Source organism: Rattus norvegicus, chromosome 8, assembly GCF_021556685.1.
Source record: "Rattus norvegicus strain SHRSP/BbbUtx chromosome 8, alternate assembly SHRSP_T2T, whole genome shotgun sequence".
NCBI classification, from domain to species: Eukaryota; Metazoa; Chordata; class Mammalia; order Rodentia; family Muridae; genus Rattus; species Rattus norvegicus.
Genome location: NC_141541.1, coordinates 59,314,596 through 59,455,544, shown reverse-complemented (window position 1 = coordinate 59,455,544; position 140,949 = coordinate 59,314,596). Strand labels below are relative to the sequence as shown.

Here is a 140,949-nt window from a genome sequence, read left to right as displayed (position 1 = left end):
TTTCAAATAACCCTTGAAAATGGGCCAACAGTTCAACCGTTATATATCTGGGTTCTATGAAAGATATGTCATCTTTTGATTTTTCATTTAAAAATTTAAATAATCATATACAATATTAAATTTCATTAAGGCAATTTCAAAGAAAACTCTTTGATTCTTCTTTCCTTTTTTCTCCCATCTGCCTAGCAGAGTCTCCTTCTCTATCTTATACAAAAATCATATAAACATTATAAGCTAGGGCACACATTTGGGAGCCAAGTGATGAGAGCTGTGAACTGGGAAGTGTCCCCCCCCAAATCACCAGGTTGGAATCCAAGGATCTTCATGAAGTCACCATAGATGACAGCTCTCATGTAGTCTTTAAACCCTAGGTTTTCTTCACGGTTTTGAGCTTTGAACCCATCATCATACATATATAGCAAAAATAAAAACTACCCCAACAAATGTCACCAAAGGTAGCATCAGGAAGGTTCTTGCTTCTCTCCCTGAGCATCTGCCATTGGGGTGAACACAGCCCTCTCAGCTAAACAACACTGGCCCATCTTCTATTATCTGCTAAAAGAAAAATAAAAAAATAAAAATAAAAATAAAAAAATAGTGTTTTCAATGGTGAAAACTCACATTTGGACTTTAATGAGCTCCAAGAAAGCTCTGGGTCTTGTTTGTACTCAAAAGATAAAAATCTTGTTTAAAAAATTCAAAACACCTTGACTTGGGAATCGTGTCAAGAATCAATTGGGATGCAACATTATTGAAGTGGTGCAGCTTAGGTGTGGTGTGCATTATATTTAAAACATAGGAAAAGTTGCAACCAACAACCTCCTGAGTGTGTGTCGTCCATCCTGGGGGAAGAGTGCGATAGCGCTGATCAATTCTCTCCAGCCCATGAGACCACACAACCTCATGGACAATGACCCAAGGACAAATGGATCATGACGCTTCCAAGTAAGATAATGCTTCATGAGAAATGGTGACAGTGCTATTCTGTATGCTATTAATAGAGACCCAGTCATATCTCCTAAACAACAATGAAGAGATATATACATCCAAACAGAGATTCTCTGTTATTTTCTCTCTCTCTCTTCTTTCCTTGGTTTGTCCATTGTAAGGCAGCAGTGTCCTGTGTGAGTGTGGTGATTGCCCCAGCTCTAACTACACTGCCTCTGTTACAGGCAGGAGAGGCCAAAGGAGTTGGAGTTAAGAATCATGGAATATAGGAAGGATTGAAGGAGCTGAAGGGGCTTGCAACCCCATAAGAGCAACAATACCAACCAACCAGAGTTTCCAGGGACTAAACCACTACCCAAAGACTATACACGGACTGACCCAGGATTCCAGCTGCGTATGTAGCAGAGAATAGCCTTGTTTGAGCACCAGTGGAAGGGGAAGCCCTTGGTCCTGCCAAGGTTGGACCCCCAGTGCAGGGGAACGTCAGGGGGCGGTAAGGGGGGTGGATGGGGGAACACCCATATGGGAGAGGGGGAGGAAATGGGGGCTTATGGACAGAAAACTGGGAAAGGGAATAACATTTGAAATGTAAATAAAGAAATATATCTAATAAAAATAATAATAAATGAAAAATAAAGAATCATGGAATATGGTTTATTAAAAGGAATTGACTTAGAGGGAAGGAAAGAAGAAAAACTCTAGCCAATGCAACATCTTATAAAAATAACATCAAGAGAAGAACGACTACCTCTTACATGAGGCTAGTAAAGCAGAAAGGCAGGAGGACAGGTTCCTGGGTCACCGTGCAAGTCCTTGCTAGCCTTGCCTGCCACTAGAATTCTTTTATTAAAGAAAAACTCACCTGTGTCATCCAAGTCACGGTCACTTTGGGTCTTTCTAGGAGTCCAATTGAATCCTGTTTCCCTATTATCCTCAATGTTTTTAATAGTCCAAACTTAGGACATTAAGTATCTTTATAAATGTTTAACCAAGATGATTCTCACAATGGGTGAGTAGTATCTCACAGTCCCTAAGCTTGATCACCTCAGAAGGATTTATAAATATTAAGACAGTCTTCATTTTAAAAAATGGAAGGGATTAAGAATCCTTCAGTGTGGAAAAAATTTCCTGAACAAAACACCAATGGCTTATGCTCTAAGATCAAGAATTGACAAATGGGATCTCATAAAACTGCAAAGCTTCTGTAAGGCAAAGGACACTGTGGTTAGGACAAAACGGCAACCAACAGATTGGGAAAAGATCTTTACCAACCCTACAACAGATAGAGGCCTTATATCCAAAATATACAAAGAACTCAAGAAGTTAGACCGCAGGGAAACAAATAACCCTATTAAAAAATGGGGTTCAGAGCTAAACAAAGAATTCACAGCTGAGGAATGCCGAATGGCTGAGAAACACCTAAAGAAATGTTCAACATCTTTAGTCATAAGGGAAATGCAAATCAAAACAACCCTGAGATTTCACCTCACACCAGTGCGATTGGCTAAGATCAAAAACTCAGGTGACAGCAGATGCTGGCGAGGTTGTGGAGAAAGAGGAACACTCCTCCATTGTTGGTGGGATTGCAGACTGGTAAAACCATTCTGGAAATCAGTCTGGAGGTTCCTCAGAAAATTGGACATTGAACTGCCTGAGGATCCAGCTATACCTCTCTTGGGCATATACCCAAAAGATGCCTCAACATATAAAAGAGACACGTGCTCCACTATGTTCATCGCAGCCTTATTTATAATAGCCAGAAAATGGAAAGAACCCAGATGCCCTTCAACAGAGGAATGGATACAGAAAATGTGGTACATCTACACAATGGAATACTACTCAGCTATCAAAAACAACGAGTTTATGAAATTCGTAGGCAAATGGTTGGAACTGGAAAATATCATCCTGAGTGAACTAACCCAATCACAGAAAGACATACATGGTATGCACTCATTGATAAGTGGCTATTAGCCCAAATGCTTGAATTACCCTAGATCCCTAGAACAAACGAAACTCAAGACGGATGATCAAAATGTGAATGCTTCACTCCTTCTTTAAATGAGGAAAAAGAATACCCTTGGCAGGGAAGGGAGAGGCAAAGATTAAAACAGAGACTGAAGGAACACCCATTCAGAGCCTGTCCCACATTTGGCCCATACATATACAGCCACCCAATTGGACTAGATGGATGAAGCAAAGAAGTGCAGACCGACAGGAGCCGGATGTAGATCGCTCCTGAGAGACACAGCCAGAATACAGCAAATACAGAGGCGAATGCCAGCAGCAAACCACTGAACTGAGAATAGGTCCCCTATTGAAGGAATCAGAGAAAGAACTGGAAGAGCTTGAAGGGGCTCGAGACCCCAAAAGTACAACAATGCCAAGCAACCAGAGCTTCCAGGGACTAAGCCACTACCTAAAGACTATACATGGACTGACCCTGGACTCTGACCCCATAGGTAGCAATGAATATCCTAGTAAGAGCACCAGTGGAAAGGGAAGCCCTGGGTCCTGCTAAGACTGAACCCCCAGTGAACTAGTCTATGGGGGGAGGGCGGCAATGGTGGGAGGGTTGGGAGGGGAACACCCATAAGGAAGGGGAGGGGGGAGGGGGATGTTTGCCCGGAAACCGGGAAAGGGAATAACACTCGAAATGTATATAAGAAATACTCAAGTTAATAAAAAAAAAAAAAAAAAAAAAGAATCCTTCAGTGTATCTCAATTGTAATTTTAAAGGAAAATAAAAGGGCTTAATAAGTCATGGGCAATGGCCTTCGGAAGGGAGGAATCACAAAAAGAAAGTGATCAAATCCCAAAAAAAATAAGCAAGAGAAAAAAATGGAGGGAGGAACAAAGATGGAAGGATGGGGAAGGGGGGAAGAGACAGAGGGGAAGAAAACTAGACGGATATATGAGAAAGAGTACGCATGTGTGTGGTGTGTGTATGGTATATGTGTGTTCTATGTGTGCATAGAGTATATAGTATGTGTATGTAGGTGTGTGTCTATGTGACGTGTGTGCGTGTGGTATGTATATTATAAGGTATGGGGTCTGTGCATGTTTGGATTGTGTGTGTGTGTGTGTGTGTAGTATGTATATGCATATAGTGCAGGCGTAGTGTATATGTGGTGTATGTATGTGGTATGTGTGGTGTGAGGGGTGGGGTAACATATGTATGTATGTGTTTATGTGGTGTATGTATATGTGGGGTGTGTATGCATAGTGTGGTGGTGTATGGGGGTATACAGGTGAGTTGTGGGTACACTCACGTGTGTGTGTGTGTGTGTGTGTGTGTGTGTGTGTGTGTGTGTGTGTGTAGAGCAGAGGTTGACACTGGGAGGGAAGGGGCCACAGAGGGTTGGGGAAGAGGAGGATAGAGAGAGAAATAGGCAGCCATAATACACAGGAATCCTGAGCAGCAAGGGCAAGCCTTCTGTCATATGACCTGAAGACCTGGGAGTGCTAAGGTGAGTCTTCTGTAGCCACAGGAGAAAACACATGTTTAACAGGAACATTCAACCAAAGGAATCTGTTCAGTTCTACATTTCAGAGCCCGAAAAATCAGGCTCTTAGCTAAGCTTCCTATAACAAGTGTCCAACTATGCTGTAGACCTGGACAGATGACACAGTCATAGGCCTGCTGTGGTCAGCTGTGAGCACTGTGAAGTCCTCCATCTTACCACCACGTGTACACCGGGAGCCAGCCTCAACCAGACGTTCTGCTCAACAACAAATCCCATTTCTTCCCAGTGATCTCCTCTGACATCCGTGCTACATCTTCCTGTCAGATAGCCTGCAAATTTAAGTGTTGACTTCTAAGCTGTGAAGTGAGCCTCAAAACAATTTACCTCCAAACACAAAATCTTTTCAGAATATGATATGAGATACCACCCAAAAGAGTCTATCGCCACAGCTTCCAGAGATAAAGAGTTCATAGGGCTGTGGTTCTTAAACATGGAAGAAAAATAACTAGTTAAAGATTTTAGTTAATTGGTAAAAGTCAGTTTCAGACTGCAACTCGAGCCAGCCCCAGAACTAAGCTTGGGAAATCCTGGCATTTACAAACTCAGGATGCATGTATTCTCCCATTCAGAAATGTTACTGAACATTAATTATATGCCAGGCCCTGCTAGATTACCAGATAAAACCATCAGGACTTGAAAAGCCAGATTTAAGAATAAATCCCTGAGAAGCTGTTTTCCCGGCAGCCATTTTGAACCCTGCTTTCTAATCCCTTTCCCAGAATCTCCCCAGTTGTGTTTAGTCAAACAATAAAGGATGCTAATACAAGGAAAAGGAACATGTGATAGAAATTTCCTAGGCATATGACAAAGAAACATGAGCAAACATGTTGGTCAAAGGTGAGATTCCACAATGGTCCTAATGCAGCATCACATACTGAATTCATTTCTCCAGGGAGAAAGCAGAGCGTGTGCCTCGTATGTCTGAAATGTGTATACACACAGGGTATTCCATGTACAAATGTGCAGAACTAATGTTCCCAGGAACCATTTTTAAATTGCTTTCTGGGGACCGGGAAAATGGGTCAGTGGGTAAAACGCTTGTTGTGCAAGTATGAAGAGCTGAGTTTGGATTCCCCAGTACTCACATCCCAACTACAGCAGTGTAAGCCTGCAACAACCCCCCCCCCCGCTCTGGGATGGAGAGGGGTAGACAGGCAGCCTCCTGGGGCTCGCTGGCCAGCCAATGGAGCCAAAATGGTGAACTAGAGATTCAGTAAAAGACTGTCTCATAAAATGAAAGAGAAAGCTATAGAGGAAGGCACCTAAGGTCAACCTCAGACTACACACACACATACACACACACACACACACACACACACACACACACACACACACGCTCATGCACACACCTGCACACACGCACACCCACATGTACATTTCTTTAATAACTCTGCAACAAAATTGACTTGTCCTTCAACCATGGCTGCATAGAGAAACTGAGAGTCTGGTCCACAGGAGCAGCCCCACAGCCTGTGTTGGCTCCCAGTGCTTTTATTGCCTAGAAAAGAAGGCTCCCTACTCTCCAGGTGAGAACAGCGATGGGCCCAGACCCAGTGTCTGAGAACACCACAGCTCAACAATTCTGGGTCGTTAGCACCTAGAGACTCCTCTGAAAGAAGGAAAAAGAACATTCTAATTGACTTGCTAAAGAAATCTGACAGTATAGAACTATACAAAATGTGGATCGCCAATCTGATATTCTATGAAGGCCTCTATACACAGAAAAATTAACGAAGGATTCTGTTCAAAAGAAAAATTTTCTGTCTTACCGAGAAAAGAATAAAACGTATAATTCATATCCTTTTCAAATTACTCACAAAGAACATGGCATGGAAAGCAGTAATTTAAAACCCTTTCTTCAGCAAACCTTTCATTATGCAGTGTTGAAAATAGTAGCAAATAGCTCTAATTTTGATCTTACCAGTTCATCCCCCTGTAGGATACTTATGAATAGGTTAAAAAAAAACAGTAGTACACACATGCACACCATGCACACACACACATGCACACACACATGTGCACACACATACATGCATACACATACATGCACACAAACACACACACATGCACACACATGCACACACGCACACACATGCATGCACACACACACACGCGCGCGCACACAGAGAGAAAGAGAGAGAGAGAATACACAAACACATATGAAATATGAACAATTAATATAGGATGAAGGCCACGCCTTTTAAAAAACTAATAGAGACCTCAGAAACCCTCGGGGAGATGAATGGAAGTCTTGTTGGAGGAAGGCACTGAATATAAGGAACTATTTTTAAAGAACGCGTGGATCATTCTCCATTTCCCAGAGACCAAAGTCAGATGAACTGTGAATCTCCCTTCGTCTCTAAGAGCCTGTCTTCAAATATCAAAGGTTGAGGGAACATTTTCTTCTATCTCTCTTGTTAGTAGATGGTGGGACACAACCTTCTTTTGGAGCGTCTTCTCAAATAGACACAGTGGGTGAACTGTCAGAGATAACGTGGTTAAATGGCTTCATTTCTAAACCTTGGAAGGTATTTTGCTTCAAATTTAAAAGAAAAAATGATCAGCCTTGAAACTCACAAACAAGATAATTTCTGGTTGAAAAGAGTGTTGTAGTATTATGGGTCTATATGAATTATTTTTATCAATTCAGTGTCTGGTAGATATGAAAATTGGGCCATATCAGCAAAACTGTACTTCAAAAGTCACTGTGGAGTAAACGCATGGTCTCCAGCCTCTATTCTACACATGGAAGATGGTAAAGGAAGTGAATAGCATTGTCCTGCCTTTAAGTTGACAAGCCTTTGAGGAGAAGAGAGTACACGTGGGATGAGATTTGTAACAAGTAAGGCCTCGGTCACAGCCTAGATGATGGTAGAAGGAGCCATCCCCACAAAGAAAGACTCAGCGATGACATCCAGGTTTTGGGTGTCATTCAGAGACACCAAGTGGGATGCAGAGAAATGGAGGAGAAGGGGAGGTTCCCTTCCAGGAGACAAAGAAAAGAATTGAGAAAAAGCCAAGAGCAGCCTGCGATTGGCCCCAGAATGGAAGGGAAGGGCAAAGCAGTTACCCTTCGCCGTATACGTCTGTTGTCCCCGCATAATAGTATGTGGATTCCTCTACTGGCCAAAGCATTACAGTCAGTTTGCTTATGAGTTTTTTACTTCCTCAAGGCCCAGGACTTCTTTTATTTTGCAGCACCCAGAATAGCAGGAGAGAAGGATGTGTCTGCCCCAGAGTCTTCTCACTGACAATCACAAAGCCGAGGCTTAGAGTCCTGAGGACAGAGGAGAGGAGAAGATTTACCAATGAGTCTAGAAGGGTCCAGGAGTCACAGCAGAGGCCTAGTGGATGACACTAAAGTCCACACAATGAAACTGAGAAGAAAACTCTAAAGGCTAACTCAGCCTCCACTCACCTTTCTCCCCTCAAATGAATGTTTCTGTCTAATCTCCTTTAAAAGGTAAAAATGGATAGCTGAAAAGACGCAGCCTTTGTTGAACATCAGCCAGCACTTTCCCAGCAAATGTTAAAGTCTTCATCTAAATAGACTAGCAGAAGAATGTGAAATGGCTGAAGCGATCACTAATTAGATTCACTCCTTGCCAAAAGAAGAATGGAAAGGAATGTGACTCATTTGTTATCTGACTACAAAGTTTCCATCCAAACCACAAACATTAGTTAGACCTGGTGTGGTGTGGCCAAGCCTGCCGGAAGGAGAAACTCATGGCTTCCCACCCGGCTCACAAGGGCACTCTTCTTGCTTTTGCATGGTACATTAGCAAAGGTGCTAAGCTGAGCATTACCACCAGGTAGGCAGTTGATGGAGGATTTATGGCAGTCATCCTTGGCCTCACCTGCCTTGCCCGGATCAGCACTGCTCTGTTTGTTGTGCTGACAACTTTACAAAATGATGCTCTAAGGCAGTGGTTCTCCACCTGTGAGGTACAATCCCTTTGGGAGTAGAATGACTATTTCACAGGGGTTGCATATGAGAGATCCTATATATCAGATACTTAAAATTATGATTCATAACAGTATCAAAATTACAGCTATAAAGTGGCAATGAAAATAATTTTATGGTTGGGTCACCACAATATGAGAAACTATATTAAAGGGTCGCAGCATTAGAAAAATTGAGAACCACTACTTGAAGGCCTTTCTTCCTCTTGAAACACACACACACACACACACACGCACGCACGCACGCACGCACGCACGCACGCACGTAAAAAATATAGAGCAATTGTCTTAATATTTATACAAATCGCATTAGAGCCCTTTAAAAAGATAGACAGATAACCAGCTATAGAGAGGCAAAGACTTTATGAGGCCATGACGTAGCCTAAACTTATTAGCTATTTAAGCAATAGATACAGTCATCCAATTTCTAGGTTGTGAACTACTGAACTATATTTAATCCCTTGAAGAATTGAAAGCCCTATTCTCTGTCTTTCTGAGTCACTGTGACAACCCTGTTTGTGTCTTCCTCACTGGATGACAAGTTGCTTACTCTGTTTTGTGCCCCCTGCATTCTGGAGAAGAGTCTTCCAATAAATCCTCTAAACCTTGAGAGCAGGAATTTTTAAATGAGTATATAAAATAATGCAACAATTGGAGGGGGGCCATATAGGATCATGTCTTCAATACAAGGTACTAAAGTCTATACTGAAAAGTTCCAAGCAAAGCTCAGACAATTCGCATTATTGACAGCAGTTGTGGTCTACAAAGCTATTGTGTGTACAAAATTAACCAACACTGTAGCTCCTAAGGGAAACAAAACATCAGGTTACTGGGAACTTTGGTCACATTTGTATCAACTGAAGCACCATTGGTAATATAGGTTCATTGGCCAATCTCCTTTTAAAATAAACCAGTCTCATCAGCATTGAAAACCTGCACTTGCCCATGATCCTTTCCAATATAAGAATCTGCAAGTATTTTCTAAACTCTCTTACCATCTGCAAGTTTAACAGCTTTCACACTGAATTGTCTCTCGGAAATGTGCGGCAGCCATGCAATCCTAGCCGAGAAGAGCTTCGCATTCTCCTGACCCTGCAGAGCATGTCTACAAATTGCCTTGGCTTCCAGCCTCACAAGCATTGTGTCCACTCTGCTGAATTCACAAGTCCAGCTGCTTTTCTATCTCCTGCGTGGCTTTATCATTATCCAGAGATAGTGCTTTAGCGCTCTGGGAAGTGGCATCATGTCCATATCAGCCAGTTTCCCCTTCCTTTCTCTGCATGGCCTAGAATATTGGTTCGTTAACATGGAGCCACAGGCCAACAGCACTAAAACTCATAGCTCAAGATAGTCTAGTACAGTGGTTCTCTACCTTCCTAATGCTGCGATCCTTTAATAGACTTCTTCATACTGTGGTGACCCCCCTAGCCAAAAACTATTTTTGTTGCTACTTCATAACTGTAATCTTGCTACTGTTGTGAATTATAATATAAATATCTGATAGACAGACCCTGTGAAGGGTTGTTCAACCCCCAAAGGGGTCATGACCCACACAGGTTAAGAACTGTTGATCTAACCCGTGACTTATTCCATAAGCTATATAACAGCCTTCTTGTATTTAATAAGGACACAAAATAGCAAATCACCACAATACCTGGGGACATTCTAAAAATATACTAGAAAAAAAGCAAAAAATGTCAAAGAACAAATAATATTAAATGGAGTGTGAGCAGAGCACCCATTTACAGCAAAAGACTTATACCACGAGGCAATGCATCACCTCTTCTGATCTCAACCAGGACTGGATCATTGGACTGATTCAAATTTTTACCACTCTGTGTTTTCACAAGTGACCACAGAAGTGATGTATTGATTTGGGTTCCATAAACAAATTTAATGAGTAGGTGTGTTCAAATGCAAACTTGAAAGTAGTGAGGCCATGTGGTACTGTGAGGATAAAGGAGGAAAAGTTCCATCAAAGGAAGGACTTCAAGAGTCAGAGATGGCTCAGTGGTTAAGAGCACTGACTGCTTTTCCAGAGGTCCTGAGTTCAAGCCTCCTAATCACATGGTGGCTCGCAACCATCCATAATGAGATCTGATGCCCTCTTCTGGTGTGTCTGAAGACAGCGACAGTGTACTTATATATAATAAATAAATATACCTTTTTTTAAAAAAGGATCAAGTAATGTCACACATATAAAGGGGTAGCATAATTCTGAACACATAGTTCTGCAGTTGATGGCCTCTCACTTGCTGACTGAGATAACTCACAAGAAAGTGCTAACCACTTAATATCCCACAGTGAGAGAGAAGACCTGTAAATACATGGGTAGATGCAAAGAAAAGTATCCAGGAGGAGGAAAGAGTACAAAGAAAGGCAAAAATATCAAAATTGTGAATGGCATCAGGGTGTGTGGCTTGAATGAAGAGTTTTAAAATGTTTACTTATTCCTCCTAGAAACAGGTAAAGCTTTTTCTAGGTATGAGGAGGATCTCTAGGATAGTAAAGTGTGTGTGTGTGTGTGTGTGTGTGTTTGTCTGCATGTGTGTGTATTTATGTGTGTATGTTTGTCTGCATGTGTGTGTTTATGTTTGTGTTCGTGTGTCTGCATGTGTGTGTGTCTGCATGTGTGTGTTTATGTTTGTGTTTGTGTGTCTGCATGTGTGTGTGTCTGCATGTGTGTGTGTCTGCATGTGTGTGTGTCTGCATGTGTGTGTGTCTGCATGTGTGTGTTTGTTTGTGTTTGTGTGTCTGCATGTGTGTGTGTCTGCATGTGTGTGTGTCTGCATGTGTGTGTTTATTTTTGTGTTTGTGTGTCTGCATGTGTGTGTGTTTGTGTTTGTATGAGTGTGTATGTGAATGTGTGTGTTTATTTTTGTGTTTGTGTGTCTGCATGTGTGTGTGTTTGTGTTTGTATGAGTGTGTATGTGAATGTGTATGTCAGGAGTAGAGATAACCTGTGATTTGGTGTCTATGGAGGGGGCTCAGGGTACAAGGCCACGGTAAAAAGTGATAACTGATGTCTGCATGTGTGTGTGTGTGTGCGTGCATGTGTATGTGTGTATGTTTGTATGTGTGTCTGCATGTGTGTGTTTGTGTGTATATCTGGATGTGTGTGTTTGTGTTTGTGTGTGTGTGTGTGTGCGTGCATGTGTATGTGTGTATGTTTGTATGTGTGTCTGCATGTGTGTGTTTGTGTGTATGTCTGCATGTGTGTGTTTGTGTTTGTGTGTGTGTGTGTGAATTGTGTGTCAGGAGTAGAGATAACCTGCAACTTGCTGTCTATGGAGGGGGCTCAGGGTATAAGTTCACGGTAAGAAGTGAGGACCGTGGCGGCTGGTGGATGGTTCCAGAAAATCAGAGAACCTTGCACTGCACTCTGTGTCTGCTGAGTCATGGGCTTGCCAACAAGCAGAGCAGTTTTCAGTCTGAAGACAAGCGGTATAATCTATTTTTTAATTTTGTGAAAATAAATAAATAAAAGGAAACATCGCTCTGACAATTAAAGGATGACTAATCCTGACAACACACAGGGTTTTTTGAGTTTTTATTTACTGTGCATAGTTGTAATGATTTTACAACATTGTTTTAGTGTTTATGAAACTAGGAAATAAATCCACACTACTTTTAAGCTCCATTCTCCAAGGGGAAAATGTGGAGGTGTACAGGTTAAAACAATTGCCTACGTTCACAGCACTGCATGATGGATCAGGATTAGAATCCAGTGCTCTGGTCCTGAGCTCATTCATGCTCTTAAGTACATTGGAGCAAAGGTAGAGGCGAGAATGAAAGAATAAAGAATAAGGATCAGAGTGGGAGCCCACTATGAAACAGGGAGGTTGCTAATGCCTCTTGTTATAGTTAGCTACACACATATTCATGTCCATATACTCATATGTACATTCACACACAAACTCAGAATGTATGCATGTACACATTATGTGTGCACATGTGTACACACACACACACACACACACACACACACACACACACACACACGTACACATGGCCCCTGCTGCTGTTGAAACCCTTCTCTGGGTGTTCCAGGTATCTCTGTGGGTCCAGCTTACTTTTTATGGTCATTATGCAGTATGAGCCTAACTGAAGACAGAGATCCATGCAGAATAAGAAAAATAAGCTAAAACCCAAGTGGCACTGACACTGCAGGGATGATGACAGGGAATGACGGAATGATGCTAAACATACACAGCACAAGAGAGATTCAGTAAAGGAGCAGCTGAGAGAAGAGAGAGGACCAGCAGCAGAGACTACGTGGGGAAAGGAAGGTACAAATTTTGAACATGAAGAGAGTTTTCCTGACACATTTCCACTCTTTATTTTTTCCATAGCATTAGTAACCTTTTCAAAATGTTTTCATGACCTTTATAAAAACTATAAGTTCATCAAGGGGTAAAAAAAAACCGTAAGATATGACAGAGTCTGGAGAATGCAGAAGAGAGCCCACGCATGTGGAGACTTTGAACCCATCCTTAGCTGGGCATTTTTATACATTATCTAATTTAACCCTCTTGGTACCGCAGGAAGTTTTAAGCCTATTTTACTTAAGTGAAGACCAAAAGGCAAAGTTAGTGGAAAGGCAAAAAGAGAATGATGGACCAGAATCTTTCACAAGCAAAAGAGAGAGGGGAAAAAAGGAGACTTGTAAGGGTCGTTCTGAATCTACATAAAGAAGCTAAGAGAAGTGAAGTCCATCCAAAGTGTAGTTTTTAAATGTCTCCCATGAGCATGTGATGATTACAGGATATGAAGAATTTGCAAAGGGGGTATAGTTTCATTGTTGGGGCTCCAAAAGAGCTTACCATTGACAACAAGGGACAAGGCATGCAATATCTGATACCACTCATGAAAAGTCAGTAATTCAAGAGAAGGGTGTGATGAGGACTTAAAAGGTAAAAGAATACAGATGCTGCAAGAACTCAAAATACATGAAAAGAATTTAAATGGAAGCAAAACTGAATGGAAGACCTTAAAGAGGACTGTGAAGAATGCTCAGTCTTGGAAATTAGATTGGAAAGAAAGCATGCTGAGAGAAATAGAGAGTGAGACTAGACAGGTATGAATGGGGCATCCTAAGAAGTCACAACCACAGAATCAGAACAAAGAACTTCAGTGCTCCGTTGAACTCTGAATGAGTGCACTGAGACTCAAACGATCACTCAAAGTTGCTCAGCCTCGTTTGTTTCTGACGGTGTTCGGTGAGTCGAGACTTCAGTGTGCACATGTGCAAAGGATGTCAAAGAACACAAATGTAACTGCCTTGCATCTCATGGGGTGGGAATCTATGCATAATCTCAGAGCTGAAAACTGTAAATAGTGAAAATAATGGCTACCTCTTGATACAAATTCTAGTTGGTTAAAAATAATGGACTAGAAACTCACATTAGGGGAAACAACTGGGGTTCCACAAATGTGAAACATGTCCCTTTTTGAAGCATGAAATATATATTTTTATCTTATTTATATATTTTATATATTATGTTAATATATAATATATAAGTACATAATATATTTTTAAATATATATATTTGTATAAAAAATAGAGTTTTAGATATAAAAAGACAATGAGGTAAAACTAATACACCATCAAATTAAAGAGTCCAGTGATCTAGAGGTTAACAGAGCATTGGTGCCTGTGGCTCAGAAAACACATCCCCAAAGCCAATCTGCAGAGAACTCACCACATCTCAGTATCAATGCTTAAAGGTAATTTACTAAACCATAACAAAGCCAATGACAGCAAAATCCACACAAGGGGTCAGTGTTAATCACGTAGAAGCAAGCAACATGAAATAGTAATATTACACAAAAACCGAAGACCTCTAGTGGGCTTAATAAAATTAATCTTCTCATGGACTATGAAATGGGAATAAGTTTTTAAAATATGTGCATGTGCTCTGTGTGTATGGGGGGTAGGGTAATAAGTGCCATGGGCGCATGTGTGGAAATCAAATGACAATGTACAGGAATCACTTCTTCCATAGTATAGGTTCTATGTCATCAGACTTGGCAGCGAGTGCCTTTACTCGCTGAGACATCTTTAGGTCTCCCCCAAAATGAGATTTTGCTACAGAGGTCTGTGGTTCAGATAGATGAGTAATTAAACTGTTTTTGTTAGCCAACCACCAGGCTACTATTATACAGGTAAAGATGTGTAACCTGTATAAACATGTACATTCACCCAGTCAGGAAAACTGAGCCCTAGGAGAAACATGTGGAATGGCTCTGAAGGCACAGGTGTATCTGTCACCCATCTAAGTACTCCAAAGACAGTCCTGAGCACGGAGTCTTGAGGTGCTAAGGACGGGATTCAAACCTACATACAAGTAGACAAAGAGAGGTAAGACTCACGATTATTGCCTTACATTTCTGATAAGAGTTATGGTTTGAATAATGGATATAAACACAGAGACCATCTTAAATCTCTTTATATTGTTCCTTGTGCATAATAAACACTCAATAAATAATTGCTATTCTCTCTAATATATAGTGTGCTTGCTTTAGGTACTTTTCCAAAAATCAAGTGTCTTGGGAGACTTCCCAAAGCTTAAAGACCGATTTGTATCCAGCCACAGACCTGACTGCAGGTACAGTTGGAACCTTCCTAGTAGAACATAACTTAGTCTCTTCAGACAGCCTGAGTATCTTTGAAGACAGATGGTTTAGATCAGCGACTACATTATTCAAGTCTCCCGGCCAACAGGAATTTGCAGAAGTTTAAACTGAACACTAGGAGTCATTCTGATTCAGAATCATCCCCATCTTGAAAACTGCATCCCCCCCATATGTTTTGGTTACATTTTCCTTTGATAGACAAACAGATCCAGCTGTTTCCACCCTTGAAGTGCCTCAAGGCTTCCTGGGCAAACCTTATAACCCACTCATCCCACAGAGAAAGGAGATCCAAAGGGTGGGAGGACCTATGTTTTCCTTCTGATATTAAGCTCCTTTTGAGCAAATAAAGCACAGCTCTGGACCACAGCATCTACACAGAGAAAGGAAATGCATAGCATTTGGATATTAAGTACACTTTTAAAGAAAAACACGGGACAAGGGGGTGGGAAAAGAGTTGATCTAGTTGCGCGAAGTCCATTGGTTAAAGCTTTAACACTTGCAAAATTCATATTGACACATTCCAGGGTGCCGCCAAGTCTCATTACAGCTTTATTTGCTCTTACAGGTAATAGACATTGGGAGATTTTTAAAGATATAATTTAATTATTATTTTAATTGCATATATTTTAAGTGTAACGATCATTTCACGTGTGTGTATATAATGAGTAGTGAACAAATGGGGGTGGTTAGCCTTTCTCTCTCATTTGGTGTGCTTTTTGTTTGTCTGTCTTCAGGTCAGCGATGACAAAGACAACGAAAGTCAAGGTCACGCAAGCTAACCAGTCGATGCTAATCATGGAGGCTTTGAAAATAAGCCATGAGTAGCAATGACACGTCAGGCACCCCAAAGACTGGTACTGGTTTTGTTTGTTTGATTGTTTGTTGGTAATGACCACTGTAGCCCAGGCTAGTCACACTATGTATATGTGCATGAGCTTCTGATACTCTTGCTCCCACAGACCTGTGTGCTGAGAAGACAGGCGTGTACCACATCAGTTTCTGTGGTGCCAAGCACCAAACCCAGGACCTTATGCAGCCCTACCAGCCCTTTTTAGCTATATTTTTAATTTAAAAACTTTTGTGTGTTTGATGCTGAGGGGTCAAGCCCAGAACATTCTATTATACGCGCTAAGCAGATATTCAACCACTGAGCTATATCGCCAGCCTTTTAAAGTTTTTATTAATATTATACAGTATACATGGTATCTCTGATTTAAGATCATGGCCAGTTGGTAATTCAATACCCAAGTCGCACTTGAACCTCTTCTTGACTGAGCACAGGGAGTTTGGAACATGATATTATAGATATTCTGAAAATAAATTCAAATCACCACTTTATCACTCTACCCAATGAGGTAATTTTCTTTCTATAGCCAGAACACATTTTATTCACCCATTTGATGATACAGATATAAAAAAAGACCCAAGACTGAAAATACCTACTACCAACAGGCCTTGAAGCTGACAGACCTCAGTTCTTTTTGTTTACATAGACCCTTATATGCCTCCTCCGAAGACGTCAGCCAACGGCATGAACAGATTCCTAGAGTGGGCTCCAGAGAGAAATGTCCATTTTTTTTCCAGTAATAATTCTACTTAAAATAGATTTCCAGCTTGGGTAAAAATAGCTACTTTCATCACTCATCACAATTCCTATTCAGCTTTTATATACATCACCTAAAAATGGAAAGAAGTTGGAAAGAGGGAACCTTTAAATATCACTGCATTCATAGGCTACATTTATATATAGTTATATGTGTATATGTATGCATACATCTATATATAGTTATATATAGTATACATACATATATAACTATAGTTATTACCAAAAATTATGAAATGAAAATGATTAAGAATTTCCCCCATCCAAAAGGCTGCCTGAAATTACAGACACATCCCCCTGACTGAAAGATAGCCTTTATTAGAAGAGAGCATTACTAGCAATGAGGACTATGAGTCTCACTGTGACCCAGCCTCATCACCTGAAACTATGTCACTACTGCATATGGGTCATAGGGCTGAGTGTGAGAGCCACAATAAAACTGGATCAGCGAAAGGCTCCAGAGCATGTATTATCCAAAGGTTACTCCAGAACCAAGCATATGGAGAGCCTGAGGTGTTTCTGGTGGGGCTCACCCATGTCGCTTCCCTCAACTTCACCACAGCCTCTGTTTTAAAAACCATACCTGTGGTTTACATCATGAAACAGCCCAGATTTAGGGTGTGGATTACAGCGTTCTTACTGTGCCTACAATACCTTCAGCTGTCGTACACAAACAGAGGCTTCCTTAGGGAGAACAAAAGGCCTCTAATACGTTCCTATCTCTGTTCCTCAAAGTGGAGCTATTGAGTTCGTGTATATTTGGATTGGACTATGTTAGAAAGTATGGTTTTTAAAAATTGCTACTTGAGTTTCTGAATTCACTTACAGTTTTAAAATATGCTCTGTGTAGTCTTGAGATCAGGACACATTCTAGTTTCTAACTCTTTCTCAAATGGCCCTAAAGATACCTCTGCCGTTTTTTTAAACCATGCATTTATATGGCACAGTATTGTAGGCATAAGTCAGAATGTCAGTCAACTCTGAAAAGCATTTAAAATGATCTACATCCATCCTGCAAGATCAAAAATTCAGCCAAGGTTTAATTTCTTTATTTAAAAATGACCACATCAATCGCATTAGCATGCAAACTTAAATTTGCTTTTGGCTTCGTAGATTTGCTTTAGACTTAGATAGATACGTGAGTTTATGTGTATCACGTTGTGCAAATGCTCCTGGAGACCAGAGAGTGCAGAATGCCACCAGAAATGGAGTTACAGGCAGGAATGAGCTAAATTGAACCAAGTCATCTGGAAGAGCAGTAAGTGTCCTTACCCACTGAGGAATCTCTGAAGCCCCATTTTCACCTTTATAACTGATAAAATTATATGTGTGTGTTTGTGTATACAAATATGTAAGCCAAGGAATGAATATATACATATACATATATATATATTTCAAAGAATTATAGAAATTAGAGTCCTGTAGAAAGTCTCCATAGAGACTAAATAACCCCAAGCAAGGGTTGGGGGTAAAGGGAGGGAGCACACTTGCAGATGACAGGAATGGGGGGAGGGGTGAAGAACTCTGGGAAGGAGAATGGGAAGGGAGGCCAACATTTGGGATGTAAATAAATAAATGATTAATTAAAAATTAATAAAAATGAATTGTCTTAAAACTCCCTTAAGGTTTATTATCAGTAAATGTTTTATTTGTAGTACCTATCACATATACCTATGGCCCTGGAGTCAGGTAAAATTTCTCAAGTGAAAATGGGTCATGACTAGAAACTGTTCTAGAGTCCCTCACCTGGGAAAGCAAGCATTCACAGAGCACAGAGTCACCCCGCTTAGGGGGCGTGCTGTACCGATGACCTTTGAGAGAGGACAGTCAATGAAAGTGCAATAAAAGCCTCAGGATTGAGATGTCACTTCTGATACCAAAGGCCTTCACCATGGGACAGCAGACTGTCCATAGACAGTTATCAGCACCTCATTTCCCCCTCCACTTCCCACAGTGCCCTTTCCATCAAGTTGTAATTAGTTATCGCTTTTTATTTACTTTCACTGAACTTATTACATAAAAGTCAGAAGATTTTAAAACACAACATGGAGAAAGCAAAAGTGTGGGCAGTGGTGGCACGCGCCTTCGATGTCAACACTGAGGGGACAGAGGTAGGCGGATCTCTGAGTTTGAGGCCAACTTGGTCTTACAGAGCAAGTTCCAGGACAGCTAGGGAGGAAAACGTCATTGTTCTTTATATGTGACCTTACATAAAACATAATGTTGGAAAACAAAAGAACCCCGCACTTTTTCCTCTCTCTCTAGCTTACTAGGTTCTGGAGTCCTGGGATTTTGTTCATGGTGTGAGAAAGATGACTCACACATTTCTCATGCAATGCATTCATTGACTACCCAGTTTACTCCTCAACTTCTAGGGGCACAAAGGACATGACTAAATGACACAATTCACTTTTCTATTTAAGTGGGATTTCTCCTTTATGGGTTAGATGTTAAAACCCTAGAACTGGAGATCTGGAAAGGGCCTGAGAACAATGAAACCCCAAACACTAGAAACATTGACTGATTCCACCATGTAGCCAAGTTGGCACTGTAGCATTCCAAATCACTACCTCCTAAACCTTACTGGGCACTGAGTCAGGGGAGGGTCTCGGAAGAGCATAGACTCTGCTGAGGTAGGTCTGCGAGGAGCCCAAGAGTGAAGCTTTGACTTGCAGATATTGCTAGGCCCAGGTCACACAGATTCATTAGAGACAGACGGGGCTCAGTAGTCAGCTAGCCCAATGGCTATGAAACTTCTCTGCATGCTGGGACTCAGAGAACGGTTGCTGACCTCAGATCTGTCAGTGCTAGACTTAATTAGTTAGCTACAAGGCTTCTCCAAGCCCATATCCACTGCCTGCTTTCATCCTGTCTCTTCCAATTCAAATTTCTGTATTTATTTAAGCAGAGCGTATTAATCATAATTGGCTGACTTCGCCATAGTAAATATTAAAATTGTGAGCTGAAGAATACAAGCCTATTTTACACACATGCAATTTGCTTTATATATATATATATATATATACTTTTCTTTAAGGTATGTTACTGATGGGGAAGGAGAAGCCCAGTAAAGACCACTGATTGTATATCAGGTACTTCATACTCTGTTGTAAGCCAACATGATTCCCACCCACCCTTTTGTCTTGTATAATTTAAGAGAAACAAATCAGGCTTAGGCCCAAGACATGGCAATGCAATTGAACTTCAGATCTGCTCACTTATATGCCATTATTCCAACAAAACAAGCCAGCCATAGTGAGATGCCTGAGCACCTGGGCACAGTCATCCTGGTCAATATCGCTCCTGAGTGCGACTCTGTTGAAAATTATGGGAAAATGTTTACAGAAGCTGCAAGAGAGAAAAGAAATTGTGATTTAAAGAGTCTGTCAGAAGCTCATGAAGGATCAAGCTCAGAAATTAAACAAAAAAAAGGAAAAATATCAAAGGAAGGAAGGGGATGTACAAGAAGAACCAGTGAGGCTCTAGAGCTTTGTGGGCATCTTAAGAGCAACTACTCTTCTAGAAACAATGCTCATTGAAAAAGGGGTCTGAGTACTTACAAGGCTACCAAGACTGCAACTTGACCTGGATCCATGGACAAACTTAGGGCCAAGTCCTGATTTCTCAGTGATTCAATGAAGAAGATGGCTCTGGTTGACATCGTAGTTCTACCTAATTCACCTCTGCAATAACAGACACAGGCACAGATCTGATTGCCATCATTTGTGCCAGTGTTGCCATGGTTACATCTTGAACCTCTGAGTTCTTTTATCTTGAGACCTTGTTAAACTTCATTTTTCATTCTAAGAGGCCGAGTATGAGTGAGCCATAAATTATAGATCCCTGTAGGTCTGTAGAAGCAACAGTATGAAGGAGGAGGTTGGATTCTAAGAGATTCTGTGACTGCGTGATAGCAAAGGGATAGGCTAAATGTTATCCTGTATACAAGTTCAACTCAGAGATGTTGGAAAAAAATGCTGAGCATAAAGCTGACAAGAGAAATCTGAAGAAAGAAGAGCATGATATATAGATATTAATGCAGATGTACAGACCTACTCACATACATTGGGAAACATGTAATCATATATACACATACACATTCACATTACATATACATATACATATTAGGGTAGTAGGTGCCATGTTCAAGCAGTATCTGTGGTATTTATTAAGGGGCTAAGGACACAGCAGAGTGGGTGTTAAGGGGAACAAAGCAGGCAAAACACCAGGTACTAGCACTATCAGGAGCAATGTCAACCATCAGTACCACAGAACAAGGAAGGCAAGACGTTACAGAATTTCAGTAGCACCAACAGCTGAAGGGAAGGTTTCCTCAGCCTGTGGGACATGGATGTCTGGTTAAACCACCGACCACCCATGGCCCAGAAAGCCTCGGAAGAAGAGCTGCTGGGTAGCAAACACTGAGCAGTTCCTTCAAACCTCTTAGTTCCAGCTTGCATCTCCTCTGGACTGAGTCTAAAAAGACATCAAGGACTTTTTGGTAGTGTCCTGGAATCCAGAGTCAGCAAGGGTGGGTCTGGAGAAGACAGGGACTCTACGTGCTGGAGACCTTCCTCCCTACAGCTTTCTGAAACACCATGGTTTGGTGAGCTCTTTGTCCGTTTTGTACACAGTATCTCCCATGCGTGTCCATAACATCTCCCCTTTGAGAATTTCCTGATGCCATCTCCCTTCTAAAATTAAACCCTATATAGATAATTTCTCACCTTAGGCACAATAGCTTTGTCCACCCAAATGGATAGCAAGTCTTTTGAAGGCAGAGGCTATCACAGACTCTCTTCCCAACAGCCTGCTCAACAAAAACCAGCAGTGGCCCTGACTGCTAAGGACCTAACAGTTTGACATGTACTGGGGGAAACAGCAGCGTGCCATAGGGAACCCTCTGCCATGCATTTACTTTTGTCCTGACAGTCTGTCCTCTGTGCCCCATCTCCCTTAACCACACATGGTACACATGCAGCCAGCACAGAAAACTGCAGTCTACACACTTCATTGCCATTGTAAATTAACTGCCACCACTTAAGATTCCCTGAAGAAGCACAGACCCGGTAAGCTCTTTTCTTTCTCTGAATGGTAATGTTCGGCAACACCAGGTCCATATCCTTATGACTGCTTTGACACTTCTATTTCACTGTCACCTCCTGGCCATTGCCAAGGACTTAAGTCTGTATTTGGTGTTCTAAGCAATGGTATCCCATTGGCTATCCTCTCCATGTGTGTAGCTGTTTCAGAAAAGAGTTGATCCTGGGTGCTTCCTCAGTGATGTTTTATCCTCTCCACCTTAACCAGATTCTTCTTTCTGCAAAAGGCATAACCCCATTTTTTTTAAGATACTCAGCGACTGTCCCCTATCAATTCCTCTATGAAGCACTCATTATCCAGATACCTTTCAGCGACAAGAACCCTGAGGCCCCGACCCTCCAGGTAGCCCAGGGTCTTTGAATATACTAATATTATATGCATGCTATTTCCCCAGGCTTTAGCCCACTCCTCATTCATGCAAACCAGCACCACCACAAATGTGTAGGCAACCACGGCACTGCCCTTGAGTCTTCTCATTTAATGCAAGGCCCTCCGCCCTGCTACCAATCTCTAGTCTCCGTTTCCCTCTTTATCTCCAACAGCTTTGAATCCTCCTTTAGAAACTTCCAACTGAATCCATCAGTGTGCCCATCCTCCCCCACCCCCTCAAGAGGAAGAGCCTATGTCAGAGAGAGAAACGCTGTTTCTGTGTGTTGCAGGAAGAGAAGAAAGGCCCTGGTGGTGTGAATCTCTCAGATGTCCCGCCCACGGGATCAACTATAGACACCCCTGCAGAGCACATCCACCTAAAATTTAGTTTTAGTGGGAAGACTAGAGCCAGATTACATGTACCCAAAGTGTTTGAAAACCTCCTTACTCATTTAGTGAGCCTTTCTCGGTAGAGCAGGATAGGCTTGGAGGTCCAAGTCTGATGCAATCCACAGGCAAAGAAGATGGGTGGTATGGTCTTTATTGCAGTTAGAGTCGTTGTGGAGTGAAGGCTCAGCTGTGAAGGTGGGACCCCTACCAGTACAGCAGAAGAGCACCACACCGCTGTGTCTGTTTCACTGGATGTGGAGGGTGTGGAGGGCAAGAAAGGTGCTGGGCCTTCAAACTATCAGTAAGCAGAGCTGGGTCTGAACCTCTGTTATAATATTTACTAGCTGGGTAATCCCAGCAAAGCCATTCGGCCACACTGAACCTGTGCCCCATACCGCTTAGAGGAAGCCACCACCAGCACTTTCCACCATGATGAGAGAATTAAATGAGATGGCAAGAACTCAATACCTAGGACAGCAAGCCTTCTGCGTCTGCAGCTTTGATGCCTACAGAATCAACTCGTCACAGATAAAACGTGCTAAGGAAGAATAAGGGAAGGGGGTGTGAAACTGAACAGGCACAGACTTCTTGCTCTGGTCAACGTTCCATAGACAGCATATGATAGCAGCAATTTAGAGAGCGTGTACACTTCCTAGCAGTAATCTAGAGATGCTTCAAAACATACAGGAAGGTGTGCGCAGGTTCCATGCAGGTATCCACCTTATTTTATCAGTGACTTAAGTGTTTTGGGTATCTGCACATCAGGGAAGGGGCCCTGGGATTACCTCCTATGGATATTGAAGGAGACTTAACTTGCAGATGCTCAGTGTCAGATACTTTCCCCCTTCCCTCTCCAAAGCTAATTCTGCACTGTGAGCCCTGAAGCCCCACCCCTCGCGTCCACTCCAGCACCTCACTCCTATCATTTACTTTCTTTCTTCTGCATCTTAAATTTCTTCCTCTGTACTGATGTCTTCCCTAACTGTTGGACAGCCGCGGTGTCTGTATGTCCTGCAGGCATCTCTAATCTGTTCCGAACACAGACCTGTAACTACTCCACACACATCCATGTCATTAGAAATTTTACCAAATCCTTGCTATGTTTCCCCTACACTGAACACCTGGTTAGCCATCTGATTGTCTGAGTCCCAGATGTAAAGTCTCTCTAACGCTGTTGTCCAACGTCTTATCCTTTCTAGCTCCTCACTGTTCTCTGTCACTCGTTTCTAGATATCCCAATTCAGCTTCTGCTTTTAAAATCTCTCTGTTAATTTTGTAATTATACAAGAGTGGATTTCGCTATGCTAGAAACTGAAAAAAATACATAAAGTCTTATCAGCAGGCGAAAACATCAAGCAAATAAACTAACAATCTCCATAGTGGTCCTCTGTGCATTACCAGACTATGGCTTTCTTTATTTGTTCTGAATTTTCTATAGCATGTACTATTGTTCTCATAGGTGTTGTTTTAAATAGAGGCTCTACTGCTTCCCTCAGAATTTTGTTTAATCAAAACTACCTAGGTAGACAGGATACTTGGCAATATGCCCTTGAAGTAGGTAGTCAGTTTCCACAATGAACTCAAGTGACTCTGATCTTCACATTTTATTATGTTAATAAGGCTGAGCTGTGTGCCCAATAAAGTATCATAAAGTGAAGGTATGGGACACCAGGGACAAACTATAAAAGATATACTGTGTTATCTCCTCCAATCTTTCACTGCAAGGGATGTTAGGTACCGTATCATGAAGATACCCAAACAGACCTCCAGAGTGGTACAGGCATGAGAAATGCAGTTTTCCAGACACAAGCCGGTGCTAAGCTGTGCAGACTTGTGAGTGAGAGTCCATGGAAGCAGACTTTCTGGCTGTGTCACATGCACAGGCAACTTCAGGCCAGGCTGACATCTTAATACAACCTCATGCAAGGAAGCTCTGGGCCACAATCATCCATCAAGGACATTCCCTAAGTCACTACTCACAGAAGCCATGAAGTCACCAGCTGTTTTTAAGTTGCTAAGTTTTGGAGTTGGATCTGTAAATAGCAATAGCCGACTACTGTAACCCCTAAATTATCGCTCTAACTTTCTGTCAGCCCTGCCCCTTGAGCTCTGTCCTATCATACTGAATTGGTAAGCAGGTCCTGGATAGTTGGAGAAATTCATTCCTGTGTATTTGTCAATGCCTTTACAGTCCTTTACAAGGCTTAGCTCAAAGCACACTCCCCAACAAACAGAGTAGATTCCTATCTCCTTTGCACGGCCTATCTCCCCACGTTTACAATACCAAGTATCCCACTCTGCAGCAGAAAGGAATGGCTATATTCACATCTCTTCCTAGACCGTGAGGTATGCAAGGCTATGGCCTAGTCATTATTAATCTTTGTGTCCCTGGTATACCGTGTGTGTGTGTGTGTGTGTGTGTGTGTGTGTGTGTGTGTGAGAGAGAGAGAGAGAGAGAGAGAGAGAGAGAGAGAGCATTTTAGCTCAGAAAAGAGGCTAAAAGTCATCTGTTAAAGCTCACGCAGTAAGTTAAGAACCCACAACCACTGGTTAATCAGGTCCGTGTCACTGCAGCTTTAGAGCTCGCAGAAAATAACAAAGAATAAAACAGGATGATTGCTCAAAACCTAAACCCTGAGTAAAATGTAGTGCAATCCATAGAAGAGCTTGTTCAAACAGATATTCAGGTATAGTTAAGACTGAATTGTGTCTCTCAAAACACTGTAGATGCCATAGAGGGAGCTAACATGACACAGTCAAGCCATGTGACAGACACCCAAAACTCCTATGCTGACAAATCTGTATTAGTTTATCAGTACTGGTATTTTATTGTATTTTTGATGTTTTCAATTTTTATTTTTCTATTTTTGAAAGTAGATATTTTTCATACAATACATTCTGATTGTGGTTTCCCTCTTCTAATTCCCCCCAGACCCTCCCTACTTTTTCCTCACATCCAAATCCACATCCATCCATTCATTCTCTCTCTTGTCAGAAAACAAACAAGCATCTAAAAATGATGATAAGATTTAAAAAAGAAAGAAACCAAAATAGAACGAAACAAATAACCAAGAAAAAAAGCCAAAGAAAATACACAAGAATCATGCAGAGATATAGAGACACACATGTTTGCACACACAGAAATCCTATAAAAACACAAAACTGGAAACCACAACATATATCTATATATTTAAGAAAAACTGACAAAGCATTCTAATACAAGGTACCTCAATATTTACACTGCGTTCAGTATGTGTTGTCCGTATATACTGCTGGGTGTGGGGCCTGCTCTTACAGAGTAGTTTCTATACCCAGTGGGACTCCATTGGAGGAAACCATGTTTTTATTTGCAAGCAGTTAAACAACTAAAGATAGCTTCTGAGGCAGGAGTGGGAACCTGTGTTGCAGTATAATTAAAAAAGCACAGGACCGGTTCCTGCGAGTTCCCACTCCACGCAGATCTGCGTGCTCTGTTTTTCTGTCAGCCGCTTTCACACACTTGTGCCCTTGGTGGTTTGTTGCCATGCCTGATACACACATCTAGTTCTGTGAGCCATGCTAGGGTGGCCCATGCCACGCTAGCCCCAAGCATTCTATAACCCAGCATGGCTTTCTGTCATGGACTCTGCTCACACTCCCAACAACCAGTTAAGTCATGACTCAACAAACTCGAACCCAACAACCAGATTTATATGTTCAATGCTCAATGTACAATACATCCACACAATTAACTTACAACCAGTTGATAAGGATATAAACCACTCACCTAGATAAGATATAATTTGCTCATCTAGACATACAAAGCCCTGTACACATCTATCCCTTAAGAATATTCATAACAACCTGTAAATGTGCAGAGAGAAATTTTAACATCCGCCTCCATGTTCTCTTGGCTGCTCTCCCCTCCTCCGGTGTTCTCTAAAACTTTTCTCCCGCCCATCCTACTTTCTCATCCAATGCCAGGCCTCATTCTATCCTGTACCTGCCTTCACCTGTATAATGATATCGACCTACAAAAACCCATGTCCACTCCGCCCACCTCAGTGCTGGGACCCCATCAGGCCCAGATTTGTGCAGACTCAGACATGTACAAGTCACTTGCATGCTACCAGAGTCTTTGTGAGTTCGTATGTGCATCGGCTGCTGTGTTTAGACAGTCTTGATTCCTTGGTTTCAGTCCCTCTGACTTTTACAATCTTGTGCCTTCTCTTCTGCAGGGTTCCCCGGGCCCTGAGGGGAGAAATTTGGTGGAGACGCCTCATTCAGACTGAACACTCCATGGTCTCTCACTCTACTTTGCCTAGCTCTGGGCCTCTGTGTTCCATGTTTCCTGCAGGGTGTCTGAGCAAGAGATTGAACTGCATACAGCAGAATGTCTTTGGAAGTCATTGGATCGTTCCTTTAGCAGAACATTATTTTTTTCATTTTCCTCTAGGTCCCTGGTCTACCTAGTCTCAGGTTCATGACCACCTGAGCGTGTCAGGCATGGGTTCCTTCTCACAGCCTGGGCCTGAAATCCAATCAGATATCTGGTTGGCTACTCCCACAGGCTTTGTACACTGTGCTTGTGAATCTTGCAGGCAGGGTATCATTGTAGGCTGTGAAGGGTTTGCAGCTGGATTGGTCTTTACCATGGTCCTGTGGTAGCGTGCAGCATACTTTCCAGTAGCATGAACACTAGCCCATAGGGATGAGGGATCTGGGTAGATACCAGTTCAATGTATTCTCCATGTTTGATGGGTTGGGTACGTGCTGTCTTCAGAAACAGGGGCTTACAGTTAGTAGATGGAGAGCAACCAGAAGACCTAATGATAGCCAGAGTTGTATGTGGGTCCCCATGAGGCCCCTTTGTCCAACAACTCTATTAGACGTAACTTGTTCCTAGAACTGGAGACTTCATTTGTTGACAAGAGTTGTCTAGTTGGGGCCCTGTCTCTCCCATTGTTCGGTGATTTCATTTAGATTGCCTTCATATATGTGTATATTATAGGATGCTTGTACTGATTTAGGTTCCCATACAACCCCTCAAATGGACCTAAATTTTAGCTATCCCTCCCCATATTCTCCTTAATCTCCCTCTTTCCTACTCCTTCCTGTCTGATCCTCCCATTCCCACCCACTCCCTGCATCTATTCATAGCTACCCATTCTATTTCCCCTTCCTATGGAGATCTATCCCCCACCCCAGTCCCTCACTCTATGCCTAACCTCTGTGGTTATATAGATTATAGCCTTCTTTACCAGCCAACATGCATAAATAAGCAAAATTTTAACATCAGTTTAAAAGGACACACTTCTCTAAAACATTTAGTCTTTCAAACTGAGATATATGCTCCCATGAAATAACCATTAATTTATACCAACTGAAACCATGCTTCAAGTATTGATTTATAAATGATTTTAAGGAGCCAGACATTTATGGACATCTCATCTTGAGTTAAAATAAGAATTATTAGCATTTAAAGTCATCATGGCATTTTGAACAAAGTATTTTTGTAGATTTTCCTTCCCTCTCATACACCCTACTCAACATTACTCCTGTTGTGACTTCTCCTCTCCAATCTCGTTTCCTCTTTTGAATTTTTTTTGAATTATGAGGAATTTAAAGACAGCCATGTTGGCATCACACATTTGAGCTCAACTGTCTTCACAGTATCAAGCTGAGTTCTAACATGGGATCTCAGATTCGGTGGATCTGTGGCTTGTCTTGTTCTCGTCAGATTTCTATAACAATGTACCATATTCCAGGTAATCCATAACAAGCTAAACTTAGCTCTGACAGACTGGGATGTCCAGCTTGACAGCACCAACAGAATTGGTATGTGGTGAAGGCTTGCTGCCTGTTTCAAAGATGCTATCTCTTGTTGTGCGCACCCTGGAGGTGTGAATGCATGTCCACAAGGCAGAAGGGTAGGAGGCTCCCACAAGCCTTTCTGTGTTCACAAGGGCATTCATTTCACTCACAAAGGCACAGTCCTCATAGCCTGATGGGGCGCTGAGACATAGATGTTCCAGTCTTAATTCCTTTATCTGAACTCATCTCTGCCTCTTGAGAAACCTGACAAGGCTTCAATAACCCATCAAAATTATGGGTACTATGCTGGACTAGAAAAATTATGATTCTGACCTTTTTTAAAGCTTCAGTTGCTTTGCTGTCACCTATCTGAAGCTATACAACAAAAGAAAATGTGTTTTTTTTTCCACTAGCATGAATTTTAGTAGAAAGTATAAACTTGATTTTTGTAAGTATCAAGACAAATAAATATCGCTCGAGGGTGTCAGTTTGACTGTAGGTAAATGTGCATGAAAGAAACGCTCTGTGCGAGGCGCGAAAGCAAACAACCCACACTTCATTCAGAATCGATTGCATGGAAGGTAGCACCAAGGCAAGGCTATACTTAAATAATGAAAATATTTTCCAGTCAGATACTCTTTTATAAAATCGTGGGAAAAAATCATAAACAAAACAAACAACAGTACCTCACAGAGACAGTTTAAATGTGGATATTTAAAGGCTAGATATTAGAGAAGCTTCTGAGTGAGTTTTACTTCCAAATTCTGTACTTGATTTGTAACCCCTCACTGCAAGCAGGAATCTTGGCTCCAGGTTCTAGGGCTACAGACAGCTGGACCTCATAGAGGATCGGATGCCTGAGGAAGTGGTAACTCTCATAAGACCGGCAAACTTGCCTAGTTTCTCCCCATTGCAGACAGCATGCCCTTAAGAGTGAGCTTCCTCACAGTAGGTTTCCAGCCTCCTGCGCTAGCTTTCAAGAGTTTTTCAAGCTCTACCTTCCACATGCTCTGTTTCTACATTGTTCCCCAAGAACTTGTTTCTCCCAATTTGTAACTAATACTTTCTACTGCCCAAGTCGTGTTAACCTGGCTCTCTCCATGAACACATTGGTGTCCCATGACCCCCTCTCAGCCCAACATACTTCTGGAAGGAGCTTTGAGGTTCCCACTGGTAATTTAAAGCCAGTTTGCACATACTCTTGACCCTCAGAATTCTGTGGCCTCTGCCTCTAGTCACTATGGACAGCCTCTCAACGTGTGGTCATCATTTGCTTTGTTTGGTGTTAAGAATTCAGTTCATCTGAGAACAGGACCCCCGTTGAAGGGATCAGAGAAAGGACTGAAAGAGCTTGAAGGGGCTTGAGACCCCATATGAACAACAATGCCAAGCAACCAGAGCTTCCAGGGACTAAGCCACTACCCAAAGACTATACATGGACTGACCCTGGACTCTAACCTCATAGGTAGCAATGAATAGCCTAGTAAGAGCACCAGTGAACGTGATTGGTCCTGCCAAGACTGAACCCCCAGTGAATGTGATTGTTCGGGGGAGGGCGGTAATGGAGGGAGGATGGGGAGGGGAACACCCTTATAGAAAAGGAGGGGGAGGGGTTGGGGGATGTTGGCCTGGAAACTGGGAAAGGGAATAACAATCAAAATGTAAATAAGAAATACCCAAGTTAATAAAGATAAAAAAAAAAAGAATTCAGTTCATGGTTGTGGACATGCTAGACATTTTCAACTAATTATCATTAGCTGGGGTTCAACAACCATTTGAAGGAAGCAAAGTCACAAAGAGATGTTCAGTGTGGCTTTCAAATTCACACCAACACAAAGCCTGTCCATTCCAATAGTTACTGGAGTGGCAGTTTTCAAAACCATGAGCCTAGTGATACAAACTTTATATAAGATGCAAGATATCAAGCAGTAACAAAATTGGACCTTTATACAGACCGTGTGGGGCAATTTTGTATGGCATCTAGTTAAGATAAACAATACCCAGAAATGCTGCTTTTTAAACATATGCCCACAGACATGAGAAATGTTTCAAAGTTAATTTCAGTACAGTGTATGCGAGCAAAAACATGTAAGCATCTATCAAAAGATAAATGGAGTATTGTTGACAATTTATCGGCATAGCAGCACACAGTAGTAGAAGTACATAGACAAACAGGAATAAACAGGAAGTTGAATAAGGGCTATCTTTAGAACAAGAAAGGTGGCAGTGGGATCGCTGCTATACAGGTAGACATCTGTACCTCTTGTGTTTTATCTGTTACTTTAAAGAGAGACTGGGCTTAAGAGCACTGGCTGCTCTTCTAGGTGAGCTAGCTGGGTTTGGTTCCCAGCACACACATGGCTACTCCCAACCATCTATAACTCCAGTTCCAGGGGAATCGGATGCTCCGTAGGCATCATCCACACATATGGTGCACACACTTACATGCATGCAAACATTCATACACATAAAATAAAACTATTTTTTGAGGCAGGGTTTAAGGCTGTGACTGTCTTGGAGCATACTACATAGACCAGTTTAAGTATTTAATACTTAATACTCAAATACTATGTATTTAAGTTTAGTATCCTTAAACTCATAGAGATCTGCCTATCTCTGCCTTCTGAGTATTGGGATTAAAGGCGGGTGCCACTATGCCGAGCACAAAACTAACACATTTTTAGAAGGAGAGTAAGGACTTTGAAACAAAGCAAAAGTAAACCTGAGTAACAGGTAAAAATTTTTTGAAGAAAAAATGTGTTCAGCTAATTCTTGGCAACAAGAGTGGAAACCTGGAATAACTTTAGAATTCCAAATATCCCCGAGCAGTATAAATGTTGTCTATGTAGAAAAATATTAAAGATGTAAAGATGTTTGGCAGCTGTTCAGTTACTTTTATTGGAATTAGACACCACTGAAGATTAAAATTTGCATGAAACTGGTGCATTTATAAGGTACATTTCTCAAGCATTTAGTACTGACCACAAGTACCAAATAGCAGTCAAATACCCACCACACTGCGTATTATATGGAAATAATCTTCACATACAAACCTCTAAAAAGTTCAACGGAAAAAAAAAAAGCAATTTGTTTCCACACCTGGCCTCACTTAGGGAGAGTAACGCTGTATTTATTCAACATTGTGAAATGAAGTGTTTCAAATAATTTTACGCCTTTAAGTGCCAAGACTTTTCCTACTTTCAACTACTTGGATTGAAACAGTTTCTGGAAAGCTGTTATACATTTGCGTATTTGCCCTCCTTTCTGAAGGCAGTAGACACAGGATGATTAAAGTTTCGCTGTTGACCTAAGGTCAAGCTCAGATAGATTAATCTAATTTTCTTCTTATAATTCCCAAGCATCCCATCTGCCTTGGTCTTCAGAAAGTGGAAGCCGTGGTAGCTTTCCACACACTCTGGGATGCCACACAGTTACGGGATGTGTGTCTGGAACACCTCCCTTCTCTACATTCATCTGAGCAGTCCTACTGAGCCTGAGTAACACCCACAAAGAAATGCATTTCAGCAACGTCTCTTCATTACCACGAGGCTTTTGAGCGATTCCGTCCACATTTTACAATTCGGGCACACGCGGCAATGGCGATGTGAACCTAAAAGCTGACGACCCAGCTGTCGCCACTGGATGGAGGTTTCCAATTGTGTAGATCTCAAGCGTACATCTTCCTTTTATGTCTAGGCTCTCAGCCTCCAGAGGGCTTTGCTACTCTCCATTTTGAATTCGCTACTGCTGACCCATTTTGGCCTAGAAAATTAAATTATTTGAAAGTAAGATTAAATACATTGTGACTGATAAGCCGGGGTCTCTTCTATGGGGGAATCTTGTAAACCTGAGCACCTGAGTCCATCTTTAAGCTCTTCCCCTGTCTCCCTGCTATCTGCAATGCTCTGAAGTAATCCAGTTGTTAGAGGATGTGTGGGCCGCATCTTTAAGTCAGAGGTGAATGATTCCAGGAATTGGAACATTGATTTCAGGGGATGCATATGAACCCTTCTGGGATCTGCCCTTAACTTGATTCCTCTTCTGAAACATCAGAAGGAAACAGACGTCAGGACTTTCCTAGTCTTGAAAAGTTCTTAGGTCAAATTCTGACATTCAGGAAATTTTATGAAAGGACTTCTAACAGACACACTGACAGAAAAAGCAAAAATCCACAATAAATCCACAACAGTGTTTTCTACGTTGCCCGCTGACATTTGCGTGATCCCACTTAGATTCCAAACTGAGAGAACGTTTTCAGGAGACGTTTACTTCCTTAGTCACCCATCAGCAAATAATTTCCACAAGGCTAAATCCTGGAGGGTTTTAAAGCTACAGTTTTATCAAAACTCAACTCATTGTCTATGATCATTTTGATGATACATTGGCAGAATTGAGTGACTGAGATTAGTGTTGTTTAGTTCTGCGTCTGAATAACTCGGAGAAAAAGAAATTTAGCCAACTCTTATCAATGCTAAATCAACACCCTCCCCTAGCAAAATGCATTTACTTCTGTACTTAAAGTACAAGGCAAGCAAATAAAAAAAAAAAACCTACATTCTTTTTTGAAATGGAAACCACAAAAAATAATCAGAGTACAGCACAAATACTATTTTTGAGATGTTTGGATAATTTGGGTAAATTATTCTATTGTATTTTATTTATTTGGATTAAGGTGGCATGTTCGTGTAGATCAGAGGACCACTTGCCAAAACCCAGTCTCCCTTTCCACATGTGGGACCTGGGGATTGAACCTGGACCATCAGGATGAGTAGCAAGCACCAACAACTGTGGAGTCATCCCTCTGGCTCAGGTAAATCCCTAATGACAGTTCTCCCACAGCGAACAAGAGAAGTTATGCACGAGACTAGAGCTTGAGAATGCCTCCTGAGAATGCCCATGACATGATCTAACCTTGGGGAAAATGTCGGGAGAGTGCACATCGTAATTTGTCCCAGACATAAAATTAGATAAGAGAGGAAATTCTTTAAATTATGACTGCATTCTACAATGCAAAGTGTAATTGATGTAGTGTGAGACCCACAGTTTGGAAAAACTTCAAACACTGTGAAATGGCTGGTAATTGATACATTATAATGTTATTAAAGCAAGATAAAGTTTATACTATGTTAGAAAATAAATGTTATTTATAACTACTTTTACTTTGTCTAGTTTTATCACTATAATACCAAGGAAAGGAAACACAAACGAGTCCTTTCCTATATTTTGTACCAGAATACAGTGCCCTGTAACTCATTTGTTATGTTTTACATTGAATTATAAAGGCCTGTTTGTTGGATGGAGTTTTAATATTTAAAGGGACACAGTCAGACCGGAAATAACAAAATTTCTGTTATGAGTTTCAACTCATATTTATGTGTAGTGCATATCTTTAAAAATGCATTGTGTGGGATTTTGTTAAAACTTGGCCTTATTTCTGATTCTCAGTGTCCTTGGAAATGACTCAATGAGTGAAGCTTTGCCCAGAACTACACGGACACTCAGCAGGATTCTGAGCTTTCTATTCATACAGGGTGAGAGAACAAAATAAAAGCTCATCTCAGAGAGTGAGCATCAATCAATAAGTACCTCAGACTCGGGTATTCTGTACTAAGGACAGAAGTAGCCTGTGTTGTACCTAGAAGCTCACAATAATGAAGTCAACAATTACTGTTGAAGGAATAGAAACCTGGATCAGAATGGATGGCAAGAGAACAGAAGAGAGAGTTCAGAATGAGACTCACATATAGATACAATCAGCTGCACTTAGACATAGAAGGAAAGATAATTTGATGATGAAAAGATGGTCTCTTCCACAGATAGCATTCAAATAATTAAGTACATGGATAGTGAAAGGAAAACAGTAGGTAGATAGGTAGTTTGGGAGGTAGAGGCAGTTTGGTAGGTAGGTAGGTAGGAAGGTACATAGGTAGGTAGGTAAAGAGAAAGGATGGGAGCCCAGAAAGTGAGGAGAATTAATGGAAATATGCAGTTGTGGGGGAAAGGGTAGGAGGCAGAAGAGGAATCCTCTAGAAAGTCCCAGAGACCTGGGATGTGAGAGGCTCCCAGGACTCAATCGGGATGACCTTAGCCTAAATGCCCAACTGTAGGGAGAAGGAACCTGAAGAGACCACCACCAGTAGACAGACAGGGCCCCAGGGGAAGAATGTAGCCACCCACCTACCTTCAAAATGTATGACCCAGAAGTGTTCCTGTCTAAAAGAAATGCAGGGACAAAAATGGAGCAGAGACTGAAGGAAAGGCCATCCAGTGACAAGCCCAACTTGGGATCCATCCCATGGGCAGACACCAAACTCTGACACTATTACAGATAGCATGTTGTACTTAAAGACAGGAGCCTAACATGGCTGTCCTCTGAGAGGCTCTACCAGCAGCTGACTGAGACAGATGCAGATACTCACAGCCAACCATTGGGCTGAGGTTGGGGGCTCCAATGGAAGAGTTAGGGGAATGACTGAAGGAGCTGAGGGGGATGGCAACCTCATAGGAAGACTGACAGTATCAATTAACCAGACCACGGGGAGCTCCCAGAGACTAAGCCACCAACCAAAGATCATAGATGGGCTGGTCTGTGGCCCCCAGCACATATGTCACAGAGGACTGCATTGTCTGGCCTCAGTGGGAAATGGTGTACCTAATCCTGGAGAGAATTGATGGGCCACAGAAGGGGGAACTAGGGGTGGGATGAGGTAGGAGTGAGTGGGTAGGTGAGGGGGTGGGTAGGGGAGTACTCTCTTAGAGACAAAGGGAAGGGCATGAAGAACTCTGAGGGGAACTGAGAAAAGGGCATCATTTGGAATTTAAATTAATAAAATAATTTAATAAAAAATAATAAATGAACTCAAATTAGTTTATAGGTCTAAATTTAAAATACAAATCTTTAGATTGTCTAGAAAAATAGGCTACAATTGGATAATATTGAATTTTATCATGAGTTTTTAGACACATCAAAAGTAAAATTCGTGGAAAAATAAATAAGCTGGAATTTGGTAAAAGTAAAAAATTCTTCTAGTGAAAATTGGAAAATTAAAGAATGACCATACATTGGGTGAAGATCTTTTTAAAACACACATACACTGAAGAAGTTGTGTTCAAAATAGTTGAAGAACTTTTATATTCATTACATACATTAAAACAGACAAGATCTTAATAAATACATTATAGAAGAATATATCTAGTAAATAAGCATATGAAATATTTCTCATCATCATTTGCAAACACCACGTATTAGAATAGCTAAAATATTACAAAGAAACTGACAACAAGTTGCTGGCAAGGATGTGAACTAAGTCTCATTTCATTGTTGGCACAAATGCCATGGTGGGAGAGAGTTTGGGTTTGTGGAAAAACCAAATAGAGCCTTATACAACCCTCTATGTTTATCTAAATGAGTTCAAAATATGCTCACATAAAAACCACAACACAAATGTTTATAACTGTCCTATTTATGATTGCCAAAAAGACCAGGAAGAAACCAAGATCTCTTTTAATGGTTGAATAAATAAGCTGAAAAATCCATAGAATAGGATCTGATCACACAACAAAAGAAAATTGTGATATCAAAAGCAAAATGACACAAGCACCTCATGAATGCACACTCCCAGCAAAGGAGCCAGTCTGAAAAGCCCTCCATAAACATTACACACACACACACACACACACACACACACACACACACACACACCACACACAGACATACACACACACATACATACATACACACACACACCACACACACAGACATACACACACACATACAAACATACACACACACAACACACACAGAGACATACACACACACACACCACACACACACAACACACACACAGACATACACACACACACCACACACACCATACACACAGACATACACACACACCACACACAGGCACACAGGCGCACACACACACACACACACACACACACACACACACACACACTTCCAAGCACTCATGTTGGGTGACTCATAACCATTCGCAACTCCAGCTCCAAAGGAATCAATACCTCCTTCTTGCCTCTGTGTACAAACTCTCACACAGACACATACACATAATTAAAATAAACTTTTAAATGTAAATATATATTACTAGTTGTCAAAGAGTTATGGGAATGTGTGCAGGCTGAAGAAGATTTTAGGGAAGTATAAATATTCTGATAATAAAATTGTAGACACATGATGTTATGCCTTTTATAAAGCTCCAGAGAACTCCCTAACATAAAGACAGCCATAATGTATGCAGATGGGTTTTTTTGAAAAGTTACTCAGGAAATGAAGAGAATTCCTGATGAAGTATACCATGTAACAAAACATTCTAGCAGCAAGTATAAGACAACCTCTCTGGAAACAGAAAGCACACCATGGCCTGTGTGAGACTAATGAAAAAGGATTCCACAGCATTTTGATTGACAGAGATGTTTCCCATAGAATTATGAGTTAACAAGTTTGAAACCACTATGTATGTATGCCTGAAATGAACAATTAAGTAAGTAGATGGTAGATACAGAAACGATTGTTGACTGTTGGCATGGTATGTTGGAGTTTACAGGTGAGTAACTGTGAAGGAGATGAGAATAGTGTGTGTGGTCATGGGTTAGAGAGATGGTCTGAGCTCATGATTAGCTTAATACAGTCACAAATGCTCACACAGAGAGATACAACTGAGGGAGTGCAGGAGCAATAAGCACACTTGGCACTCTTATAAGACATAAACAAATAAAATGATGCATGTACACACATACACACACACGTACAATACACAGACACATGTACACACATATACACCTGTAAACAGGTACACATGTACACACATGTACACATGTACACATGTACACATGCAGACATCTATACATGTACTCACACATATACACATGTGTACAAAAGTACACACATATGAGTGTGTGCACAGGTGCATGTGTACACATGTGTACACATATGTACACACGTACACACATCTACACATATGTACACATGTACACACATACACACATGTATGCATGTGCTCACATGTGCATACACATATACAAACATACAGACACGTACACAGAGAAGGTTGTCAGAGGCACAGAATCACTGTGCAAAGAAAACCTCTACAATTTGAGTAACACAGTGAGAGAGTTTGGAATCATTAGCACAAAGTATTTGCTAACTGTCCAATAAGTAAAGTTGATACTGATTAAATAAATAAATGTCAGAGAGGAGACAAGTTTCCATTGCAGAAATCCAAATAATTTATGGTGCTATTCCACCCTTAAGGAGGAGGGTACAACCTTGCTTTTTAAGAGTGGCTACAGATAGCCACTTCTGAAGAATACGTGAGACTCTTCAGAAGGAATCAATGCTAAATGGAACCTCAGAGAGATGATTGTACATAGTCATGATGTGCTGTCATGAAACTGGTCCTTGCTCTCTGTGTGGTCTGTCTTCCTCCTATCCTCTCACCCCTAAATGCTCCAGACTCATCATGAGAAAAGTATCAGATAAAAACAAATTGAGAGATACTCTGCAAAATCCTAGCAGCTGTCCTCAAGATTCACAGGACCATTGTAAAGAAGGATGTCTGAGGAGAAACACAGCCAAGAAAAGTCTTGTCCATCATGGGCAAGTAGAACTCAAGGAGCTATGTCTGCTCCCTCGACTAGAAAGAGAACATCTAAAATGAAAATCAGAATTAAATGTGTACTCCAGTCAGTCACACAGTAAATCCATCATTGTAACAAATACAGCACATTAATATTAGATGTTAAAAGAAGGAAACTATGGCCATTTTACCAAAAGCAATCTACAGATTCAATGCAATCCCCATCAAAATACCAATCCAATTCTTCAAAGAGTTAGACAGGACAATTTGCAAATTCATCTGGAATAACAGAAAACCCAAGATAGCTAAAACTATCCTCAACAATAAAAGGACTTCAGGGGGAATCACTATCCCTGAACTCAAGCAGTATTACAGAGCAATAGTGATAAAAACTGCATGGTATTGGTACAGAGACAGACAGATAGACCAATGGAATAGAATTGAAGACCCAGAAATGAACCCACACACCTATGGTCACTTGATTTTTGACAAAGGAGCCAAAACCATCCAATGGAAAAAAGATAGCATTTTCAGCAAATGGTGCTGGTTCAACTGGAGGGCAACATGTAGAAGAATGCAGATCGATCCATGCTTATCACCCTGTACAAAGCTTAAGTCCAAGTGGATCAAGGACCTCCACATCAAACCAGACACACTCAAACTAATAGAAGAAAAACTAGGGAAGCATCTGGAACACATGGGCACTGGAAAAAATTTCCTGAACAAAACACCAATGGCTTATGCTCTAAGATCAAGAATCGACAAATGGGATCTCATAAAACTGCAAAGCTTCTGTAAGGCAAAGGACACGGTGGTTAGGACAAAACGGCAACCAACAGATTGGGAAAAGATCTTTACCAATCCTACAATAGATAGAGGCCTTATATCCAAAATATACAAAGAACTCAAGAAGTTAGACCGCAGGGAAACAAATAACCCTATTAAAAAATGGGGTTCAGAGCTAAACAAAGAATTCACAGCTGAGGAATGCCGAATGGCTGAGAAACACCTAAAGAAATGTTCAACATCTTTAGTCATAAGGGAAATGCAAATCAAAACAACCCTGAGATTTCACCTCACACCAGTGAGAATGGCTAAGATCAAAAACTCAGGTGACAGCAGATGCTGGCGAGGATGTGGAGAAAGAGGAACACTCCTCCATTGTTGGTGGGATTGCAGACTGGTAAAACCATTCTGGAAATCAGTCTGGAGGTTCCTCAGAAAATTGGACATTGAACTGCCTGAGGATCCAGCTATACCTCTCTTGGGCATATACCCAAAAGATGCCTCAACATATAAAAGAGACACGTGCTCCACTATGTTCATCGCAGCCTTATTTATAATAGCCAGAAAATGGAAAGAACCGAGATGCCCTTCAACAGAGGAATGGATACAGAAAATGTGGTACATCTACACAATGGAATATTACTCAGCTATCAAAAACAACGAGTCTATGAAATTCGTAGGCAAATGGTTGGAACTGGAAAATATCATCCTGAGTGAGCTAACCCAATCACAGAAAGACATACATGGTATGCACTCATTGATAAGTGGCTATTAGCCCAAATGCTTGAATTACCCTAGATCCCTAGAACAAACGAAACTCAAGACGGATGATCAAAATGTGAATGCTTCACTCCTTCTTTAAATGAGGAAAAAGAATACCCTTGGCTGGGAAGGGAGAGGCAAAGATTAAAACAGAGACTGAAGGAACACCCATTCAGAGCCTGCCCCACAGGTGGCCCATACATATACAGCCACCCAATTGGACAAGATGGATGAAGCAAAGAAGTGCAGACCGACAGGAGCCGGATGTAGATCGCTCCTGAGAGACACAGCCAGAATACAGCAAATACAGAGGCGAATGCCAGCAGCAAACCACTGAGCTGAGAATAGGTCCCCCGTTGAAGGAATCAGAGAAAGAACTGGAAGAGCTTGAAGGGGCTCGAGACCCCAAAAGTACAACAATGTCAAGCAACCAGAGCTTCCAGGGACTAAGCCACTACCTAAAGACTATATATGGACTGACCCTGGACTCTGACCCCATAGGTAGCAATGAATATCCTAGTAAGAGCACCAGTGGAAGGGGAAGCCCTGGGTCCTGCTAAGACTGAACCCCCAGTGAACTAGTCTATGGGGGGAGGGCGGCAATGGGGGGAGGGTTGGGAGGGGAACACCCATAAGGAAGGGGAGGGGGGAGGGGGATGTTTGCCCGGAAACCGGGAAAGGGAATAACACTTGAAATGTATATAAGAAATACTCAAGTTAATAAAAAAATAAAATAAAATAAAAATAAAAAAAAAAAGAAGGAAACTAGTTAGAGATGTTGGGGATCACTATACTAAGTAATCTATACACCTAAAACTTATTTTTAAGTAAATATGCAATTCACTCATGCATAAAATTCTCAAAAATAAATTAAAATAATTATGTTTAAAAAGTTTCAAAGGGTTTACAAAAAAAAAAAAAAACAACCTAAAACAAAGAACCAAAATGGCGTGCTAGCTTTTAGCCTTCTTATCTTACAGACAAGAAAGCCAAATATTGAGGAAAGCAAATGCCTCCTTCACAGATGCCAAAGATGCTCCTTCGCTCAAACATTCTGATGATGAAAGCTGTGTGTGCACCCTCAGTCCTCCCCACTCTTACTCCTCCCCACCCTCAGTCCTCCCCTAGCCTCACCTTTCTCCACCCTCAATCCTCCCTGGCCTCAATCTTCTCCTACCTTCAGTCCTCCCGGCCTTCAGTACCCCTACCTCAGTCCTCCCCCATCTCAGTCCTTCCCCTTTTAGTCCTCCACCACTTTCAGTCCTCCCTCACCTCAGTCCTCCCCCATCTCAGTCCTTCCCCACCCTCACTGAAGGCTCCCAAGGCTGCAGGAGAAAGTGAGCTCTTTCTCCACCATACTGCAAAGTCTCTCCAGAGTCACGTCTTTGGGACCATGTAGGCTGAAGCCAAAGGCAGGCACTGAGCCTACTGAGTCAGAGGCCGCTGCTCACAGCGCCGGTTTCTGCTCCCTGGCTTCAGGCTCTCTAGGGATTCACTGTTTTTAAGACTCAAAAGATATTTCCCTAGGGTCTTCCAGGAGCTGCCTACAGAACTCTTCCCACACCAGCTCCCCGGAAGTAGGTGTTATCCTCCATCTGCCCCCAAGGCTGAACCTTAGCAGTCCCGATTCTCAGGGCCAACAGGCTGCTCCCACTGCAACACACAACATGGACTCTCCATGGCTACCTTTGCTTTTCCTACTGTAAGGAACACAGGAAATCCTTAGAGATCGCCTGAAACCCCTGACAGCCCTGTTGGATTGTTCTTGTGCAACAAGACAGAGTAACAGAAAGTTAGGAGGAAGAGGAGGAGTGGGGGAGGGGGAGGAGGAGGAAGAGGAGGAGGAGGAATGGGGGAGGGGAGGGGGAAGAGATGACAGTAGGAGGAAACGGGGGAGAGAGGGAGAGAGGGAAGGAAAGACAGATGGACATGCAGACCGACAAACAGACAGGTCAATAAGATCATTCATTAGACAAAGGCACTCTATATCAAACCTAATTCATTTGATCCCCTAAACCCACATGCTGGAAGGCAAGAACTGACTCTCCCAAGGTTATACATACTCTGGGCCTCTACACTTGTGTTATGGTATATGTGCATGTGCACACGCACGCACACACACACGCACACACACATACACTCACACACATACACTCACACACACACACACATACACATACACTCACATGCACACATACACTCACATGCACACACACACACTCACACACACACTCACACACACACATGCACTCACACACGCACACACACATACACTCACATACGCACACACACACACATACACTCACACACACATACACTCACACACACACATACACTCACACACACACATACACTCACACACACACATACACTCACACACACACATACACTCACACACACATACACTCACACGCGCACACACACAGGCACACACACACACTCACACACACATACACTCTCTAAATAAATAAATATAAACATTTAATTAATAATAAACATAAATAAATAAAACATTTAATTAAAATAAAATTTCCACACATTAGCCCCGTATTCTTTGGGTAGGTGATATATGACTCTGATACCACTCCTTTTTTATTTTATTTGATTTTTTTTTTCTTTTCCTTTTTTCGGAGCTGGGGACCGAACCCAGGGCCTTGCGCTTACTAGGCAAGTGCTCTTCCACTGAGCCAAATCCCCAACCCTATTTGATCTTTTTTTACATCCAGATTTTATCCCCATCCTGGTCTACCCTCTGACTGCTCCACATCCCATAGCTCCTCTCTCATCACAGTCTCCACAAGGATGTCCCCACCCCGCACCCCCACCTCCACCCTACCCCTCCCCACTCCCTGGGGCCTCCAGTCTCTTGAGGCTTAGCTGCATCTTCTCTGACTCAGTCCTCTGCTGTATGTGGGTTGGGGGCCTCTTATCATTCAGTGTCTGAGAGATCTCAGGAGCCCAGGTTAGTTGAGACTGCTGGTCCTCCTACAAGGTCGCCCTCCTCCTTCTCAGTGTCTTCCAGCTTTTTCCTAATTCAAGCAGAGGGGTCAGCTGCTTCTGTCCATTGGTTGGGTGCACATATCTGCATCTGACTCTTTCAGCAGCTTGTGGGGTCTTTCAGAGGGCAGTCATGATAGGCCCCATTTGTGAGCACTCCATAGCCTCAGCTGACTCCACTCTTGGCTATTAACTTAAATTTCTCTATACTTTTCTTGTGTCTCGTCTTACTAATAACATCCATTGCCTTGGTTGGACTTTCAGTTTTAATTACTCTGTCTGTGTTATAGACTAAGCACCGATCCAGGGACCCAGAACAGTTAGTGAGACAGTCGAGTCATAAGTCAGAGCTAAATTCAAGCCTGCTAATTCTGTAGATTACTCTCCAGCTATGAAGACCCCGAATGAGAGGCACACATGTCCACATTCTGTAATGCGCATTAGTGCAGAAGTATAACTCTTACCCTAAAATTAATTCAAGAAATGCCAATGACTTGACTACTTGAGAATATATCTGTAGATATACTGTATTTACTGGAACTAGCAAATTCAACAAAAGCAATCAAGCATGAATTCAGGCTAGATCACAAAATTGGGGGCTACAAAATTGGGCACCATGGAGCTTCCAGTGAAATCATCCACTGACCACACCAAAGCTGGCATGGCTGTCCCAGAATGATCCAGGGCAGAGGTCAACCTGAAGAGTCACGGTGACGTCACTGAAGCGTGTGATGACGGACATCCTGCCATGGCTTCCTAGAAGGAAATGCCATGATCTTGAGCAGCTCTAAACAGTTCTACCTCAGCCAGGGACTTAGGGTTCCTGTGGCACTCCTCTCTCACCGATACCAAACCAAAATCCTCAGAGACTTCCCAGGTCCGTGAACAGCAGGCTTTGCATGGACAGTGGATGGAGTGAGGACCAGCCTCCACCTCCATCTGTAATCCTTGACACGGTAGGGCTAGCTTCCTCACTCCCAACATTCCACTGTTGCTCCACCCCTCCTCCCTTTCTCCTAACTCCAGGTTTACCTGGTCCTTAATAGTGGGAAACTCAACATTGGCCACAGCACAGCCTCCTCTATCCTATGAAGCCAGAAGGTCCTGAGTCTATGTCTGTTTTAGTTTGAACTGAGCAAGGGAAGATAGCCTGCGTACTGCAAAACCACAGAGGGAGAAAGACCCAGAAAACACACTAGTTAACACTTCTGAGCTATGTTTTCCAATCAATTAAAAAGAAATCTAACCCTATCCACCCATGATGCCGTGTTCTTTGAAAGAAGATGATTTGAAAACAATTGTGACTCAATCTGAAAATGTTCATACAGGATGCAATGCAGAGAGTAACACACAAAACAGCCATCATGGCCAAACAGGAGAATTCTGTGAGTTGGAGTAAACTGATGTCATCTAGAGACAGCAGAAGAGGGAGTTGTAGTTGGGCAGGGTTAAGGTCACTATTGGTGTCCAATGACCAAGCAAGGAAAGTAAGCACTTGGGCAAGAGGACACAAGAGTCATCTGTATCCTTGTCTCAGCTATACCCTAATCTAGCCCTCCCATCTTCCAAAAGCCTTCTTCTCCTCAAGTAAATAAAGGGTAGATGGCCAAGCCACCCAACCAAGGGCCAAGGTGCGCTCTGTATTGTCTTGGAGCCTTCCCTCACCTGGCTTGCCCCATACTCAGAAAAGATGAGACATAACAGAAAACCACATGCTCAGTTTTCACTCCCAGTTCTCCCAGTTTCACCCCCAGTTTTGTATTTGGGCATTGCTATACCAAAATGCCTTACTCTGGCTAACTTATTAATAGAATTTTATTCCCTATAGTCCTAGATGCTGGTTAAATCCAAGTTCAAGCACCAGTGTCTGCCGAGGGACTTCTTCATGCCCCGTGTGTCAGGAGAGGTAAACACTGTCCACTTACATGCCAGACAGAAGACTGAAGGGCACAGGACATGGGGGCCTTTTAGTTTCTCGGAGCTCAAGCAAACTAATAAGAATGCTAATCCCATCTATGTGGGAGGAGCTAACTGGACCATGTCCTCCCCTCCAGCCTCCCCCTTAAACTCCTCCACACTGGCTCTGGGTTCTGACACAGTAGGTTTTAGATGGACACACACAGTCCCATCCTCTTTAGTTTCCTTGCTGAGGCTTGGAAGAATGATGCAAAAAGAGGAAGGGGATGGAGTATCTGCTGCTTTCTTCTAAGCCTGGGTAAGGGGCCCTAGGGTCATCAAAGCCAGGCAGCTCTTTCTATCATGGGAGGTAGCTGCTGTCTATCATTTTCAACTACAGCCCCTGGCGTCTATGGTGGGACATTAGGAGAGGAGCCACCCAACAACGTTCTTTAGCAAGCTTCAACAGAAACATACAAAGGCTTTAAAAATAAACAAATTGGACAAAATGTTTCCACCACAGAACCCAGAGTGCAAATCTGTGCATCAGAAATGAAGGAGAGACCGCATGGTTTTCTTTTATGTGCCACAGAATTTATTCTCTGTAGGAAGAGAGTTACTATGTTGCCCTAGCTGGAACCCTCTCTGTAGACCAGGTTGTTCTCAACCACACAGAACTCTGCTTGCCTCTGCCACCCAAGTGCTGGGATTAAAGGTGGGTGCAAACCTTTTCCCCAGCTAAAAAAGCTAACAGCCACTAAGCAGCAAGAAACACACACGGAAGATTTCAGAACCCTCCTCTGACCCATGGGGGGAGGGGCACATTCGGAATTCCTGGGACAGGAGTGAGGACTCTGTTCTCTTTCATTCTCTAGCCACTACTTTGCTCCAACAATCAGTCAGCAAGACACTAAATGAAGGACAGCCTGAGGTCCCCAAAGCACAAAGCTGTAAGGGGAAGAGAATTGTTCTAAGGAAAGTACAGGTTAGGCCCAATGTGGGTTCCAAAGAGACAGTGGGGCAATATGAAGGCCATTTTATGATGTGGTTCACACTAGCTGACTCCTGACATCTAGCACTCCATGCCTCTCTGCTCACTTGAATATCACCCATACTAACTCCAGGAACGGATGAATTTGTCACATACAGAAGGAAGTGGGCCCTCTTTATGGCTGTAACTGCAGATGCATTCCTTAGCGGTGTCTCACCACATTCGAAACCAACAAGCACAGTACCTGGCCAGAGGAAACACTACATGAATACTTCCAAAGGAAGTGATCTCAAGGGTTATATATCTAACAAAGCAGGAGTGAGTGTGTGTGTGTGTGTGTGTGTGTGTGTGTGTGTGTGTGTGTGTCTGTGTGTGTCTGTGTGTGTCTGTGTGTGTCTGTGTGTGTCTGTGTGTGCTCATGCGCGCTTATGTAAAAAGAAAAACTTGCCAGTTAGATGTGCACTAGTTGCAAGAGGAGTAAGGGCAAGGGTCAGGGGGAACCTGGAGCAGCCAGCCTTGGGTGTTATCTTGAGGAGCTTCTGCCTCCCAAGGGTCAGCTGGAAGAAGTTCAAACCCAAAGAACAGGCTGCTCTTCCCATACTAGATTGTTCGTCAAATGCAGGGTTGTCCCTGACCAGAAGGCAAGAAGGCACATCATACCAGAGCTCCGTCTAGGAGAAAAGGCTAGATGCTATCTTGTGAGTGTCCCCACGATAAGCCAGAGCCTCTCGGGGGCTGGAGTTTGCTCCGTTCCATCTAGTCTGTAACTTGGAGCATGCTAATAAATGATAGTCCTGTTTTCGGAGTTCAACAGCTCCATCTGGTTACCAGTCTTCTCCCTTCGTTCAGTAGAGAAAGGGGGCGGGGTACTCAGCAGTGAACGGTGGGAAATGCCTTCCTTTCCTGCAGCCACTCACGATGGACCACTCAGGTTGGTTTCCAGAATTTAAAGGAAGAGTCCACACCCTCCGTGTCTCTGCAGTTATCAGAAAGGTCTTCCAGCTGCCAAGCAAGCCCTCCGGTGAGCTACGTATAGAGTTGAGGCGTCACCTTGTGGCTAACGCTGGAAGTACATGCAGATGTGACTCAGGAGAAACATCTTCCACAGCAGGAAGAAGAAACAAAACCAAAACCTACCCCAAGTTCAGGGCTGGTTTTTTTCAATTCCCTGTAGCTGATAGCTGCATACCATTAGATAATCCTTTTTTGTAAATGCCAACTTGTTCCAGGACTGTAATTTTGCCCAATATGTCGGCCCCAAAGCAAGGACTAGATAGAAACAGGCACTCTAAACCCCATGCCTTAGTCATTTCCTCTGACAGGGTGTTCAGCCATAGACCACTTCAAGCTTAGAATCATCCTGAATATCTGTGGACCCTACTTAGCATCTACAGGAAAGTAAGTCCATGCAGACACTGCTAACGCAGCGGGGGTGGGAGTGGTACAAACCAGAAAAAAAAACATTTTTGGCAGAGCACAGATTTCTGTGAGGCTTATTTGGAATGTGTTAGGGAAGAAAGGGCCCTCTTCCTGTGGTTTCAAGTGCTGGCAAATATTAACCTTGCCCCTTGACACAGTTTAAGGAGCACCTTGAAGGGACCTGGCCTAGCAGGGCTGAGGTGACTCATCCGGGGCTGAAGCTCTAAGGTCAATCCCATGTCCTTGGGGGAAGGTTGGAAGGGCAGGTCAGTGGGTCCCAAGGACTCTACCAGAATGACGATCTGGATGGGGCATGGGAATGGGGAGCTTTATTAAAGATACCTGGGAGATACAGCCTGAGGGAACTGGATACAGGCATACAATACAGTTTCTAGAACTCCAAGTAACGTTCCTGACTTAGTGTCAGATGGGGATGAGGCAGTTAAACCGTAAAGCCAATCTTGGGTGGTTTAGCTGGATTTGTACCTAACAGCTGATCCGGATGCACCATAGTTTCCCGTGAATGAGCCTTCAGATGTTCCCATCTGTCCCCGGGATTTGTCACACCCCAGGCTCTGGAAAATCCACCTTTCAGACAAAGGCAGGGAAAGGCGTAATTCTTCCTTTTCAGGCCAATCTAGGGTGAAGACAATTTTCTCTCTCCTTCCTGTTCTCATCCATCCTGATGGCAGACACTGCCCATCCTCTACATTGTTTCTTTTTCTCATCTTTGCATTTATTCTTCAAGGTAGCTCTTACCTGGACTGGGGCACTGCTTTCTCCCAAGTTTTCTAAGCTGAACTGAAAGCCTAGTTTCACTAGGGGCCATACAGTCTTACTGGTCAGTCACTTTTGGACTCTTAGTTACATGTCAGACCTCTGCCATAGTTAAAAGGTACTCGTTCTTAATCTCTATCTCTCTTTCTCTTTCTTTCTCTCTCTCTTTCTCTCTCTCTCTTTCTCTGTGTGTGTGTCCACTCATCTCTCTCCCTCCTTCTCTCTGTCTCCTGCCTCACTCCCTTCTCTCCCCCTTCTTTCTTGTCTGTCTCCTGTATGTCTCTATCCTTCCCTCTTCTCTCTCTCTCTCTCTTTCTCTCTCTCTCTCTTTCTCTTTCTCTCCCTCCCTTCCTCCTTCCCTCCCCCACTTTTGAGTGTGAATGAGAGAGTGCGTGTGTGTGTGTGTGTGTGTGTGTGTGTGTGTGTGTGTGTGCTTCTCTTTCTTTCCCAATAACAAACAGCTCAGTCCACTGAAAATCTCCCTAAGCTGCTCCTGAAGATCCAAAGCAGCAGGATCTCCATGACACAGGGCAACAACAGAAAATCTGAGAGGAGTCTGGGTGGGGCTCCAGTATTGATAGTGTAGCAGAAACCACAGGCCTAGAAACAGACCAATGACTCATTGCACTGAACATCTGCAAGTGAAGAAGTGTGGGTAACAGGGTACACTGTGGGACACACTGTGACACACTACAGCTTCCATGACAAGACGTTTTTATTCTCTCTTATTTGAGGGGTAGGGTTTTCGAGGGCAAAGGGCAGATGCAAAGGGATGGGGAGGTGGGTAGGATTGGAGTGCATGATGTGAAAGTTACAAAAAAAATCAATAAAAAGTTACAGAAAAGAATTCTCCCTAAACTTACTTGGCTCACAGGGCTACCCCTAGGTCTTCACTTACTTGCTATGCACAGTTGACTGGAGTCCCAGAGAAGAAGGAACAACTGAGCTCTACTTTGTCTGTGCTGAAAGGGTCATTTGGTTTGTGCTTCCTGAACAAGTTATGGTGCTGTAAAAAGAAGCCCTGGATTACAGGATCTAAAAGTCCCTCTCTAATTGCAGTTCAGAAAAGGTGGTGAGCCGTTTGTTTTTGTTTATCTGAGCACAATCCTTTAGAGAATTTTTTCTTCACCTTGATCTAGAGAAATTTTCTCACATTAAATATTTGAACACCTCCTGCATTCCACTGGCAACAGGTATACTCATCCTTAGGATGCATGATCTAGTAGGAAGTCCAAGAGAGTGAATGGATACAGTTCCACCAAGAAAATTAGGTACAGTAGAAACATCTATAGAGATTAAATGGGGGGGGTTAACTCTTGATCCAGGAGAACAGGGGGCACTTGCTCTACGAGACCTAACTGAAAGGACAGGCTCTTGGGAGGGACAAGAAGAGGCTGTCAGCACTAGAAAGTGCTGTGAACCAGGTGTGGCGCTTGGAGATGGAGGTGAGTGTGGGAAGCCAATAGGAGGAATAATACAGGCCACCAGGCAAACATCTGGCATCACTGTGTCACCGGGGAGGACCCAGATACCAGGCTGAGACCTAGTCTTCACTTAGGGGCCTTGGGAGTCATTTGGGGCTCCTTTTGGAGAGTAGACAGCAGAGCTGTAGGATGACTAGGGTGGACTGAATAGAAATGCTGATGATGGAAGATGAAGGAATCCACAAGCCAGGAAAGGGAAAGCAGGCTGGAGCATGATAAGGGACACCATTTAGGTTTTAGTTAACTCCAGATGTAGTCAAGTTGACAACCATACCAATAATTAGAAAATTGAAGAGGAGGTTCTAGAAGAAGGGGAGAGGGAGAGAAAATGAAGGCAAGCAAAAGGAGAAGTAAGAGGAGAGAGAGGAAGAAATGGAGAAAGGATGGAAAGGAAAGTATTGCTTCCTGAACATGTTGGCGGGTTGGTTGTGAACCTGGCACAACCCAGAATCAATCACTTGGAAAGAGTGTCTCAGTGAAGGGTTGTCTAGATCAACTGGGCCAGTCATCTATGAAGAGTTACCTTGAATGCTTTCTCTGGTGTGGGAAGACCTAGCCTAAAGGCGGGCAGTACCCTTCCCTGATTTGGGACCCTGGAATGCATGAGTAGAGAAAGCTAGCTGGGTACTGAGTCAGCACACCTCTCTCTCTCTCTCTCTCTCTCTCTCTCTCTCTCTCTCTCTCTCTGTGTGTGTGTGTGTGTGTGTGTGTGTGTGTGTGTGTGTGTGTGTGTGTGAGTGTGCTTGACTGTGGATGGGATGTGACTAGCTGCTTCAGGTTCCCGCTGCCTTGATTGCCCTGCAATGATGGACTGCAACGTGGATTGTCAATGGAAATAAATGCTTATGAAACCAGGACACTGAACATTTAGGAGAGGAGAGATTTTGATGTTTATCAAAACCACAAAAAATGTTAAATGATAAACAGGTCCCTGAAGTTTAAGTACCTATAGACAAGGGACACTGCCCACTCTACATTCTGGTCCCTCGCTCAGTACTGTGTACTCCACAGCAGTCAGCCCACAATGACATGCCTCTTGCTGTTTTCTTGCACACACACAGTGTAGTAACTTTTACATCACCATGATCAACTATCTGACAGAAACACTGAAGTGGGGAAGAGTTTGTTGCAGCCCCTGGTCTTAGAAGTGGGAATGATAAAGCAGAGCGTTTATTGTTGTAGTCAGGAAGGAGATGAAGAGAGACAGAAGGGAGTAGAGTCAACATGGATCTACACTGCAGTGACTTATATCCTTTAGCAAGACCCAAACTCCTAACTTTCCAGAACTTCCCAAAATAGAACCAGCAATGTCACCCTGGCTTTCAAGCTCAAGGGCCATTTTATAGACAAGCCCAACAAACACTGAGTGACCTATGGAAATTACCTTGTTTTTCTTATTGGAAAAAATGAGTTGGGGACATCAGCATTTGAACTAAGAAATCTTATGAAGATTTTCTTATTTCATGAGCTCTAAGCTACATATGAGTTCATGTTTCCTCATTCCCAAGATAGAGGTCATGCTGTTTTCTAACTAGCAGCTAAGATGTAGCTGTCCCTGCCTGCGTCACTGTGTGGCTACCTCGGGTGGCTGACCACATGACTCTCCAAACTGAAACTCTTTTGAGGTTAAAAGAAGGACACCAGGTGACACATTGTGATAAATATAAATGGGGACTGCCCCAGGAAACCTGGACAGACAGTCACCCTAGCTATGTCTTTGTAATTGCAATGAAAGTTGTCTAAAAATCTTGTATGGTGTCAAAACGTTTTTTTAAAGAGTACATTAGGATAAACTTGTCATTAGAAGTGTCGTGTCATGGCTAGAGAGATGACTCAGGGGTTAAGAAAACATGCTCTCTTCTAGAGCAGCCACGTTGAGTTCCCAGCACCCTTATCGGGTGGCTCACAAACTCCACGGGGATTTGACACCTGCTTCTGATCTCCATGAGCACACACACACATCTGTCATATACACACATATACACATCAATGCTACACACCTAGAAATATATGAAGACAACCCTGGGCATATTCCTAAAAGGACGGGCTGGGGGGAGGGGGAGCTCCCCAAATGTTGGTCAGGCTATGTGTAAGAACAGAAACTTTGTGTATAGATCAAAACCCACCTTATTTAGTAACGCATAATAATAATCTGGAATCTGAAGTGTTCAGGAAGCCCTCATGGGCACTGCATGCGTTGTATGAAACCATCAGTGTAATAATGCATGTATGTCTGGTGTTCAGGACTAAAGCTGCAGTGAGGTAGAGCCACACAAGCAGAAACACCTTGGGTTCATTGGGCTTTTGGTTTTTAGTTGAATGTTTGGTTTTCTGTGTTATGGGGCTGTGGAGAAGAAATGGGAAAGGAAGTAAGGGAGAAGGGAAAAGGGAAAGGGTGTATTACAAACCACGCACAAGAAAGGACAGCATTTCTACAGTTCTCATATCAGTAAAATCATCTGTGTGTGTGTGTGTGTGTGTGTGTGTGTGTGTGTGTGTGTGTGTGTGTGTGTGTGTATGCAAGTAAACCATGAGACAAAAAGTATATTTGTGGCTCAATATTAAGATCTCTGCAGAACTGTCTTGGGCACCATGTGCGGGAAGAGTGCTTTGGTTCGAGACTACTATAAATAAAGCAGAGGATACAAAAAGCTGCAGCTTCCTTGAGCAACGCTGAGCAGGGCTGAAGATTTGTCAGCTGGTAGAGTGCTTGCCAACCATGCACAAAGCTGGGTCTGATCCCAGCATTGCATCAACCCAGCTGTAGTACATGCCTGTAATCCCATCCCCGGAGAGGCAGAAGTAAAACCAGAAGTTTAAGGCCAGTCTAGGATACAATAGACCTCTCAAAAATAAGTAAATAAAACAAGTATTTGAGTGATTTGAGTGATACCTACTGTAGAAGCCATCAGCCCTTTGGATTTAAGAACATATGGAAGGGACTCTTTACAGGATAAATTACCAGGTACAACCACCTACTATTCTGACTGGGGAAGTCTGGCATAGACAAGTGATTCTGGGAAAAGTGGCCCAAAATCCACAGGAGAAACTGATGTTTGGAAGAAAGCAATGATAGACAGGTAGGAAGAAAGGATAGATTCAGATCACGGATAGCCTTAACAACTTGCTAAGAAGGTTGGTCTTTGTTCTGTCAGCAGTAGGAACCCATAACTGTGTTAAGATTGTTATACTCTGGTTGGAATTTTTCAATTAATCCAGGCTCTTTTAATAGTCTGATGTTTTAAGGACCCTACAGGAACAAATTCATAACAATATGACTATGAATTACTGACTGGGAGAGTCCACAAGATGAGTCCGTATGGTTGCTAGACTTCCCCTGCTTGGGGAAGAATACAAGTCACAAGGATCTGTGCAGTCATGAAACAGAGAAATCAAGACAAGTTTTGCCCTTTTTGGTTCTCTCCTAGACATTCAGAAATCACAAATGGTACATCCCAGGAGAAAAATGAGCACTGACTTAGAGTATACAAATTTGCACCTCAGAAAATTCCAGAAGCTCTTTTCATCTGCAGCTGTCTCGCCTGTGTAACAGACCTAAAGTCTTATGCTCTCAGAACCTCTTCATTCTCTTACAAAGTATCTATCACAGTGGTTCTCAGCCTGTGGGTCCCCTTTGGGGTCAAAGGACCCTTTCACAGGGGTCACATCACAGATATCCTGCTTAGCAGATGTTTATACTATGATTCAGAACAGTAACAAAATTATAGTTTTAAAGTAGCAATGAAAATAATTTTACGGTTGGGGAGTCAGCACAACATGAGGAACTGCCTTAAAGGGTCACAGCCCTAGGAAGGTTGAGAACCACTGCCCTAGGACAAACAGTTGTTCTAGATTCCTTTGATCTTGCTCAGGTCCTTGAGAAGCATCGGACGATGCCTGTGCGGACCAATGAAACATCCCTTGTGCAAATCTAGAATGACTAGGGAAGAATTGCAGAAGATGCCTAGTCCTAGCCTTGTTTAGAAGAGAAGACAAAAATCAAAACCAGATCAAGCAGCAACTGTGTGGATATTTAAAGATGCTTGAGGAAATGCTGAAATACCTAAATTCTGTTGTCTTTCCATTTTTCTCCAAAGGAACTCGTAACAAGCACCAAGAAGATTTTCAGTGAAGAGGTTTGATTAGAGATGGTTCTCCAGGTACTGCTTTGAACTTCATTAGCTTCAGGGCTACATGGAAGAGACTTTTTAGGCAGCTTACGAATATTTGATGTGTGAATCTCTGCGGTAGCACACACATTTGTTTATAAATTAAAAATGATCTACATGTATTTAAATGGTCTGAGATTTTGTTTGCAAATAAAAATAGCTTCCTAACATTTTAACTGTGTTTGAAAAGTGTCCAGATTTTAAAAGTCTAAGTAAGACAGTCTAAGTAACCCAAATACAGCAGCAACTGGGCAATATGGAATTGTTCATACAACGCACTACTTTTTAAAGCCAACCCCTAATCGAAGAGATGGGAAAACACCACTGCTATTCATGAAGCAAATAATAGCCACCTTGTTTCCATAACAAACATTTAAGAGAGTTGTTTCCTAATGGAAACTCGTTGTTACTGAATAAAAATCCTTAGAGAAGGGGAAAAGTACCTTCATATATAATCTGCATTGGGGATGCAAATTGGAGAGAAACATACACCAAAGGATTTGCATTTAATCAAATCTAAAGCAAGTGACTTCAGAAGCATCGCTCAGTGTGCAGAAGTCTTCCCACCAGGAGCAGGCTAAGCTATCCAAGAGATCAGGACCCCTCGCTAAGGACATTTCTCAGAGGCCTGGCACTGTGGCACTACCCAGGATGGACAGCGGTGAGTTGATTACTACAATTAAAAACAATCTTCAGAAACCCTAATTCTTCATTCTGACTATAGTCTTAACATCATCTGACATAAAACTGCAATAGCCCTATCTAGCTAGAGCATACACAAGTATGAGAACAAAGGCAGAAGCCAACCGTTGGTGGTGGTCTTACAACTCTAGTCACAATGTACTGCTTGTAGATTTGATTTTGCTGTGTTGGCTTTAAGTGGCTATTCGTTCTGAGCAAGAAATCTACTCAAATGATTCTCACAAAATGGTGACCTGAATACTAGCACATCCTTTTCAAGAATAGTGGAACTTGGTTTTAAATGTAGTACTTTCTTGGAATTATACTTTCAATTATAAAGAAAGGAAAGAAAGATCCACATGTGTACAGGGCTTGGGCCATCTTTGGATATTCTGCTAATGTATGATAAGAAAGAGGTTTGAGAGTCATTTCATGAATGCAGAGTACATATAGGTCTCTCCTAGTTTGTTCATCCTGAACCGGTATGTGCTAGTGTTGACGTAGAATAGAATCCACCTGGTCAAGAACAAATCTGAGATGCCTTGATGTTAACCATATTAAGTGTTGATGAATGATAGAAGAAATACTTTTAAAATTCTTCATAAAGTACTTTGAACAATGACTTGATACATGTTAAGTGCTATATGGCTTTCAAATCTGATCCCAGAACCTAGGAAGTAGGATAGAGGTCTCAAGGGCAGCTGTCGACTTACGACATGGCCTTAACTAGCAGGAAAGCTCAGGGCTCACCCTGGAAAGGCTAGCAGGCAAGAGACAGATGAGAGAGGTAGTGAGTCATCACAGTGTGATGAAATGACTTCCACACAATCCTAGCACATCTAGTAGTTTGACTGTTCCTGTTTGAAATGTCCCATCTTTACTTTAAGCTGATGATGTCATGAGCTGTTGGCCTCATTTTCTGATTAATAAAGCGAACCTTTCTGGACTTGACGACTTTGAAACTTTTCAGCTCTGGTGGTCTCCTGGCAAAACAGCTAATGCTTCCTCTTCCCAGACCAGAAGCAGAGCCACACACTGTAAGCTTCTCACAGATGTGCAGCAAGCAGCAGCAGTGGTTCTGAGAGAGAATTTACCTTCCCCTCAGAGAGGCAGGCAGGGCCAGGGGGTGGGATGAGGAAAAGGTTCAACAAGACGGAGGGACAGTTAATCCAGACAATGACCAAGCACACTATATTATTGCTGTGCTGTCTTGGACATCAGTACCTCTCTCACAGTCAGAATCTGGGACAAGCACACAGGCTGTCCATCAGTAGTCTACCCATTGGGTATTCTTGCTTTGACTGGAGAACTATACGCAGTGTTCTGAGGAACTATAACTCAGAGAGCTGTGCCTGCTGACTGCCTCGTGCTGTTGTCAGGTTACAGAACTCAGACTGGAGCCCCTTTGCCGAAGTTGCTGGGGAGGTCTGCTTTGTTTCTTTCACCAAATCATCTCATTTCCCTACTTCTTGTCACCAGCACCTCCTTAGCCTCTCCAAAGAATTCAAAAGCAAGAAAATATATCTCAAAAAGTCATTAAAATATTAAAATAAGGACATGTTTCAAATATCATACATACATATAGTATAAGTAAAAATGCTTTGGGAGGGTCACAAAATTAATTATTAAATTATTAATAAAAATTATTAAACTAATCTTAGGATTATAAGCTTAGTTTGATTGAAATAGTAATTTTGAAAAACGATGTAAACAACAGCACCATTAAATCAAATTCTCTGAAGAAAAGGGAACCAGGGGACAGTGTGACAGAAACATTTGAGTACAGATTCATAGTCACAACCCTGCAGTGCCAACTTCTTTCCCAATTCTAAAGGATAAATTAATTACCGCTGACGAATTTGCTTGCGCTCTCTTTCTTGCTCTCTGGAAACACTCATCTTTGTTTTCCCAACAACCGATCTGAATGCAAGTTTGTATCTAGAGCATTTGAATAAAAACTCTCTGGCTCTCTGTGCTGACCCAGGTGTAGACTCTTTACATAGACACAGCACACAGAGAGGGGGAAACACCGGGAACATTCATGAACCCTGAGCATCACTCTGTCCAAAACAGGGAAGCTAGACTCTTCCGAAGGAAGAAAGCTATCCCAAGCAGGATTTGAAGAATGTATGCTAAGCGCCACCGATGTGCTGAAGTTTTAATGCACTCATCTGTACTGTTGTCAAAGTAGATGTTCACCTTGCCGTGCTGAGGCTACAAAGCTTGTTTATCTGGCTCTTCTTGTCTCCTCACCAGGCCTGCTCCCATGACACTCAAAACTGAGGGCTTCACCTCCATGTCCTGTGAAGTGACTCTTGCCCAAATTCTAAGAACTTTGGCAATCCCACTGGACTTTCTTAGGTTCATCAACCCCAGCTTCTCTAAAGTGCTACATCTCTATCAGTATCTATTTCTATTTCTATATCTATATCTATCATCTATATAGATAGATGAGGGAGATCTAGATAACTCAACAACTTGTATCTATATACGAATGTGTGTATACAACATGCTACCACACTAAACAATGCACGACTATACACACATACATACATACATACATACATACACACATACATACAATAACCATTTATTGAGCACCTACTAGGCACCAAGCATTTGAAATTGCTGGTTATCCTTTCTTCCCTAGCCTCCCTCTTTCTTTCGCCTCCCTGGTGCTTTCATCCTGATCCCACGCTGCTGTTCTGTGCTTCTGGGCCTTTCCCACAGTAGCCCTTCTGTGGATCTTTCTTGCTCTAAGCACCGGCGACTAAATATCCTATGTCCTCTCATTGCAAGTGCCTCTATGGAGAGCATTGTTTCCACGGACCTAACTATAAAAGTGTTCAAGACATACAGTGTCAACCCAGATCTAAATTCTTGTTTTATCTACAGGACACATTCACTTTTATTTGATTATATCCCCACAACCTCAGAGTCAACATATTCAAAATGTCCTTTCCCTATCCAAACCTTCATAGTTCGCTATTTGTATGTTTGTGTGTATACATATGCAGATGTGTGTGTGTGTGTGTGTGTGTGTGTGTGTGCCTGTCACTTTTAAAGCCCTCTTAAATCTGTCCTTTGTCATTCTTGCTGTGTCATGATGACTCCTCCTCTGTATCTTCGTCCTATACCTACGCTCGGACCCGCTCTCGGATTAATGCTTCAAATATTTTTTTTCAAATCTTCCAAAGCTATGACAGTGGTCATAATTCTCTGTTGAACATTTCAGTGACTTCTTCCATTTTATTTTCCAAATGTGCAGCACGTGTTTCAGTCAATTTCCAAATGCATAAAGGACAGTTGTCCAATAGCCTTTTGCCACCCAGTGACACCAGAGCCACCTTGATCTGCTTACGCATACTCTGTTTGCACAGGGATGAAACTGACAACTCATTTTCACGGCATGTTGCCATCACTAAGCAATGCATGACATTATATGCTTTTGGTGTATTTTTAATTTTTAGTTACATCTAAGCCTGTGCACTATTGGGGGGTCGAGGGGGAATGACATGGTGCTGCATCCACGTGAAGGTCAGAGGACAGCTTATAGGAGTCATTTCCCTCCTACCATAAGGGGGCTGGAGATTGAACTTGGGTTTCCAGGGCCGGCGGTAAGCATCTTTACTCACTGAGCCGTCTCACCAGATCAGTAATATAAGTACAGAGATCCATTTGATTATGTCAGCACTCCCATGAGTATTCACAGCAGCAGTGAAAAAGCCTTTCAACAGATACTTACCTAAAAGCCCAGAACGTGCAAGTCGCAGGCATCAGGGTGTACTAGTGAGAGCTCTACCCTCGTAGCAGAATGGAGCAGAAAGGGAACAATAATCTTTTAAATAGTGGGACTTTGTAAACTGGTGAGTCCTAAATGGAGATAAAAGTACAGAAGAGGAATCTGGAATGCCTTAAGGGGATGGTGCAACATTTAAAATGCTTTTATTGAGATGGCCTCACACTAGGACTCAGGAAGACAGGGCAGTCGGTCAGAGGGTAAAGGACAGAGGAAGACAAGGAGGTCAGCCATGGGGTAAAGGGGCAAAGGACAGAGGAGCTAACCTTCCAGCTCAGAGGCAGCAATATCCTCAGGTGAAAGCACTCTCGGTCGTTACAGAGCTGCACTCGAGTGCAGAGGAGGAGGGTCTTAGGAAATGAGACGAGAGGAGCCAGGAAACAGGGTCATCAGAGACTGGAGAAATGAGGAAGTGCTGTAGGGCTCTGAATACAGCTGGATTTTTTTTTAAAAGAACCACCCCTACCCACACCCCGCAGCCCGCACCCCACAGCCCGCACCCCGCACCCCCGCACCCCGCGCCCCGCACCCCGCGCCCCTGCTCTGACCGCTGTGAGGATAGACCAGGGCAGGGATGAAAGATGAAAGCAGGGAACCCATTAGAGCAGTGGTTCTCAACCTTCCTAATGCTTCAGCCCTTGAATATACTTCCTTGAATACAGATGTTATGGTGACCCCGACCATAAATGTATTCTCACTGCTACTTTATAACTGTGATTTTGTTACTGATATGAATCATAATATAAATATCTGTATATTTAATGGTCCTAAGTGACCATCGAAAGGGTGCTTCAAACCCCCAAAGGGGTCACAACCCACAGGTTGAAAACCACTGCATTAGCAGTCTACTAGACTAATTGCCGTGAGAGGAAAGTATTTCCTCTGGAAATAAAGAGAGTCGCGATTACCGATTCCATGGGTAGCATCCCCATGTACATCTAAACTAGGGTTTGTGGAGTGCCAGAGGAAGGAGAGTTAAGGGTGTGGTTGTAGAGCTTTAGGAATGAAAGGCAGTGAGGTTGGTATTGTCATCAACTAAGGGAGGTAAGCTTCCTGGTAAATAGGAGGAGAAGACAGTTTCTATTTGGACTTGGACAAGTTGAGCTCATCTGCTGGAGATGCACACAGAGATGGATACTAAAGTCTAAAGCTCAGGTTAGAACCCTGGGCTCACTGAAATTCTCCTAAGTACAGACCCATTTAAACGTAATAACTAAGAGTCCTTGCTATGCAGGATGGGGATCTGAATTTGAATCCCCAGCACCCACATTTAAAAAAAAGCAGGAAATGGCCCTGCACGTATGTTAACTCCAACACTCAAAGGGGCAGAGGGTTGTTGGGTCTTGCCGGCCACCAGGTTCAATGAGAGACCCTGTCTCAAAAGAATAAGGGAATGACAGACAGAGTAGGAGACCAGACATTCCCTCGCGATTACACACATACATCCACACACATTTTCACTATACTACAAACTATTTAATTAATGAATGAATTACAAAGTAAAACCACACCGATGCTTTACCCTTCTACATGACCATGGCTCCTTCCTGTCTCTTCTCTTTTGCCTACACATGTATGCTAGCCACACGGTCTTTTTCCTCCTAACCTATGAACACACTAAGTACACACTCAGACTCATGCCCTCCCACAAACCTTTGCTTGGACATCCAAAGTGCGCTCTGTTTCTGTCTCCCCTCACATGGAGAGATGTCTCACTGAGCTCACTAAAATGGGATCCTGCTGTGTGTATGAAACTTGTTTAATATCCCCTGTGGCATAAAACTCCACCCTTCCACTAAGTCAAGGCCCATAGGTACACACACCTGACTGATAACAAAATTTCAAAAGTTTTGATCTGGTTATTTTCTGTCTGCTAACTCCATTCAGCTGCTAGCTGTCATATGATTATTTTAAAAACTATTTACAAAACGCATGTTTGCCATAGGCTTTTTGGCATGCAAGTAAAATGGAAATTGCTAATTCAGATACAAATAACCAGTGTAAAAGTCCTTCAGAGAAAAGCAATGTCAATCAAGACTGTCTGCAAACACATGGGAATCCAGCCCAGACCCCTCGTCCTTCTCAAGCATGTTTGAGTCTGTGCCGTCCATGATCCAGAGTGCCTTCTTATTGCCCATGATGACTGCCAAACTTAGGGCTGCCTCTCCAACATGTACACATCCCACCACACACAGGAAAATCATACAGCTCTCCCTGGTGTGTGTAGTCAAGATTTTGCCACTTCTGAGGAGATCAGAATCACCTAAAGAGCTGGGCCACAGTCCTAGTGTTTCTGACTCGGTACTCTAGAGTAAGGCTTGGGAATCCTCATCCCTGACAAGTTCCTAGTTGCTGATGCTGAAGCTCCAGGAATTGCACAGTGAGAATTACATTACAGGATGTTTATTCTCAACTGGATTTCTCTACCTGGCTCTGACTCCTTCATTCCCACCATCAGGATCCCTATTAACGTTCCCTTTGCGGGTTACTCTTCTTTCACAGTGCAACTGACTTCATCACCCTGTCCCATGTGACCTCTCTTTATTCTCTTCTCAGAGGTCGAGAACTAACATGTGCTTTTATCCGAATTTATTTTTTTTTAAAGATTGACTTCTAGCACTTTTTACCTCTTTCAAAAAACTTGACTCTTTTCTTCTTATTCAATTATCCTTAATTCTTTGCTGCCCCTAAACACATACAGAGATGGGAAACCCAAGCAGCCTCGGAACTTCTCTGTGATCATCATCCAACCTCTACCACTCTTTACCTTCAAACCTCAAGAACAATTACCCCTACTCCCCTCACCTCCATCCCTCCCTTAACAGCCTCATTTGACTTCTAGGCTCCCCACAGAATCTCTTTTGCTAAGGTTTACACCAACCACTAAACTGAAAGCAAGGACTGCCCTTCTGTCCTCATCAATCTACTACATCAGAGAGCAGATGCTACATCTTTCTTTCTTGAAATGTCTGCCCCTAAAGTCTTGGTACTTCCGTCCACCATTTATTACTGGCTCTCCTCCCAGTGATCTTCCCTATCTTCTTGATAAAGTTCTCTCTTCCTCCTGTGAAACCTCTCCAACTGTGAGTGCAGCCTGGCTTCTATCATTAATCTTCTAGTCCAGGCCTGTGCATCAGGATACACAGATACACACTAGAATTTTATTCAGAAAAATTAATTATGTCATTTGCTGCAAAATGCATACTATTGGAGATCATTGTATTAAGGAGAGCAAGTTGAGCTCAGACAGATACATGTTGCATATTTCTCTCATTTACAGATCCTAGATTTTTTTTTATAGGTACAGACATTTATTCTTATATGTGATGTGAAAATAGCAACAAGACAGAAGGAAAGGAAATAGCAAGGTGAGAGGTGAAAAGAAGGGCATGAGGGGAAGGTGACCTTTATGAAAGTTATTAGTATGTATTATGAATACATGCCAATAATTGCACACACACACACACACACACACACACACACACACACACGTATCAGAGGGTTTTCAATATAATTGTCTCAACTCTTTAGAATATCCTGACCTGTTTATCCCAGTATGCCAGATGCAGATCATGATTACCGATGTGTCATATCATGAGATCCTCGCAAACATTCCCTCGAGTGGTTACTTCCTCTTTCCTGGTGTGTCATCAGTGTCATGATGGCTCTAAAACTTACATCCCAGAGCAATGGTGGAAACATGGAAATTTCCCTTCCATCCCCCCCTCCAAACTCTCTTGCATCTAAATAATTTTCACATGGGCTCCTGGAGCTCCTACCTGCCCTATGATCTGTAGTCTCATTACTCTAGAGTTCTCCAAACTGATCTCCCTGTGGCTTTGTGGTTGTCAAATCCACCCTCTATGCTGTTGCCTGAAGAGTCTATCTAAAATGCAAATTAAGCATACTGCCCTCGCTGAAGAGTCTTCAATGGCTCGTTGCCGACCGGATGAAATCCTAGCTCCTTCCGTGCACCAAAAACATCATGGTTGAATGCTATTCATTTTCCCTTCTGGCCACCTCCTCTCTCATACCTCATTCAGTTCTTGTTCCCAGACCTTTGCTGCCCTGCTCTCCACACCTGGGATGGTCCACCTTGCAATCACTCTCCCCCAACCTCCTTCTTTAAGCCTACACTCAGATCTCATCCTGCCTTTCCCAGCTCCCACTCTCCCTGTCCCCACAAAGCAATAATATAGCCTGGGCTTCTCTAAATACTCTAGACAGACTTCTATTGTTGTACCTGGCACATTTCCTCTGTAATTATTTTCAGGTATTTCCATCTCCACTAGATAGTATCCTTTCTTAGCTTCTACTGACACACAGCAAATCTTGGATAAATAACTAATTAATAAATATAGCCTAAGGCTTTTCCAAAAAATAAACAAATAAGACATAATCTACTCTAGATCAAATCATGCTTTGTATTAGACAGTGACTTAAAAGAAGCATTTTTATCCTCCTTAATTAAAAAATACGTAGGCCAAAACTTATCAAAATTAGATCAAAAAGGACCAGTGAAAAAAATTTTACTTGGTTGAAACCATGTTGAATGTGGTTTTATTTGTGTTAGCTGACTCATTCTTGTGAAACCACATTTCTTCTCCCATTCTATCTGCATACGGGTATTTTTATGAAACTAAGTACCTTCAAAGTATTTTCAGATGTATTGGTTATTTTTCCTTATAAATCCCTGAAGTCAGTTAAGAAGAAATTACAATCATTTCACACATGAAGAACATGCGGCTGAAGGATTTTTATTTTTCCACACCAGTAACTAGTGTCTGCCTATGTCTCTGTCTCTCTCTGTCTCTCTCTGTCTCTCTCTGTCTCTCTCTGTCTCTCTCTGTCTCTGTCTCTCTCTGTCTCTCTCTCTGTCTCTCTCTCTCTCTGTCTTTCTCTCTCTGTCTCTCTCTCTCTCTCTCTCTCATTCCATCCTTTGTGTAATACAAATCGATTTGTGTGTCAGATACACCCTAGACTGTTTATAAATTCAAGGAGATTAGAGTTTGGCCATGTGCCTTAGACATGTATACATGGGTATGTTCTGTCATATACAGAGACACTCAATCTGTCCCAGCTGTATCTGTTTGTAAGCCAGCAGCACTTCAGTTAAAGTGGATCACAGCCATCCAACCGACCAGAGCAATTTCAAGCTTAAAAATATTTTAAGCTGTGTCTAGTTCAACCACTAATTCAGTGCTCAAACACCATCAGGGTGGTCCAAGCAGAAGATTCTCCAGTAATTACTTGACCATCTTGATTCACCAACGTCACAACTGCTTGAAACAATGCTGACCAACTTCAGAACCTTGGGAAGATGTCTCTCTACAAATCCATTATCTGTTATTTCTTCTTGGTAAAACTTTTTACCTTGTTGCTCAGTTACAATCTGACCTGAGTCTAAATTGCATCTACATTGATATTAGTTGGCAAATAACTTGGCTCAGTTTTTTTCATTTACAAAATAGAACTTGTTAAATAACTCATGCCAACAGCCTAGCACTATAGTATTGTCAACAACTGCACATAGTAAGTACTCAAAACTATGTTAACTAAACCAATAACTCTTCTTTATCCTTGGTCTGGTTTTGAGTGTGTTTGAGTTAGGGAGTGCATGCATGTGTGGGTGGAGGGCAGAGGTCATCATGGGATATCTTCCTCCACCATTCTCCACACTATTTTTTAAAACAGAGTCTCTCACTGATCTTGAAACTCATTGACTCAGCTAGACCGGCAAGCCCAGAGGAACTTCCTGTCTCTGCTTCCCCATTGCTGGAATCACAGATGCATGCCTCTGTACCTGGCTTCCCCCAAACTCAGGTCACAGGCTTGCACAGCAAACTAATTGAGCCATCAACCCAGCCTACATTGACCTGGGTCTTAGCAGTAACTCCTCAATTCTAATCACCAGATCTTCGAAGACAAACGCATTTAGTGTAGTAGACAGAACACAGATGACTTTCTTCAAACAACCCACTTGGCCTTCTGCCAAACATCCCATACTGATAAACCAGAGTAGGAATACAGTCTCACTGTAACCTGGGTCATCCATGTTTAACTTCTTCCTGTGCAGTAAGAGGTATTATCCTGAGTTCATCCAATCCTTGATCTTGTGACCAAAGTGAAAATTGTAAATCTTATGGGAGTGATTCTTAACAAAGCAGAGGTGAAAACCAGAGAGGTCACATTGAAGAGCCACTGCGTAAGAGACAGAGAGGAGTATCTCTTCCATCACTGTGGAGTTTGGATGAATTTTCATCAAACAGCAGGAACTAGAACTCCTTTGAATCCACTTGAAACTCAAAGTCTCTCTTGTCCTAATGAGAAAACAGGACCGTGCCCTTCAGCCTTTGGCCTGGTGACTCCATCTATTGTGACTTTTCTGTGCTCTTCAGCCTTTGGCCTGGTGACCCTACCTATGCCTGATTGTGACTTTTCTGTGCTCTTCAGCCTTTGGCCTGGTGACCCTACCTATGCCTGATTGTGACTTTTCTGTGCTCTTCAGCCTTTGGCCTGGTGACCCTACCTATGCCTGATTGTGACTTTTCTGTGCCCTTCAGCCTTTGGCCTGGTGACTCTATCTATTGTGACTTTTCTGTACCCTTCAGCCTTTGGCCTGGTGACCCTATCTATGCCTAACTATGACTTTTCCCTTTGCTTAAGTCCCAGGAGATTACAGCAAACGTGTCTACCAGGGTGTGCGAGTGAAGCACACAGTCAAGGATCTCCTAGCAGAAAAGCGCTCCAGACAGACAAGTAACTCCAGACTCAATGTAAGTCCTGATTAATTCAGTTTGAAGCCCTAAAGGCTGAAGCCTCTGCTAAAGCAAGCTCCCTCCTCTCTTCCTTTACCTACGCATCACTACCTCAGCCCCTGGCTCTGAGTTTTCTCAAGAGACTTATCCTTTACCTAGGACATATGTCAGAAATACTTTGGGTTTTGTTTTGTTTTGTTTTTTAATTCCTTCCCTGGATGGACAGTCTTTCCCTGTTGAGGACACCCATGTGATAGTCTCTGGGGACTTATCTACTAGTGTCAAGGTTTTTACTTGAACTTTTGTTCTCTACACTCTCCCCCACTGTCTTGCTCATCCCATTTTACAATGGTTTTTTTGTTTGTTTGTTTGTTTGTTTCACTTCAAAATATTATATGCATCTCTATTCATCTGCTCTTGATCATATGACCCTGGAAATAGAATGTGTTTACTCCCTCATGTCACAAAAACAACAGCCAACAAATGCTAGCCCTCCTCCTTACTAAGGTACCTGGTGTGATAGGAAGAAGAGGCATAGAGGGAACTCTGGCCTGCCAGGGACGTCTGTGTATGTAACACCCCCCTCTCCAAAAGTCTCCCGATCTAACAAGAAATGAGGCACCCAAAATGACCTTCAGGTTCCTCATAACATAAAATTGTCTGACTGTTCGTCACCTCAAGGCATGTCCATTAGCTACCAGCAATGTCTCCAGAGCTCTGTGACTTAATTGCTGACTACTTTAGTTAGTGACAGTAGAAACAGGATGTGTCCGGACTTTTCCACATTCCCCCAGTCGCCATAGAGAAAGGCTCAGAGCTTAAGGAAAATTTGCTGCCCTCTTATAGACGTTCTCTTCTCTATCTGAGAGATGCGGTTTGTGATAAATCCCAATAGGTTTGAAGCTTCACCGATGTCTGTCTGTCACATCTATACTTGTAGCTTTGCTCTCGGCCTAACGAGTTGTGATTGTGTCTCAAAAGGTGACGAGAGCTAATAGGAAAAATTAATGCCATGCATTCTATTGATACAATAGCCCAAATGCTGGACATTAGGTTACCAGGAATAAGTAGAGCAGCCACATCCAGCATCTAGTGCTGGGCACACAAGGGAAGTCCTTCCTCCGGATACCTGCTGACACGTTTGCCACCACTTTCAACACTGCTCCAATGGCAAACTCCTCCAACCCAACTGATCGGCTTCAGAATCAACTTCTGTATCCAAGACCGCCTTCTCATGCACACCCCTCTGCCCCTCTTTAAGCAGCCTCTTCCCTTCCACTCCGACAATCAGAGCTAAGCTTACACAGAGACATCTGAACAGCTGGACTCCTCGCCTCATCCCGATTCAGTATTTCTCCAAGGCCCTGCTCAGAAGCATCTGGAGGGTGTGTTATAAATATCCTTGCCAGACTGAGAGGGGAATCAGAGAGAGTGGGGGTGTTTCTGAATCTACTCAAAATGAGCAGCTACAACGTGCAAACGCCAGGGATGCTCAGCCACAACTTCAGACAAGAAAACAACTGAATTTTAAAGCCTGGTATTTTAAAAGGCTCAGGGAAATGTCCAATTAGGTAGAAAAGAGGCGCGTGTAAGCACATTGCGGCAGGGAATGGATCTTGTGTCTGTATGGTGTGAGGACAGAGTTCACACTTCTCGGTATCATAGGTACATACAAACAAATAAGAGAGAGCATTATTGTTTATGGCTTCTGGAAAAAGGTGTGCCATATAGAAAGACGGCAAGGCAGACTGCATCCAAACGGTAAATTCATGTGTGTTTTTAAAAATAAAAGGGCTTCATAAACAAGACCTATAAACATCAAGTCATGGATTTTTCTCTTTTTTTCTCTCTCTAGTTTTTAAGTTTTTCTTTTTTAAAAAGATAAAATGATATAATATAATATTATTATATAATATAATAACATATTACATAATAAAATAATACAAATACAACTAATCAGTTACAGCAGTTAAACATCAATATTTTACTAAATCTTTGAGACTTTCATACAATACATTTTGATCATATTTACCCCTAATTCCTTCCCCCTGACTCTTCCCAAATCTACCATCCACCTCCTGACTTTACAACCTCTTTTTGTTTTCTATAATCCATTGAGCCCAATTCATGCTGCCTCAATTGGTGCCAGGCAACGACCACAGGAGTACGGTCAACATATCAGAGCCACACCCTTAAAGAAAAGTGACTCTCCCTCCCCAAGAAGCCATACACTGTCCCCAGCTCCCCTGTTAGATGTAGGCCTTGTGAACCCTTCTCCCTTCCATGCTGGTGTGTGAATCTATCTTGTCCAGATCTGTGCAGGCAGACACGACCGCTGTGCAGTATGAGTGCAGCAATCCCACCATGCCCAAAGGGTACGGTTTTGCTATGGCCCTCCTTAACCCGTGGCTCTCACAGTCTCTCCACCCCACCTACTGCAGTGCTCTCTAAGCCCTAGGGAAAGAGCTGCCTTATACATGCCCCATTTGTGTCTGAACAGTCCACGCACACTTACTCTGCCCTTTGGCCAGCTTTTAATTTCTATGGTAACCACCATCCACTGTACAAGGAAACGTCTCTGATGAGATCTGAAAGCAGCAGACAATGAAAGCACGTGATTCAATGTCATCTTAGAACACAGATTCCCGGGCTTGTCCCATTTATGGAGGTGGCGTCAGGGGGAAAGGATCAGTTCAGCACTTTCTCCTTGAATAACAATTCTCTTGTACATTGTGAGTTACAAAAAGGAGCAAGTGCCCTAGCCTCACATAGCAACATGGCTTCTTATCTCTTATCCAGTTAAACCAGAGCTGTTGGCCTAGTACATACTGAGAAGCCAGGAACCAGATATACAGCACACATACACAGTCTCCTAAAAGCCAAACATCTGCTAGGAAGAAAGACACCTACACATAAAAAGTACACATTCATATAGCCAAACACTACACTGAATGCTGACACCAGTCTGTACACCTATGCGATATGAAAATAGCTATTATATTTATGTGCAGAGAGAGTGAGGTGTAGTTTTGTGCGTTATCGCATATTATGGGCATGTTATCTGAGATTTGCATTTACAGCTTTCTGTTTTACAGATAAGTGGGTTGAAAATAGGATAAATATGTGTTGAAAAACAAGACAGGGAATGGTATGCTATAGAAACAGCTTGGAGGACCGGAGTTAGGTTCCCAGCCAACAGAAACTGTGTGAGTCGAGTGGCTCACAACTACCTGTAACTCAGCTCCAGGGCACCTGTCACTTGCTTTTGGTCTCTGCGTACATCCTCACGCACGTGGCATACCCTCACACACACACAGGCACGTAACTTTCTTTTTTTAAAAGTGCTTTTCACTCTATACAATTTGCAAGTAGTATATTTTCTGAGTCTTAACTCCACTTTTAAAAGGAAAGCTCACACTAACCTTTGATACATGAAAAAAAAAGAGGAGAGAGAGAGAGGGAAGGGGAAGGGGGAGGGGAGGGGGAGAGAGAAGTGTATGAGAGAGAATAAGCATTAGCTAGAAATACTAGCAAAAGAAAACTATGTTGCCTCCACAGGACTTTAACTCCATGTAGTGTTAAGTCACGTCCATCTGTGGTACTGACAAGACCACCCAGGGCAGTAGATGGAACCTTAACTCCATGTTCTCACCGCATCATCTCAATTCTAGAATCTTCTTTCTCACTTTGGTGATGTTTAATTTTCAGTGGTTAACTGTGTAGCATCCAATGTGAGCGTATTTGGACTTTAAGCACCTGTATGAATTGATTTTACTACCCATTTACTACTTCAGAATACTGAGAAATTTGTCTAGAAAGATATTACCGTCAGTCAGCGCTCACTCTTTAGGCCTATTTCTATCCCTGCTGTAAATGTAGCTCAATGAGCAGAAACCATGGAGCACCCTGCTGCCCCCAGACCCTCCCTCCCAGGCTCTGATTCTGTTTCAAAAGCAGTACCAAGATCCATACAGCATAGTCAGTCTCCGTTCTCAGATGGGCATCTAATAAGGAAACCACTCATGAGGCAAAACATTTCCAAATGATTATGGCTAAGGGCCAATGACTAATGTCCCCAACCAAATACTGAACTCCCAAAGATCCCATATCAATCCTCAGGGACCTATTGACCGATACATGATTAAAGAGCTTGAGAGGAATTTACCTGGGTGGACATTTAATGCAGTCAGATCTAAGGACAGCTTTGAAAGAGAAAAACAAGAGAAAAGCAAGGCTGGAGCAACGAGACAACCACCAAGGAGCCCCAGAAGCTGCAAAGGCTGGAGGAAACAGAGGCTAGAATCCCCACTGAGCCCCCTAGCAAGGGAGCCTGCAAGAAGCAGAGGAGAGATTCCCCACTGAGCCCATAGCAGGGCCCGCCTCTCGGCAGGCTCAGGGCAGCTGGTCTTCAGAACGAGGAGAGCACATTCAGTTGGTTTTGGACACTGTTTAATAGTGATAGGTTAAGGTTGTCCTAGGAAGCTAGTGCATGAGTGCTGAAAAATTAGGTCCCCTCGGCCGATATGCTTCCAGAAGCAGTTATCAGATGCCCATGGTGGCTGCCAGCTCCTTCTGACCACTTGTGTCCCAGGGTGACACAAGCTGAACTTCTCTACCTTTACAAAAGACTTTCCTCAAGAACAACTTTCACGTTCCTTATTTTGCAGGAACGTTTTGTAAAATATCATAAAAATCTATGCATTTTATATGAATGGAAACATAAGTAACACGCATCACAAAACAGAGTGGACTGGGATTAACTTAGAGACAATTTACAGACGACACGTCTGTGGAGTCAGTAAGTAACTGCTGCCCGCCATGGCCTCCTCAGGTGAGCTCTAGGGTCTAGCAGGTGTCTGCCCACTTCCTGGGAAAGATTCAGTGCTGGTGATGGATGTTTCATTAACATCAAGTCCACAGATTGATTGTGTCATCACAGGGAGAAAAGTGGCCTGTAAACTGTGCTTACGGCCTAAGAAAGATGCTCCTTCTGCATTCAAGTTCCTGACTGGAGCAGCCTTGTTAAGACTGTAGATGGTGACGGTCAACATTTTCATACCACAGTAATGCTTGTTGTAAAGGCATGTCACTGCTGAGTGAACTGCTGTTAATTAACGCAATCATGGTCTTTTTAACGTGTTTCAAAATTTAAGACTTCAAAATCCCCCTGGAGTCTAATTTTAGCATATTGGCAGAAGGACCTGGATTTTTACCCCCTCTAAAACTATTTTAGTAGTTTTGTTTTAGTGTTTTCTTAAATAAAACACTGCATGATTTCCAAGTTGCATATTTGTGTGCTAATTTTGCAAGTGAGTTTTTACTCAATTATTTTGATATTTAGGTTTCTTTTCCTTCAGGGTATTTAATATGTTGCTCTATTAGCAAACCTTTTCATTTTAATATCTCTACTGCTGACTTTAAACTTGGCTTGTGTTCTGTAAAAGTTAAGTCATACGCTTCGAGGTGTAGGAAGATTCCTCTTAACGACCCCAATGACAGAATCGATGACTTAGTTTGAACCAGTAACTGTTGAACCGTTTTACTTGGGTGGCATCTGTCTTTGGTTTGTTTTGCTTTGATTTCTATGTGACACTAGTTGGCCATGCAACAGTTGCACTGTGCAACATTACAATAAGGACTGGGAAAACTTATATGGATGTAATGGCTACTACAGTTTGCGATAGTATTCCTCTCTAGTTCTCAGGAATTTAAACGTGACCAAGCCTTCTATACTTTGTCACAAAAAGCAGGTTTTCCAGGTGACTATTTTGGTGAGTGTCAAAATAACAATTTATGGTGTATTGCTGTTGATTCACTTTGAATCAAATCATATATTACAGCAAAAAAAAAATCTTGTATCAAACAAGATTTTGACCAAAGCACCATTTATTTCACCTCCGCACATACTGTGGCTTGGCAAATGGTGAGTCTCTGTGTATTTTTAAATTGTGAATTTTCTTTATTTTTTTTTCTCAAGTTTGGTTTTATTTTCTGTAATTCTTCACTATTTCCCTGGATTTCTGCCAGGATAAAGAGATAGATAGATAGATAGATAGATAGATAGATAGATAGATAGATAGATAGACAGACAGACAGACAGACAGATGGCAGACAGATAACAGACTTGCCAACATCTGGTATGCCAAAACTATATAATTAGATTTCTGACTGATGAATTTTTTTTTGCAACTACACTATTCCAATTGAACTCATAAAAGCTAATCATTTAACATTTTAAGAATCACATCACAAAATTCAATAAACCCTGTTAGCTACAGAATTTAAAAAAAAAAGAAAGGCAATAAGCTTAATTGCCACAATTTTTCTGTTCTGTCTTGAAATTCAGTCAACAATTCACAGACTATTTTGCTCGCTAATCAAGTTTTTCTTACGCAATCATAAAGATTCATCTAGAGTCACTGAATGCACGGCAGCTGGCACGAGGGGAGAATGAAATGAACGCTGTTTGGAATTTCAATTGTGTGGGAGGGTAGGCAAGTACCTTGTGGGAGACTAAGCAGGGGGTGGAACCAGGCTCTAGTGGTTAATCTTGCCTGAGGATTGGTGGATATGGTGATAGCGTTCTGGGCACACCCACGGAAACACTGCAGTCAGTAACAATAGCCAAGCAGAGGTGAAGGTCTGGGTTAATATTTTACATAAACACAAGGAAAAATAAACAGAAATATCTGGCTCCGGTTTTGAAAGCCTTTAACTGAAGGAAATGCCAAGAACTATTCCACGGAGGAAATATTTGGATTATGCTGCCTTGAAGTATGCATAAAATAAATGTAAAACAAAAGTTACTTTCATATGGCGAGATCCTTCCATGCCAACTCCAAGTGTTTGCTTCTCAAATATTAGTCATTACACCTCTGCTCTTTCTACCCAGTCCTAAATCCATCTACTTCGATCTGCTGCTTAAGTCTCTGTGGAGGACATTTGGGATATGGCTATATCTTGGTTAATAATTTGTCCTAATCATTTTTCGGGGGAAATCGTTGTGAGCAGAGGAGCGAAGGCTGGCAGTGGGTCAAACGTGGAAGAAACTCTGAACAGCAGGTTATCGAGCACCGTCAAGCAATCTTTATGGCCTGGGGTCATTGAGAATGTTTGCTCTTTGATGAGAGAGGTCTGAGAAACACTAACTACAGGACAGGTGTCCACTGGCTGGCTAGGTTTGGGGGACTACCTCTGCAACAGGTCCACAATGGGAGGTTTGTTTAGTTCCCTGCCCAGGTGTCGCTTAGCTCTGCCAATCACACAAACACCCCGCTTTCCACTGAGCATAAACCTGTGACATCCAGATCTGAGATTTGCATCTGTATTTCCTGGGAAATAGTTGGAGGGAAGATACACAGTGGGGGAAACCATATGTTATCTCAAAAGTTTCTTTGACCTCCCTGAGGCTTCTGCCCCAGAGAAACACTGTGGTTGCCCGGGTCTCTTCCAGGCCCTCACTGTGTCTCTGTAAAGTTAACTGCATTCTCCTTTCTTAGCCTTGATGTCTTCGTCAGCAATTATAGTTGAACCACTTCCTAAGACTCCGCTCATCTCAGCATCCAATTTTATTTGTATTTGTCTCTGTGTGTGCGCAGGTATTGCACACATATTTGTGGGGGTACACATGTCGGGGTACACATGTGTGCTGGGGCTGCAGGGCTACAGGCTCAAATGTGATTTAAGAGTTCAGTGAGACTGTTTCTTACTGAGTCAGAACTCACCAGTTGTGCAACGCTGATAGCCCAGGGTGCCATGGGTAACTGCCAGTCTTTACAACCCCAACTGTGAGATTACAAGATCCCACCACCATACCCAGATTTTTACATGAGGGCTACAGGATTAGAATCGAAGCCTTCTGGTTTCAGGACAGGTACTTGGCCAATTAAGCCATCTCCCCAAGCCCAGTATTCATTTCTAAGTAAATTATATTTTATATATTTGAGATTTACCAACCCACTGCTATGAGATAACGTGTAGATAGTAAACTGGTTACCATAGTGAAACATCTTAAACTATATACACAGATAAATACACACACACACACACACACACACACACACACACACACACACACTCATGTATCGTTCTACACAGTTACTCTATACATTGTATTACAAGAGCTATTACAATGTATCTCTATTGCAAAGGTCCCAACAGCACAGTTTTATGAACCACCTCCCCTGTGCCGGGCATCAGACCTTTTGACTGACTTTGTACATCTTCACCTTTGAACTACCGCTCAGGATGTCATTTTTAAGGCTGAAACCTTTAAAAGTGTATCCTCTTCCTCCAGCCTCTTTATTTTGGTTATTAATTTTTAAATGTCTCATCTCACTATTTAGCACTTAAAACAAATCTCGGGAAGCTAGGGATATGGCCCAGTGGGTAAAGTGCTTTCTGAGTCTGCATGAGGACTTCAGTTTGTATCCCATCCACCCAAGTAAAATCTGGGAGTGGTGGTGTCCACTCAGAACCTCAGGGCCGGGGCCAGGGAGGAAGGAGAGAGCATGCAGACTGCTGAGGCCCACAGGACAGCCAGTGTGGAAAGTGACTCTGTCTCAAATTAATAATAATAATAATAATAATAATAATAATAATAATAATAATAATAATAATATAAAGTAGAGGACTGAGGAGATGGCTCAGTGATAAGCGCTTGCTGCACAAGCGTAAGAACCAGATTTCCTGTGCTCTAAACTCATGGTTGCCAGGTAGGTACAGTTCTGTTGACGGGAAGGAAATGTTCTCTTTGAAGAAGAAAATTAAAATAGCAAAATGGCTCTGTTCCTGAACATTGTGTAGGTTCAGACAGAGACATGCGTGGACAGGGTGAGTGGTGAGCACTCCATGGAGGAGGGTGTGCCTTCAGCTAGGGTTGAAAGGAAGATGACTTGGGTGATCCAACAGGGTGCACAGAGGGGACAAAGGTCAAGGGGAAGGAGAGGTCCACCTGTCAGTCTGCCACATGGCATAGGTGGACCATTTTGCCTGCACACTACAGGGGTGAGAGAGAGGGTAGAAGGACAGCCCTTCTAAACTTGGCCCTGCCTGAGACACTTTCTCAGACATCCCCTGGGACCCCTGAGATGGCGTTTTCCACCTTAACATCTTTTGCACTGCACTAGGACCGTTTGCTGCCCTAAATCTTCCCCGGTTGGCTAATGTTTTGCTACTTTCTGCCTGTTCCTTCTGAATGAATGGCAGTGTGGCGGAACAGGCAGGAGCCTGTCTTTCAGAATTATGGACTCAGGCTCAGACTCCACCCGTGGAGATGGTCCTGATTTCTGAGTCTCAGTCTCGTCCCGAAGACACGGGGCCAGCAATACCCACCACAGACGGTAACAGCAGTGAAATCAGGTTGTGTCTGCAGGGCACCCGGTACGTAACATGCTCAGCACGCAGTGGCTTTTATGGGTCTTATAACAGCTGACACATGGCACCACTTGATAAGCACCAGAGGAAATAAGTGGCAACCTCACCTAGACACATGCTTGATTATGGGGTGTTCTGAAAGCAGGTCGGAAAGCCAGCTCCTCCCACCCTCGTAACTACCATTTCTAATGTAACGGAAACACGTCAAACCACTAACGCTGCAGGTTAGAAAAAAATACTTATTCTGAGTGAATGAAACAGAAAAATGGCAGAAGCAGGGGTCATTTTCATGACATAGGGTTTATTTTGTTGCTTGGGATTAATTTTAATTGATTCAGCTGAATAACTATACATATTTTGTAATGCAGTGTGATATTCAATATACATGTGCAATGTTTGATCAACAGTGTGCTGGGCATACCCATCCCCCTCCAGCACTGCCCGTTTCCTCGTTTAGCTGTACAGGAGACACAGTTACCAGCCAGAGCTTGGTTCTAACGCGCAATGAGACTTTCAGTTTGCCTCTTTTACTCTGATGCTCTCTCCCTCCCCTCTCTCCACACACACCTCCGCTGACCCTTCCCAGCTTCTAGTAACCACTCTAGGAGATGGCTCTGTAAAGGTTGCAGATGTCATGGAGAACAAGTAGTACTTGACTTCCTAGCCTGTTTCGTTTAACATAATGGTGCCAGTTCCATCTGGGCTGCCACAATGACAGCTTTCCTCCATTGTGTAGCTGAATAACATCCCATTGTGTATGTACCTCATCTTCAGCCAGCTGTGGGTCGCTCAGGTCACTCCTTGTCTTAGAAGCGGCAAGCTTAATTGGACGCTTGTCAGTGTCACCCTCTTCCCTTCTGTGGGTCAAGGAAGTTGAACGGCTACCGAACAGCTAAGCCGAGATATTCCAGTTGCTTCACTCTGCAATGTTAAATAGCCCAAACCTTAGCTACTCTCAAATATGGATTTGATCATAAACTCTATTTCATGAAAAGCCTTGCTTCAGGCAGCAGGGAGAAGATACAAACCAGGATGTGCTAGCACCTTCCTGCCCTGACAGGACTTCCTGAAGCTAGGGCTCCTCAGTGTGAGAGGTGCACAGGGGAGGGATCAGTGCTCACCACAGCTCAAGGTATTCTCCTTTCCCCGATGGGCAGAGCTGTTTTTCTTCCTAATTCAACAGACCTCAAAAACATGTTCCACCCACGCGCCAACACAAACATACACACTCACACACACACATACACACACATATACACACACACACATACACACACACAAACATACACACACATACACACACTCACATACACACACATACACACACTCACACACACACACATACACACACACATACACACACACACACACACACACACCATGCTCCAATTCCTAACCTCCAAGGCCAAACTTAAGTGAAAAAGAAATCCTCTTTCCTCAAAGTAAACCGGAGTTTTATAAATTGGATTAACAAGAAATGTGGGGAAAAAAAAAACAGAAAAATCACACAAAGCACAAAAATAATCACATGACCCACAAACAGCTTGACACTTGAATTTAATATCTGGACAAGAACTGTCATGGCGGTGCAATTGTGTTGACTTTCATCATTTCCCTCAATAATAATAATGATGACAATAATAATAATAATAATAATAATAATAATAAGAAGAAGAAGAAGAAGAAGAAGAAGAAGAAGAAGAAGAAGAAGAAGAAGAAGAAGAAGAAGAAGAAGAAGAAGAGTTGGCACATACCTGTTTATCCCAACACTGGAGAATGGAGGCAGGAGGATCAGGAGTTCAAAGTTGTCTTCAGCTACATCATGAACTGAAAGCTACATGAGACCCTGTCTCATAGCTGTTATTTACTGCTGAACTCTGAAACAGAGACTTTACAAATATCCCCATTTCTGTATTTTAATTTATATTCATTTATCAACAAGAGCTCAGCAGCCCCAAAGGAAATGAAGTGGGAGAATGAACAACCGGGTAAAAAGCTACAGAGCTTATATTTGAACCTGGATTTATGGGACTCCAGAGTTTTCTTTCATCTGATGTGAGATATATATATATATATATCATGATGTAGGGGCGACTGAAGTTCTGCTATCCCTCCAGAGTTCTGTGATTACAGGTAGGCACCCCCATGCCTGGTTTTTGTAGTTCTAGCATCAAGCCCAGGAGAGGATTTTTTTGTACACACTAGACTAGAATTCAACCAACTGAGCTACATCCTCAACTATCTTGACTACACTGCCTTCTTAAATGTAGATAGTCAAACCAAGGTGGGACAAGGCTTGGAGTCACCACTATTTTTCATAGCAAGCTTCAGATTTCATATATAGTGATGGGTTCCCATTATATCTCATGCCCCTCACCATACACATGTGATCTCCAACCCTATCATTGCAACAGGTATGTAGACTACGCAGGGAATGCCCCACCAAGACCAAGAGTCTCATTTCCTATGGTCCCAGTATACCTTAAAAGGAACCAGATGCCCAAAAGTTCTCATTTCTTTTAACAATTTTCTTTAGTTCAATTTCATAATCGGCTCTAACCAACAGTCACCATGCTTATCACCCCTACCTCCCCTGGAATACTAGATCTCTTGGGTCTCTCCACAATCACACCTAGAGTATAGGACCTCCTGATCCAAAATCCTCTCACGTCACACATGGACACTGAAGAAGCTTCCCTTCGATTCTCTTAAAAATCCACAAACTTCCTTCTTTTTAAAGATTCCTAGGCATCGCTTCTCGGCCTTTTGGCTAAGATCAAGTGTAAAGATTCCTAGGCTCACACAACCTATTTCTCTCTCTAATTTTCTCTTCTACATACTCCCTGCAGCCTCTTGTGGCTATCCCTCTGATTTGAGGGGTTAATATGGCTCCCACTTCCTCAAAGAAACATGAACTTCATTCCCAGGGTCAACTCTCACTTGAGACCCAACTGTCCCTAGAGACCCATCCCTTGAGGTTATCTTACTTGCAGGGTAACCAGATTCTCTCATGGTTACACATAGGAAAGAGCATTACTTGTATTTTGATGTTTGATTAGCTTATATTGATTAATTGTACATGAGTTTCATTGTGATATTTTATACATGTATATATTTTGATCGGATCCACCCTATTCTCTTTTCTTGTCTCCCTTCCCCTCCCACTTATTTCCCTCCTCTTTCCAATTAGTCCCCCTTCTTCTTTCATGTTTTTTCCTTTTTGAGTGATTCGATGAGTCTCATTAGTGTTTCTTACAGGCATATAGGGGAGGGGGTGGCTTACAGGTACTTGGGCACCTTTTCAATGGTTAGACTACAAAGAAAATGTCTCTTTTTCTCACCTACCAACTATTAATTGTATACATTCATTAAGACATCCTCAGGAAAGAGATGGGATGCCATGAGCTCATTCCTCCTCCAGTCTAGGATGTTGGGAGACTTGTGTGGATCTGGTGTAGATCCCGTGTGGGTAATCACATTGGACGTTGAAGGGTGTGTCAGTCACTTTTGGCCATGCCCAAAAGCCAGCATTAGCAAATATAGAACTAGAGAAAGTAGAAGCCAGCATCCTTACACCATACTTTCTTATGGAAAGTATGGGAAAAGACTGGAGGATGTGGACCACCAATGCTCTCATTCCCTGGAACCCTATAGCAAAAGACGAATGGAACCCTTTCCTAATATGGAACTCTAATTTTAATCAATACCACACACACACACACACACACACACACACACACACACACACACACACACACACCTGCTAAGCTTTTGCAGTTTATCCATTGCTCTAACTCTGGTGGCACTTTAATGATTCCACTGACTAGCAGTGGTGGGCTGAAAGGAGCAACGCAAAGCGAAATTCAGAAGCTGAATATTCACATTTTAGAGATGTGGAGTCGATCACATAAATCCATAGCTCTGATCTAAGAACACAGCAACGTACAAATGCCATTGGAAATCAGGGGTTCTAAAGTTTCACACGAAGCTCTGAAGGCATGAGTGCAAAGAAGACAGTGGTGTACCGTCAAAGCAAATGCCCAGGAGTTGCTTGGATTTTCTAAAATTAATCATTAAACTTACTGTACACCTCTGCAAACCTCATACCTGGAACCAATCCTATGAGAGTTTTGGCTTCAGTCAGATATCACCTTTGCCTAAGGCACAATGAACTGTCATCACATGGCTACTGCGTGTTTAATAGCTTGCTACTGTTTGTGTTTTCTTATTTTTTTTATGATTTTTGTCTTATATATTGAGAAACACCTCATGTTTGGTTACTAAAGCTATTGAAAAAACTTGAATTTTTAACACATTTACTTCATTTTTACCTTACTATTTTTTCTACATTTCCCACGGACAAATCCATTTCTTACTCCCCATTTGTCTGCAAGTTCTTATTAGAGGGAACTCACATCTAATCGAAGAGTATCTTTCCCACACCTTTTCCTTGTTCTCAAGGAATGTTGCCTCTTAGCATCACTAAGAAGTCCCTTCATGAGCCCAGAAATAATAAAAAAACAAAAAAACAAAAAACAAAACAACATGTTCTGAGAACTCAATGCCTTGTAAATGCACACAAAATGCCAATATTTGAATTTAGGGACACACGTTCTACATCTACAGTTGCCCTTCATTTGAATGGATGCTTTATTTTCTAAGGCTTCCCAGACCTCCTATTGTCTGACTTTAATTAGCTCACTGTCCTGCCCTGTTTGGAGAACTGAACCACACTTCCAGAGCTTTCTGTGGACCCCACCCAGCCACCTGCTCCTGCACAATTACAGAAAAAAAAAAACTTTAAATAATAATAAAAGCAAGCCTTTCATAGGGAACTTATTTTCTCAGCTGTTCTCTTGGTTCTGTGGAATTTTCTTTTTAAAATGTCATGAAATTTAAAATCATTCCTGGTGGAGAATTCTTTCATGCAGCTTGCAAAAATAATCAGGTTTTACAGCAAAGCAACCATGGTTGTTCCATCTGGCGGGGCTGCAGTTCTGCAATCCCTTCACTGGCCAAAATGCTTCCCAGTGGCTCTCCTTGCTCTAACTTAGCTGCGCAAATAGAAACAGCATTTCAAAGGCACACCAAGAGGCAGGGGTGGAAAAATATGTTTCATTTTGTAACTTAGGCAACAGTAACCACAGAGACAGCCTGGACATAATTTTGTGCCAAGCAGGAGAGCTGTTAAAATAAAAATTTTAAGAAACCGTCAAAAAGTTGGAATTCTGTAATCATGGGAACTTTCCAAGGGACATAAAACAGTCCACGGCTCAGAAACTGGAGATGTTTGGAATCATATTTTTTTTATCAAACATGAAATTAACCATAAAGATATAAAGATGACATTAGTTTTAATATTTGTTAATTAGTTGCCTTAATTACAAAGGAAACCCACTGTGCAATTGCTGAAGAGAATACATAAGTAGAAAGTGTCAGGAAGGGCTGGAGAGATGGCTCAGCGGTTAAGAGCACCGACTGCTCTTCCAGAGGTCCTGAGTTCAATTCCCAGCAAGCACATGGTGGCTCACAACCATCTGTAATGGGATCTGATGCCCTCTTCCAATGTGTCGGAACAGTGTATTCATATACATGAAAGTGTCAGGAAACTACAGTAGAGATCTGTGGAAGTCTCCCCACACTGCACCACCAAAGTCAATTTCACATACATTCTTACAGATGTTTGCTGCAACTGCTGGTTAGAACCTAAGTTAATGTAACAAGTTCACTGACCTCAAAATGTATCACGTATGGCTAGCTGCACAGGCTGTTACAAGGTAAACCTGTGTTTCCATAATAAGTTCTTCACTTCAGAATTTTAACATGGCTTTTGCTCTTCACTCCTCTTCCTCTGTGCTTTTGAAAGCTTTAACAATCATTCCTTCTACATCAACAATGTAGTCCCCATGGTTGCCTAGGTTACCAAGGGTGAAGACATCCGACACAGAGCGAGGCTTTGTAAATATAAGGGCTCATAAAGGGTTTTCACCATTCTGTCCTCAATTAAACATTATTGCTGGCATAGGAGCAGACATGTACAGTGCACCATTAAGTTAGATCATGGAAGAACTTACAGGCCTTTCCACTCTGTAGTGTGGGACGGGCAGATGTGGCGGTGCCTCTGTAAACAAGTGTCAGTGTGAAGGAAGTCAATGGTGAACAAAAGAGAAAAGGCCCTGGGGACTGTATGGTGGCCAGGGCAGAGACCAGGACAGCTCTCAGCACATAGAGGCATGAATCAGCCATCTTCATACAGCTTCTAAAAGGATGACAGACAGACTGCAGACAGAAGTGTGACCCGTCAGCCTCGTGACACCCTGCCAGACCTTCAGCATCAGGTCTTCACTGGACTCCAACCACTATACACTCACTCTACCAACAACTCCAGACCCATGGCTTCACTATCAGAGTCCATGTTCTAGGATAGCATTTTCACCATGGCTACACCACTGAAACTCTTGAAGACTCATTGCCCACTTGTGGACAAAGTCCAAGTCCTTACTTAGCACAGCTCAATGGCCCTTTGTACCCGAGCTCCTGTGTCTTCCTCCAGCTCCTCTCCATCATTTCCTGTCTTCACACTTCCTGTCTGTATTCCCACAACTCAGACAAGCTATTGCATACATCCCAAGCCTTGGTTTTCTCCACAGTAACACATCCTTCTCCAACCTGATTGGTGATTTCCTTTCATCTTTTCGGACTGGATTCAGGTGCCATCTATATGATGACACAGTCAGTCACCCCAACTCTCATCTGTGTCCTCATTTCTCCATCTACACCAAGTTGTGGTTAAACAGATCTAGATTAGAACCCAGGCTGTGTCGGGTAACCTTGAACAGGTCAATCTATAAACCAGAAGATACCTTATAGCATCATCTGAACGATTAATGGTAAACATCTGGTGAGAACACTTAGCACACAATTTGAAGAGAACGAAAACACATCTATAAAAGTTGTCACTCAAAGTGAGTGACACATTCATTATGCCTCTCAGGAAGCAGCTACAAGAAGCACTCATTCCATTGCCCTCAACTCTTATTCTAAATACTGCTCTAATTACACCCACATTTGTATAGCTATTGTCCTAAGGATCTATATGCCGACTACAAAACCCGTGTCTTCTTTGTGTTTCTGGAATTACTACAGTCCTAGAGCACAACAGGGGCACAGTATATTTGTATGGAATCAACCAAAGGAAGTGCAAAGGAGCAGGTTCCCTTCTGTTCCTTGCAGAAAAGCCAAGCCTCTCCTCCTCTGGGTTCAGTTCATAAGATTCCTTGCGCCAGGGAGCTTTCTTTTCTCCCTTCACCTTCAGTCTCTGAGCCCACTAACTAACCTTACTTCTAACCTCCCATCTGTACAAAGTAGGAACAAGCCATTGTATCTCATGGGCTACCTTTTCCTGGCTATGTGTCTGCTACTTCAAGCTGCCTAAGAAACCACTTGGCCTTAGTAGTATAAAACATGTATCATTTCTTACAGCTTTCAGGGTCATCTGAAGCTTCATTGGCTGTCTTCTGGGGACCACCCATGCAGTTGCATTTAGCTGGGGGCTTGGCCAGAGGCACTCTCCCTTGCCTCTCTGGTACCTGGTGCTGCTGGTTCTTGACAGGATCACCCCACTTTCACTTCATGTAGTTTCCCGTCCTTCTGGAGGCTAGACTCCCTTCCTTACGAGGAAGTAAATGGTAGTGAATGAAACGACCTTCAGAGCCCCTTGAAGCCTAAGATCTGAGCCTCACAGACCCCTTCAGCCATATTTTATCAGTCAACTTGAACCACAACCCGGTACCCTAAATTCAGGAGTAGATCTGTGACGCCACTTCCTGGGGGGAGGAGCTTCCAAGAAACCGTAGCCGTGTTTTCGTCTCACAGGTGGTTCATCTTCACAAGTGGGTCCTAATCTGAGCAGTTGATTGTTTTCTCCTGGCGCCTGCAAAGCCCCGTGATGGTTTTTCACATCAAGGGCAGCCAATGACTCCGTGATTCTGTTGAGGACCCGGGACACAGAACTTGCTTGACACGATGTCCTTGAGAACCCACCAAAGAGTGATGCTAGGGAGGCTGGAGTCTCGTGCTTGGTTCTCTTATTCACTGTCTGGTTAATTGTGGGCATGTAGCTGCTCCTATGGTCGGCATCTCCTTTAGTGAGCCTGAGACAATATCCGCTTTCTAAAATGGCAGTGTGTGAAGTAATCGGCCCCTTGGAGATGCTCGCAATCATAATTTCTAGTCGCCACCGAGTGTTTGTCCGTACCGCCGAGTGTTAACTGGATAGCTCAGATACCCAGTCTGTAAGTGAAATGTGTTTCAAGGTTTGCAGAAGAAGTCATATTTATTAGAAAGTGTTTGAGGTACTGTAGGCACCCTATAAAACGTGACATACATCCAATTTTACCTGATTCTGCAACCTATTTATCACATTAGTGCGCCCAATTCTCAACGCCCGTTTTTATTTCCTGTGGGAGGGAAGTATGCCCATCTAACAGGGGTATCCATTTAAAGGTAACGTGGGTTGACATCAGCATACCTTTACATTTATAACAAAGTTAGTGGAAAATCATGTGCCCTACAATGGATCTAAATTCAGATAAAAATATGATATTAGAAAGTTCAATATAATATCACTAGATTGACCGGCCTCCCACGCATGGACATGATAATTCTTAGAAACTAAATGTGTAAAGTGTTGCAAATCCCTTGGAGACACCGCCTACTCACAAATGGTTATAGTTATTACTATTGAAGCATCACTACTAATATCTTTAAGTTTAAGGAAATGCTTTAGAAACTTTGCAATTATTTTTAATGGATTTAACAGCTCAAAAGAAACATCATGCCACTGAGATAGATCTTTCTTCGTATATCCCAGTGTATTCCTCCAACTACGCTGGCACCTAAAAATATTGTAGGGTCATAAAAATGGCAATAAATGTATTCAAAGGAAACTCCTAATCTTATCACTTTACTACCTCGGTGACCTATTAGTTCAAATTAACTCATTTTCATGGAGGGGCTTTTGGGGCAGCTGTGAGGCTGCTATGCTAGCTACAGGAAGTTGCAGATCGGCAAATTTCATTCAAATATAAACCTCTAAATTTGGCTACCTGGTATTGCAGGATCCTGTTGTTTGCAGTATGCAAAATAAAAATTATATACCATCTTGCATGGTCAAAAGCTAGGGACTCTGAAATACTAAATCCGGTGTTATTGATAGGATAAAAAGTAACTGCGTGAATACAATGTATTGAACAAAGAATAAAGGGAGTGAGCGGCCCCTTCACATGGAGAAGGAAGGTTGACTGGCCCAAGCCAGTCTCCCCTAACCTATGAAATCTAAGAAAGGGATGGAGAAAAGTGAGGTCTAATCATTAAATCTGTCTGGTGAAATCCTCCCCAGTCACCCAGGGCCCCCTCTTCTTTGTTCTGTGAGGTGAATTAATGAGGCGTGTGTTAGCATTGGCTTTAATATTGATTAATACAAATAGTTCATGGCCATAGAGGGGACACACACTAATTTAATAAATCATTTACATGGTCTGTAACATGATTTTGGCACTCTGTCATAAGGGTTCATTGAAATTTGCTAAAAGACATCAAATTGCATACTTAAGATCTATGAATTGCAGAACATGTAAGTGATACCTGCCTAAATCTGGCCCCCATTAAGTGAAATGTCACTGGAAAAAATCAAGAAAAAAATATTACATACACACAGACACACACACACACACACACACACACACACACACACACACACACGCCCCTCAGACACTTCTGTGGACTTGTTGATGATTATATTATTTCTCTGAGTGTCCCTAACTCTCCTTTAAGCTGAATTTTCCTAAAATAGTGGTGTGTTTCTATTTATATTTTCAAATTAAATTTCTTGGAAGACTGCCTGGAGTGGTGGTGAAGAACTAGGCCCTGAAATCAGAGGTGCTCACTGAGTCTCACCCCTGCCACCACAACGCACCCTAGAAAGAAACTTACATCCTTCAATGCCTCATAGTGCATATAATGAGAAAAAAATGATACTTCCCTTCAGGGTGTTTTAAGACAAAAATCACAGAGAAGACTTTAAAATAGGATTTATAAAAACAAAATTATAAAACATTAATTTAAAAAAAGTCAATGTGGATCTGGGGAGATAATAGTTAAGTGCTTGCAATGAAAACCTGACCCCAGATTCTCAGCATCCAAAACAAAACAAAACAAAACAAAACAAAACACCATAGCTCACCTGTATAACTTCACAGCAAGGAGTGGGAGAAGACAACGACAGGAGAGTTGCTGGCCTACAGTTTAGCCAAGTTAGTGATCTCCAGGTCAATTAGAGACCTTGTTTCAAAAACTAAGGTAGAAAAGTAACTGAAGAAGACACCCAACATCAACCTGGGACCTCCACCCACACATACGCATATGTGCACACTCATGTGCATAAATGCATACACAAATAAATATTTTAAGATTAATATGTGAGTTAAGCAGCAAATTATAATTGAATAATTAATAAACCAATAAGACCTGAAGAAGTCTATACCAATCTCTAAAAAATATGAAGAAACGCAGAATTGTGGATGTAGGGAAAATGAGGAGGTTGTGTAATATATAGGATAAAAGAGAAAGATCCAAGATGTATCTGAATAGTCTCCAAGGATGTACTAGAGCAAAGTTTAAGGAGGCAATGGTTGGAAGTGGTCGTAACCTGCTGAAAGACATGAAACCCCAGAAAAACAAAGACACAAAGTGCATCCTGTACCAAGCAGAGTGAAGAGGGATGTGGTTTACTTCTTGACAATGTAAGCTGGATTGACAATCCTGGAAGGCAAAAAAGATACACACACACACACACACACACACACACACACACACACACACACACACATATATGCAACAGCAGACTTCTTAACCGGAATTATGGAAGCCAAAGACGGTGGTGAGCTTATGTTCTCAAAGTGCCAAGAAATTAAATATTCAAAAGTTCTGGTTGTAAAGCCAGAAACATAATCTTCCAAGAGCAAGGTCAAAAGAAATTATTTTTTAAAATAAAACCTGAAGTAAATTACTTCAAAAATACACACATTTAAGGAATTTTATAGAAAGTTGCTTTTAAAAGATGAAGCTAATATAGAAAGTCTGGACAAATACTAACCAGAGGAAAGGTAAGCATAGAAGTAAACACAGCAGAGATGGGCTTAATACAATGGTAGTGTCTAAATTGTAGTTGCTCGAGTTAAGGAATAAAAGTGACCATAGCAAAATGGTAGTGAGAATTAATGTTCTTGGGTTCTTGTCTTTCAGTAGGTTTTAGACATTGTTTGCAGGTCTTGTTAAGTCTGCACGGTAAAATTTTACAGATGACCATAAAGAATGGCAATAGTGTATAATTCCCACAGTGCAGACAAGATAAAATTAGATAGAAGGAAAGAATGCAGGAGGCTTCTTTTTGTCAAAGTATAAATAAAATTAACTAGAGTCCTAACTGGTAGAGCCTCTCATATTAAAATTGGGTTTGGGCAGGAATAGCACTGGTATTTCCATGGTAATAAGGCTATTCAGAGAGAGGAAAGGAGCGGCATGTTCAGGATTGGTAGTGGCGGACGGGAAAGGTGGGGGAACTTTTAGAGCAGAATTGTAGAAGCCAGATGAATCTTCATCAGCCACAGTGAGCAGCCTGCCTGCCTGCAGCCCAGTGTGGTGCAGAGACTGGCAGGCTGGTGCTGAGGAGAGAAACCGATGATGTCCGGGACTTACAAATATCAGAAAGACCCAGGCATCCAACTGAGCTTTGATTCATAACTTTATCCTGGACCCGGCTTGGCCAGAGCAAGATAAGGAAGGAGAAATAGGGAAGTGGAGGCAACATCAGACTCTACCAGAGAAGTACCGAGAACAGCTACCAATGCCACCACAAGGACAAGGAGGCTGAGACCGAAGTCAGAAGGTATCAGAGGTCTGCAAGAGAATCAATCCTTCTAGAGGAGACCCTGATGGACAACCAGAAACAGGGAGGGTATGCTGAACAGCAGGGCTCCTGGCTGCATGGGAACTTGTACCAAATCCAGCTCATCTATGATTTGGTCAAACAGATCCTGATCTGCATCTCTCTGGCCACTGAGTATCTAAGAGTTCCTGTCTGTCACTTAACTTAGTCAAGAGTATCAGTACTCATCAGTACTCCCAGCTGGAGGGACGGGACAGCACAGGACTGAGTTCAAGACCAGCTTGGACCACATAGTGAAACCTTGTCTCAAAAGCGAAATTGTCTTATACGCATCCCTTCAACTCATAGATTCACAGTTTGGGTTGCTCCCTGCCAACAGCAGTTTTAAGGTATTCAGTGGAGAATCTCATCGATGAATAATTCATGTTTTACATTGTAGCCATTCTGAGGAGCAGTTACCTGCTGTTCTACCAGGTACCACCCCGAGATGAGATGGATTTTACCTTTGTCCAGTGGATCTGCACCATAAATGCTGTCTGTGCTCCAGTCTCTGGAAGCCTTCTTCTTGGGATGGGAATCTAACTCAGTGGTGCAGCTCTTGTCTGCAACACTCAGGCAATGTGTTCAGTCCCCACCCAACACAGCAAAAGGAGGCAGACTTCTCAGTTATGAGGCTAACTCTGACAGGATCTCAGCGCTTAATATTGAGTCACCCTGGTTCCACTAATAATTACTCCAAAGAAGAAGTGATGTGGGCAATTTTATTACAGGATGCTATATTAATTTTGTTTTATATTGTTAACTACCGCTTACCATACCTGACTTATAAGCTAAACTTGATCAACATGTGGAAGTAGGAATAACACAGTGTATGTATGCCTCAGTGATAGGAGGGGACTGCTATAATATGCTGGCTGTTTATGCCAAGTGCTATTTTAAGCACTTCATGGCTATGTTCTAACCAGAGTTCAAAATAAGGAGGCAGACCTGGGATTCAAACACAGACATGTTGGTTCTACAGTATTCATTCTTAAACAAATGCTGCCACTGAGTGGGGGATCGCATGATGATATTTTACCTGGAAGACAGAATTCAAAGTCAGAGCTATGGACAGAATGATTGAGACCTCAAGATTTCCAGGATGAAGCCTAACCTCCAGCATGGCTGTCTTCAGGGGTGGAGACTTGGAGGTAATTAATATACCAGATACGTGACCTCTGTGTATCACTTGAAGTCACAACGAGAAGACTGCAAACGAAAAAGGGACCCAAACAAGAACGAAACCATGACCTCGGAGTCCCAGTTCCCGGAAGTGTGGAATAAAGGCTAAGCCCCCAGACTGCAGTATTTATTATCGTAGATAGAGTGACTAGAGAGACAGTTAGCAGGGGTGCTTTTCAGAAAATGGCTCAGTCCGTAAAACACTTACCACAAACATGAGGACCTGAGCTCAGTACCCAGAATTACATACAAACCTGGGCATAATGGCACACACTTGGCATCCAAAGCCAGGAAGGCAGAAACAAGAATATGCCCAGGGCTTGCTGGCCAACTGGCCTCACTTAGTCACCGATCTCCAAGGCTCCCAATGACATCTTGTCTCATAAATCAACGTGGACAAGATTGACCTCTTCTGGTCTTTAAACACCCCCCCCACACACACACAAAACATATACACGTATGTGCACACACATACATACATAAACATATACACATGTGTGCACACACATAAACATTTGGAAAATAATGGATTATCTTCAAATATTCGAAAAACTATGTAGAATTAGTTAAACCTATTCTGAACAGGAAAAAGCTGATTAGAAAAGACAGCAGACCCCTTTCTGCTGAGATTAAAGAGTCAGAGGTCTCCGGACAAGAGAAAAGGAGAGGAGGCAGCCGGAGCACTGAGTTCTCTGTTGTTGGACATTGGGTGTGTGGCATTGGAAACATGCAAGGTGATTGCCTGAGAGTCTCTCCAGCTCTCAGAGTCTGCAGGACCTGGAGGGTTTAGGCTAAGAGCTCAGCCTGAGGTCTTAAGGATGCTCGACCTCCTTGGAAGGTATTTTCACCATGGACTCTATTGGGGGCCATTTTGGACCTAGCATTTGCTCTTGTAATATTTGTCTTTTGTATCTTATGTGTGACTCTGTGTGTGCCGTTGTATAATGTGTGATGTGTGCACATGTGTATGTGTGCAGGTAGAGGTCTCAGGTCACCGTTGAATGTCTTTCCTCAATTGCTCTCCCACTAACCCTGAAGCTCATGAATTCAGCTTGAATAGCTGGCCAGCGAGCTTCAGGGATACACCCATCTGTAATGCCCACCCCTAAGGTGAGGGCATGCTGCCTACCCAGGTTTTTACATGGCTTCTGGAAACCCAGACTCACACCCTGGTGCTTGCACGGCTGACTTGCCTGCCCCCATTTGCAGTATTCGAAGGCTCCACACATCTAGAGGCCTTCATTCTGCTGTCTGTACCACATCACCCGTCCTGGGTGTGCTTCCCCAACACCCACATCCGACATCTTGCCCAACCATACATTCCTTACTTTTCTGTATCATTAGTCTCTCACAGCAGCTATAGGCACAGACAAGTACAAAAGAGATCGCTGAAACCAGGACAAACACTGGTTCTGGAAATATGAGCAGGCCCTGGTCCCTTGGAGCTGCAGGAACAGAATCCCTTTCTCGTCCTCCTTTCTGCTGGTGATCACCAGGGTACCTTGATCTCCAATCATGAAGTTAATGTATCCATGTTTTTCTTGTCTCTATATGACCCCTACCGTGTCTGTATCATTGAGCGTTCTCTTCTTTAAAAAATAAAAATCATTTTATATTTCGTTGATAGATTTTTTTTTGCCTGCATGCAGTACCCACAGAGGCCAGAAGAGGGTATCAGAGGCCTAGGGACTGGAGTTACAGAGGTTGGGAACCACGGTGTGGGTGCTGGGAATTGAACCTGTTCAGGAAAAGCAGCCAATGCACTTAACCCCTAAGCCATCTCTCCAGTTCCTCTTCTCTTCTTACAGGGACATCAGTCATCTGGGATTGGGGGCACATCCTAATTCAGAATGACCACATCTTAAGTAATTACACCTTGAAAGATCCTATTTCTAAATAGGATTGTAGTCACAGTTACTAGGAATTAAGATAAGGCTTCGGTGTTGGGGCTCAGTAGTAAAGGGACTCACCTCCAAGCCTGAGGGACTAAATTCAACACCTGGAAGGTGGAAGAACACACCTGACTCCTGCAAGATGTCCTCTGACCTCCACTTGTGCACCCTCCCACGATGTATGCACACACATACGCACTTATGCACAAATACATATATATACACATACACACATATATACAAATGTACACATATGCACAAACACATATATACACACATACACATATATAAACACATACATATGCACATACACATACATATACACATCATACATATGTACAAACACATATATACACCCAAACATACACACACATTCACACCCAAAAACAAAAGGAAGGGAGGGACAGAAGGAAAGAGGGAGGGAAGAAGGATAGTTTGAAAACTATGTTCCTGATTTAAAAATTAAGTTCAAGCTTGTAACTAAGGATGAAAACACCTGTTTCTGTTTGCCTTCCAGGGCAGCGTCAGCTCCTCTCAACCTCCGTTCGTCCAGATGCCAGGTGAGACTTTTAACTCAACAAGCAATTTACTCCCTTTTAAGCAGCAACTGAGCCATTTGTGCTTTGTTTTCTGGTGTGGGGAAGCACCAAGCCCAGGGCTGTGCACATGCTGTGCACCTCCGTCCCAGCCCAAAGCCTCCAATGTTTTGTTAACACATCACATTCTCACTTTTGCTTCTTTGAGGAAAAAAAGAACTGGTCGGTGAAGATAGATCTCATTGAATCATCCTGAACTTAGTTGGTTAGGACTTGCAAAGTGGACCTTTTGATTTCCTGCCTGAAAGAAACTTCTAGGCAAAAGCAACAGTAACCAGGCTCTGGGCCTAATGTTGAAACATCTAAAGCTCTGGCATCATGGCTGGATACCACCTCGGGTTCTCAACCTGTGGGTCACGATATCAGATATTCTGCATATCAGATCGCAATTCATACAGTAGCAAAAATACAGCTATGAAGTAGCAATGATAATAATTTTATGTTGGGGGTCACAACAACATGAGGAACTTATTAAAGGGTTCACAGCATCAGGAAGGTTGAAACTACTGTAATAGATAAAAGGAGAAGGGAGCATGAGAGGTCAGAGCTACATTTATTAAGTTTCTCCTACACATCACACAGTGAAGTCTGGGTATTGTATTTGTGTCACTTTGGTGTGTCTGGATTCCGCAGTCCTGTGAGGATGGGAAAGGAATTCTCTTACTAGTCATAAGCATCCTTGTGCACACATGCCCAACCCCACCACACAGTATCCCTTTCCAGACCTCAAACTCCAAAATGATTTAACACTTCCCAAGATGCACGGGAAAAGATGTTCTGAAGCATCCCAGACAGTCGATGTAAATGTCTCTGCTGTATTTTCCCCTCACGTTTACTCCATTCAAATTTGGTTGCATCTGCTCTTTTGTACTAAGAGGGGTTTCTGCAGGTTCTCCAACCTTCTAGAATTTTCCTCTCCTTTTTAAGGAGAAATGGATACACTTGGGAAAGCAGAGGGCTTTTCTTCGCGATTGGTTTTCATTTTGAAATTAGAAATAGAAAGGCACCACCCTGGAAGCGCCTTCTACCTCTTCACCGCCCTCACCAATCTGTGGGATATAACTTCGTGGCATGAACTTTTATTCGCCCAGATTTCTCTCCCAGGAAAGTGTGTTTAAAATTAAAACTGTCACCACAGAATCCATCACTGAGGGAAGCCAGAGCGGGAACTTGAAGCAGAAAGCAGAGACGAATTTTACTCGCTGACTGGCTCACCGGCTTCCAGGCCAGTTGGAAATTGGTGGATTTAAAACAAAAGTGTAGTGAGCCAAAAGCGTGCTTGAAGGCTTTGGTGGGGGACTTGAGCGGCTCCGCAAATAAATGCATTTGCATGGCATGTTGAATGCAGCATTCCCCTCCCGGGTCTACAGACCAGGAAGTGCATGAGACATGATCTACCACCACCGAGCTCTTAGACCTCCTGGGAAGATAGCAATAGCAAGTCACAGAGTAAAGAGCAAAACATAAAATACTACCTTAGGTGGGGAACTTGGTTTCTCTTCTGGGTGGGGTGGGTAAGGACAAAGCTCAATGGGACTCTGTTGTTGGAGGAAGGGAAGAGAGGGGCGGGCAACTTCTCCACATCTCGGCCCTTTAAGAAAGAAATTTAAGGTGTATAAAGGTCTGAGGATATGGGAGCTTAAGTGAGTTGTGAGGGTCTGAGAAGGCAATTTAAGATAAGCAAGTGCAAGTTATAAAAAGGTCCAAGATGGAATATATAAAAATGATAAATTATAGGGACCTGGAGTCGGCGCCCCAAACGGATTCTCGACAACCATCCATTTCCTGCCACAGACGACTACAGGGTCAGAGAGTGTCAAGTGTAGCAACCATTTCATTAGTCTTTTCTTATTTAAAACTCTCGCCAGTTTCAACCTTTCTCTCTGTTCCTCCTAACAAAACTCTGCCAAGCTTTCTCTTCAGAAACCTGCTATACGTCCTGGAGAGGCGAATGAGGGAATCCAGTCTGACCACAAGGGGGCAGCAAATAACACTAGACCCATCAAAGCCAGCCATGTCAGAGGGTTTTGTTGTTTTTCCTCTGTAATCATATTGGCTCGGGGCAAGCCATCTCTTGATGCAGGCTGGGCATGAGACATGGTGGTGAAGACTGGTGTGCAGAAAAATCAAAAGACAACACACCTGTCCCTGGCCTGAAGTGAGTGACGTGTGTATCATCTTACCCAGAGAGATATTACTGGATGGAAAAAAATCCCAGAAGCAGCCTCTTGGCTGTCTGTGATGGATGCGGTCATGTATATTATGGGATGTAGTTCAGAAGCTGTGAAAAGATGTTTATAGTCCCATCAAAAGGCGTAGATTCCAAATAGTCCAGTTTGATTCAGTTGCTGCCACAAATATCGTGACCAAAACCCCCTTTAAGAAGGAAAGGGCTTATTTCAGCTTCCAGATTGCTGTCCATCATCGAGGGAAGTCAAGGGCAGGAAAGGAGCAGAAAGCAAAGGTGAATGTTAGATGCTGACTCACTCACAGGCTTACGCTTAGCTAGCTTTCTTATACAGCCCAGGTAATAGTGCCTCCTGCAGTGGGCACACCCAACATCACCTAGTAATCAAGGCAGTCTCTTACATCCATACCCACAGACTGACCTGAAAAGGACACTCATTTGAGACTCTCTTAGCAATTGGCTCTTGACTATGTCAAGTTGACAGTTGACGCTGGGCAAAATACCATACCAAGGGATTCTCTAACAACTCTCTGTGCCTCTTCTTAGAAGTATCTGGACCTGAAAGATACATGATGAATCACTTTCTAGGTGAAGTTATTCTACATCTAACATGAATCTGTCTCTAAAGCCAGAGTGAACTTGCAACAGTGAAACAGGAATACCGCATACCATAGAAGACATGTAGGTTTCTCCATTAACGATGGTGTCAGGCGCGTGTGGGTACCATCATTTCATATGATACCAGATGCAGAACCGCAGTGCTCTGAGCTTCCTACTTGAAACCTTGGCCCATTTCTCTTTCATTTGGCTACAGGATCACCAGTGATGTCAGGTTACTACGGGGTCAGGAGGTCTTTCCTGTCTGACTCCGACTTCCATAGCGGCAAACAGTTCTCAAATGACCTCTACATGTCCAGCGTGACCAAGCCCTTTGCCTGTGAGTCCTCAGCTGGACAGAGTCACACAGGCCTGCTGGAGTCCTACCTGGCAGAGCCCTACGGGGACTACCGCCCACCGGCGCTGACGCCCACGCCGGGTTCCCTGTTCAGCACTTCGGCTCTGCCACCACTCTTGCCACCTCCGTTCCCCAGCGACCCAACTCATTTCGTCTTTGTGAGTATGGTTATTTCATGTGCAGGGAGGAAGGGGAGGTCCCAGGTCCTGTGGCCCAGCATTCATGCATGGTAACCAAGATGAGGCCAGATGGACTCACCTGGGAATTCCTGAGGCTGCTCTGCTCACACCTGGAGGTGCTGGATCAGGCTGGCTTTGCTGGGGCACTTCTGAGGAAGTCCTGTTCAAGGATCGCATCAACCAAGACAACCAGAAGTTTAGGGTTTTGATGCAGGGGCCTGTAAGAGAGAATTTACATTCATTTTGTTACTATTGTGTTTGCTAAATGTTTCCCCAAGCTGTCCAGGCAAGACTTCTTCAGGCCTCTGAGCCCTAAGGAGCAAAGGTTGAAGTCATTTCTAGATAGGATTAGATAAGCTCCCCAAAGAGATTGACCCAGCTTCCTCTTCCACTTCCTCACCAGTCCCTCAGCTCTAGCTTCCTCACAACATGCCCTCCTACCCTTTTCTCTCTCTCTTGATCCCTCTGAAGTTCAGAAAGATCTAAAAGCTTCTAATAGTCCTTTTATAGAAAACTGCAAAGCCTTCTGCCACAATAGAATGAATGGCTGAAGGTGGAATTTTAGACCAAAAGGGTGGGCCCGGGAATTAACCTTCTTCTGTGGCAAGGACTTTCACAGACTTTTGTTCATGTATGGCTTGCAGCAACTCAAGAAATCTGTGTCCCATTCCACAGATGAGCAGCTCAGTGTCGGGAGGGGTAGATGGTACTGTGAATGAACCCAGTCCACCCCAAGAAAAGCACCACTGAGCAAGTAGGGAGCCCCAAGCCCAGGTCATTCTAGAGCCTGTGTCACTGGAGGGTTACTACGCCTCCAAACCAGAAACAAGTGCTGCCTTCCCTTGCTTCCGTGAAGAGGAATGTAGGGCTCAGACTAACACCCTCAGGTAGAAATTAACTCAGACTTTCCTGGCTTAGGGTCAAACACCGGCGGGGAAAGCTGCCTGCGATGCAGGCTTCAGCAGCAGCGGAAGCATGCAGGGCTTCTCCGGATGCCTCGGTCCGGTGGCATCTCTGTATCCTCAGAGCATCGACTAAAGGATAATTCCTATGCTTTTGCCATTTTCCTTAGAGAGACTCCTGGGAACAGACGGTACCAGATGGTCCCAGCCAGCCAGACCCTATGCCTGCCGATGCCCTGCAGACCTTGCCACCCAGCACCAGTTGTCTCTCCCAACTGGAGTCAGGAAGCAGCACCCAGCACAGGAACATGGGGTGGGGGGCGTCCCTTGCTGGGGCTCAGCCCTACTCGCTGCATGCCCTGGAAGACCTGCACCACACACCGGGGTACCCCACCCCACCTCCTTACCCCTTCACTTCTTTCATGACAGTGTCAAATGACCTCCCACCCAAGGTGGGGCCCCTCTCCCCAGAGGAAGGGTCAGATGTCTCTTCCCTTCATGATCCTTCACCTTGGACAAAAGAAGATGGCAGTATGGCCTGGGGCTCTTATGAATGCCGGAGAGCTTACTGAGGAGCAGGCCAGAGGACTTCTGCATCCTTATAGAAGCTGGACCCTGTGTCCACAGATTCTTCTAGGCGTGCTAGTTCATTCCGAACTGGATTTTAGTTTACAGCACGATTCTGTCAGTGTCCTGACATCTCTGCTCTTATCCAATGTAAAAAACCCCTACAAAACACTACAATGTCAATCAAATATTTTGTGGGTCGCATCCTAATGAGACGCCCTCTACAAGGAGGCCACTTTAGAACTTTGGTTACCCATTTCATTCTAAAATTTCTGTTACCTTTAAAGCATTGTTTTTTTGGCACTGGTTATTTTTCTTATATTGCATTAAAAAAACTTTATGTAGATCATAAAACAATGATTTTCCTGTCTAATTTTTAATTTGTTATAAACTATGTGTATTTAGCAAAAGAGAGAGGAAATGGTATATGCAGTTTGGAGCAGGTAAAACAAAACTCACTTTATATAGCATGTGACTTTAAAGTGTACAGTATTATACACATTTCCCTTATTACAAGGACTTGTAAAGGCCCAGTAAAAAAAAATATATAGCACCAGATATAAGAGCTTTATGGTCGATAAAATAGTATGAGGTCAGGAGATTGGCTCTGTAAAGGTAAAGTTTTACCCAGGATGTCCAAATGTTATTTCAGAATCCCCCCCCCACCCCATAAAAGGTTGATCAATGATAACTTCAGATAAACTGGGCAGTATCTGACGAATGGAGTACATTGCAGTTACCAGAGTGTCTGAAGGCAATGGGCATTCAATGATCATAGAAAAACAACTCATGTATTTCAAAGAAAGTGTAGAAGGTAAGACTGGGTTGTTGCAGGCAGCAAACAGGACACCAAGAGGCAAAGGTACATTGAGAAAGCACATATTGCCAGGCAAGGGTCATCTCAATTTTTCAGCTATGCAAAGAAAGACCTCTGTGGCTTATCGGGAAAAGATGTATAGCATTTACCATATACAAAAAAAAAAAAAAAACTGATGTCAGGAACATGAATCTGCTTCTAATAAGTCTGGGCAGTCTGGATTTCTTTGCTGAGCGGAGTAATGGCCACTGGGTAGTGTGGTTACCTACAGGTCACACCCGTCATAAATGACCTGTACACACCTTGACATTGGGGGTGCATACACCAAGGACCGTAGGTGACACAACCTCCTATCACAACTCTTTCATTTTTTTCCTTCTCATACCTTTCAGACCCTTCTGGTCCCTCCTGTCTTCTAGAAGCCAAGACTCCTGTTTTCTACCAAGGTTTCTAAAGTTCCAGTTTGGCCCAGTTCTCCAAGAGAGTCTGTTGTAAAAATATAAAAATGAAAAAGTATAGTTATCTTTTACCCCGCTAGGTCCGCACCGCAGTGCCCCAAGGTATCTCGATATCTTGGCAGAAACACATCCCAACTCCTCGGCGGCCCAGTGTCTCTTGCCGCCGCACACTTTCCTACACTCAAACCCTCACATAAAAGAACACACAACACAATAACCTTTGACCCAACTGATAAGATATAATTGTCCACTTAAACATACAAAGCCCGGTACCATCCATCCCTTGAGAACATTAATAACAACCTGTAAATACACAGAGCAGAATCTTAACATCATCTGCCATGGCTTCTCCCCTCTCTCCTCACCTCTCTTCTTCCCATCCTAGTTTCCTCCTCTTCCTTCAAACTTCTCTCCTGCCCATCCTTCCTTCTGCAAAGACAGGCCTCCTTCTATGCTGTACCTGCCCCTCACATGTACTTTACAAATTCAGTGGGGAGAAGGTTCTGGTGAAGACACTTGAGTCCTGAGTACTTGACTAGGCAGCTGTCCTTGGGGCAGTGGAATTAGCATCAAAATACAGATAACTTCAGGGCCAACCACAACAAGAGTCCCCAAAATGTCCTCTGTTGTTGTCTTATTCTTTACCTCAGTTAGGAAGTCAGGGTGTGCGAATTCTAATCCCGGTAGGAATTCATACTTAGCCGCAGTTAGCGGACATGTCTTCCTCTGATGGAGTTTTCGGTCTCAGCAAACCACCCCTAGCTTAGGACTAGGAACAGAAATGCTGAAGTTAAAGCCTCCCCCTTCCTTGTGCTCAAAGCTTCCTCCCTGGAGAGTGCCCATGTAGCAGCAAAGAAAAGAGGAGTTTCGCATATAGCCACCTCTCACTGGTGACTTCCTTTCTCTCAACAGCAGATTTTCGGCAGCTGTAGATATGCACACGTGCATACGTGCACACGGACACACGGACACACACACACACACACACACACTTACGGACATATGTATGTATATATGTATGTATATAAAATGATTATATACATCTGTGGGGGTACAACATGAACTTCAATATGCATGTTCTAATTTACTTTCTGTTGCTGTGATAAACATCGTGGCCAAAAGCAGCTTGGGAAGGCCTTACAAAACTCCAGCTTAGTCTATTAGGACGGAAAGTCAGGGCAGTCACCTGGAAGCAAGAGAAACACTGCTTCCTGGCCTGCTCCCCATGGCTCCCTCAGCGTTTGTTTTTACAACTCAGAACCTCCTGTCAGGGTTGGCACCACCCGCAGTGGACTGCGCCCTCGAACATCAATCCTTTACTAAGAAAATGCCCCCCCACAGACTTGCCCACAAGCCAATCTGAAGAGGTCATTTTCTTGGCTGAGGTGCCTTCTTCCAGATGACTCTAGTCTGTGTTAGGCTGACAGAAAACTAACATAATAGTTACACATTATACAAACATTATCCAGTGATCGAGTCATGGGAATTATACTCATGGCTTCAAAACATTTATCCTGTCTTGGCAGTAGAATATTAAAATCCTTTCTTCAATTATTATAATACCAATAAGGAGGATCATCTCTTCTAGGTTTTTTGAAATATTAACTGTTATCATTGATGTAGTCACTCTACTGTGCAGTCATATGCCAAAACTTGCTTATCCTAACTGTAAGTTTGTACCCAAAGATCAACTTCTTTGCTAGCTCCCTCTCCTTCCCCACCTTAGTCTCTGTTAATACAATGTATAGACCTCTATACATCTATACAATGTCTATGGATGAGATCGTACAACACTTATCTTTGGGCACCTCAAACATTATTTCATTTAATGTGTGCCCCTGGGGTTCCTCTATATTGTCACAAATCACAGGAGTGAGGATTGAAAGGGGGGCATCTTTATCTGTTTATCCACTGGTGAACACTTGGTCAATTTGAGTGCTGGCGGCTAGCAGAGACCTCTCAAAACAACAGGCTCATGACAGTCCTGATGTACACTACACTGAGTATGCCACAGAAGGAAAGGTCAACCTAAGCTCCACTCTACTTAGTGTGTGCTCACCTGGGAAAAATGGCATCACCCAATGCAGCGGAGGAGAGCTGTTCTTTCTGAAATCTTCTGTCACTTAAGATCTCTGTTCTGGTTCCCAGGAGTTCTGAAACACCCTTCTGTCATCCAGCTGATCCTCAGACTTGAGCATCAGGTCCTGACACTGGAAGGAAGAAACCTGGGCCCTCTGTGGATTAGGGATCTTCACGAGGGCCTGAGAGTCAGTTTTCTAGATTGGTTGTGTAAATGTTTTAATAGCAACGGGTACGTAGCACCCACCAGGGACGGTTACTAAGTAGTGATGGTATAATGTAGATCCTGTAAATTAAGATTCTAACATTTGCTTGGCTCTTATGTTCAGTATTCGTCATCTTGGCTTGCTCTGCATTTATCTACTCAAACATTTTGTTCATTTATCTTGTAAGACTCTGAAGAGACATTGGTTCTCAAACAAATAGAGCCTGTCTACCAGGCCTAGGAACGCAGAGAGAAACAGAGCACACCAAGGTGCCTCCATTCTTCTTAAATTGTCTAACTTGGTTCATATTGTCCACAAGGTTAAGCTATGACAAGGAAGACACATACAGCCCGTTCTCCATCTACTGCCATTATGGCTGTCTGGCCTATGGTAGGGGGAGGGAATAAGAATGAGGCTAATAAATTCCAAGTGGTGGATGATTTTAAGGGCTGTGTTTACCTTGACAATGTCACTTTCATATATTCTAATTTGGTCCTCTTGATTGTTCTAGAAATGTCTTATTAAAAATTGGAAATAAACTACCAAGTTATGTCAGGGAAACTAAACACTATTTCCTATTCAACATGTGGATATCAACCACACCTAGTATAGTTGCACAATACTAGAATGTGGGAAAAAATGCATTCTTCTCTCTCCTCTCCTTCTTCCCCCTCACCCCGCCCCCAACCCCCACCTTGATGCCTTCTGACTCATATCTTCCCATGGAAGAACCAAAGTAAACTATGAGGCTCTGCTCACAATGCCATCTCTTTTAGGATGCCAGGGCTCAGGGCATGTTTACGGTTCAAATTGGGTGAAAATGGCGATGCCAAGTTCAACCTACTTAAGAAAATACCAAAGTCAAAGGTGAAATTTAAGGACCAGCAGTCAGGCTTAGTAGGTGAAACCTGCTGTCCTGAGTCCTTATCCCCAATTCCCGGATGGTAAGAAGGGGAGAAGTGACTTCCACGAGTGTACTGTGACGTACACACACCCCTTATGCCCACACCCCATGCACAAATAAATAAACTCATGCAATAAAAATTAAGTGAAATATAAAATTGGCCCGTGCAAAGCCTGCCTCTAGAGAATCACCCGGTGAATCACTGGAAACACATAGCATGTTGTTGAAGTGTTTGTGATTCTCTTACGGTGTAATTCAAACCCCCAAAGAATGAGAGGAGGAAACCACATCTTTACTTTGTTTATTTAATACTTTTAAATGATCATTATGACTTTCCACGGCTGAGTTAATTAAACAATAGCAAGGTACTATTAAAGTGTCCCAAGAGTAAGTCCCCAAAGAGGACAGAAGTGCTAACCTCAGGTGCTTGCTTAGAGAGGAGTGCACACAAAAGTACCTGAAGAGCTACCTTTTCGATATGCAAATTTAAAAATATAGCCAGGAATAAAGTCACTTCTATTTAAAGTACCAAAATAATAACTGATCCCAAGGATTAAGTCACCCTAGACTCTAATGGCATCATAGTGACTTGCCAAAATTAACTTTAAAGTCAACAGCTGGGTCCTGTCTAAAGTGCCTTCTCTATTCAAGTTACTGTCTACTGTTTGTCTTAGACAACATGTTCACTGATCATTGACTCTAGAAAGATCAGCTGCCTACACTCTAGATCGATGGTTCTCAACCTGTGGGTCAAGACTCCCTAGGATCGGGCTGGAGAGATAGCTCAGCGGTTAAGAGCAATGACTGCTCTTCCTAGACGTCCTGAGTTCAAATCCCAGCAACCACATGGTGGCTCAAAACCATCGGTAATGGGATCTGATGCCCTCTTCTGGTGTGTCTGAAGATGGCTACAGTGTACTCATAAATAAAGTAAATAAATAAATGGAGTGCACTGTTAAAAAAAAAAACAAAAAACAAAAAAAAAAGACTCCCTAGGATCACCTAACAGATACTCTGCATGTCAGATATTTATATCATGATTCATAACAGTAGCAAAAATAGTTACAAAGTAGCAACGAAAATAATTTTATTGTTGAGGAGAACATGAGGAACTGTATTAAAGGGTTGAATTATTAAGGTTGAGAAAGCTGCTGTAGACAAAGAGTGATGATTTAGTTAAAGATCAGGGGGGTGGGGAGTCATGAATGACTCACCTGGCTTGGGGCCGGCAGATTCTCAGTGAACCTCCATCGGATTGAATTAAAGCTACCACAAAAATGAGCAGCTATTTAGCCTCTGGCTGTGGATATCAGGCCTCTAAAACAAGTTGACTATGGATGAATATTGAAAATTTACAGGCACATTCTTAAGATAGATGATTAAGTATTTTAAAGCATCTTTAAGAATAAAAATCGATGTTGAACTTCTGAGTAGTACAAAGAATACTGGTGTATCTTTTACTAACCATGTATACTTTGACGTATTTCTAAGAACACATAACAAATTAGTTATTTGGGGCTTAATATTTCTGGTGTGATTAAAGCAAGCACAATAATAAATCAAGAACTATAATCTCCCAGGGTCAAACTAAGTAACAGTAAGTTTTGCCAGAGTTATTTTCAGACATTGGTGTCATGCTTTATTAGATGTGTGATGCATAAATATCTCTTAACAATAACTTCAGACCAAATAAGACACAGAGGTTTACGCAATGCATCGTCGATAGACTGCAAGAAGAAAACAGGGTTAAAAGTTCCAAATTCCAAAAGGGAAATCGACAGACCTAACAATAGTACCAAGATATTAGCCCTTCTACAGTCAGAAAAGTAATAGACCTTCCCCCTCAGTCTTAAGTGGAAGGATCCAGAAGTCCCAATACTTAGAGTGCCACACAAATGTACGATCACTCAGCCCTTTTATCTCTCAACCTTGGTGAAGTAGTCACAGCTCTTCACGACAGCATTCACTATACACTTTTATGTTAGAAACATGGTACAATAAAAAAAATGTTTTAAGTTAAACAGTAACTTCGCAAGCCGTGAGGTATGGTACTTGTAGAGATAACAAACGATCCAAGGTTGGCTCATCGTTACCTTTTTTAAAGGTAAGTCTGAATTCTGAATGTATACTATGGGGAGAAACTGACCATGTGTGCATCACTACATAGCCACCATCTCCAAGTCTTCTTGGTCATTTTCACATGGACCAAACATGCTTCCCAGGGACCCATGAATACTTTTTTCTTCTATGTATTCAACCTTTTGGAACTTGATATTCCCCACAACATTCGGTAACAGTGTCCCAACATTGAGGTGACAAAAGAATTTTGCATTACTAAGGAAAGTTTGGGGCTATAGTCAAATTTGGAAGGAATAAGTACACCTTTTCCTTATTCTGAAGGTCTTTTAATATGCACATGTCTGCGTTTAATAAAGCCCTGTTTTGGAGGGGAAACCCTCATGCTGTGCAGTATCATTTGCATGCAAAAGACCATCGATTTTTTTTTCCGTTAAAAACTTTCAACTTTCCACATTAATGATACCCATTCTACTCACCCCAGGCGCTGCTGACTTCGTGATGATCAGTAACAAACAGAAGGATTTCTGAGTTTGTGGCATGGAAAAGCAGAGATCTAAAAAGCTGATTTAGGGAGAATGGGGAAAACTATGGACAGGAGCTTTAAGGGGAGAAGGTTCGGATGGAAAGCAAGAATTGGACCAGTCAATTAACATATGGTAGTTGAATAAATGGTGAGGGAATGAGTGAATGAATGAATGAATGAATGAATGAATCTGCAAATGAACCTACATTAGGAACGTGGTAGTGAGCACATGGGAGAACAGAACCATTGTGGGCAGAAACCAAGGCTTACTTATCTTTGCACTCCTGGTACTCATTACTGTGCCTGGTACATACCTGGTGCTCAAGGAACGAACATCTCTATGGATGGTGGCTCATTTAAAAGCAAGATCTGCCTTACAAAAGTGAGACCCATCTTCTCCACACAGACTTTTCTATAAGCCAACAATGGAGCTACAAGCTAGAAAGCCACTGATCAAGATGGCACTCCCTCTCAACATTTCAATATCCTTTCCCACACCCAACGTCAAGATAGTGTTATAAGTGGAGGAGCTTGTGGCAGAAGGCCAGACACACCCACTTTATTTTTACAACCTCAGGGATTGTTGGATTTTCAGGGAAGCATCCCAGAAGCAATAAGGCTCCAGGAAGAGGGTTCTAGTTGGAAAACCACAAACCAGCATAATGACCTCACCACTAGCCAGTTGCTTCTTCAGGACTCCATGTTTCTGGAATATCCTGTCATCAGTATGCTGTAGTCGTAAGCCCCTTGGACACACTGATAACCCAGCAAGGACTTTGGGCTGATACAAAAGTCCAAACACTACTTCTACCATTTACTATGCAACACAGGTCTGGCACCAAGGGACAATAGATGAGAATTTAAACGCTCTTCTGAGCTAGAGGTGTAGTTCTGTTGTAGAGTGCTTACCCTGCATGCTCTGGATTCTATCTCAACACTGGAATGGGTGGGTGGGTGGGTGGGTGGGTGGGTGGATGGATGGATGGATGGATGGATGGATGGATGGGGAAGTGAAGGAGCAAGCAATAGAGCAGGGTACCCAGTTCTAGAGGCATTTGGAATCTCAAGGCAAAATGGCTGGTTGCTCTAGATATCACACACACACAGACACACACACACAGACATACACACACAGAGACACACACACATAAACACACATGCACTCACACAGACATACATACACAGACACACATGCATATACACACATGCATACATGCATACACACACATAGTCATACACACACAGACACACAAGCATGCACACACACATGCACACCACATAGAGACAGAAAGACAGACAGGGAGGGGGGATAAACAGAGGCAGAGACGGAGACAGAGAGAAATGCAAAGGCAATCTACTGAGAAAGCATTGCTTCCTGAAGCTTGGCTTTGGCTCTGAAATGTCTGTCCTGAGGTTTTCCAGTCACAAGAACAAGAATCCAAAACTGCTGAATGTTGAGCTGACCTGCCGTATAGATAGCACAGGGAAGATTCTCTGAATGGGCCTGCGGAAATCTTTTCCGGAAGTTATTTGCCAGCAATAGCATCAGACTCAGAACCTCAGGAACTGCACCAACACACAAATCCCCCAGGACATTAGCCATGGCTCAGGAAAAGGCTTCTGGGAGAATGGATGCAGACTTCTTTGCTATTTGTTCTCTCTATAGACACCAGGCTTCTAAAGAGCCTGTCTCCCAGCCTGTGTTCTCTCTGGAGAACCCAGTCACCAGCACCAATGTCCTTGGTACTGTCCAGGGAAAACTGGGATCTCAAGCCACCTCTGCTCATTCCTGTGTGAAAGGAGAACTGAGGAAAAATATTTAGTGTAAAAGAATGAGACAGCTCTCCCGAAGAGGGGAAAGAGAGGCACATGTAGAGTCAGAGAGGAAAAAAGAGAGAGAGAAGAAATGAAGAAAAACATCAACAGGAAGAAAACACGGGATAGAAAACGGAGGAGGGAGAATAAACAAAACAGCCAGAGGACAGCCATGAAATCTTAAAAGCAAGAAAGGAGAAAGAAAGCAAGGGGAAACGTTGGCTAGAGGAAGGAAGGATGTGGTGCCAGGGAGAGGGTTTCCCTCAGATCCCGGGGTCCTCTCTCTGGTCTGGTCCTCAGGCTCCAGTGGCTGGTAAAACACTAGCTGGGCCAAATACAACCACATCTCACCCACTCTCTAACACAGGATGCTACTTCAAGTGGCCCTGGCCCTGGCCCTGGCCCTTTTCCAGATGTGTGGCTCTACCTGCCTGACAGAGAGGTCTACCCAGCATGCTTTTATCACCCCCAGAGACCCCTTAGCTGAGCTGTTTGTTATACACTCTGTATCTAATACACTATATCCAATATATTCTAAATTTTTAAATATTTTTTTCTGAAGGCTTTTGAATCTAAAGCTTGCTTTTTTTCCGTTTTTGTTTGTTTTGTTTTTGTTTTTTGTTTGTTTTTGTTGTTGGGGTTGTTTGTTTGTTGCACTTCAGACAACTCGGGGATTAAAGAATAGAGGCCTATACCATCACTTTATCTGCATTTCTGGAAATGTCCTGGTTATTTGCAAAAGGGGACCCTTCTGTCCCCCTGTGTTGACCTGACAGTCCGTAACACTCCAGTCACTTCATCGTTCAAATCACGGGACAGAGAGGAACTCGGGCAATGCTTCAAAAATACACGTCGCACGGGCCCAAGTTATGTGTGAGGAGTCCAAGAGGACAGTTTGACTCCAAATTCCTTCTACCTTCCTCTTCATAGCCTTCAAAAAACAAAACAAAAGCAAAAACATCCACACCCTTCCTCTAAAAGAACCAGAAGTGCTATGGGGTAAAAAGCCTGGGGCTCTAGACAAGAGAAACAAACCAAAGCATAGGAATCGGGACTGCTGCCTGCAGCAGTGGAATCCTGGCCTAAAGAAATCTCAGATGACCAAGAACAGCTGTGATGGGCCACAGCTCCGAAGAACAAAGTGGGAGCTGATGTCCAAGGACTGCCCGCTGGAACCCCCGTGTCTGTGGCCTAGCAGGGGGAGAATGCAGACAGGGAAGCCTTGTAGCTAGGCAGGAATACAAAGCACAAAGCTTAGGCCTCTGCTGTAGCTGTCCTCTGGCCTGCAACCCGGGCCCAAAGTGGGCCTTCGCTATGCCACACCCTCTGTCTGCCATGTTCACTCTCCAAAACTGGAGATTTCCCCTTAAAATGGAGAGTGGGCAGGTGAGAATCACTGCGGCTGTCCAGCCTGGTTCAGGTGGTCCACAGGGAGCAGCCTAGGTCAGCGGGGGCTTCTGAGAAGCCTTTGAGGGGCTAACACAGAGCATCTTTGAGGACACCTGCTCTGTCTGTGGGCAGGTGGACAAAATGTTTAAAAATAAGAGAAAAGCAAGGGTCAGGACCCAAAGGGATCTCACTCCCTGTTTCTCTGGACTCTCTGTGGGGTGCCTGTGTGCAGGATTTCTGCAGAAGATAGTCCATTTTGTTAAGCCTTTGAATATTCAAATTGAAAGTATCGCGCAATCATTGATTGTCAAATCATGGGTTTCTAGAGGTTTTAAATACTTGGCATGAGGGGGAAAAAACTCAAACCTATACCCGAAGGTATAAAACATTAATTCTGTGTATCTCCTGATCCAGGGACTTGGGTGCTGCCTCGTGTTTTGTGAAACTTTAAAAATGTCGCATCTCTGCCTTTCTCCCTGCACAGGAGCCTTCCTAGGTGCTGAGTCTCTGAATCAGCTGCAGCATCCAGTCTCCAGCCCAGCTCCGGCTGACCAGGATGTCGGGTAACTCAGATGCTTCTCCAGGGGTCGGGTCATGAGGGCCAGGGGCACTTGGATCCAAGTGTATTTCCTCTGCTTTTCCTGCGTATAACAGAGAGGCACAAAGTCAGGGAATCAGAGTCAGGGCCGGGCATTGATCCAGAGAGGACGCGAGCCCGCTGTGTCGGCTCCCTCTGGGTGCCTGCTCCCTAGAGCAGAGGCCCAGAGACCCATAAGGCCGCTGCGGACAATCGCGTCCCCCACGCCCCTGCCTGCCCTTTCACTTTTCCACCTTGGCGTCCTGGGAATTTGGAGGCTCCGACCTTGTGAGCTCAGAAGCGGCGGCGCGGGGGAGCTAGAGGCTCACGGTGAGCCCTGGACTGGAGTAGGACGCACCGGGCAGGGAGCTCGGCTGGGGCTGGCTCCCCGTGGACCCCGAGGCGCGCCCGCCCGCGCTGCCCGCAGATCCCAGAGTCGACCCAGTCAATGGGGATGGGAGGAAAGGAGACAGGAGCGGAGTGGGCGCGTCCTGGCATTGCAGCAAGACCACGGATGCCCAGGACCGGGAAGAGTAGCGCACTAGCTTTGCTGGGAATCCTAGCTCTCAGGATCTGGCTCGTGGGTGGGGGGTCTCCCTGCTGTCCAGCCGCGGTCCCTGCACTAACCAGGCGAGGCGCTGGTGGCCTGCCAACTGTCGCCAAACGCCTAGGCCAGGGACCACTGTGCTCCGCCCCTCCCCGTGAGACTAATAGGCGCTCTCTCCAGGGTCAAGATCGGAGTGGGAGCCACCCTGGGCTTCTAGGTCAAACCCTACTCGGAAAGTGTGTCTGCCGGGTCTATCCTGGCCTAACAACCAGTCAGACCTACTCACTGCGCTCTGCCGGGACCCCCAGGCTGTCACCGGTCCCTCCCAGCCGACCCCCGCCTAGCTCGGCCGGCCACTTGGGCTCTCCCAGGTCTCTCGGCCCAGCTCTGCGGGCTCAGGGGCGGCCCCTTCCGGAGGGCTGCCTCCAGGCGACCGCGCGGTCCTAGGGAGCCTCGGGATGCCTTTACTCAAGAGCTGCAGCTCTTGCCGGAGAACTCTCAACAGCCGGGTTCTCCGAGAAACGCCTGCACCGGAAAGGGAGGGGGTGGAAAGAGACGAAGGAAGCAACAGAGTCGGAGAGTGGAGGGAGAAAGAGAGTGAGGAAGTAAAGACATTTTTGAAAAAGGGAAAGAACCGACAGGAGAACATTCCCCAAACTTGACCCCTTTTCTGGGGTCAGTGCAGTAAGTCCCTCACAGGGCCAGGACAGGCTGCCTGGACCCCCTGCTGCTTGTCTAAGGGCTGGCTTCCAGAGCAAGGGCACCACAATTAAAGGTTGTACCTCCCCAAAAGCCATGCCTGGACTGATAGAGGAATACAGAGGATGGAAGGGGGCTGTTCACAGTATAAACAGTATGGTGAGGTCGGTGAGATCAGCTGTGAACCAAAGAGTACCTCCAGATCCACAAGCTGAGCTGGAACCCCAAATTTTACCATAGTAGCCAAAATAACAGCAGGCTTGTTGGACCTCCCTCTGCATTCCAGAGCAGAACAACTTGTGCTGTCCTGAGGATGGGGCCCAGCTGGGGGTGGATAACTTCATAGATGCCCACAGGAACTGCTCCCACTAGGACCCTGCAAGTACCTGCCTTTGTTCACCCTGTCTAGTTTGAGAAATGTGGATGTTTTTAAACGTTATCTTTTTTTTTTTTTTAACACATTCTCTTTGTGAGTTCTGCAAAGGCAGAAACTTGCCCTTGGGTATCCTGGCCTTACAAAGGGAACCCTCACTGACCCCTTGACGCCCAAGCTTTGGGACTGACCACTGACCCTATTGCCTCTCCCCAGAAAAACCTAAAGTGTATCAAGGCGTCCGTGTGAAGATGACCGTGAAAGAGCTTCTGCAGCAAAGAAGGGCACACCAGGCCGCCTCAGGGGCAACCGTAAGCACCACCTTCTCGTGTCCCTCCCAGTCTATCTCAGGACTCCTTCAGCTCTGTGTCAGGGAAGATGTGGAGGCCACCCACAAGCACAACCCTGCTCAGAGATTCTTACATGAGTTCCAAACTTCATTCCAGGTCGCCACAAGCAGCCACAAAAACATGCGGGACGTGGTGTAGGCCTCAGGACTGGGGGTGGCGGGTGGGGGGGGAAATCATCTCTCACTTCTCATAAGTCCTCTGCAAGGGAGAGAGACAGCCAACAGGTTAACTATGTTTTTACAGTGTTAAGAGAGAGTACAGATACAACCCCCGTAAACTCATTGGAAAAGATCTCTCCCAGAAATCCCCCTAATTTAGTCTAATTTAGTCTCTGAGGTCATGTATCACCAGTTACTGGAAGTCTCCAGAAGAAGAGGCCTCTGTCTCTGGAATACATGGAACTATAACAGAACTGGTCTGTGTAGTCATAAGGTACCCTGACACCTTCCATATATTACCTGAGTGCTCAGGGCAACTTCGGAACCATGTAAACTAGGCGTGCTTGTCCACCAAGAAAGAGAAATTCAATTTGAAGAGCCTTCTGCACATGACCTGTTATTGCTTGTGGGTAGGTGCAGGTGTGGATAGAGGGTCTGACATGATTCCAATCACGTATGTTATCATGGGTATCGTCTGCATGTGATCCACGTTCATGTTCCATGTAGGGCTTCATAAGTGGGGCTTTGGGACCTCAAGCAACAGGAGGGAGAAATTATGGAGGGATGGTGAGATAGGTTCTGAGCCAGAGGGCCTGGGCTTAGTTCTCAGTAACTCTGTGGCACATGTCCTCTTACTAGGGTCTTTGTCTGTTCCCCTAATCTTTCAGTTGAAAGCTAATAGGGTTGTATAAAGGTTAAATAAGTACTTAGGGGGTATTCTCCACAGTGAGAACTGTGTTCAAAGTATCTGTGTACGTTCGTTATTTCATTTGATTGTAATTGGTCAGATGACATAAATAGATTAGAAATCTGGATTCCTCCACGGCAGCTGAGATCCAGAGTCCTGAGGTTAGCATCAGGCTAAAGGGAGAAACAAGGTCATCATTCCTCAGCACTGGTTCTCTAAGTTCCTTTCTGCAGAGCCAGCCACACTAAGAGGAGCTCAGTAACCTCAATGGCTCATAGCCAGACCATCAATAAAACTAGAACCAGGAGTTTTGGCACTCCGAGGAACTCAGCTTCGGCTCTACGCAGAGCATCCCATTTGGGAAAGCAATCCTGTGGCTGTTGGGTTCTTTCCATTGTCGTGACCACTCCTGGCTCGTAGCGGAGTACAGGGCAAGAGGAAGGGTTTCACCTCAGCTCTCAACTAGGCTCCATTCCTGAGGGAAGTCCGATTTGGCATTTTCCGAGTTCCCTGTGAGAATGAGGCAGGCCTTCAGAACCAACGTTAAGAACATAACTCCGCTTGCTACTCTGCTACTCTGCTTCCTAGAAAGTTCTCGCCCCTGACTCCAGGAGTCATACACGTAGAACTTCACTAGGAGACCCAGAGGTAAAATCTCCTTCTGAGAGCAAACAAAAGGATTTGGGGATTCTGGGGACTCCTGCTACAGTGTACCCAGTCGTCAAGAGTAGTAGATAGTATCCCAGGAAGAATAATATAAGCCTGCTCCAGGCAGACCTTTCTAGTTTAACAGAGACTGTATCCAACTTGGTCCAGTGTTAAAAGACATCGCGGGGAAACGGTAATCCCAGAGAGAACTAGTTGTGCCAAGCACTGCAAAGCAAGAATAGATCCGCCTTAATTTGCTGGGAAGTCAGAGTAATAACTGCTTGGAACTTTAAGAAACCAATCATGAACGGTAGTTATAGACTGAGGTAGATATCCAGGTCTCGAGTTCTATCAGAAGAAAGTATTTGTGTCAGACTGGCACAGTTAATTTTAAATTTTAACTTCAGCCTTATCATCAGTACACACACACACACACACACACACACACACACACCACTTCTTTGCCCTTGGGGTAAAGAGAAACTTGAGTGTTTATCTAAAGATAAAATTTACCTTTCTTCTTTTTAACCACTCTTTTTCTTTTGTTTTGCTTTAATAGGCTTAATGTGTTTTTATATATTGTCGATTGTGGATGTGTGTGCTGTTTGAAATAAGAGAGGTGCCATTCTTTGTATTCTGAGCGAGGTAGAAAGCGAACTGTGGGCCAGAAAGATAATATCAAATAGGACATTGTAAACATACCTCAAGGAGATAACAGGGTAACAGGGAAGCAAGCAAACAGGCCAATCAGGGGAAGCAGGGGGTTAAAAGCAAGCTCTACAACGAAGCAGATTTAAGAAAGAAGGGGGGGGGGCAAAACCCTCTTTCCAAGTCCTTCAGCCCAAGCTGCAGCCAAATATTTGCATAAAGAGCTGGTAAAGGCCTCCAGCTTCCTGGTTCATGACATTACAGCATGGATCGTTTTCAAAATTAACACACCTCCTGTTTGGTGGCTGGCTGTGCAGTGCTCGCAATACTCAGGACTGAGTCTACCCCTGCAACCCAAGAGAGGTGTGGTGAGCTCCCCTTCCTAGCCTAGATGGTCCCTTTAAACTTTAAAGCCGCCACCTGAAATCTAAAAGAAAAAAAAAATCAGTTAGCCTAATTGTCCTTTCAACCGGAAACGGCAAAAGCTATTTTAAACTTTAAATATTTGAAAGGCACAGCCTCATGCATTTTCAGTATTTAGATACTATAATTGTAAAAAGTGAATTATATAGAGAATAGAAATTATTTTTGAAGTTTGAAAAGAACTTAGTTTTTCTGGCTGTGAACTCAAACGTTTATAGGTTCTGAGTCACTAAATACTTCAAGAACTTTTCTTATATTTTAAAAAGTCATAAATGTGACTACTTTAGCTTCTCATCAAGAAATCTAGAAACAATGTCTCATTGTTACTTATTTCTTTAGGGGAAATTAATTCCTAGGACAAAGAAACCAAGTAGTAGATACAAACCTGAAGAAAATGTACTGACTGTAGTCACAGTTGGGTTAAATAAATGTTAACTCTTACTCATTATAAAATAAATTGCTTAATAGAAAGGCTGCTTGCCGACTTTCCTTGAATTGTCCTATTTCTGTAACAAAAAATGATTTACATTAACCTCTATCAAAATTAATAACATTTTATCAAGGAATCTGATATTGGGGGGAAAAAACGCCTGAGTAAGCAAACAAAAAAAAATCAAATCTCAAATATAATGCAGGCTGTGTTTAAAGTCCAGTGTCCTTAGATGAAGGCTTACCGCAGAGCAGAAGCAGCTGTCCCCATCGAGTCCCCTGCCCAGCTTCCCCAGTGGGGAAGTACAGCCCTTCCCTCCGCTTCAAGTTCCTCTTCTTGCCTTGACAGTTGACAGGCAGCAGCAGTATCCACCTTCCAGACACCACCATGCCATCGCCTGCAGGTCAGTACAGCCAGCTTGGACGGTTTCCTCAAACCCTTGCAAAAGTCCATCTCAGAAGCCCTTCTGAGCCTGATTCGGGGGTTAAGAGAGGCACCACCATTTAATTGGAATCCAACCAATCAGAAGGTGACTCCGCATGCAAGCCCAGAACGGAAAGAAAGCCACAGTTTTGTCTTCACTCTGAACTGTCTACTCAGTACCAAGACTCTATCCTTTACAGTTACCCCAGATGCTGGTCTCCAAGCATCACTCTACAACCAGGGTCTGCTTTAGAATCTTGTCGTCTTTTCTTGGTGCAGCGTGAGCTGTAATCAGGATAATATGCCTTTGCTCTTGCTCACTTAGCTTGTGGTCGACAGGGGCTTCCTGCCCACTCTCTACTCTCTTCCCAGAAAGCTGTTCAAACAAGTGTAAGTTTCCCTGGCCCAAACGAATAACTCTGTTACATAAACAGTCCTCCCTATGGCACTCAGCAGCTATGAATTTAAGGAGGTCATAGGGAAGGAAACCTGTGTGAGCTGTTCCCACCGAATATGTCACTTTAACCTACCCTGACAGGAACCTGAGACCTTTAATGGGCTCCCTCTAAACCTCCCTGCTTTGAACCTTGAAGGCTGATTTTCACACACTGGGGATACCCATATTAACTGGAAAGGGGCAATGCTTTGTTTCAGATTATCCTTATTGGTTCTCTGTCATATATTTTCCCCCATTGTACTCTTGTCTTAATGTGTCCCCAAATAAGACACTTTTGCTCTTTAAACTTCTCAGCAAAGTGCTATTGATTCGTAGTCTGCATTCTAAGCTCCCGATTTTAGCGTGCCCTTTGCTGTTCGTATCATCTCTCAAAACCCTCTTCTCAACAACTTAAGTCCCTGCATGAAAGGTTTAGGAAAGCAGCAAGAGTGTAGGACCAGATGTTTCCCCAAAGCCCCCCAACAAATTCATCAGAGAGGTTTCCTTGAGCCACAGACAGAGTTTATCCGTTAATGCTTTTATAGCCCCAAAGGCAGAGGCTTGCAGGCTTGTGCTCTTCCTTGAATATGACATTTAGGTGCTGGCTGGGCCACATGCATTCTTTTCTTTCACCCTAACCAGGCTGAGAGCTAACTATCACATTACTGATCAGATTCATTTCTCTGGGACTTGGATTAAACCTAAGACAACTAACACGGTCCAAATTCCAAAAGTGTTTGCTTATAATTTCCCAACCTCTACTTCCCCCTTAGATATGAGAAATAGAAGAAAACTCCATTCGAGCCTATTTTTGCAATTTTCAAGCAAATCTTGTTTCCTTTTCTCTTCTAGGACTGTACTTTGAGCCTGAACCAACGTCTTCCACACCCAGTTATTTTCAGGCCCGAGAGTTTTCCACCTGTGTCTCTTGTGAAGAAAACCCTAGCTGCCTGGACCAGATCTTCGAGTCCTACCTTCAGACTGACACACCCCCGGAGCCCTTGCTCAACTCTGCACAAATCGCTCCCCACTATTTCCCAGAGAGCTGTCCAGTGGCCTCTTTCTGCCATAACCTGGTAATTCATCCACATCCTCCCTGGAGCCTGATACTTGCTAACTGTGGAGTAGAGATGCTTTATAGAAGTGTTTGTGAGAAAGCACACAAATGTTATCAACCAGGAAATAGCCAGGGAAGCATTTTAAAGTTCAATGTGTGGGCACCGTGAAGGGCATAAACCTTTGAATATACATAGTATGAGTTCCCATGTAAATGGATGTCTGGCAATAAAAAGGTCCCCTGGTGCAACTCTTTTTTTTTCAACATCTGTTAAGACATCTGTTCGTTTGGAAACCAGTAGTTTCAACAATAGCCCTTAGATCTTTAAGTCCTTGAAATGGATTAAGGCTACTTACTTATGTGACACCAACATTCCAATGGAGCCTGGCTTAACCACTGAACTGGCTCTACTAACTGGCTGATTTGGGTTGCCTTGGGCAAAAGAACATATCTGAACCTGAGATGGTTAATAAAACAAAAGCCCTGTGGTAAATGCCTTAATCCGAGCACTTGGGAGGCATGGACAAGAAGACTAGGAGTTCAAGGTTGGTCTCAGCTAAATTTGGAGTTAAGGTATAGCCTAGGCTACATGAGACCTCTCAGAACAAGACAAAACGGTCCTAATCTTTGAAAAAATTTGGATTTCCCACTCTTGATGGATCTCAAATGTTCAAAACTGGGTTCTCTTTAAAATGAGTAAGATTCTTGTTTCTGTGTCTTAGGGGTTTATATATTTTTTTAAAGTTTGTAAGTTTTTTTTCCTTTTAAAAAGAAATGGGGATACTTTTTTATTTTCATTTGACAAAAGTCTATATGAGGGGAAACTGAACTTAGAGATGACAGGAAAATAACAGTACAGAATAGTCATGCGTATCTTCATGAGGACATAACCCACAGTTTCTGCTCAGCTTCCAATGTTGGCCACTGTAAACTTGCGTAAGATGTGGTAGATCTCTGGTAGCCAGCAGGGCAATACATTGGTGACAGGAGGGGTGGTTTCTCATCCTCAGGTGTTCTAGATGCTGGGCCTATGAGGACCTGGGTTCTACCTACCTCTGTGTGTTACGTGACTCCTCATGTCAAGGGTATGAAGAAAGGCCCAAGGTGCCACCTGCAGCTTACGCTGTGGCATGCAGCCGGCTCTGATGTGCAGGTGACCTGAGACGCAGTGAGATTCTGTGGTTTAAGAACAAAACACCCTGCAAGGTTTTAACAAAGGAAGGCAGTGGAGCAAAGCAATTGATTGTTGGGAAGGAGAAAAAGAAACCTGGGATGCGGTCTCATGAAATCACAATCGGCAAATGAGATTACTTCCAAGGACTTAGGTTAAGGGTTTGAGGCTCATTCTTAGCCCTGATTTTCTCACTTTGCACCAGTAACTCCACACTGCTCAGTTCCTTTAATCCTGTCTAAATGACCGAGCTTCCTGTTCCCTGGTTTTCATTTCTCTAGATGCCAGGCTCGCCTTCGGATTCCTCCAGTCTCTCTGGCTCCTATGACTGCAGCTACTCACCAGCTCAGCTGCCTGCTTATACTCCAGAAAATTACACGTTTCCACCTTCTCTGGATTCCCTATACTCCAGCCTCCCAGAAGAAGGCTACTTCTGCCAGCATTGGCCTTCTCACCCCCAGTACAACCACTCCTCCCCTACCACCCCCTCCTCGGTCTGCTACTACGCATCCTGTGAAGCAGAACATTTGGATGCCCTCAGGACCACAGAGCTCTTCTCCTACCCCGGCATGGACTGTATGGACTTTGCCCATTCAGCGGCCACCACTGGCGATTTCTATAAGAGGGAAACAAGCTGCGATGCCTGCTATAGTTAGTAGGAACCACACTGGAATGTGTCATGGGGGTTTCTGTTTCTAGATGACAGTTCAACGCATTCACAAACTACCCCACATATGGTTTACATTTCACCATTTTCAATCACCCTGTAGCTAGTGTGGGAATTGACACAATGCCCTCAAGCCTGGTCTCATGACAGTCTTATTTTATATACTCACTGTTAAATTTTTTTGTATGGATTGTTTTTTTCCCAGTGCCTTCCTTCTTAGTATAAAGAACAAACTTTTTTGTAAACGAATAAATAACTTTGTATAATACAGGTTGTTTTTTTTTTCAATTTCCAAAGGTAGTATTGTTTGATTTCAATATTATCAACTAACCAGGAAATAACTAACTCTACCTGAATAGCTTCATCGTAACTCATTTGTGCATTTAAAATCATTCTAATGTGATGAAGCGTTCTGGATGCCACAGAATAGAGAGGTGGGCATTGCTGAGATGCTGGGAATGGAGATCTCTGCTTTGGTTAACCAAGGATTCAAGTTTTGGAGCAGCATCAGACAAAAATGCAATGACTCACTTACCCCACGTATCCAGCCTCAGTCAATGGAGTGTTGATGTGACCAAAGGCACACACTTTACCTACAGCAGAGTCAACCTTGAGACAACGCTTTTGCATTTCCAAAGTACTGCTCTATAACTTTCTCTGCAAATATCGAACTTTGTTCCCTTGACGTCTGCCATAGACTGGACCCAGTGTTGAGTTTAGATTCGTGCTTATCTTCTCTTCCTGGCCTCCTGCCTTAGATCCTTAAATATGTCTTACACATGCTTACACAGAGGTATTTATAGGACTGTCTGAGTGGTTTACAACTGACTTTCAGAGTCTGAGTCCTCCAATCAATCTAGTGGGGAGCCCAGATGTCTTTCAAAGTCGAGAGAAGTAACCTCTGTGGAGTCAAACTGCACCAGTTAAACTAGATCAGTTCATCCTGTTTGCTCAGGGCGTCTGGAGTTCATAGAAGTGAAATCTGGGGTGCATTTCCCAGGCCCCATCTTTCAATACATAGTGTAATAGTTGACTGTACAACTACAATTCTCTGAGTCCTTCCTGTGTGGTATACCGTAGGCAGATTTCTCAGGCACTGTCACACTGACTCTTTGTAACAGCATTGAGCATACATGACCAGTCTAGGGCTCAGAAAACTTAATTCAATGGCCCGGGTTCTCTGAGACAGTAAGCACCCAAAGCTGAGTCTAAAGGAACACCAATCTGCTCCTCACTCTCAGATGGCAGGAAGTTTGAGCCACTTTTTGTGAAATACCGTTCAGTAGACTACGGAGTCATTTAACCCCACACAAAGGTCAGTTGACAGCTGTATCAGGCCTCCCTAGAAGGATCAAACTGTCCAAAAGAAACTACAATGTGAAGCATAAAAACTGCTACTGCCCCAGGGTAGAATGAGGGCTGACTCACTGGTGGCCTTCTCCTTATGAGAAGACAGGAGTGCTTTCAGAATGACACCATCTCTCCTCTCCCTGAGGACTTCACTAAGGCTTGGGCAAACAGGACAAGTTCTAGCCTGCCTCAAAGAATAGCTGTGCCATGGAAATGGAACAATTGCTGCCTTTCTGAGGTGCCAATAAAAGTAGAATTTAATGGCTTGAAATTAAATTGATGCTGGCCTGAAGTCAACAAATACCTATCTATTCACGCAGTCCGAAGCCACTCATACTCTCCACGGCATATGGCTTCAGCAGCTGTCCCCAAGAGAGAGCAGAGGAGCAAACATTGTCCAGTGATTGGTGCTAATATATCCTTGCCCTAGATTCCATTCCTCCTCCTGTTCCTGCTTCTCCTCTTGCCCCCTCCTCTTCTTCCTCCATGTCCATTCTCCTTTTCTTTCTCCACCATTCTGGTATGAATCAATTTCCTTCCAGTATTTACAAAGGATTTTTCTGACTCTCTTATTTTCTTGGTCTTCTCCCCCGCCCCCTCTCTCTGAGAGAGGCGTGTGTGTGTGTGTGTGTGTGTGTGTGTGTGTGTGTGTGTGTGTGTGTAGGCTATGCACAGATATCGACAGACAGACATTCACTTTGTTTTAAAATACTATTTAAGAATTTTTAGTCTTGAAGCCAGACCAGTAGGTCAAGTACCATATTACTAAGTGGATGGCCTCTGCCCACACATTTGCCATAGCTCACAGGGAAGCCCTGGAATGCTGCATTGCCCACAGCACAGGACAGCCTAGACCAGTGGTTCTCAACCCGTGGGCCACAACCCCTTTTAGGAGTCAAAGACCAGATATCCTCTATATCAGGTATTTATATTACAATTCATCAAAGTAGAAAAATTACTGCTATGAAGTAGCAGTGGAATGATTCTATGGTTGGGGATCACCAACACACGAGGAACAGCATTAGGGAGGTTGAGAACCACTGGCAGAGTCTGTCATCAGCTCGTGCCTGGATACAGGACAACATGCCTATGCCTCAGTGTGAGAAAGCGTGACAGGGTGAGTGTGGGTTGTGACAGGTGTCTGCATGTCCTGCAAGCGTATATATTTATCCCAGCCCTTTGTCTACACTGCATAGTCAAGGTAGACCTTTCATAGCCCTTTGTCTACACTGCATAGTCAATGGCCGGCCTTTTAATGGAAGGCCTATTAACACAATGCTAATCACTTACTCTGTCTTCTTCCTGTGAACCTGTGCTTCCCAGATCATCCCATTAATCTGCACACAGCCACTCGAGCGTCAGATTCCTATTGTCTCACTTCTATAACTGATGAAACTGGAGTTAAGGACATGAAAATTTTGTCCCATGTCACAATACTTCTCGTAAGAGTTCTTAGACACAGGATACCTGAGGATATGGTCCAAACTCCCAAAGCTTCTTCAGTGCACACTTCATACCTAGAAAAACAATCTTAGAATTTCAGCTTAAAGGGCAGAACTGTATCTTAGTTGGCTCCTCATACAGTACAGATGCAGGACTGTGAAAGGCCGCCTGGTTCCTGGTTGAGCTAAGGCTAGAAACCCTGGTGACCCTGAAAGGATGGTAAGTTTTCAATTGATTCCCGGGCACCAGGCCCCTGTCACTAGTCACAGCCCTCCATTGATTTGTGGCCATCAGTCACATAAGGACAACGCCCAAGCCCCTCCACAGGTAAAGGACATGATCTGTGGCTCAAGACAGATATCCATACTAATTCGGTACCTAAAGGCTTGGAGAGCTTAGCAAATAACTTTTCCTTCCCAGACACTTCTCCCTGCAAAAGGCATTTAATCTCAGGCCCACCCTGAGAAGTGGGGTATGCTTTTACACATCCACTTTCTGCCATGACAATAAATGTCTTGGAACTATGAACTGCCTCTTTCTCTGAGGATTTGGCATGGGAAGCAATGGAGAAGGCTTTTGCCTATAGAGCCGCTGTCTAATCTCCCTTAGAAGCCTCTCTGTACTCCCAGCAAACACCAAGCCAAGATCCAGCCCCCATTCGCCCCCACCCGCCACCTCCCCCCATCCCACTCCTACCTCTCCCCTGCCTCTCCCTACCCCGAACTAGATTCAGCCCTTGGGCTCTGTCCTCAGCTCTTCCAAAGCATCCAGGGGTGCCTGGGTGTCCAAGAACGGGAGAATCAGATGGCCCTGGCATCATCAAAGGCCCAGGGACCCCCAAACCATCTCCCGCTGTGTCCAGCACCTCAAACTGCGCTTCCCCACCCCTGGAGCAGTGAACCAAGGCTTCCCTACAGCCTGACACCCACCTCAGGACATAGTCACTTCCCCTTTCCCGAATCCTGCCCCCCCAGGCCGTGCCCTATGGCTGAGTGGACACAGGACCCCATAACACTACACACAGACGTTTAATAAAATTATAATTGGAAATTTAAATGAATGAATTAATCAGTTATTCTAGAACTATCTGTGAATATTAGCCAATAAGAACCAAGTGCTAAGTACATGCTAAGGGGAGGATTAAAGAGACTTGGCTTTTAAAATCGAGGTCTGTGAGAAGTTCAGTTTGGATGGGTACCCACTTACTTTCAAGTCCTCTGGAAACTAAAATTATGGGTCAACTCTTAAGCCCAAAAGAGGTAAGATGAAAGAGAGTAGAAGGAGTAAATGTTTGTAAACTCTTACCTCACACAGCGACCCAGAGCACAGACATCTCGGTAGCTAGTCTAAGCTGCTGGGGGAATGCGTGAGAGCCTTCTGTAGATAGACAAGGACAACTAAATGGTGGAGAGGAGTTGCCTACTGATACGTGCATTTTTATAACTAACGTGTTAATCTAAAAAGATTAATGTTTAAAACTCATTAGGTTACGGCCAAAGCCAATAACATTGTGAATAACCAAAATCAAAATAAACACCGTCTCCTCGTCATTGCTAAATTCTTGAACCTACACAATTTTTTTAAATTTATTTAATACTTATAATAATTCTTTGGTTTCCGGGCAAACATCACCCTCCCCCCTCCCCTTCCTTATGGGTGTTCCCCTCCCAACCCTACCCCCATTGCCGCCCTCCCCCCAACAGTCTAGTTCACTGGGGGTTCAGTCTTAGCAGGACCCAGGGCTTCCCCTTCCACTGGTGCTCTTACTAGGATATTCATTGCTACCTATGAGGTCAGAATCCAGGGTCAGTCCATGTATAGTCTTTAGGTAGTGGCTTAGTCCCTGGAAGCTCTGGTTGCTTGGCATTGTTGTACATATGGGGTCTCGAGCCCCTTCAAGCTCTTCCAGTTCTTTCTCTGATTCCTTCAACGGGGGTCCTATTCTCAGTTCAGTGGTTTGCTGCTGGCATTCGCCTCTGTATTTGCTGTATTCTGGCTGTGTCTCTCAGGAGCGATCTACATCCGGCTCCTGTCGGTCTGCACTTCTTTCCTTCATCCATCTTGTCTAATTGGGTGGCTGTATATGTATGGGCCACATGTGGGGCAGGCTCTGAATGGGAGTTCCTTCAGTCTCTGTTTTAATCTTTGCCTCTCTCTTCCCTGCCAAGGGTATTCTTGTTCCCCTTTTAAAGAAGGAGTGAAGCATTCACATTTTGATCATCCGTCTTGAGTTTCATTTGTTCTAGGCATCTAGGGTAATTCAAGCATTTGGGCTAATAGCCACTTATCAGTGAGTGCATACCATGTATGTCTTTCTGTGATTGGGTTAGCTCACTCAGGATGATATTTTCCAGTTCCAACCATTTGCCTATGAATTTCATAAAGCCGTTGTTTTTGATAGTTGAGTAATATTCCATTGTGTAGATGTACCACATTTTCTGTATCCATTCCTCTGTTGAAGGGCATCTGGGTTCTTTCCAGCTTCTGGCTATTATAAATAAGGCTGCGATGAACATAGTGGAGCACGTGACTTTTTTATATGTTGGGGCTCTTTTGGGTATATGCCCAAGAGAGGTATAGCTGGATCCTCAGGCAGTTCAATGTCCAATTTTCTGAGGAACCTCCAGACTGATTTCCAGAATGGTTGTACCAGTCTGCAATCCCACCAACAATGGAGGAGTGTTCCTCTTTCTCCGCATCCTCGCCAGCATCTGCTGTCACCTGAGTTTTCGATCTTAGCCATTCTCACTGGTGTGAGGTGAAATCTCAGGGTTGTTTTGATTTGCATTTCCCTTATGACTAAAGATGTTGAACATGTCTTTAGGTGTTTCTCAGCCATTCGGCATTCCTCAGCTATGAATTCTTTGTTTAGCTCTGAACCCCATTTTTTAATAGGGTTATTTGTCTCCCTGCGGTCTAACTTCTTGAGTTCTTTGTATATTTTGGATATAAGGCCTCTATCTGTTGTAGGATTGGTAAAGATCTTTTCCCAATCTGTTGGTTGCCGATTTGTCCTAACCACAGTGTCCTTTGCCTTACAGAAGCTTTGCAGTTTTATGAGATCCCATTTGTCGATTCTTGATCTTAGAGCATAAGCCATTGGTGTTTTGTTCAGGAAATTTTTTCCAGTGCCCATGTGTTCCAGATGCTTCCCTAGTTTTTCTTCTATTAGTTTGAGTGTATCAGGTTTGATGTGGAGGTCCTTGATCCACTTGGACTTAAGCTTTGTATAGGGTGATAAGCATGGATCGATCTGCATTCTTCTACATGTTGACCTCCAGTTGAACCAGCACCATTTGCTGAAAATGCTATCTTTTTTCCATTTGATGGTTTTGGCTCCTTTGTCAAAAATCAAGTGACCATAGGTGTGTGGGTTCATTTCTGGGTCTTCAATTCTATTCCATTGGTCTATCTGTCTGTCTCTGTACCAATACCATGCAGTTTTTATCACTATTGCTCTATAATACTGCTTGAGTTCAGGGATAGTGATTCCCCCTGAAGTCCTTTTATTGTTGAGGATAGTTTTAGCTATCCTGGGTTTTTTGTTATTCCAGATGAATTTACAAATTGTTCTGTCTAACTCTTTGAAGAATTGGATTGGTATTTTGATGGGGATTGCATTGAATCTGTAGATCGCTTTTGGTAGAATGGCCATTTTTACTATATTAATCCTGCCAATCCATGAGCATGGGAGATCTTTCCATCTTCTGAGGTCTTCTTCAATTTCTTTCTTCAGTGTCTTGAAGTTCTTATTGTACAGATCTTTTACTTGCTTGGTTAAAGTCACACTGAGGTACTTTATATTATTTGGGTCTATTATGAAGGGTGTCATTTCCCTAATTTCTTTCTCGGCTTGTTTCTCTTTTGTGTAGAGGAAGGCTACTGATTTATTTGAGTTAATTTTATACCCAGCCACTTTGCTGAAGTTGTTTATCAGCTTTAGTAGTTCTCTGGTGGAACTTTTGGTATCACTTAAATAAACTATCATATCATCTGCAAATAGTGAAATTTTGACTTCTTCTTTTCTGATATGTATCCCCTTGACCTCCTTTTGTTGTCTGATTGCTCTGGCTAGAACTTCAAGAACTATATTGAATAAGTAGGGAGAGAGTGGGCAGCCTTGTCTAGTCCCTGATTTTAGTGGGATTGCTTCAATTTTCTCTCCATTTAGTTTAATGTTAGCAACTGGTTTGCTGTATATGGCTTTTACTATGTTTATGTATGGGCCTTGAATTCCTATTCTTTCCAGGACTTTTATCATGAAGGGGTGTTGAATTTTGTCAAATGCTTTCTCATCATCTAATGAAATGATCATGTGGTTTTGTTCTTTCAGTTTGTTTATATAATGGATCACGTTGATGGTTTTCCATATATTAAACCATCCCTGCATGCCTGGGATGAAGCCTACTTGATCATGGTGGATGATTGTTTTGATGTGCTCTTGTATTCAGTTTGCCAGAATTTTATTGAGTATTTTTGCGTCGATATTCATAAGGGAAATTGGTCTGAAGTTCTCTTTCTTTGTTGGGTCTTTGTGTGGTTTAGGTATAAGAGTAATTGTGGCTTCATTGAAGGAATTCGGGAGTGATCCATCTGTTTCAATTTTGTGGAATAGTTTGGATAATATTGGTATGAGGTCTTCTATGAAGGTTTGATAGAATTCTGCACTAAACCTGTCTGGACCTGGGCTCTTTTTGGTTGGGAGACCTTTAATGACTGCTTCTATTTCCTTAGGAGTTATGGGGTTGTTTAACTGGTTTATCTGTTCCTGATTTAACCTCGGTACCTGGTATTTGTCTAGGAAATTGTCCATTTCCTGTAGATTTTCAAGTTTTGTTGAATATAGGCTTTTATAGTAAGATCTGATGATTTTTTGAATTTCCTCTGAATCTGTAGTTATGTCTCCCTTTTCATTTCTGATTTTGTTAAGTTGGACACACTCTCTGGGACCTCTCGTTAGTCTGGCTAAGGGTTTATCTATCTTGTTGATTTTCTCAAAGAACCAACTTTTGGTTCTGTTGATTCTTTCTATGGTCCTTTTTGTTTCTACTTGGTTGATTTCAGCTCTGAGTTTGATTATTTCCTGCCTTCTACTCCTCCTGGGTGTATTTGCTTCTTTTTGCTCTAGAGCTTTTAGGTGTGCTGTCAAGCTGCTGACATATGCTCTTTCCTGTTTCTTTCTGCAGGCACTCAGCGCTATGAGTTTTCCTTCATTTTCATTAAATTCTAAAAAGTTTTTAATTTCTTTCTTTATTTCTTCCTTGACTAGGTTATCATTGAGTAGAGCATTGTTCAATTTCCACGTATATGTGGGCATTCTTCCCTTATTGTTATTGAAGACCAGTTTTAGGCCGTGGTGGTCTGATAGCACGCATGGGATTATTTCTATCTTTCTGTACCTGTTGAGGCCCGTTTTTTGACCAACTATATGGTCAATTTTGGAGAAAGTACCATGAGGAGCTGAGAAGAAGGTATATCCTTTTGCTTTAGGATAGAATGTTCTATAAATATCCGTTAAGTCCATTTGGCTCATGACTCCTCTTAGTCTGTCTACGTCTCTGTTTAATTTCTGTTTCCATGATCTGTCCATTGATGAGAGTGGGTTGTTGAAATCTCCCACTATTATTGTGTGAGGTGCAATGTGTGTTTTAAGCTTTAGTAAGGTTTCTTTTACGTATGTAGGTGCCCTTGTATTTGGGGCATAGATATTTAGGATTGAGAGTTCATCTTGGTGGATTTTTCCTTTGATGAATATGAAGTGTCCTTCCTTATCTTTTTTGATGACTTTTAGTTGAAAATTGATTTTATTTGATATTAGAATGGCTATTCCAGCTTGCTTCTTCTGACCATTTGCTTGGAAAGTTGTTTTCCAGCCTTTCACTCTGAGGTAGTGTCTGTTTTTGTCTCTGAGGTGTGTTTCCTGTAGGCAGCAGAATGCAGGGTCCTCGTTGCGTATCCAGTTTGTTAATCTATGTCTTTTTATTGGGGAGTTGAGGCCATTGATGTTGAGAGATATTAAGGAATAGTGATTATTGCTTCCTGTTATATTCATATTTGGATGTGAGGTTATGTTCGTGTGCTTTTCTTCTCTTTGTTTTGTTGCCAAGATGATTAGTTTCTTGCTTCTTCTAGGGTATAGCTTGCCTCCTTATGTTGGGCTTTACCCTTTATTATCCTTTGTAGTGCTGGATTTGTAGAAAGATATTGTGTAAATTTGGTTTTGTCATGGAATATCTTGGTTTCTCCATCTATGTTAATTGAGAGTTTTGCAGGATACAGTAACCTGGGCTGGCATTTGTGTTCTCTTAGGGTCTGTATGACATCTGTCCAGGATCTTCTGGCCTTCATAGTTTCTGGCGAAAAGTCTGGTGTGATTCTGATAGGTCTGCCTTTATATGTTACTTGACCTTTTTCCCTTACTGCTTTTAATATTCTTTCTTTATTTTGTGCGTTTGGTGTTTTGACTATTATGTGACGGGAGGTGTTTCTTTTCTGGTCCAATCTATTTGGAGTTCTGTAGGCTTCTTGTATGCCTATGGGTATCTCTCTTTTTAGGTTAGGGAAGTTTTCTTCTATGATTTTGTTGAAGATATTTACTGGTCCTTTGAGCTGTGAGTCTTCACTCTCTTCTATACCTATTATCCTTAGGTTTGATCTTCTCATTGAGTCCTGGATTTCCTGTATGTTTTGGTCCAGTAGCTTTTTCTGCTTTACATTATCTTTGACAGTTGAGTCAATGATTTCTATGGAATCTTCTGCTCCCAAGATTCTCTCTTCCATCTCTTGTATTTTGTTGGTGAAGCTTGTATCTACAGCTCCTTGTCTCTTCTTTTGGTTTTCTATATCCAGGGTTGTTTCCATGTGTTCTTTCTTGATTGCTTCTATTTCCATTTTTAATTCCTTCAACTGTTTGATTGTGTTTTCCTGGAATTCTTTCAGGGATTTTTGTGTCTCCTCTCTATGGGCTTCTACTTGTTTATTTATGTTTTCCTGGAACTCTTTCAGGCATTTTTGCGATTCCTCTCTGTAGGCTTCTACTTGTTCTCTAAGGGAGTTCTTCACGTCTTTCTTGAAGTCCTCCAGCATCATGATCAAATATGATTTTGAAACTAGATCTTGCTTTTCTGGTGTGTTTGGATATTCCATGTTTATTTTGGTGGGAGAATTGGGCTCTGATGATGCCATGTAGTCTTGGTTTCTGTTGCTTGGGTTCCTGCGCTTGCCTCTCGCCATCAGATTATCTCTAGTGTTACTTTGTTCTGCTATTTCTGACAGTGGCTAGACTGTCCTATAAGCCTGTGTGTCAGGAGTGCTGTAGACCTGTTTTCCTGTTTTCTTTCAGCCAATTATGGGGACAGAGTGTTCTGCCTTCGGGCGTGTAGTTTTTCCTCTCTACAGGTCTTCAGCTGTTCCTGTGGGCCTGTGTCTTGAGTTCACCAGGCAGGCCACTTGCAGCAGAAAAGTTGGTCTTACCTGTGGTCCCGAGGCTCAAGTTTGCTCTCGGGGTGCTGCCCACGAGCTCTCTGCGGCGGCAGCAACCAGGAAGATATGTGCCGCCCTTTCCGGGAGCTTCCGTGCACTAGGGTTCCAGATGGCGTTTGGTGTTTTCCTCTGGCGTCCGAGATGTGTGTGCAGAGTGCAGTCTCCCAGGCGTGTCTGCCTCTCTGTAGGTTTAGCTCTCCCTCCCACGGGATTTGGGTGCAGAGAACTCGAACCTGCACAATTAACCCCTCACAGGACACACTGGTAACACTGCTCTGGAAAGTGACCCCACCCTGCCACCCCTTCTCTTGCACAGAACAGTAAGGAGGTGACCTGCTTGTGAACAGAACTTGATCAGTGAAATATCTTAAAGCCTTGGAGATAGATTTAATGTGGCCAGAGAACACCATTTAGAACCCACATGGTTTAACGGCATAATATTAACCTCTGTACTTCCACAGGACTTTGTCAATGTGTAGGGACTAAAAATATGAACAATTTTGAATACAGTTTTGCATAAAAATGAAGCATCAGACTCATCGCAAACACAAATCTGTGCTTCGTAGGCCAGACAGCAAAGTTTGTCTTGCTCAATATAGACAAAAAACATTCTTCAGGGCCTTGAGAAATATGGAGATATACATAGTCTCTCTCTCTCTCTCTCTCTCTCTCTCTCTCTCTCTCTCTCTCTCTCTGTGTGTGTGTGTGTGTGTGTGTGTGTGTGTGTGTGTGTGTGTGTTCCAGCAACTATCACCTAGATAAGGAGGAGATACCTATCTGCCCCCTAACCTGTAGATTAGGCATGGAATAACACATACATCACCCCAGGGCTTTTCTACTGAAATCACCCCTCCCTCCCTTGTATGTGTTTTCCTGAGGAGTACTTTGTGAAGAGTTTTGCTAGAGTTATCAGAGTTCTAGCATTGCCCTATGAGGAGAAATGTGAATCCGGGGGAGGGGTTAATTTGAGAGCAAGCAGTATCACCTCCCCAATGAATTCCAGTAAGGAATTTGGCTGTGACTTTACAAAGGATCAGTTCTGTTTAAGGACTCACCAGAAGGCAGGGACCTCTGTGGGGAACTAAGGTCTTCTTTAAGGAGGCTCCCGGTGAGAGATATATTTCAAGCGAGTTTTCCTTTTGGATCATAAACCCAGGCATGTATTGGTACATTATGTGTTTAAACTTTTCCTCTCTGGAATCTTATTGGAGTTAAAAATGGTTAATTCTGGTTTTTCTTTTCTTTTCCCCAGTAAGATATTGCTTTTGGATAAAGAAAAAATAAAGTTAATACTAGAGAACAGAGTGCTCTCCCACTCACACTCTCAATAGAAACTCATGTGGAGTCAGTATCTGATTTCGGAGACTCGTGGTAGAGGGTTCACAGAAAGGAACCATGGCCAGTGAGAGGTGGCAAAGGTTAAAGTCATGGTCAAGAACGTCAGTTAAGAAGCAAAAGCTCTAAGCCTGCATGGAGCAGGAAGGTGGTCACCATGCAAGAAGCTGGAGCTTGTGTCACTCAGGTTTTCATGGAAAATAAGTAAATGAATAAACTCAAAACTATCCTCCCCTTGTATATTAGACATGGACGTTCAAGAAGGGCTTTGATCAATTCGATTGATGATATATTTAGGACTAGGAAGGGACTTGGAGATCATCTTCTTCAGTGGACCCCAACTACTGAAGTACATCCTGATGAGCTGAGATTTCAAAAACATCAACACCTAAGCTGAGTGTGACAGTGTGCCCTTGTAATCCCAAGCTGAGGAGGTTTGGGGCTTGTTGGCCGGCCATCCTAGCCAGCTTGGTGAGTTCTAGACAGCTTGGTCTGTCTAAAGCAAGGTGGACAGTGCCTGAGGAATAACACCAAAATTGTCTTCACACACACACACACACACACACACACACACACACACACACACACACGAGAGAGAGAGAGAGAGAGAGAGAGAGAGAGAGAGAGAGAGAGAGAGAGAGAACCCCAATAATGTATTGTCAACTCTGGAGTAGGATCCTGTGATGAGTAGGAATGCTGTTTAAGTCCTTGTTTTATACTTATGAAGTTTTAAAAGCCTTGTGTACCCATGCCCAACTTCCTAAGGTGGCAACTGTTATCTCATGTAACCATAAGGCAAGAGCAAACTCAGGAAGCTGGCGTTGGTCCTGTGCTGTGTAGTGGACCACAGACACTGTCCCACCCTCACCAGCTTTTATGTGCAAGCAGAATTGCTATTTTTTATTCATTCCCAATTCAAATCCTAATTTTTAAATTAGATTATAAAGTAACAGATTGTCACATATCCTCTTTGGTAATGGCGCCTCTGATTTCTCCTTTTCAGGTCCCTGTCCCACTTTCCCAGCTGCACATTTTAGCCTCCAGGACCACACACACACACACACACACACACACACACACACACACACACACACACACACACACACTTTATTCTATTGTTTTACCCAGTCCTACTCATATGAACCTCTTTCTGGCTTTCCAGGCATTCACTGTATTTAGTCCCCCCTGGAAATCTAACCGACATTTAACAGATACTTAGGAACTACACATCAGAGAAGGCACTTTATTTGTCCTTCTGAGCCTGGATTACCTCATTTAAATTATTTTCTGGCTCTAATTACTTTCCTGAAGTTTTCATTTTTCTTCATGGCTGAATAAGATGCAGTTGTTTTTTGCTTCTTTTTTAAGCTATCTGAAGATTTTAATTCACCAGGCAAAGAACTTGGAGTTCAGTCAAGCCTAGCCTCATTTGCGTCAAAAGGCAGAATGACTTATCCCAAGAGGGGGACCACTCTTCACTAGTGAAGATAGATGACCACCTGTGTTGCTGTATGTGAACTCTTCTACTCCTTTTTAGGTTATAGGTCAATAAAAAAAGCGGGTTCCCTGGTATGAAGCGTGCCCAAGGAGTATGTGCCCACTTTAAGTCATCCTTGGGAGCAAACAAAATTTTAACAGTCATTTCAACCTCATTTTTTGCTTTTCTTTATTGGGGGTCCAACAGTATATCGTACATCTCGGGCTGACTTCAGTCTCTCTTTGTTGCCAAAGACGATTTTGACCCTCTCGTTCTCTTGCCTCCATCTCCCTGGTGCTGGGAGTATAGCTGTGACAAGTGAACCCAGAGCTCTGTGCACCCAGGGCAGTCACTATGTCACTGAGCTGTATCCCCACCTTTCTGACGACAGACTTACAGTCATGAAACATGTGGGCCTTATCAAAAAGTAAGCACAATTTCCTGTGTTATTGTTATCAAAGAGTGTTGGCTTGGAGAGGTTGGGGGGTCTGAAATGCTGTAGACATTCTTCCGCTTGCTCTATATTCCAAAGAGACCTCTAGAGACTGGGAACACAGTGAGTCTTGTCAGTGTGACCTCCTAACCTGCTTTCCCAAGAACACTCCTTCTGTTCCCACTTACAGCAAGTGAGAGGGCTCACTCACTCTGTGGTACCGGGGACCTTCGCTGTGCTGTCTGCACTTTCCTGCACTGAGTAAGCCACAGGAGTTTCCCCCTTCACTGTTAGCTGCCTGCTCCTCATACCCTGAGTCAGCACCTGGGATATAGTCTGAGGAAAGGCAGGATAGCTCCCTCCCAAACCTGTCTTGGTCTATCCTTTTGCATACCAGCCTTCGACTGAAATCAAAAACTGCACGCAGGACATTTCTCTGAACTGCACTGAAGTCTGGAACTTGGGGGAGCTGCAATGGATCTGTGGAGGGTGCAGAGAAGGGGTCCCCTCTGGAAATGGCTGTGGCAGATTGGAACTATGAGCTCCCAGCTCCATTAGTTTCTCATTCTGCTTTCTGAACCTGCTTTTGACTCACAGGCCAGCTTCCAATGTCAGTGTGAGGACCCAGACTCCCAGGAGCACGCTGTCCCTTGTGCCACTGAATTTACCAGGCAGAACTAGGCACAGACAGATAGAATCTCAAGACGGCTCCTTTAAACTTCTTTCTGGAAAGATCTAAGCATTTGTTGGCAGCCAAGCTCAAAGGCTAACGTGTTCTTTCTGTTCCTGCGTCCATAAGAAGGCAAACAGAAGACCCAAGGTTTCCTTGGATTTGGACGCTATTCTCCAAACCTTCATTTCCCCTCCAGATGGAGCAACGAGGGAGGACCACCATCTCGCTTGATGGGCAGCCATTTTTTGCTACCCCCAGGGTCTTGGCTGAGGAAAAGAAGCTCAATGATTAACTGGAGGAAGCCATGTGTGGAAGACTCCGTGAGCCTGGTAAAGTAGCAGCCAATGAACGCCTGCATTACAGCATCTGCCACCACCACCACTGAAGACCATGGAGGATTCATTTCTGTCCTTCTCAGTCCAAGAAAAAGAGAGTGGGGGCTTCACCTTCCCAAAAGTTAGCTCCACTTCCACATAAAGCAATAGAGTCCAGACCTAGACTCCTAGTGCCAGGTCAACTTGAGTTTGACTCTGACCAATTACTTTGTGACACTGGGCAAGTGCCCTAACCCTTCTGGGACATAATTTAGAAACCAAAAAAGCACACAGACCAATAAAATAGAAGCTCAACATTTAGAATATGGGTTTCACCCTGGGAATACCTATGTTATTCTTGGTGGGAGAGGTGTTTTGGTTTGGTTTGGTTTGGTTGGTTGCATAGTTGGTGGTTGCATTGATCATGAGGAGAGCACATGTGGTATCATTCCAGAAATTCAAACTCCTTCCCACATCCCAGAACATCCAAAATTTCCCCAAATTCTCCAAGATATCAGGACACAAAACTTCCTTTGCTTGGAAGGATGAGAGTATTGTCAATGGCATGAAGTCTAAGAAAAGTCTTCATTACTTTTGCCATTTACCTCTGCTGATGTGCCCTCCCGCCACCCCGTCCCCCACCACATCTGTTTAGTCAGAACCTGTTAGGCTACAACCAGCCTCCATTTCATCTGCTCCCTATATCCATCTGTGCTGGTTAGTTTTTTTTGTTTGTTTGTTTTTTGTTTTTTCGTTTTTTTGTTTTTTTGTTGTTGGGGTTTTGTTTGTTTGCTTGTTTGTTTGTTTGTCGACCTGACACAAGCTCTGGTCATTTGAGAAGAGGAGACTTCAACTGAGAAAATGCCTTCATCAGATAGGTAAGTGATGGCTATGGGAGGGCCCAGTACACTGCCGTTCCTGAGCAGGTGGTCCTGGGTTGTATAAGAAAGCAAAACAAGCAAGACATGAGCAGCAAGCTAGGGAGAAGTGTCCCTCTGTAGTCTCTGCTTCAGTTCCTGCCTCCAAGTTCCTGCCTTGCTTTTCTGCCCTGACGCGATAGACTGCAGTCACAAAGTGAAGTAAGCTTCCCCGCCCCCAAGTCCCTTTATCACAGCAGCAGAAAGCTGACTAGAACACAATCAATGGGACACAATCCCATTTCCAGATGAGGAACCAGAGTCAGAGAGAATCAAAGGCCCAAGTCAATAAGTTGAATGATCACAACGCCAACATCAACCTGTAGAACTCTGTAGTCTAGCCTTTCCTCCCCTAGGAAAGGTTGCTTTTCCAGAAAGGAATGCTCCTGTGGCAGTAATACAAACAACTGGCCCATTCTTTATCCTGCTCAGGACTGCAGCAGAATAAGGATCCTTCAGGCTGACCAGCAAATGCTGAAGTGGAAATTTCTATAGTAAATGCTGTGTAAATACAAAGAGCCCAAGAAATCTGGTAGGATATTCTCATGGTCTCTGAAAGGGACCTGTAGAGTTCTAATTCAAATGGAGCCTTTGGTGTGTGTGTGTGTGTGTGTGTGTGTGTGTGTGTGTGTGTGTGTGTGTGTGTGTATGTGTGTGTGTGGTGTATATAGTCTGTGTGTATAAGTGTGCATATATGTGTCGGGTGTGTGGTATGTATGTATGTGTGGGGTGTGTGTGTGTGTGTGTGAGAGAGAGAGAGAGACAGACAGACAGACAGACAGACAGACAGACAGACAGTACAACTTCAGGTGCCATTCCTCAGGTTTTGTCCTCCTTTGTGCTTAGCTTATTTGATTTTTTTAAGACAAGGTCTTTCATTGGCCTGGAACTTGATAAATATTCTAAGCTGGTAAACCATGGTAATCCACCTGTCTCTGACTCATTATTGAGATCACAAGTGCACTTTACATGCCTAGTTTTTGTTGTTGTTGGTTTGTTTGTTTGTGTGTTTGTTTTTAACATGGGTTCTGAGGATTGAACTCAGGTCCTTGTGCTAACAAAGCAAATCTTTGGCAAATGAGTCCTCTCCCCGGCCCCTGAACTATCACCCTGAAAATCCCAAAAAGAAATTGAAGGGTGGAAATTTCCAGAAAGGGCTTGAAGTTTCCAGGCTGCTCTATATCCAAAGGGCATTTATTGTGTTGCTACCACATACCAACATCTGTGCTGGCTTCTCTATAGGCGGAAAGGTGGTCAGGACTCATTTTATCTTCCTTAAAGAAAGAGCTTGTGCTCACATTCCTGGGTGAAATTCTTTCTACCAAATCAGAAAGGATATATAAAAACTGAAATATGGAAAAATTAGAACATAGGCAGGGAGCTATCAAGCGTAAGTATTTGATAAGAAGTCATTATCTTGCTTTCCTCTCCAGTGTGCAAACAGATATCTACATATTTTGTTGCGATGTGGCCCAGCCCTTATCTTGTGGAGTAATTTGGAAAGTTGCTAAGCATTGGCTTGAAATCAGGCGGTGTTCCACAGGTGCAGTTCTTAAGTGTGCCCAAGGATTTGTTTTCAGAGGAACTTTACTGTTCAAAAGAATGGATTTTTTTCCCCCTTGTTGTGTCAACCTTGAAGAATTTATTTAATGTCTATACCACTCTCTCCTTTGTGAGAGATGAGGATAAAGAATAGTATTTATCTCCTGGATTTGCTGTGAACATTAAATAAGACAAAAAAAAAAAAGAACCCATTTGTGGGAGTTGGTGATTGTCTTCAATCATGTCATGCATGGATAATTTGTTTTAAAATGACAAGTTGCACTCCTATAGAGAAGTATTTAACTGTGAATGAATTCTCTCTCTCCCTTTAGTTATTTCTTCTTTGAAAAAATAAACCCCAAATGTGTAGGCTCCATCTTCAGACACGGAGTCCTCTCATATGTCCGTGTGCACAGGGCTCCACTGGGGATCTTGCTCAGCTACAGATTCTAACTTAGTAGCCCTGGATCCCACAAGCTCCTGATTGGTTCTGATGCTGTTTCTTAGCAAACCTGTTCATTCATGTGGCGACAGCAACTCACGTTGTAGTCACAGCGCCCAGAAGAAAATGATATGCTTTTGTAGGTCTAACCTAATCTAACACAGCCCTGATGCAAAAAGTGAAGCAAACATTGTTTTTCTTCTTTGAATTCACTTGGAGGCAGATTGCCTCCATCCTGTCTCTGATTCCTGAAGGCGTTCTAAAAGTTCAGAACTACAGTTTTCTTTTGGAGGTAGAAAAAAAAATTAAGGGACAAAATCCAAAAATACACAAATTACCCCCAGGTTTGAATCCCCTGAAGATATATGCTTGAGCAAATTAGCCTTTCCGAAGCCTCAGTTTGCTTGTATGTAACTGAGCATAAAGATGATACTTCTTTGCCTTCTACAAACTCCAGAGAATGGTCATTAGGCTCTCAGCCCTGTACCTGATGTGAAGCCACACAGCAAAAGCAAAACTATACAACCTTAAGGTTTCAATTAGAAGTTTCCATGGAGATGGTTTTCCTACTCCCTTACAACTCTACATTAGGACCATAATATATATAGTTATAAAAAAAAATCAAGATTTTAGCCTTGGGGTCTCAATGATACTGTTAGAGAATTAACACCTAATTAATTACTTAATCATTGCCTGTTTTGTTGCTTGGTTTTGCTTTGTTTTATTTGCTTTATGACAAGGTCTTACTATGAAGCCCAGGCTAGCCTGAACCTCCTGATCCTTCTTGTTTTCACATCCTGGTCCCAGAGTTGCAGGAAAGTGCCACCATGTCAATGGCCTGTTGCTCTTCAGATGGGCTCAGTCAGCAGCTCAGGGCCCCACGATGAGTTTAGTTTTTCCAGCTACTACAGATTTTTGTTGTCACTGAAGGGATAAAGAACTACTGAGAAGGGGAAACCTGAGACTTGTCTACTTGGATCCCCAAACCACTTCTTCCTGCTGAGAAAAAAAAAACTGTGCAGCCAAAACAAGCAGCCGTGGTTGATGTCACGAGCCTAAGGACAGAAACCAGCTGTCCCCGAGAGACAAGGCAGCCATCATCTCCCTGAACTGCCCAAGCAACAGCCAGCTCAGAGCAGATCTCAGGGTGGCTCCTGGGCAGGGGAGTGAGCTTGCCTCATCTTTTCAATAGTGTCCAGGAAGGTCAACAAGTGTTTCTGGAAATTCACCACAGCAGACAGGCTGATGTGTGCTCAGACACGTTCAGGAGGCTCAAAGCACTGTTAAGGACACAAGAGTGTTATGGGTAAGAACCCTAATCCAGAGATAAAAAGAAAACGGAAGCATTGGAGCATGAGAAAGAGAAAAATCGGGAAGCCATGGGGTAAGGATCATGAATACATCAATGAAAATAACTAAAAAGGGAAAACCCAAGACAATGACCATGAATGCATCCCCACTACCCAGGAAAAAAAAAGACTCTCCAGGGAAACCTGATGGGCATTGGCAGTGTCTGTGGAAATGGCAGAGTTGGGTATGCTGTAGCTTAACTATCTCTTCCAACATCTAGTTGTTGCCAATGCGACATAAAAATGTTAAGGCCTGTAAGAGGCGAGGAGGCCATGGAGTGATGGGATTGGGTTCTCTGAAAATGGCCTTGGAAGAATTCCTTCTGCTTGTCCTTCTGTTCTCTGCCATGTCCAGGGACTTGGGGTCACAGAGTCACCTTGGGACACAGCAGCCTACCACTGCAAGCCTACCCCCTACAAGGGAACTGAAGTGAGGAAGGCAACAGCAAATTCTCTCTACCTGAATTTGAGGCCCCACCCTCCAAAGCTACCAATCAAAGCATCCCTAGGCCTAAGCCACACATCCATCTCTTGTCTCTTTCAAGTTTTGAGCTGAGCAAGGTCCAACGGGTATCTCAACTTCACAAGCAATGGGATGGGAAGGGTCTGTTCTTCCTGGCCTAGTGCACATAACTATGGAGTCCCTAGCTCTCCTTTTTCTTCCTCCTTGGGACTAATGGCAGGCAATATCCATATGTTCTTGCTACTGAAGACAAGAGCAAGTGAAGAAACGCTGCTGTAGCTATGTACAGCAAAATGGATAGTGGTTCTGTCCTCTGTGAAATTCCCTCTCACTTTCCAATGGAAAATAGTTCCTATTTGGTCCACAGGTCTGCCACCTCTCAGTGATCACCCAGATTTCAGCATCTCAGAAAACAGCCCCAATTAACCAATACTTCCCGTTACACCCCCAACTCTGAGTTATGACTAGAGATGGGCTACAAAACTGGTGGCCAGTCAGCCATGATTTAAGAATAAAATGAATCCGATGTGGAAATTATTGAAATTAGAGCTTTATGCTTCTCTAGTGACTCCCAATAGAGTCAGACCCTCCCCTCCTAAAAGGTCTCCATGGAAACACAAGGCAGCCCATCTTAAAGCTTTTCGGACAAATGCTGCCTAGAGAATTTTTACATCTTAAAATAGCCTATCTGCCCAATCTGGTCCTTGGCAATCAGCCAGCAGTGCCTCATGTAATCAGCCAACTTTTCATAAAATGAGAAGTTTGGACCTGAGATTGTTCTCAGAGATACACTATGCAAATATCCAGCTGGGCATCAGCAGAGCCCACAAATTTAAGTTGTATAAAACAGTCACTGGTGACCCAGAAGAAAAGTTCAGCGACTCAAGCTAGATACCTGGTCCAAGCATCTTCCAAAGGCCCCCAGTGGGACCTGGCTTGATCCTGAGAAGATACTTCACTCTTAGCATTAGAGGAGTGGTCTCGAGCAAGTTACTCTGTAATGTATACAACATCAGCAACTTCTTAAAGATACCACAAATGCCCAGAGAAAGAGAAGGTAAGGAGAGTCAGTGCTTCTGGCCTAGAAGACTAGTCTCCTGGAGCTGTTAACCGAGAAAGAAAATATGAAGGAACTCAGCTCTCCTCATATAGGAAGCATGAAGAGCGAAGTTCATATAGACTACAGGCTACTGTGGTTGACAGCTATTTGGTCATTCTATGAACCCCTGAACACAATATGTGAGAAATATGCCCATGACTACCCCCATGAGACATGGTTCCCAAGCAGGTAAGTGATAGATTTGAATCAAACCCTTCCCCTAACAAGGCCGTACCTCCTAAATTGCCCCAAACAGGAACCAGTGTCCACATACTTGAATATATATATATATATATATATATATATATATATATATATATATATATATATATATATATATGTCTCCTAGGGTTTTGTACATGCTAAACAATCCCCCTTCCACTGAGCCACAACCCCTAGCTTTCAAAAGCATATAAGGATTTTTATCAAGTTCGCGTCAATATAGCTCAGGCTTTTTCTAACAGTTAATAATTGACATGAAACAAGTTGTTTTTCTCTTAACCATTTTCATTTTACAATAAGAAAAACAGCAACCTAAAGAAGTAAGTTGACCTGGCCAAACTGATGGGCTTAAGCAATGTCAGGGTAGGATTCAAACCCAATTCTTTTTCTACAAAACTACTTAGCCCAGGATGCCCTCGGTCCTCAGTAGCACATCATCGCACCAACCCACTTGGAAGCAGGCAAGCCTTTCAAACGTGAAAGTTGCAGGTTGGCAGCAATGCAAATGCTCATCTTCCCTGACAGGGTAGTCCAGGTGGCCACTTGGCTGTGGAATGTGCCCAGCCTGATAAGAAGGGAAATTCCTGGCACCCTGATGACTACGGTGTTGAACATTTCTTTAAGTGTTTCTTGGCCATTAGAGTTTCCTCTGTTGAGAATTCTCTGTTTACCTCTGCACCTTAGTTTTAAATTGGGTTATTTGGTTTCTTGGTGCTGAAATACAAATCAAATAAACTGAGGTTCCACCTTAACGCCCATCAGCATGACTAAGATAAAACACTCCAGCGACCGCTGGTGAGGATGTGGAGCAAGAGGAAGGCTCCTCCATTGCTGGTGGGAGTGCAAACGTCTAAAACCACTTTGGAAATCAATTTGGTGTTTTATGAGAAAATTGGTTCTACCTCAATAAACACTTCTACCTCAAGACTTAGCTATACCAATCTTGGGCATATACCCCCAAAAAACGTTCCATGATACCACAAGGACACTTGCTCAACTATATTCATAGCAGCTTTATTTGTAATAGCCAGAAACTGAAAAATTAAAAAAAAAAAGATGTCCCTCAACTAAAGAGTGGATAAAGAAAATGTGGTTTGTTTACACAATGGAATACTACTCAGCTACTAAAAACAAAGACATTATTAAATTTGCAGGCAAATGGATGGAACTAGAAAATATCATTCTGAGGGAAGTAACCCAAACCCAAAAGAATATGTACTCACTTATAAGTAGATATTAGCTGTAAAGTACAAGATACCCATGCCATATAATTTATAAATCCAAAGAGGCAAAGTTAACAAGAAGGGCCAAGGGAGGATCTTGAGTCATCTGAGGTGGATTAAGGGAGGAACCTGAGTAATAGAGGGGACGATGGGAGGGGAATGGGAAAGAGGATCAGGTGTGGGGGGAGCTGGGGAGAAAGGGCAGGAGAGTGAATGAAAATCAGAGGATGGTGCATGTGTGGAGGGGGGAGGGGCATCTCTAGGATTTGCCAGAGAGCTGGAATGGAGGAGGCTCCAGTGAGTCTATGAGGGTGATTGTAACTGAGACTCCTATAAGTGGGGTATAGGGAGCCTGAAGTGGTCACCTCCTGTACCCAGGCAGGACTCAAAATAGAGGGATAAGGTCACCAATCCACCCACAAAACCTTTGACCCAAAATTTCTCCTGCCTACAAGAAGTTCAGGGACAAAGATAGATCAGAGACTGAAGGAACGGCCAACCGATGATTGGCCCAACTTGATACTTATCCCATGGGTAGGAACCAATCCTTGACACCATTAATCATACTCTGTTATGCTGCAGACAGGAACCTAGCATAACTGTCCTTTGAGACACTCCCACCTAGCAGTTGACTGAACAGATGCAGAAACTCACTGCCAAAATGGGAGCTCGGGATGTTTTATGGAACAGTTGGGGTAAGGATTGAAGGACCCAGAGGGGATAGGAACTCTACAGGAAGACCAACAGGGTCACTAGCCTGAACCCTTGAGTGCTCCCAGAGACTGAACCACCAACCAAAGAGCATACATAGACTAGACATAGAGTCCCCACTGCCATCACCACCAGCACCACACACACACACACACACACACACACACACACACACACACACACACACACACAGCAGTTTGGTCTTCATGCAGTTTCCCCAACAACTAGATCAGGGACTGTCCCTAATTCTGTTGCCTGCCTGTGGATCCTGCCCCTAACTGGGCTGCCTTGTCTTGTCTCAGTGAGGGAAGATGTGCCTAACCTTGCAGTGATCTCATGTGCCAGGGTGGGTTGGTATAGCAGGGAGGGCTCCCCCTTCTCAGAGAACAGGGTAGGGAGGATGGGAGAGGAACTGCATGAGGGAGGGACTGGGAAGAAACGGAGGCTGCAATCAGGATATAAAGTGAATTAATAAATTAGTTAATGGAAAAAAGGAAATAGCAGACTCAGAAGCATATCCCTGTTTCCTCTCAAAACCCATCCTTCTTTCAGGGTCAGCTCAGTCTGCCCTCAATGGTAGAATTTCCAATGCAAACCCTAGCCATCTCTATCTGTGGGACCTTGAATGATTTGCTTCAAGTTTCTGGACCTTGGCACCCTTCTCTGAATAAAATGAAAACAAAATTGTCCACCTCCCATGGATGTGAAGAATCAAGGGTCCCATCCTGGACAAACTGAAAGAAAGTATTTTTTCTTCCCAGAGTTTCAATTTTTCTGATTACCTGCCTCATCCAGGTAATTTCTCAGTTTGGTTCTATTTAAACTATCACTTTCCAATCAAAGGTAGTTCTCTCTACTTCTAGAATTCCTCAGAGCTAAGAACCATGATTGGGCTTTCTCTTAGCTCCATATAACTTCCCCCCTCCACAGACACAGCATGTGGACTCTAATGGGACCCCCTCTGTCACTGGTGGGTCATAACTCCCCAGTGTAGTAGCAATACTGTTCAACATTCTGCAGTAGAGTCTTAAACGGTAGTGTGCTTCTTCATTGTGTCCTACACCCTGCCAAAACTGAACAGATTCTGCTTATGTTCACTCTGCAGGGAATTGAGTCTTATGTAGTTAAATAAAGTGATCAAAGGTACAGCATATGAGGGAAGAAACCGGGCTCCGAATCTACATCTGTCCAACTCTGAAACTTGCTTTTAACCGTTCACTATCTTCACACCAGTTGCATGGTCAGGGTCCATTCCCCTGGCAGAACAGAGTGTCCCTCCAAACAGAAGGAAGATAAATAGACAAGGAAACACCAAAATACGCCCTGGGGAGCCAGGGCTGGGGCTGTCTTCCTCTATTGCCTACCCAGCTCCCCTCAGAGCCACAGCCCTAGTCCATTCCGAATAGACACACACAGGAACTGGTGTGAGATTCAAAAACAAAACAAACAAAAGTTTCTTATTAAGATTTTCCTCCTTGAATACTTCCTTATTCAACAGCCAACAATGACCACCAGATGCAAAAGGCTCCATTTCTATAGGAAAAAAAATAATAACCTTGATTTTTGAGCTCTTAGTTGTAAGGGAACAAGAAAGCATTCACTTTAGAGTATTAATTCCACCTCTGTTACACCTCAAATTAAAACCATTTGCATATTTGCTAAAGGGTTTTTTTTTTTAATTCTGAGATTCACCTATTATAACTTGAAAGCCAAAAAGGAAGAAAAAAATAACATGGAAGCCAGTCCAGACTCGTTCCTGGGAGATGCAGCTGAAATGTACAGGACTCCACCTCTGTTATTGTGGGTGCTCTCCCTGCAGCCTGTGCCGTGGCCTGGTTCTTGGCTCAGGCTGATTTCTTCTGCCCAGGATGCTGGAAAGAAGCCTAACTTGGCTCTGTCAGTGCTGCTAAACCCTGGCCCCAAGCTCAGGACTGGCTGTTGGCTGGCTGCTCTGTCTCCTTCCTGAAGCTTGTAGATTCCAAGAAATCTTGGAAGAAGGTGGTCTCAGGACCTGTGTCACACGCAAGAAGTGAATCGTGGAGCAGAAAGCAGGAGCACCTCTGTAGTTCAGGTGCCTCTGGCTGAGCTAGGCAGCAGCTCAGATTTCACTATGGCCACCTCCAGGACAGGAAGCTCGCTCACCTCTACTGAGAGACCTTGACTTCCCCCAAACATGGGGTAACAATCCCTTAAGTGTTATTAGTTTTTAAAACTAGTTTGGAGAAGCATTTGACAGTGTCATTTACAATTTCTTTATTTGCGTGCTCTATCGCAGCAATCCCGCTTCCCTTCAAAAAATGTTCATTAAAAATACACAAGGAGCTCTGTCCAAGGATCTGCATCATGATCATGGATTACAACATAAATATTCACCAGAAACAGGGAACCAGAACGCATTCATGGTGTGAAATGTGGGGCTATGGTATAAAGCCATGAAAGAAACTGCTTAGAGGCATGAGAAGAGGGTCAGGATGGATTGTGCTTGGAAAATAATGTCAAAATAGCATCCATATGTGTGATTCCATGGATCACAGAACAGCAGGAGAGGCTAGTGTTTTCTTCACATAGGTATGTGTGTGTTAAAGTGGAGGGGGAGAAATTAGATAAGGGCCAACGATCTCAGTTACTCACAGGGTGGGGAAAATCAGTAGGAAGTAGGGATTGATCCTCAGGGGCATTGCAGCCTTTTCTGAGTACCACCTTTGAAAAAGAATAGTGTATTTATGCATTCCTTTTGTGATTGTAGTGACTATTACATAAAGTGATTGGGGATGGGGAGATATCACTGGTTAAGAGCATTGGCTGCTTTCCCAGAGGACATTGGGCTCACAGCTGTCTGTCACTTCAGTCCCAGAGGATCTGAAACCCTTTTTCTGGTTTCCATGGGCACTGCATGTGTATGGTTCACAGTCATACATGCAGACAAAAGACTCAAGACATAAAAATAATAAATGATTAAAGTTTAGTTTAGTTCTTTCCACTGAGAAATGGTAGCATACCGTAACCAAGGAAGCAGTGCAGACTCAGGTCCCTCTTGGTTTTCATCCCAACTTGATCACCAAACAACTTATGACCTTATGATTGTTCTAGGGCTTGTGCACATCTCTTGACCTTCACCCATCAAATTAAGTTACTCAAATAACAACCCTGAAAATATGAAATAATGGATAAAGCCCTAAACCCTTTGCTCCTAACATATAGGTCAATAATTATTGCCATTACTGGTTCCTTAAGTGTGCTTTGAGATCCAGCATGCTGTTGGGGAGGGTGGAGTCACATCACAGCTCCGAGAGTTCTAACAGAGGGATAATGAGAGGTTATACCCATACCACTAAAGACAAATAATGCACAATGTGTACACACATACAAACACACACACACACACACACACACTCACACTCACTCACATACCCATGCTCACACACTCATACCATGAGAGAAGATATGGACAATCAGAGAATGTTTGCCAGGAAATCTGGGTAGGAAACAAAACTATACACTCAGATGATGAAATCAGAGGACACATGGGTCAAGAAGCCAGGTTTTACTGCAGACTATCTTTTTCTGCCCTAGTTTGGCAGCATGCAGGAATCCTCTTAGCTCTGAAATCAGGAGATCTACTCCCATGGAGAGCAGATCCCTAGGAAGATTATTTGGAGGGATACAGGGGCAAATTTCTGTGAGGCCTTCGCTTGGTTGGCTCTGAACCCCAGCTGGGTGTAGTAGGTAGACTGAGCAATGGGAACAATAAGAAGGGTCAGGAAGGTCAAGTTGGAAAGTAAGGCCTAAACTTTCCAGCCATGGTCCCTCTTATCCAAACACAGTTACAGATTTCTAACATGCACTTAAAGTCACAGGGACCTGGAATACTGTATAGCCCAACCCATTCATCTGAATCCCCATAGCTGACTACGAGAAAACAGATGCGTAATCTTGCCTTAAAGCTCATGCCAGGGACTTTCCTTGGCTCCCAACAAGAGCCTACAAACTCAAGTCCTAAGTGAGGTTTTGATTACTGAATCCTGTGTATCCTGATTAAATATTGACAATAGCTCTCTAGGCATCATCTAGAGTCAAAAATAACTACAAGAGTAAAATTTATCCCCAAATCCCAACCATAGATGCTGTCACAGGCAAGCTTAGCAAATACTGCTCTGAAACCTATAAGATCTAAATCCATTCTCCTCAACAAAATTAGCTTTATGAAATTTTAGGTGCCCAACCAAGTCTCCTGCAAGCATTTAAGGTATATGGGGGAATGATAATGTCATCTGTGGAACCTAATTCATTACTCATTAAGTCTTACCAGCAGGTTAACTTGTAGGTTAGGGAGGGGGCTTGGGAAGGCTCCTTGGTGTCTGAATCCTCCAACAATTACTTGCCTTCTGGACCAGAGGTCAGGGAGCTTACACAAGTGCAAGGACAACCAAGAGTCCCAGACCTCAAGGTAAGAATCAGGATAAAGTGACTTTTCAACACCTAAGAGGAGCATGCCTTTCAGTGTCTTCTGTGTCATCGTGGACTCCAACCTTCTCATGTCTTTGTCCAGGAAACACAGTAGGTCCTTCATCAAGATTCCAGTCTTCATTTCCACCAAAGAAACAAGTTTGAAATGTTATCTTCTCCCTGAAGATGAGGAAGGG

At 43.2% G+C, this 140,949-nt stretch overlaps 2 protein-coding genes and 2 long non-coding RNA genes across 18 annotated transcripts; 2 read left to right on the top strand and 2 right to left on the bottom strand.

Moving 5' to 3' along the window:
* The first annotated feature begins 53,757 nt into the window (after nucleotides 1-53,757).
* Pou2af2 (POU class 2 homeobox associating factor 2) lies at nucleotides 53,758-94,616 on the top strand. Of its 2 annotated transcripts, none has more exons than XM_087563354.1 (5): nucleotides 53,758-53,867; nucleotides 64,359-64,462; nucleotides 89,397-89,439; nucleotides 92,478-92,776; nucleotides 93,870-94,616. In XM_087563354.1, the coding sequence occupies exons 1-5, from the start codon at nucleotides 53,858-53,860 to the stop codon at nucleotides 94,269-94,271; spliced, it is 858 nt and encodes a 285-aa protein (XP_087419480.1). In that variant the 5' UTR covers nucleotides 53,758-53,857; the 3' UTR covers nucleotides 94,272-94,616. The 2 variants fall into 2 exon arrangements, with proteins under 2 accessions (XP_087419480.1, NP_001420314.1); NM_001433385.1 differs by having other exon boundaries at nucleotides 53,760-53,867; nucleotides 64,353-64,462; nucleotides 93,870-94,601.
* Nucleotides 90,010-100,069, bottom strand: LOC103693092 (uncharacterized). 8 transcript variants are annotated; one of them, XR_015627651.1, is made up of 9 exons: nucleotides 99,945-100,069; nucleotides 97,601-97,790; nucleotides 96,187-96,310; nucleotides 95,469-95,569; nucleotides 92,877-93,015; nucleotides 92,085-92,221; nucleotides 91,659-91,889; nucleotides 90,951-91,066; nucleotides 90,010-90,110 (listed from the first exon to the last, which is right to left on the bottom strand). It is a non-coding gene; the product is annotated as an uncharacterized LOC103693092 (long non-coding RNA). The 8 variants fall into 8 exon arrangements; XR_015627652.1 differs by lacking the exon at nucleotides 99,945-100,069 and adding an exon at nucleotides 92,333-92,471 and having other exon boundaries at nucleotides 97,601-98,227; XR_015627657.1 differs by lacking the exon at nucleotides 99,945-100,069 and adding an exon at nucleotides 92,333-92,471 and having other exon boundaries at nucleotides 91,659-91,756; nucleotides 97,601-97,751.
* Nucleotides 100,070-100,343: 274 nt separating this feature from the next.
* Nucleotides 100,344-111,450, bottom strand: LOC120094148 (uncharacterized). The gene is given in 5 exon segments (NR_190586.1): nucleotides 100,344-105,177; nucleotides 107,156-107,280; nucleotides 107,541-108,438; nucleotides 109,516-109,651; nucleotides 110,322-111,450. It is a non-coding gene; the product is annotated as an uncharacterized LOC120094148 (long non-coding RNA).
* Nucleotides 104,948-114,099, top strand: Pou2af3 (POU class 2 homeobox associating factor 3). 7 transcript variants are annotated; one of them, XM_087561942.1, is made up of 5 exons: nucleotides 104,948-105,099; nucleotides 106,949-107,043; nucleotides 110,426-110,480; nucleotides 111,789-112,012; nucleotides 113,446-114,099. In XM_087561942.1, the coding sequence occupies exons 1-5, from the start codon at nucleotides 105,093-105,095 to the stop codon at nucleotides 113,818-113,820; spliced, it is 756 nt and encodes a 251-aa protein (XP_087418068.1). In that variant the 5' UTR covers nucleotides 104,948-105,092; the 3' UTR covers nucleotides 113,821-114,099.
* Nucleotides 114,100-140,949: the final 26,850 nt, after the last annotated feature.

Coding starts and splice junctions, on each gene's coding strand:
- Pou2af2 (NM_001433385.1), top strand. Junction 89,440..92,477: donor TCCGTTCGTCCAGATGCCAG/GTGAGACTTTTA, acceptor ATTTGGCTACAG/GATCACCAGTGATGTCAGGT. Junction 92,777..93,869: donor ACCCAACTCATTTCGTCTTT/GTGAGTATGGTT, acceptor CATTTTCCTTAG/AGAGACTCCTGGGAACAGAC.
- Pou2af3 (XM_087561940.1), top strand. CDS start 106,119: ATGCCTTTACTCAAGAGCTGCAGCTCTTGCCGGAGAACTCTCAACAGC. Junction 106,258..106,948: donor AGAGTGGAGGGAGAAAGAGA/GTGAGGAAGTAA, acceptor GCCTCTCCCCAG/AAAAACCTAAAGTGTATCAA. Junction 110,481..111,788: donor CACCATGCCATCGCCTGCAG/GTCAGTACAGCC, acceptor TTTCTCTTCTAG/GACTGTACTTTGAGCCTGAA.